At 45.1% G+C, this 119,478-nt stretch overlaps 3 protein-coding genes and 1 long non-coding RNA gene across 6 annotated transcripts; 1 reads left to right on the top strand and 3 right to left on the bottom strand.

Moving 5' to 3' along the window:
- Positions 1-18,818: 18,818 nt before the first annotated feature.
- On the bottom strand, positions 18,819-24,275 carry Rab29 (RAB29, member RAS oncogene family). The gene is made up of 6 exons (XM_021154148.2): positions 24,101-24,275; positions 23,736-23,992; positions 21,488-21,559; positions 20,634-20,815; positions 19,506-19,627; positions 18,819-19,240 (listed from the first exon to the last, which is right to left on the bottom strand). Exons 2-6 carry the CDS (start codon positions 23,857-23,859, stop codon positions 19,126-19,128), a joined length of 615 nt encoding a protein of 204 aa, XP_021009807.1. The 5' UTR covers positions 23,860-23,992; positions 24,101-24,275; the 3' UTR covers positions 18,819-19,125.
- Positions 24,276-49,511: 25,236 nt separating this feature from the next.
- On the bottom strand, positions 49,512-70,367 carry Slc41a1 (solute carrier family 41 member 1). 3 transcript variants are annotated; one of them, XM_029473717.2, is made up of 12 exons: positions 69,970-70,367; positions 69,449-69,572; positions 67,361-68,330; positions 59,213-59,320; positions 58,187-58,258; positions 57,435-57,579; positions 57,161-57,307; positions 56,298-56,445; positions 55,417-55,496; positions 54,379-54,513; positions 53,948-54,096; positions 49,512-51,823 (listed from the first exon to the last, which is right to left on the bottom strand). In XM_029473717.2, the coding sequence occupies exons 3-12, from the start codon at positions 67,727-67,729 to the stop codon at positions 51,638-51,640; spliced, it is 1,539 nt and encodes a 512-aa protein (XP_029329577.1). In that variant the 5' UTR covers positions 67,730-68,330; positions 69,449-69,572; positions 69,970-70,367; the 3' UTR covers positions 49,512-51,637. The 3 variants fall into 3 exon arrangements, with proteins under 3 accessions (XP_029329577.1, XP_021009809.1, XP_085697026.1); XM_021154150.3 differs by lacking the exon at positions 69,449-69,572; XM_085840900.1 differs by lacking the exons at positions 69,449-69,572; positions 69,970-70,367 and adding an exon at positions 69,111-69,162.
- A 9,585-nt stretch (positions 70,368-79,952) lies between these two features.
- Pm20d1 (peptidase M20 domain containing 1) lies at positions 79,953-101,265 on the bottom strand. The gene is made up of 14 exons (XM_021154146.3): positions 101,065-101,265; positions 99,959-100,045; positions 97,058-97,290; positions 96,580-96,666; positions 95,958-96,091; positions 95,553-95,672; positions 94,265-94,340; positions 93,744-93,805; positions 93,419-93,497; positions 91,397-91,468; positions 85,925-86,093; positions 84,151-84,250; positions 82,032-82,156; positions 79,953-81,887 (listed from the first exon to the last, which is right to left on the bottom strand). The coding sequence occupies exons 1-13, from the start codon at positions 101,231-101,233 to the stop codon at positions 82,033-82,035; spliced, it is 1,512 nt and encodes a 503-aa protein (XP_021009805.1). The 5' UTR covers positions 101,234-101,265; the 3' UTR covers positions 79,953-81,887; position 82,032.
- LOC115030257 (uncharacterized) lies at positions 98,817-102,277 on the top strand. Its single transcript, XR_003835849.2, has 3 exons — positions 98,817-99,265; positions 99,371-99,471; positions 101,850-102,277. It is a non-coding gene; the product is annotated as an uncharacterized LOC115030257 (long non-coding RNA).
- Positions 102,278-119,478: the final 17,201 nt, after the last annotated feature.

Here is a 119,478-nt window from a genome sequence, read left to right as displayed (position 1 = left end):
AATATTTTTTAATCTGAGCATCTTGGCCCTCCTGTAATAAGGACCGATTCTAGAGGAACAATTTAACTGTCCATGTCTCTAATTTTTGATACTCTTTCTTAAGATGACCTACAGTTAAAACGTTCTCACAACTTTAGTGTTGTGAAAAAACTGCCCATACTGCAGTTTCTTGCCAGGCAGCAACTAGAGCCAAACTGATTGTCTGAGGGTCTAATCTATGCACAAAGACAAACATATCTAGATAACTCTGTCCCAGTTTTGTATGAAGTGAGCTGTATTAGCACTCTCATAAGAGGATTACTCTTATAATTATCTTTTTTTTTTTTTTTTTTTTTGGTTTTTCGAGACAGGGTTTCTCTGTGTAGTCCTGGCTGTCCTGGAACTCACTCTGTAGACCAGGCTGGCCTCGAACTCAGAAATCCGCCTGCCTCTGCCTCCCAAGTGCTGGGATTAAAGGCGTGCGCCACCACGCCCGGCTCTTATAATTATCTTAATTACAATATACAGGTGAATTAAAGATCTTAAATTTGAAATCAAACTGCAAGCTGTAGTCAATGGAACACTGGCAATTTTAACCATAATTTTTAAGTTTCTGTTGCAATATTAGAATATATCTATAACTTTTGGAGAGCAAGACCCAATTTTAAACAAAAAACTTCTAAACTCCCTTTCCTCCCAACCTGAAATCCTAATCAGCTCTTTCTGAATTTTTATTCATCTCAAATCCTACCTTGAAAACTGTCTTGCTGGTGGGTGATGTTCACCTGCAATCTCAGCTCCCGGGGGTGAGTATGTGTGTGTGGAAGCAGGAGCATTGGAGCAATGGGGGGGTGGAAGCACGACGGGCAGTTCAGTGTAAACGGAGGTATCTGCTGTATCACTGGGACTATTAAATAGTATGGTTTTATACTTTTCTTTCCTTCTTTTTTAGCACTTTAGGTCAAAGCCTAAGTATTACATGAATGGTAAGGGCACTACCACTAAGGCACATCTCGAATCCTATCTCCATTTTCCATAGTGAGGAGCTTTTAATTTTCTTTCACTATAAAAATATAGAAGTAATTAAGGTTGTAGCTCGGGTTAGTAGAGTGCTTGCCTGGGATTGATCCCAGCACTGCATAAACTGGGCTTAGTCATGTGTGCCTGTGATTCTAGCACTCGGGAGGCAGACACAGGACAACCAGAAATTCAAGGTCATCCTTACTACATAGGGAGTCTGAGGTAAGCTTGGGCTACCTGACACCTCCCCTCAATTTTATACACACAGGAAAGAACCCCGTCATCCTCTCTGTCTCTGTCTCTCTCTTTCTCTCTGTCTCTCTCTCTCTCTGTGTCTCTCTCTCTGTGTCTCTCTGTCTCTGTCTCTCTATTTATCTCTCTCTGTCTCTCTGTCTCTGTCTCTCTGTCTCTCTGTCTCTCTCTGTCTCTCTGTCTCTCTCTCTCTCTCTCTCTCTCTCTCTATATATATATATATATATATATATGTATATATATATATATATATATATATATATATATATATATATATATGTCACTGTCTTCAGACACACCAGAAGAGGGTATCAGACCCCATTACAGATGGTTGTGAGCCACCATGTGGTTGCTAGGAATTGAACTCAGGACCTCTGGAAGAGCAGTCAGTCAGCAGCATCTCTCTAGCCCCTCTTTTTAAATTTTATTTAGATCTTTTATCCCATTCATTGTTCATATAAACAAGGTTTAATGTCTGACACATGCTTTGTAGGTATTAGATGCAAAGTCATTAAAACATGGGCCCTTCTTGCTGGGTGTGGTGGCATATGCCTGTGATCCTAGCACTCAAGATCACAAGACCAGCCTGGGCCACATAGTGAGTTCTAGATCAGGCTGAACATCATAGCAAGACTCTGTCTCAGAAAAGATAGCTCAGTGGATAAAGAAAGACATTTGTCACCAAATCTGATGACCTGACTAAATTCCCAGAACTCACGCTAGAAGGACTACCCTGCAAGCTGTCCTCTGACTTTTACATACTCATAGGTATACACACACACACACACACATACACATGAAATAAATAAGTAAATAGTTTTTTTAAAAAAGGAAAACTATGGTGGGCTGGAGAGGTGGCTCAGCAGTTAAGAGCACTGGCTGCTCTTTCAGAGGTCCTGAGTTCAATTTCCAGCAACTACATGATGGCTCACAATCATCTGTAATGAGATCCGATGCCCTCTTCTGATGCATCTGAAGACAGCTACACTATACTAATATTAAATAAATAAATAAATAAATAAATCTTAAACAAAAAAAGGAAAACAATATATACATATGATATATGTATGATTTCTTCCCCAATGTAAGTCAGCCAATTAGAGCAAGAGAACTAAACTAGCAATTACACACACACACACACACACACACACACACAAAGAGAATATGTGATCTATAGTCACACTCCAGTTACCATTAGCTCCTACCAGCAAATGTTGGAAATTAGAATGATCGTTACAATCCCTGAATTTGCACATGACCTTGCGCATGATTTTTCTGTGTGTGAGTGTAAGATGTACCATGGCACATATATGGAGGTCAGAAAACAACTTTTCGGGTTATTTCTCCATTCTCACCTTGAGGGACTGGGTCTCTGGTTTCTACTGCACTGCATATACTAGGCTAAGAGGCCTGGGAACTTCCAGCATCCTCTTCCTCCACTTTCTATCTCACTGTTAAGAGTTCTGGAATTACAGACACACCATCATATCAGGCTTGTTGTATTCCAGGGAACTTGGGTCATCAGGCATGAATCAATGGTATTAAGTTATGATTCTCTAAAATTAATCCCTATGTTTGATGTGAGCCTTACAAAACCCACATAGAATTTATTATGAATTCATCAATACTGTCAAGTTTAGTCAGAAGGATAAATGCCAAGATTGTTTTTTAAATGTGTGAAGAACAATTAGAAATAGCTTGCCTGAAGAGGCCAACTCATAGTTAAAGACATTGGTAGTCAGGCAACACATTATTGACCTTGTATGAGAATTAGCGTATGGAACACTCGTTCCAGAAAAATCCTTATTTAAACCTTGTTTTTTATTGAGCTTTCAAGTTAGAGAGGAAGCAAAAGAATATTTGATGAGCATTGTTGGGATAATCACCTGTTTGGGGGAAAGGATCTCATACTTAAATTGAGTAGCTCTAGAGCATAGCTCACAGTCTAGAGCATAGCTCACAGTCTAGAGCGTAGCTCAGTCTAGAGTGTAGCTCAGTCTAGAGCGTAGCTCAGTCTAGAGCACTTGACAAGAGACCCTCAGTTTGATCTTTAGCATCACAAAATTAAACGCTGAGCCTCTCTTTCCTTGTTTATCTCTTTCTTACAGTCACTGTGAAAATGAAAAACGGTCTGCATGAGGTGCTTTGGAGCATCTGTGACTTATACACCCAGTTACCGTTAGCTTCCACCAGCAACAGTTGCAAATTAGTTACAATCCCTGACCTTTGCAAACAAGCAAATGAAACTCTGTTATTCACTACGTTTGATGGTGTCTCTCAGTACAACTGGCCACTGAAATATTGTACAAAATGCCTGTAGCACTTGCTATTCAGGCTGCAGCTGGTTTGCCCCAAATTTCATAACTCATCTCTACCCCACACATGGACACGTCCTTAAAAGCAATATATCTATCACAAACCAAGAGCTTCAAACCCCAAAGGACTCAGTTCTGTTTCTCTAAATGTCTGAGCTTAATTTCCAAAAAGGGTTTTTTTTTTTTTTAGGCCAAATGTTTCCCAGAAACCTAAGTGACAGAGTAGAGCTGGGGAACGAGGAGACGTGCAGTTATGTCTTGGCTCAATTACAAATGCAACCAGCTGCCTTGCAGTTAGTCAAATTTTTGAGACATTTGTTCCCTCAAGCATAAAATAGAAAGAATTGCTGCTTTTCTTATTTCAAAGGCAGTTTAAGAGGCACACACACCTTGTGGATCTGAGTGAAAAAATTAGGTATCAGTACCCAGTTCTTCTGATTCATATCCCGATAAATCATAAACTCTCCTGACCCCTCCTCTTTCCATCCTCTTCTCCGTCTCTATCCAATGTAATGACTTGAACAGGAATTAAACTGGAATTGTGTGTGAAGGTATCAAAATACTACATGTTGTTCAGTAGGTATTATAAAGAACTTGTGGATAATTAATTTCAATCAACTTGGCTAAGTCAGGGTCCAGGTATTAGGCCAAAAGCTATGCTGGCATTTCTGTGAGTGTTTTGATGAGATCACCATTTAAATTGGTAGGCTGTGTAAAGCAGACAGTCCTCCCTAATGTGGGAAGACCTCAGCCAATCAGCTGAAGGCCTGAGTAGAACAAAAGGCTGCTTTCTCTCAAATATGAGAGAGTTCTGCCTGACAGCCTTCAATGAGACTGGAATAATGGCTCTCCTAGTTTTCTGGCCTTCAGGCCCACACTAGGACTTTTGGACTTGCCAGTACTCACAATCATGTGAGACAGGTCCTAATAATAGGTATGCACACCATTATTATGCTGAAACTCTCCAGATGGTTCTGGGAACTGCAGCAGAGTTTCTTTTAAACAGTCATAACTAGACATATTCTGCACTTTCCCTTTTTATGTCTGAAATGAAAATGCATGGAGAGTTCTACTGAATGGTTTTCTAGTGACTTCTTACCTATTCCCACCTGGAGCCTTGGGAGGTATTTTGGGATGATGGTGGTGGTGGTGGTGGTGGTGGTGGTGGTGGTGGTGGTGATGGTGGTGACGGTGAAGGTGACTATTACTATTGAGCTAGGGCTTTTTTTAATAATCCAGACTGGCCAGGCACTTGCAGTCCTACCTCAGATTCCCAAGTATTGTTATAGGTTTGTGACACTGTGCTAAGCTCTATTTAATGAGGAGTAAATTACATAGTTGAGGAATCTTCTGGTGACCAGTAACCCTAGAGGAGTGGGGGTAAAAAGGGTGGGGTGAAAGAATGACAGGTTAAAAGAAAGCTTCATGGGCTGGACATGGTGGCACATACTTTAATTTTAGTACTCAGGAGGCAGAGGCAGAGAGGCAGAGGCATAGAGGCAGAGGCAGAGGCAGAGAGGCAGAGGAGTCAGAGAGGCAGAGGAGGCAGAGAGGCAGAGGAGTCAGAGAGGCAGAGGCAGAGAGGCAGAGGCAGAGGCAGAGAGGCAGAGGCAGAGGCAGAGGCAGGGAGGCAGAGGAGGCAGAGAGGCAGAGGAGTCAGAGAGGCAGAGGCAGAGGCAGAGAGGCAGAGGCAGAGAGGCAGAAGCAGAGAGGCAGAGGCAGAGAGGCAGCGGCAGAGAGGCAGAAGCAGAGAGGCAGAGGCAGAGAGGCAGAGAGGCAGAGAGGCAGAGAGGCAGAGAGGCAGAGAGGCAGAGAGGCAGAGAGGCAGAGAGGCAGAGAGGCAGAGGCAGTCAGATCTCTCAGAGTTTGAATCCAGTCTGGTCTACATAGTGAGTTCCAGGCCAGCTAGAGCTACAAAGTAAAAAGAAAAGCCTCAGATAGGATGGGGTAGTGTCCCAAAGCTACAAGACTGTGTAAAGAATAAAGTTAATCTGGAGATCATGCATACACCCATGATTTTAGTACTCAGGATGTTGAGGCAGGAGGATTACTCAGAGTCTGCGGCCTTTTTGGGCTGTATATAGAGTTCCAGGCTACCCTGTGCTGCAGATTGAGACTTTGACTCAAAATGACAGGAATAAAAACAGGGAGAGGGAAAGTAAAAAAATGAAGAATTCAGTTATACCTTAAACGGTCACTTACGGAAGCCCCGAGGAACAATTCTGGCTGCTCAGTAAAGAGAAAGAACAAGTCTTCAGTCAAATGCTGCTGACTGTGCCTGTTCTGTGGCTAGTTTCCCCTTGCTTAGCATCAGTTATTCCATTCAAAGAACAAAGCCAAGGCATGCCATTGACTGGGCCTTTTAGAACACACTGTAGAGGATTCTTACCTTTTCTTATGGATCAAAGATTAGCTGAGAGGTTGGAGGGGCTTTATTCTAAAGAATGTATCTCTATAAATAGAAAAATCTTTATTTTAAACAAAGTATCCATTGTCTATCCCCATCTCATTCCATTCCTCCCATGCACCCCTAACATTTCCCTTTCTACTTCTTATGTTTTTTTTTCCCCTCTCCTTTTTTCCTTTGGAAACCCAATGAGTTCAGTTACTGCTGCCTGCTGGAAAGTTGACAGATCTAGTTAGCTTGATCTTGCAGGGTCTTGTGACTGTAACCATAGCCACAGCGAGTTTACAAGTGTCTTGTCCAGAGGCATCCCCTCACAGCGCTCTTCTCAAGTCTCCAGCTCTTACCTTCCTTCTGATCTCTCTTCTTTGATGTTCACTGAGCCTTGCAACAGGACAGGTGTTGGTGGTGGTTGATACAGATGTCCTATTTGGGGCTGAGCATTCAATAATCACTTAATCTCAGCAACGTAATGAGTTATAACTCTGCATTGACTGTTAACCACTACAGAGACAAGCTTCTCTGGCCAGTGTTGAGGGCAGCATTAATTTATGTGTATAAACATAAATATTTAGAAGGCAGTTTGGCAGCATGTCTGTCTATTTAGTGAGATAACTGTAGAGGTTCCCCACTCGGGACTATGGCCTTCCCACCCATGTACTTTTAACTAACTTTCCAGTATCAAACATGGATTTCCTCCTATGGAACAGGCCTTAAATCCAATCCCAAAGCAGCCAGTTACTTCCATGACCTTTGTGCCACTATTTCACCAGCGGGCATATCTTGATTGGCAGGCCAGAATTGTAGCATAGAGGGTTTCTTGGTGGGTAATATTTCTAATGGCTTTTCTCCTCCATCTGCCTGCACAGCATCTCCTGATGCTAGGAAAGCTATCCGGCAGGGAAGACTTCAGGTCAGTTTCAGTTGGGTTTCTTTATGTCCTGCATAAACATATGTTGTATCTTTAGCAACATAGCTTTACAGTGTAGTTCTAGTGGACAGCCGAGAATAATGGCAATAGCCTGTGTTGTTTTGAGGGCCTTTGGAGCTCTCCTGACAAATAATTTGTAGGGAGATATCCCACACCCAGCACTGATATTTTCTTTCTTTCTTTCTTTCTTTCTTTCTTTCTTTCTTTCTTTCTTTCTTTCTTCATCAGAATCACTCCTTCATGTTAGACACAGTGGTGCGAACCTTTAATCCTAGCACCTGGGAGGCAGTGGCAGATGGAACTCTACGAGTTTGAGGACAGCTGGGGCTACAGAGTGAGATCTTGTCTCAAGAAACAAACACAAAACAAATTTACTTCCTTAACTTCAAACAAAATATCCCAACTCCATGTTTCCTGAGAACCTCCTTATGGAGTTCTGATGTTTGTAAAGTACCACCCAAGCGAAAGGAAGCTACCCTCTCTGTCCTGCTCTGTTGCTTGCTGATGTATGATCTTGGATTGTGTTGAATATTTGCATTGCTGATTCATTTGGAGTCGCCAATAATGCATCAGTATTGAAATAAGGGAAGAAATAAAAACACTTCTCCTTGGCATCATTTAACCAAGAGCAAGAACACATTCGAATTCTCTACTTCATGATCCCTGTCTTCTGTGGCTCCATTTGTACCTGTGTCTGTCCCTGTGTGTTTGTCTATTCTATATGCAACACTGAGATTTTCATTCAATCACTTACATCTTGTGGGAGATGCATAGACCATCCATAAAGAATACCTGTATCCAAACTCTTTTTTTAACCTTTTTTTTTTTTTCATTTTTTATGTACAGAGTTTTGCCTGCAAGCTCAGCTGAGAATCATTCCTATGCAGTACCTGCAGAGACCAACAGAGGGCACCAGATTCCCCTTGGAATGAAAGCTATTTGTGAGCTACCATATAAGTTCTGGGAACCAAACCTGGGTCCTTTGTAAGAGATACAAATGCTCTTAACCACTGAGCCACCTCTCCAACCCCTATGCTCAGTAGTTAAGAGCACTCGTTGATCTTGCAAGGGACCTAGTTGAGGTCCCAGCATTCACATGGTGGCTTACAACCATCTCTAATTCTGTTCAGGTTCAGGGGACAAATGCCCTCTTCTCAGCTCCAGGGGACCAGACATGCACGTGGTAAACACATACAAGCAGGCAAAAATACTCACACATATAAGAAATGAAGCCTAAAATAATCATGTTTTAATTTGTTCACAAAGTGGTGGATTTCCATAGGCTATTAGCTTTGCTGCCCTGACATCTTCCTCTCCTGTCTCCACACTGTTGTACCAGTGTAAGCCTTGAATCCTCAGTATCTCCTCCTTCTACTCCTATCATACTTTCCTTACTATTCACTCGCTCACAGGCCCTTTCTAGCTTCCTGGGCTCTACAAATTAAGCACACAAATCTAAAACTTCAAAGCTAGTAGCCACATGAGATGAACATGCATCGTTTGTCTCTCTGGGCCTGGTTGACTCATTTGATAGAATATTTTCCATCCGTTCTCTTGCAAATTTCATCTTTCTTTATAGCTGCTATTTCGTCAGATATTAGAATAGCAATTTTGGCATGTTTCCTGGGACCGTTTGCTTGGAATACCTTTCCCACCCTTCTAAGATAATATCGCATTTATGGTAAAGTGTTGGAGGCTCCTGCTTTTGAGACCACTAATAGTTACAATTGTTATAGAATGCTATGTGTTGACTCTTGCCATATTGTTGACTTTGTTGTTGTATTTTATAAAAAGAAAGAGGAACCAGGATATGTTTGGTAGAAGTGAGTGTGGTGAGGTGGCGGTGTGTGTGTGTGTGTGTATGTGCCTCCACGGGCCCATGCTGAGGCATCCATTCCTCCTGGATAGAGTATGAAATAGAGTTTATTTAGGGTATGAAAAGGGGAGTTGAGGAGGGAGTAGAGACAGAGAAGAAAGAGAAAGAGAGGGAGAGCAAGGGGTGAGGGGGATGGGGAAAGAGGGAGAAGGGGCAGGGAGAAAAAGGGTAGAGAGACAGTTAGTAAGAGAGAGAGGAGGGGGCAAGCAGCCCTATAGTGAGTCAGGCAGGCTTGGCTGTTGCCAGGTAACTGTGGGGCGGAGCCTAGAAGGGATGCTAATGGAGTTTGTAGTTTGTAGTATCTGTTCCTTTCTCTTCCTCATTGCTTGTTGTTATCCCAGCAGGATTTATTTTTTCCTGTGGCCTCATTATGGATGGATTTATTTTTCCTCTTTTAGTATAAGTGTTCTCCTCTTCAACTATCTTCTTCAGAGCTGGCTTAGTAATCATAAATTCCTTTCGTCTATTTTTATAACGGAAAGTTTTCATTTTCCTTTCATTCTTCCAGCTAGCAGAGTATTCTGGGTTGGTAGTTGTCAGAACCTGAAATACATCACTCCAAGCCCTAATTGCTTTTAAAGTTTCAGATGAATAATGGGATGTTATTCTGGTCGGACTGCCTTTCTCTATGATTTGGCGTTTCTTGCTGTTTTCAACATATGTTCTTTGTTCTGTAGTGGTTTTTGTTTTGTTTTGGTTTTTGGTTTTTCGAGACAGGGTTTCTCTGTATAGCCCTGGCTATCCTGGAACTCACTCTGTAGACCAGGCTGGCCTTGAACTAAGAAATCTGCCTGCCTCTGCCTCCCAAATTCTGGGATTAAAGGCATGCGCCACCATGCCTGGAAGATTTTTTTTTATGTCTTTAGGATGAGATTCTTTTCTATGCCTATAACCCGTTAATTTGGTCTTTTCAAAGTGTCTCATAGCTTTGACTTCCGACTGGTATTTTATCTTTGCCCTTGTTGGACGGTTCCCACCCCAGCCTGTCTTCTATCTTGCAGCCTGTCTTCTCCATTGCTGAGACCTCCTCCCATTTATTTATTTGACTTACTGTGTTTTTTATTTATAGACTTTCAGGTTGGTTTCTCTTTAGATTTACACATCTGGTATTTTTTTTTCTTTGCTTGGTTTATTGTTAGTATCAGCTGTATTCTTTCAGTTAACATATTTACAGTGTTCAAGTGGGACTTGGGGTGCGGTAGTGTTGAGTAGGTAGTTCAGAAAATAACTCCTCGACGGACGGTGGTGGCACATGCCTTTAATCCCAGCACTTGGGAGGCAGATGCAAGCGGATTTCTGAGTTCAAGGCCAGCCTGGTCTACAAAGTGAGTTCCAGGACAGCCAGGGCTATACAGAGAAACCCTGTGTCTTAGTCAGGGTTTCTATTCCTGCACAAACATCATGACCAAGAAGCAAGTTGGGGAGGAAAGGGTTTATTCAGCTTACACTTCCATGATGCTGTTCATCACCAAAGAAGTCAGGACTGGAACTCAAGCAGGTCAGGAAGCAGGAGCTGATGCAGAGGCCATGGAGGGATGTTCTTTATTGGCTTGCCTCCCCTGGCTTGCTCAGCCTGTTTTCTTATAGAATCCAAGACTACCAGCCCAGAGATGGTCCCACCCACAAGGGGCCTTTCCCCCTTGATCACTAATTGAGAAAATGCCTTACAGTTGGATCTCATGGAGGCATTTCCTCAGCTGAAGCTCCTTTCTCTGTGATAACTCCAGCTGTATCAAGTTGACACACAAAACTAGCCAGTACACCCTGTCTTGAAAAAAAAAAAAAAAAAAAACTCCTCAGGCCAGTAGCTCTGGGTGGGTAGTGTCACTCCATATGATTCCCTGAGAGAGGTATTAACTTGAAGGACAACTGCATCTGTTTGATATTACAGCTGTGCAGCAGTCAATCAGTGACAGTGGCCCCTTTCGTGGCAATAACGATGGAAGATAAACAACCCAGGACACTGTGGAGTAGACTCAGATTATTGTTGGTTAAGATTACAAGTAGCAAGGAAAGAGGGTGTGTACGAGGAGAAAGTAGGAGATAAACTTGGATAAAAGAAAAAGGAAATCGAGGTCTGTAAAATGGAGCAGGAGGAGGTTCCCGTGGAGTCCACAGATTTTAGTGGTTGTTAAAGTTAATGAAAGGTTATAATTATATTGTAGACATTTTTAATCCCAATCGGGTGTTTCTACCTGCCCTGATCATTCAGTTCCTGGATAAAAGGCACACAACTTTTATTTTTTATAATAAGCCTTAATGCAAGAGCTGTGCAGATATCTATCCTCTATGCTACTAGAATCTATTTTCCTATCCATAACCCTGAGTCATTACTATGTTTCATCTGGGCCGCTCTTAACTCCAGTTGGCCAGCCCTTAGGGCCACATTTTCATGACTCACCTAACCCAGGGCAGCTTCTCTTCCATTCTCCTTCTTCTCCCTCCAGTCCTTGTTCTCCTCTGACCTGGGAATCCTAAAACCTGCCTATGTCTCTTCTGCCCAGCTATTGGCACATTTATTCACCAATCAGAAATAACTTGGGGGCAGGGTCACAGAGTGTCAACTGGGTCTATGTGAGGACTCTTCTCTCTGGGGCAACTAGGACTTGAGGAACCAGTATTAGAATACAAGCAGCATCAGGCCCACCCACTACATAATTAAGCAGTAAAACAAACAAACAAACAAACAAACAAACAAACAAAAAAACAAAAAAAAAGTCTATAGGATGAGAGAAAGAAGAATAGACGAAGGAAGAAGTTGGGGGTGTTTGAGGTGTGCCTGGGGTGTGATAGAGAATGTCGTTCTGTTGACTGGTGGAGAAACACACAATAAACTGTCCTAAGACCTGACTGAGCTGAGAACAAACAAAAGCAGAGCGTTCATGAGACATGTGTGCAAGAGTAGATTTTCTAAGTTCTAGAAAACAATCCTACGGAATGGCTTGCTGGTGCAACTGCCCTGAGTTGAAAGGCCAGGTGCTCCTTTCTCTCCGACTCTAGCAGGATCCACATGGTGCTGTGTGACAGGGTGGCAGCCTCAGGGTTTTGGGGGTTCTAACACATTTCTGTTCATACTTGGGTCTCCTATGTGAGTGAGGGGGAGGCTATGGGTGTTGTTTGGATGGGAAGCTTGTCCTTAGAGGGCAGTCTTCTGGGTTGCTTTCCACTCTACTTTTTTTTTTTTTTTTTTTTTTTTTTTTTGATTTTTCGAGACAGGGTTTCTCTGTGTAGCCCTGGCTGTCCTGGAACTCACTTTGTAGACCAGGCTGGCCTCGAATTCAGAAATCTGCCTGCCTCTGCCTCCCGAGTGCTGGGATTAGAGGCGTGCGCCACCACGCCCGGCTTCCACTCTACTTTTTGACACAGAGACTCTCAATGAACCGGAAGCTCATTCAGTAGCCAGCCTGGCTGGTCAGCAAACCTAAGGCACAGGCTGCCTGTCCAGCTTTTTATGTGAGTGCTCAGGTCTTCAGGCTCGCAAGAAAAGCACGTTAATGACTGAGTCGCCTCCCCAGCCCAATATTCTTCACATTCTAAGTATGTTACCATGCTGGTTAGTTTTTCTTTTCCTTTTTTAAAGATTTAGTTATTTATTATATGTAAGTACACTATAGCTGCTTTCAGACACCTTTTCTTCTCTCTCCAGCCCGGCTCACTCCAGCCCAAAGATTTCTTCATTCATTATATGTAAATACACTGTAGTCGTTTTCAGACACCCAGAAGAGGGCACCAGATCTCATTACGGATGGTTTTGAGTCACCATGTGGTTGCTGGGATTTGAATTCAGGACCCTCAGAAGATCAGTCAGTGCTCTTAACAGCTGAGCCACCTCTCCAGCCCAAGTTCCTTCTTTTAAGCTCTATTTCTTCATTGTATGTGTGTGTGCGCGCGCGCAGGAGTGTGTGTGCGCGCGCGTGCGCGCGTGTGGGTGTGCACGTGGTGTGCGCCGCAAGGTGGAAAGACAACCTTTTAGAAGTCAGTTGGCTCCTCCCACGCTGGTTTTGAGACAGGGTTTCTGTCTTTGCATTGTGTGCTCCAGGCTCTCTGGTCTGCTAGGCCACTGGTCCACTGTTTCCACCCAGCATCCTGGCATTCAGCATGCAGGAAATGACAGGTGGGCTCCAGGTTTGTTTTGTGGGCTCTGGGGAGCAAATTCAGGCTGTGCAGTGTCTTTAACCACTTAACTATCTATCTCCCAGGCCCTCAACTCTTTTCTTTTCTTCTCTTTTCTTTTTTCTTTTCTTTTTTTAAGACAGGGTTTCTCTGTATAGCCCTGGCGGTCCTGGAACTCACTCTGTAGACCAGGCTGGCCTCGAATTCAGAAATCCGCCTGCCTCTGCCTCCTAAGTGCTGGGATTAAAGACGTGCACCACCACTGTCCCACAGCTCTTTCTTTTCTTTCTTTCTTCTTTCTTCTTTTTTTTTTTTTTTTTTTTTTTTTTTTTGGTTTTTTCAAGACAGGGTTTCTCTGTGTAGCCCTGGCTGTCCTGGAACTCACTTTGTAGACCAGGCTGGCCTCTAACTCAGAAATCTGCCTGCCTCTGCCTCCCGAGTGCTGGGATTAAAGACATGTGCCACCATGCCCGGCTTTTTTTTTTTTTTTTTTTTTTTTTTTTTTTTGTGAGGATTAGGATGAAAATGTCTACCAACTGTGAGAGACAACCCAGACAAGCTGTCAAGCCAGCATCTAGCAATGCTCAAAAAGTCAACAAATGGGAAAGAGTTTCCATCTTTTACAATGGCTACAGCCATGCTTAGTACATGCTTGCAACCTCAGCAGGAAATCAGGAGGTTTAGGCAAGCCTGGGCTACATGAGACTCTGTCTCAAAAAAAAAAAAAAAAAAAAAGCACAAAACAACAACAAAATAAAAATGGTTATATCTTCAAGCAGTATTTTGTTTTTCTAAATCAAGAATTGAGTCAGTAGCTGGGTGTGGTGGTACATGTCTTTAATCTCAAAGTTAGAGAGGCAAGGCAGGAACTCTCTGAGTTCAAGGCCAGCCTGGTCTACACAGTGAGTTACTGGACAGCTAAGACTACACAGAGAAACCTTGTCTTGGAAAAAAAAAAACCTAAAACAAAGAACTGGATCATCACAGGCCTAAGCAACCAGTAGTAATAAATAAATACTATTTATACTCCTTTAAAGGGGGAGATGAGGATCTAGCTCAGTTGGGAGAGTCTTTGTCTAGCATGTATGATGTCATAGCTTGATCCCCTCTCTATAAAGACTGGATGTGATGTCAGCATTTGGGAGGCAGAGGCAGGAGAAGCCGAAGTTTAAGGTCATTGTTGGCTACATATCAAGTTGGAGACTGGTGTTGTTAGAAGGAGCCAAACTGAAGCCATTTTGAATAAAACTGCCATTTTGAATAGGAGTCAAATAAAGTTTAAATTCCCAAGACCTCCCCAGGTAACTGATGTCTTGCTTGGCATAGAGAGACATGAATGCCAGGCATGTTGCTCTGACCCAGTTGAATAACCCAACCAATGGGAACAAGATAAATGTACCACAAAGACATTTTCCTGAAGACTTCCCCTTTCCCTAAATCCTGATCGGTGGAAAAAATGTAACTGTAACTTGGCACAGATGTTTATGGATTTTGGGCTTAAAATCTCTGTAGCATTCTGGTTCCAGGTGCAGTTCAGCTCCTGAGTCTGTTCTGCCGCCCTGATTGATCATCAGCAGCCTAAGTACAAGAAATTTTTGTCATCTGCTTACATATTACTAAGATGAACATTCAAAGATGCAGTCAACTCCCAAGTCTGTGCTGTTGTCCCTGACCAGTCTGTTCTTGTTGTCTAATTCAGTTAAAGATTTTGTTCGATGGACTCTTGAGACTGCTTGGGTTGTTTGGATTTTCAGACCCCAGCAGTCTGATACACAGACCTTGTCTCAAAAGTCAAACGGCCAACCCCCGCCCCCCCAAAAATCCTTTCCATTTTCCCAATACTCTTGAACTAATAGCATAAACAGCCCATTAGCAAGCACACATTAAAGGCCAATAAGTACTAACCACCAAGAATACAAGACCTAGTTCCCATAGTGATTTTTCAAGACTCAAATAAGCACATAAAAATCAATGTTCTCTTTACATAAACAGAATTTGTTAACACTTCTATCTCTAAAACCACTGCAGTTAGGCATGGAGGTGATGGTGCTCACCTCTTGTCTAAGCACTTAGGAGACTGAAGCAAGGCGATTGTGGCTTAGGTCTTCCCAGGGTGAATGGTAAGATGCTCTGTATAAAAACCAAAGAGAGGGAGAGAGAGGGAAAAGGTAGGGGGAGAGACAATAACAATGGCAATACAAGAGAATCTCCAAGTAAGAGGAGCCCAAAGGCCGGGCAGCTGGCACCAGTGGTGTCTGCTTCTCATTGGAGCACTCAGTGGAGCACTGGGAGTGTGAAGCAGCCTGGGCTATGAAGAGAGACCTCACTCCAAAACCCAAACCGAGTCCTTTGTCCCCTTCTGCTTGGCTTCTGCAATCCCTCTTTTGCTTTTGTTTATTCTATCCTACTTTATATTTTTAGTATAGAATCGAGTTTATTTGAGGCATGGGAAGGGGGTTGAGAAGGGAGTAGAGGCAGAGAGAGAGGACAGAGAAAGAGGAGAGGAGAGGAGAGGAGAGGAGAGGAGAGGAGAGGAGAGGAGAGGAGAAGAGAGGAGAGAGGGAGAAAGGGGTCAGAGATAGAAGGGGCAGAGAGCTTGTTTTTATTTATTTTTTAAATAACTTTATTTATGTGTCCTGGCTGGCTGGAGAGATTTGAGCACAATGGGACAACAGGAGTTGGTTCTCTCATTTAATCATGTAGGTCCTGGGGCAGCAAGCTTTTCTTTTTCTTTTTTTTTAACCTGCTGAACCATCTTACCAGCCTTACATTTTTGTTGTTGTTGTTTTGCTGGCTTGTTTGTTGTTATTGTTTTTAAAAAGAATTATCGATTTATGAGTACAATGTAGCTGTCTTCAGACACACCACAAGAGGGCATCAGATCCCATTACAGATGGCTATGAGCCACTATGTGGTTGCTAGGAATTGAACTCAGGACCTCTGGAAGAGCAGCCAGTGCTCTTAACCCCAGAGCCATCTCTCCAGCCCTTGTTTGTTGTTTTTTAAACAGGGGCTCACACAGTCTGGCCTGCAGCTCTTGATGTTCCTGCCTCAGCCTCTGTGCGCAGGGCAGGCCTCTGCAACCATACTAGTAACCTCTTTCTTTGGAGAGGGGTTTTCTTTTCCTTTTTATAAAAAAATATTTATCTTTTGCTATTTTTATTTATGTATGTTTATCTGTATGTTTGCCATGTGCATGCCTTCAGGGACCAGATGTGGGCATCACCTTCTCTGTAGCTGAAATCACAGGTGGCTGTGAGCCACCTGACAGGGTACTAGGAACTCAGGTCTTCCAGAAGAGCGGCAGTGCTCTTAACCTCTGAACCATCTCTCCAGCCTCTGCAGAGTGGTTTTCAAAGTCTAGTGTGTACATCGGAATCGCTGGAGAGTTGAACAGAACATCCAGATGCCCAAAAAGAGTCACAGGGAAAAGGCAATGGTCTCCATCTTTACCATACTTGCCAGCACTGGTTCCCAAACCTGGCTGAACCTGGGAACCTTTGAAAATACATTCTCGTGCTTTACTGGAGATTTTCATTGAGTAGATTTAAGATTGCTCCTCTAAGCCAGGCAGTGGTGGTGCACACCTTTAATCCCAGCACTTGGGAGGCAGAGGCAGGCAGATTTCTGAGTTTGAGGCCAGCTTGGTCTACACAGTGTGTTCCAGGACAGCCAGGGCTACTAATTGAGCCAGATATGGGACACTTATTTAAGACTTAGCCAATAATTTTAGGCCTTCCTACAGTCTCAAATTCACTGAGATTACCCTTGGGTAGTTTGTAAATCACCATTCTGGGGAAACAATAACAACTTTCTGCCTGGTTTATAGTACTTGAATTATGTAATGATTTTCAGTGTGTCTTCTCTCCACCCTAAGGCCAAGGCTCGTGCGTATATGTTTTCTGTGGCTGTTAAGCACTAGCTACTTACCGGGTTCAGAACTGAATTCTGCTTGGCTAACCTCTCCTTTCCCTTCTTTCACTCAGATCCCTACAGCCATTGCAGAACACTGGGCCAACTGGTCTCATTTATAGCGCTATGCACTGAGACAGCAGCCAAGGTGGACCAGACCACAGAGTGAGATCCTGTTTTGAAACAAAACAATCCAAATGATAAAATATATCAGCTCAGGACATCCCCTAAATCCTTGCCTCTACTGGTTAAGAAATCCTAGATAAACCTGAGAAAAAATAAAAATCTAAAAAAATTATGAGGACTGGAGATGGCTCAGAGGTTAAGAGCACTGGCTGTTCTTTCATAGGTCCTGAGTTCAATTCCCAGCAACCACATGGTGGCTCACAACCGTCTGTAATGGTATCTGTTGCCCTCTTCTGGCATGCAGGTGTACATGCAGATAGACCACTCATATACATAAAATAAATCTTTTAAAATGTGTGGAATAACAAGGAATGTTATCATGATATAGTTTTAAAGCTTAAGGTTTGTGTTTGTTTACCTTTATTTTATAGATGTTTTGCCCACGTGTATAGCTGTGTACTACATGCAATGCGATACCCAAGGATGCCAGAAAAGAGCACTGGATCCCCTGGAAACTGAGTCAGAGTCTGTTGTCAGTCACCATGTGGGTGCTGGAAATTGAACCTTGGTCCTCTGGAAGAGCATCCAGGGCTGCTAACCACTGAGCTACCTCTCCAGGCTCTTTTTATTGTTTCTGAAGCACAGTCTAATTAGGTAACCCAGACTGGTCTCAAATTCTTCTGCCTTAGCCTTCCATCTGCCGGATTACACGTGAGTACCTCTCACCATTCCTAGCCAAAAGCTTGACTTTCTTTTTCTTGTTCTTTTTTAAAATGTGGCTGAAGATGACCTTGAACTTGCCTTGTTGTCTGGTTTTTAGTTTTTTTATTGTGTATATGTATGTGTATATCTGTATATGAATATAAAAGGCCAGAGGCGACAAATCCCTCTTGGCTGGGGTTACAGGTTGTCAGCCTCTACTGCTGGGAATCCAGCTTGGTTTCTTTCTAAGAGCAGCAGTGCTGATAACTGCTGAGCCATCTCTCCAGCCTAACGCCTGGCTGTCCTTGAAGCCAAGTCAAGGCAAAGTTAATGATGACTAAAGGCTTACAAAGCACAGTGATTCTGTTTTACCACCAGTAGCCCCAAATTAGATGTTCAATGTCTACTTCCCCCTGCTCCCCAGAATCTGATGTTGAAATATTAGATCCAATGCAGGAAGAATCTGGAAGAAGATGGAATTTGGTTAAAAGAACATCTGATCTTATTTTCTATCAATCTGAACTTACAATATTTTTCTACATCAAATAGAAAAGAAAAATCTCAAAAATTAGTGAGTATTGTTATTGTTACTGGGTTTTTTGTTTGTTTGTTTGTTTTCCAAGACAGGGTTTCTCTATGTAATAGGCTGTTGTGGATTCACTTATACACTAGGCTAGCCTTGAACTCACAAGAGATCCAACTGCCTCTGCCTCCTGAGTGCTGGGATTAAAGTCATGCACCACCATTCCCAGCTATGATTGTTAGTTTTAAAGATGAGATTTTACACTATATAGTCCAAGCCGTCCTTGTGCATTTAATCCTCCTGCCTCAGCTTCCCAGGTGCTGGGATTGTAGGCATAGACACCACAAGTATCTTTATAATTTTATTTTTACTTTTTATATTTACTTATTTAGTTTGTATGCTTGAGAGTAAGAGTGTACCATGGTGTGTATGTGTGTGTGTGTGTGTGTGTAAGTCATGGGACAAATTTGTGTGAGTCAGTTCTTCTAACATGTGGGGCCTGGGACTGAGTTTGGAGGCAAGTGCCTTTACTCACTGAGCCATCTTGCTGGTCCTGAGAACTATTTTAAAACCCAGAAACTAGGGCTAGGATATACATCAGTAGCAATGTGCCTGCCCTGCAGGTACAAGGCCCTGTGTCTAATACCCAGCATCACAACCCACAATGCACAAGTGCTAACTTTTAATCCTTTTCATAAACTCATCTCACAGTCGAGGAACGAGGTGATCACTGTCACACAGAAAATACTAGCTATAGTACACGGGACATCAGTAAGTCACAGACAACACCCAAGAACAACACAGATACACATGGATCCCAGGCAGCCATTCCCAAGTCACGGGGGGCTCCTTTTCAGGCCATTGGCAAGAGACAGGTCGAATATTCTCAACGGAACTTTTATGCCAGGCTGGCATCCAACAGGAAGAGTTGGAATGACTCAGAGACCTGGATAGAAAAGGAGCCAAACAGAACTAGCAGCATGTCCAGCCAGAGGAGGGCTTGGCTTGGAGATTGATGTAGTTCCCTTGGGTGGACAAAGACATCACATCTTCCCTGGAATTGTTCATCATCTTTTCAACGAGGACTCTTAAAAAAAAGAAAAAAACACGAAAAATGATCCTGAGAAGGTAGATGGAGAAAGGATATATAGCAGACATTGTATTATCACCAGGCAGCACGACACAGACACGAGGTGTGAGCACCTCCTTGTGCTCCATTCCCTGAGGGAAGCTGGCATCCCTGTGGCTTCATTTGTACTTCTTTGCTCAGAAGTCAGAGAAGAGAATCTGTGGGGCCACAGTGGATAATCGTTTGTGCGCCGCCTGTCTCTGGGACACTCGGGGTAACTCACCTCATGGCCTCATTAATATTTTTGTTCTCCTTGACTGATGTTTCTGTCCAACCCGTGAAACCATTCTCTTTACTGAACCGGTCGATCTGGTCCCGGCTCACTGCCCAAGGGGACAGATCACTCTGACAAAAATAAAATACATTAAGTTATAACACTGTAATCTTCCTAGGAGTCTGTGCATTTAGAACAGATTTCAACCAATGGCTGAGACCCCCCAACATCTAAAATCTACAGTCAACATTCTTCCTTTAAAAAGGTCACTCTCGGGCTAGAGAGATGGCTCAGCGGTTAAGAGCACTGACTGCTCTTCTGAAGGTCCTGAGCTCAAATCCCAGCAACCACACGGTGGTTCACAACCATCCGTAATGAGATCTGATGTCCTCTTCTGGTGCGTCTGAAGACAGCTACAGTGTAGTTAGATATAACAATAATAAATCTTTAAGCTGGAGTGAGCGGGGTCGACAGGGGCTGAGCCGGAGTGAGCAGAGGTCCTGAATTCAAATTCCCAGCAACCATATGATGGCTCACAACCATCAGTACAGCTACAGTGTATGCATACATAAAACCAACCAACCAATCAATCAATCAATCAATCAATCTTTAAAAAAAAAGATCACTCTCACTCTCAGGGATGTAGAGTTGGCTCAGCAGCTAAGAGCAGTGGCCGCTCTTCCAGAGGAAGAACATCACTTACATGTCAGCTCACAGTGTTCTGTAACTCCAGACCCATGAACGCAACACCCTCTTCTGACCTCTTGGGGTGCCACACATGGACACACACACATGGTACACAGATAAACATGTAGGCAAAGCACAAAACTGGGGGGAGGGGAGAAAACCATTTTCTCAAAATCTCTTTAAAAGAAAGAGGAGACAGCTCTTCCAACTTGAACGGAACAAACAGGCAGGCTGATGTGTTGGCGGCCAGGCATGGGGCACTAATTACAGCGCCTGGGCAAGAGGAGCGGGGTTGTTGGTTCTAGGCCAGCCCTGGTGGGTGACACGGGAGCTATCTTTAAAAACTAAATAAAACAGGGTAGACATGCTCGGAAACACAGGGTCTTTTAGATACCTTTACTCTGGCCACTGATAGATGCCAGGGACCATTTACTTAAACTGGCCACACACCTTGTTGGCCAAGAGCAGACAGGGCACTGGCTCCCCACTGGGTAGTGTGAGCTTGCTGTCCAGATCCTGTTTCCATCTTTGGCTGTTGCTGAAAGTAGTGGCATTGGTGACGTCGAACATAATAACACAGGCAGAAGCATCTCGATAGTAGAGCCGTGTCATGGATGTGAAACGCTCCTGCCCTGGAGAGAAGAGAGAGCTCTCATGGAGGTGATTCTGAAGGTGAATACCCTCTGATACCCTGAGTACCCTTCCTTCACCGGAGGTAGGACACCTGCATATATGGTATTGAAGGCCCCACCCCTTCCTTCCCCTCTGACTCTCTGATTATCCACTGCAGAGTTTGTATCCAAACTGTGATGTCCAAAACCCTGTCTGCCACTTGCTAACTGTGTGACTTTAAGAAGATCCGGTTGAGCACTTCAGATGTGTCATGTGTAGAGTAAGATAAAGGCTTTCACAACAGGGCTAGTGAACCAGTAAATCTGAAGTATGAAGAGCAGCCGATAACAAGGGTTCATCATTATCACTGCCTCTATTTTCTGGAGATCTTGTTTCTCAGTAAAGTCGGCTGAAGATCTGGCGCCTGCTCTGCCACTGGGGGAACACCCACCTCTGGGTCATCCACCACCTTAGAGGCTTTTCCACCCACGCACAGATGGCACTGTGTCTCTTTGTCTTTGGAGCAGTATGTCTCCAAAATCATCTCAAAAGCTCAGAGCAGCCCAAATTTGTAGCTTCAGGGGGAAAAAAAAAGTCAGCTTTGCCATCCCATATTCATTCCCCCTGCCCCCCAAACAGCTTGCTAGTTAAATAATTTCTCCCCTTGTTACTGCCTGCTTTTCCCATTTTACCTGCAATATCCCAGAGCTGCAGCCGCACCATCTCTGAGTCAGACCACTGGAGAACCTTGAGAGCAAAATCCACTGAAAATATATGAATATTGTACTTTAACAAAAACATGTCTTTACGATGGTTCTGTGAGTGAGATGAAGGCATTTGTGACTAACCCTGACAACCCAAGTTAAATCCCTATAGCCCAAGCCTATAAACTGGCTTCTGACTTCCACAAGTATGTCACAGAATACATGTCCACACACACATACACACAAAGTAAATGTTTGTTTTTTTTTAATCCTAGCATAAGCTCAGATCAAATAAATATACAGTGACAACCCCAGGATCACAACAACACTCCAATTAGGTTTAAACCTTCAGGCGATGGGGAGGAGCCCCCATGGTGCATAAGTGTTGGGACCCATAATCCGTACTCTTCAAACGGTCGTTAGTGTTTTCTCCTCTCTCAGATCAAATTATTTCACACTGACTATCTCCATGGCTAGGATCAAGAAAGTTATGGGCATGGTTATGACCATTAGTCCTCTTCTCAGGTTAAATGGTTTCTGGGACGTTTTTCAAGTGGGGGGGTTCTCAAGGAAAGGATGGGGGGGAGAGATGGAGAAAAGGAAGGTAAGGTGGTTAGCTTTGTATCTTCCATCTCAACTTCACTGTTAGTATCTAATCAAACAGTATTATGAGAAAACACAGTGAAAACCTCTGTATCCTCCTTAAGGCTATGGTATAAGCCCAGCAGGTACTGGTTAAATGAACAAGATGGCAGAGGCTGAGACATGGATGCTGCTTAAGAGCTGTGCTGAATCCCCCACGGGTCTGCAGATGTTGAAACTCCATGAGGTTGGACTGAATAGCTATTCCAGGGGAACCTCCCAAAGTCGGGTAGTAGAGCCTAGCTCCAACTTGAGATCCTCCTGCCTCAACCTCTTGAGTGCTAGAATTAAAGGTAGAGACAGCCACACTATGCTGGAAAAGCTATTTGTTAAGGAGAAACACAGAATAATTTCAGTTCAGAAACAGATCCTTTCTTCTACATCTGTGGCAGAAGTGAAAACGAGGGAGAATTTATAATAAACACTGGGAAAAACAAACAAAGCTTGCCAGAATCAAGTATGTTCATACTGTCGGAAAACTAAGTCCACTGGTAAAAATTAATTCACAGGACATTTTTAACCCAAAATCCATGAAATAAGGACTTGTATTTAGGAGTGGTGGACAAAGTAACCAGGAAACAGTCTTTGAAATATTCTATAAAGTTCTCATTTCAAAGTAAAGAGTTAATTTAAAAAAACTTTCACATGTTGTTGGTACAAATGTAAATTTTATGTGCCGGGCGTGGTGGTGCACGCCTTTAATCCCAACATTTGGGGGCAGAGGCAGGCGGATTTCTGAGTTCAAGGCCAGCCTGGTCTACAAAGTGAGTTCCAGGACAGCCAGGGCTACACAGAGAAACCCTGTCTCAAACAAAACAAAACAAAACAAAACAAAACAAAACAAAACAAAACAACAAATGTAATTTTATTCTTTCACATTACTGTAACCTTGTTAACTACCTTCTCCTTGTGGTGGTAGTGGTGGTGGTGGTGGTGGTGGTGTGTGTGTGTGTGTGTCTGTGTGTATCTGTGTCTGTGTCTGTGTGTGTGTGTTTGGGGGGGTAGACAGACCGACAGGTGGATAGTTAATCTGAGTCCAAAGGCCACACTGAGAAAGAAATGAATTTACTTTTAGTGCTTCTTTCTCTCTTCCTCCCTGCCTTCCCCAGTGCAAGAGAAGAAGACAGGCCACTCGAGGGTATTTCACATTCTTTCGTGAATTCCTCACATTTCCCACTCAGTTCACTAATGACACCATAGGGCTCATCAGACCTGACCAGAATCTGTCCTCCAGTCTTCCCCACACCTCTGACTGCTTAGCTCCTGGACTTTCCTCCTAAGGTAAAGGCGGTTCTTTCCTCAACACCCGTCGGATGCTGGTAGGAGGCAGGGTAACTGCCCCAGCCTGCACTTGAACCGGGTCTCAGCTGACTTTGCTGACTGGAGAAGTTGCTCTGGGCAGCGCATGGCTGCGGGAGGGCTCTGCTCTCTGTCGCGAATAGTCCCCGGCTCAGACCCCTTCACCATCTCTCACCTGTATACTTTGGCCCTATCTTTGTAGGCAGGTTGGGGACCCCTTAGAGGCAACCTCGGTAACCAGAGGCTACCGGCTGCGAGCCTCGACCCCTGCTCCCAGCCACCCGTGACCGCTCACCTCCCACGGTGGACTTGTAGTGCTTGCTGAAGCTGTCCTGGGAGTAGCGCTGGACCAGAGACGTCTTGCCCACGGCGGCGTCCCCCACCACCAGCACTTTAAACAGGTGATCTCGGCTGCCCATGGCTAGTGGTGGGGAGAGGTTTTTTGATAGTTTGTTTTTCCGGGAAGTCGCTTATTTCAACCCCTTTGGCTCCAGGGTTCTCTTCCAATTGAAGTCAGGCATCCCCACCCTCGGTTGGTTGAAGCTTCTCTGACTGGAAAGCAGAAAAGGAAACTTTTGCACTCGGCCTGTGCGCGCTTCCTCCCTACGCGGCCGCAGCCTGGGTGGGGCGGGTACCAGCTCGACCCTCCGCGATTGGCACCTTCCTGTCAGGGACCTCCGAGTAGCTCGCCAGCATTGAACCGTGGCCAGCACCTTGCTTGGAGAAGTACAGATGACTTAGACCCTTTCTCGGAAAGCACACACAAAATTGAGGTTGTGCAGAGTTCTTGTCCGGTCCCCGTCCTGCCACTGGCGGCGCACTTCCCTGTCTTCCGTCAAAAATGTTGTGAGCCCCGCTGCTCAGAGAACTACATTTCCCAGTGTGCCTCTTGGTAAAGCGACCAGAGCAGTGTGGCGACTTGCCACGTGCACTCTTGGGAAATGTAGTTTTCTAGCTATCTTGCGCAAACTTACATAAAAGTTTTAAAAGATTTTCAAACTTTAAAGACTTTAGAAATCTATTTAAAAACAATTCTAAAGTTCGGCGTGGAAGCACAGGTTTGTAATCCAGGCCTCGGGGAGATGGAAACAGGAGGATCATAAAATCCTAGTTCATCAATCATCTTCTGCAACAAGTGTGTTCAAGGACCCCCAACCCCACCACTTCCTCTCCCCAGACCAAGACAAGAGGTTGGAAGCAACTTTGGGTCACCCTGAACTACGTAGACCATGATCTCTCCTGTCTAAATCTTTCCCCCACATGTTTTCTTAAAATCACATTTTAAAGATTTCTAGACGGCTTTTCTTATTAGCCATATTTTAAAGGTTTTATAACACAAAGATAAAAGTCTAAGTTCCAAGTGAAGTCCATTTCCTGTTGTCTTAACTACAAAGTCAAATATCGAAGCCTTGTAAAGACAAGCTCAAATTTTCCATATGACCAATAACAGGCACATTTAGGGACAGTTGACCCAAAAGATCAACCTTTTAAAAAATCCATGTCAAAAGTTACAACACTTAATAACTAGCTATAGCAATAACAATGCAGAATAAACAAGAAATAGTTCCTCATTGACACTTCCACATTTCTTACATCAGCCATGCATAGCGTTTGAGCACCAGGGCATTTCCTTTTGTTGCTGCTATTATTTCTGAATACTCATAAAATGATTGGCAAATATTTTTAATTTTCCAACCTGTAATTTTTCTGTCCTGCCTGTCCTTTAGCTAGGAATTGTGGCTAGTAGAATAAGCTTCACTTTTTTCCCCTTTTGGCTGTTTTTGTTTTTGTTGTTGTTTGTTTGTTTGTTTGTTTTTTGTTTGAGAGAGGATTTTCTGTAGCCTAAGTTGGTGTCAACTTCCTACAGTAGACCATAGAACTTGTGGTTCTACTGTAACAACATCCAGTTTTGTAGTTTTGGAGAGTAAATCCAGGCGTACTAGGCAAGTCCTCTACCATCGGAGCTACATCTCCAGCCCTCCTCCTCCTCCTCTCCCTCTTCCTCCTCCTTCTCTTCTTTCTTTTTCCTTTTGACAGAGTCTATGTAGGGCTGGCTTTGAGCTCCAGATCCATTTGCTTCTGTTTCTGCTTCTACTCCCTCCACTGGAGTGCATGCACACAGTATGCAGCTTTGTGTGTGTGCTCATGTGTGCAAGCTGGTGCACATTGGAGCTGGTTTCTTCCACTACTCTCTCCCTTCCTCTCTCTTAAAAACTGAAAATTTAAAGTTAGTAAACAAAGTAATACCTTCCATTACAACATTTCCATATAACTCCCCCCCCTCCCTCTCTCCCTCTCTCTCCACCCCCCCCTCGATGTTCTCTGTTCTAATCACCATGCTTGCCAGTCCTCTCTTCTCCACTCACCTTTAAGGATTTCGTTAGTTGTTACTGCTTTGCCATTGTTCATCACTCTTTGGCATTTAGTGCCTTGTGCTTCTGTGTTGCTGTTTCCTCTTTCTTTACTCCCACTTCTCTGGTGATCACTTTTTAAATTTTCTTTTCTGGGATCTCCCCATCCTATCCCTTTAAACATTTCCTAAGGATTGGTCTCTGGGTTAATTATTCTATAGTCTTTAGACTTCAAGTCATGGCTTCAAGTATATCTGTTTTCACTTTATTTGTTCTTCTTATATTTTTGTTTGTTTGTTTGTTTTTTTGTTTTGTTTTTTCAAGACAGGGTTTCTCTGTGTAGCCCTGGCTGTCCTGGAACTAACTCTGTAGACCAGGCTGGCCTCGAACTCAGAAATCCGCCTGCCTCTGCTTTCCGAGTGCTGGGATTAAAGGCGAGCGCCACCACGCCCAGCTCTTCTTATATTTTTTTTAAGATTTATTTTATGTATGTGAGTACGTGGTTGCTGTCTTCAGAAACACAAGAGAGCATCGAACCCAATTACAGATGGTTGTGAGCCAGCATGTGGTTGCTGGGGATTGAACTCAGGACCTCTGGAAGAGCAATCAGTGCTCTTAACCGCTGAGCCATCTCTCCAGCCCTCTTTATTTGTTCTTTATTTCCAAATAATTATGTTCAGTATTGAGAAAGGAACCTCCACTTGTGCAGATCCACCACAGCCTTCCTTTTACACATCACTGCAAAAACTCCTCCCTCATCTCTTCCACCGTTAAGGGTGGCAGCCGTTAGCCTCATCTTTCAGGTAGAATTCATATTTTGAGCATTATTAATTCTTTTTTTTTTTTTTGTTTTTTTCGAGACAGGGTTTCTCTGTGTAGTCCTGGCTGTCCTGGAACTCACTCTGTAGACCAGGCTGGCCTCAAACTCAGAAATCTGCCTGCCTCTGCCTCCCGAGTGCTGGGATTAAAGACATGTGCCACCACGCCCGGCTATTAATTCTTTTTATATACATCCATTCACCTCAATCACTCCTTTAAAAAAGTTAGTCACCACATCCTTATTCTTTTTTTATTTTATTTTATTTTAAATTTATTTTTTACACTCCATATTCCATTCCCGGCCCCACCCCTATCTCCCCTCCACTGACTGCTCCACATCCCACACCTCCTCCCCACCCCACCCCGTCTCCATGTGGATGCCCCCAATCCCCACCCCACCAGACCTCTAAACTTCCTTGGGCCTCCAGTCTCTTGATGGTTAGGTGCATCATTTCTGAATGTTCACAGACCGGGAAGTCCTCTACTGTATGTGTGTTGGGGGCTTCATATCAGCTGGTGTATGCTGTCTGTTTGGTGGCCCAGTGTTTGAGAGATCTCGGGGGTCCAGATTAATTGAGTCTGCTGGTCCTCCTACAGGGTTGCCCTTCTTCTCAGCTTCTTTCAGCCTTCTCTAATTCAACAACAGGGTCAGCTGCTTCTGCCTATTGGTTGGGTGCAAATATCTGCATCTGACTTTTTCAGCTGCTTGCTGGGTCTTTTGGAGAGCAGTCATGATAGATCCCTTTTTTTGAGCACTCCATAACCTCAGTAATAGTGTCAGGCCTTGGGACCTCTCCTTGAGCTGGATCCCACTTTGGGCCTGTCGGTGGACCTTCTTTTTCTCAGGCTCCTTTCTATTTCCATCTGTATAATTCTTCCAGATAGAAACAATTATGGGTCAGAGATGTGACTGTGGGATGTACATCCTTATTCTTAAAAATGTTTCTCAGTGCTGCCTCTGAGTATCTAAACCAACACAAGGAATTGTTCTTGTTGTTAGTTGGTTAGCAGAACTAGAAGGTAGGACCCTATTTTTTATAGTACCACATGCTTTGATTGCAGTTCGTAGAGAATTGAACTGGAAGCTTCATCTTTGCCAGCAGGGGCTACACAGGCTGCTGGGGAAGGGGTGTCATTGATGGCAAACCCTGTATGTATGCTACACTCAACTCCAAGCAAGATGTGTCCAGTGGTGCAGTGAAGGTGTGACTATTCTGGGGACAACCAGTCACTTCTATTGCTACTTTTACTTTATGTGTATGAGTGTGTTGCCTGCATGTATGTCTGTGTACCACATGTGTGCTGGTCTCCATGGAAGTCAGAAGAAGGCATTGGATCCCCTAATAGTTACCATAACCAATGTAGTTACAGATGGTTATGAGCCTTCATGTTGTAAGGTGCTGGGAATTGAACCCTGGTCCTCTGGAAGGACAACAAACGTTCTTGAAATGTTGAGTTGTCTCTCCACCTGTCTACCCCCAAAGAATTTTATAATTGTACTTAAGGCCAGCTTCTCAACAGAGCATTCACATCTCTTACTGTAAACCTTGTTAGAAGCCTGTGGCTGGGGAGACCTAAGACCTAGTGGGAAAACTACTATTGTTGTTTTTGCTAAATGGATAAGTTGTACCTGCCAAACAGCCTTATAAGTACTTATATTTATTCCCATTGATTATTGCTTTCAACATTGGTATGAGATGCTTCTTGTAGTGGGTGATGGTTCACTGCAGAGATCCCTACCTGGTCAAAGTGCTGAGGAGTGATGGGATACCCGTATTACCCTATTCAAGGCTCAGGGAACACTGCAGAAGAGGTGGTAGAAAGAATGGAAAAACTAAAGGAAGAAGTAGGTGGGGCGTTGTGTAATTCTATCTTCTAGTTGTTGTACACATGAGCACATGAACAGCAGCTGTGATCCTCTGCACAAGACCTGTTAAGATTGGCCTCACTAACAGTCTATCATGGAACAGGGAACAGGGAGCAGGGAGCAGGGAGCAGGGAAAGGACTTATGAAGTCCTTCCATTCTCCAAGAAATTGGCAGTTAATGGTGTCAGGGGAGAGGCAATTTGTTTGTTTGAGACTGGGATTCTCTAGGTAGCCCTGTCTGCCCTGGAAGCCTCTATGTAGACCACTCAGGCCTGGATCTCACAGAGATCTGCCTCTGCCTGCTTCTGCCTCCTGAGTGCTGGGATTAAAGGCTGCCATACCTAGCAAAGGACAATTTTTTTCCCAATGGTGTAGCCACGGGTAAGTTGCCTATGCCCCTGTAACTAAGTTCACCCATGCTCCAGCAAGCAAGCCTGATTCAACCCATCGTGGGCACCACAGAAAGAGTGAAAGTGGGACATGAAAGAGGAACAGAGTCAATGGGAGTGAGAGGAGGGCAAGGACAGTAATAGTGGGTTATTATGACCAAAATAATTGTATGTATGTATGTATGTATATATGTATGCATATATGTGTGTGTGCATGTATGTATGTATGCATGTATGCATATATGTGTGTATATATGTAAATGTTATAATAAGGCCTGGGGAGGTAGCGCACTTGGTAGAATAGAGTGATTAGCATTCATTGGGCCATGGGTTTAATCCCCAGCTATGGTGATACATTCCTTTAATACCAGCATTTAGGAGGTAGAGGCAGGAAGATTTGAAGTTTAAGGCATCTTTAAGGAGTTTGAGGCCAGCACAAAAAGAAAATGTCAGGCAAAGGAGATAAAAATATACTATCATCCTAGTTAGCTTTGTCAACGTGGCCCAGTCAACGTGGCCCAGTCTGGAATCATCTGAGAGGAAGGCAGTGAGGATTTATCTAGGTCAGACTGGTCTGCGGGCCTGTCTGTGGAGGACTGTCTTGCTGAATTGTGTAGGAGGAGCCAGCACATGAAGCTCTGGATGTAAGGCCACCTAAGCATCAGCCTGGGTGTGTTATAAAGCGGTGTCTCTCCCTAGCTGCTGTTGTCCTTCTGTCACCAGTAATGGCAACAGGAACAGTATGCAGTCCTGTCCCCAGCTTCTTGTCTTTTTTTTCCCATTTTTTATTAGGTATTTAGCTCATTTACATTTCCAATACTATACCAAAAGTCCCCCATACCACCCCCCCACTCCCCTACCCACCCACTCCCGACCAGCTTCTTGTCTTGACTGTGAGATGAGAGGAACCCTTTCCTCCCCTAAGTTGCTTTCAATCAGAGGATTTTATCACAGCGACAGGATAAAACTCAAACAGCCAGCTCAAAATATGACAAAATTGAAATGGTGATTCTTTCAATTAGAAATGACTTTAGGCCCTCAACAGAGGAATGGATACAGAAAATGTGGTACATTTACACAATGGAGTACTACTCAGCTATTAAAAAGAATGAATTTATGAAATTCCTAGGCAAATGGATGGACCTGGAGGGTATCATCCTGAGTGAGGTAACCCAATCACAAAGGAACTCACACAATATGTACTCACTGATAACTGGATATTAGCCCAGAAACTTAGAATACCCAAGATATAAGATACAATTTGTTAAACGCATGAAACTCAAGAAGAACGAAGACCAAAGTGCAGACACTTTGCCCCTTCTTAGAATTGGGAACAAAACACCCATGGAAGGAGTTACAGAGACAAAGTTTGGAGCTGAGACAAAAAGATGGGCCATCTAGAGACTTCCACACCCAGGGATCCATCCCATAATCAGTCTCCAAACGCTGACACCATTGCATATGCCAGCAAGATTTTGCTGAAAGAACCCTGATATAGCTCTCTCTTGTGAGGCTATGCTAGTGCCTGGCAAACACAGAAGTGGATGCTCACAGTCAGCTATTGGATGGAACACAGGGCCCCAATGGAGGAGCTAGAGAAAGTACCCAAGGAGCTAAAGGGGTCTGCAACCCTATAGGTGGAACAACAATATGAACTAACCAGTACCCCCAGAGCTCTTGTCTCTAGCTGCATATGTAGCAGAAGATGGCCTAGTTGTTTATCATTGGGAAGAGAGGCCCCTTGGTCTTGCAAACTTTATATGCTTCAGTACAGGGGAACGCCAGGGCCAAGAAGTGGGAGTGGGTGGGTAGGGGAGTGGGGGGGAATATGGGGGACTTTGGGGATAGCATTTGAAATGTAAATGAAGAAACTACCTAATTAAAAAAAATCACTCTAGGAACCTGTATCTTCCGGAAGTGCCATTTGATGCAGCTTTTCCTGTATACATGTGAATCAAAATAGTCTTCATGGAGGACTGTCCTTCACAAGTCCAGGCTACAAAATAGTCTTGGTCACGAGACTGGTCACTAGGGTGGTTTGAGCCTCAATGAACACCCTCTGCAGTACCTTACTTTCCCCTAGCTTCTCTTCCTTCCATAAAACACCTCTAGATGATAACACTTTTGCCTAGATACCCACTCATTCTGTTGCCCCTCCCCAAATGTGTATTGCCTTTTGTCTAAAATGAATACTACCTCACTCTCTCATCAGTTCTTTGGCCCTTCCTCTCTTGTTCAAGTAAATTTCTATGCTTTGATTTTCATTAATCAGCCTTTATATAAACTGGCCTCTCAGACAGGGCCAGAGCTATTGTTGGGAACTCTAGTGGCACAACTGGCTAACAGAACTTACTTAGAGCTGAGGTAGGGAGAACACCCCAGTGACGGGTTCACTGCTCTCCATGACCTGAGGGCTTCTTGTGCAGTCTTTTGTTTATTTTCTCTTTAATTCATCCCAGGGAAACGTCTCTAAAACATGATCGTTTCTTCATTGTCAACGGACCGTCTTTCCCAACCTGACCAACCATCCCAGAAGTTGTTCAGAGTTTTCTATGCACACGTTCCAGCCTCTTATCCGACCTACCAACGTTATCTTGCCTGATCTTAAGTGGGAATTGCCCTCCCCTGCCAAATGAGGTCCTTTATGTTTTTTTTTAAATTTAAAAAATTTTTAAAAATTGTTTGATAGTGCCCTGAATAAATTTGAGTTCACAGCAATCCTATGCCTCAGCCTCCAAGTGCTGAGATTAATTACCCAGCATAAACTACTCCAGAAGGCTCCTTTGTCCATGCTGTCAACCCATCCCACCCCCAATCTCCACCCCACCCCACCTGTTCAGGGTGTCACTATCCAGGCCAGTGTGTTGGGCTGGACCTGGTGCCTGCTGTACAATAAGCAAGCACTCGGCCACTAAGCAGTACTCTCAGCTTCTAAAGCCCAGCTCCAATTTTCACTTTGTATATCTACCTAGGAGGTTTCACCCATTGAGACATTCTTCATGTTTTCTCTACACAATTAAATCTTCCTACACTTTGAAAGTCTCACTTTTACTCCGGCAGTGGTAGTATAGGTCTTTAATCCCAGCACTTGGGAGGCAGAGGCAGGCAGAATCTGAGTTCCAGGACAGCCTGGTCTACAGAGCAAGTTGCAGGATAGCCCAAAGCTATGCAGAAAAACCCTGTCTTGAACCCTTCCCCTCTCACCCCGCCATCTGCCAAAAGAAAGAGTTTCAAACTTTAGCATGTTTAAGAATCCTCTAGGGTTTTTGGCAAAAAGGTCTTTGATTCTGTAAGTATCTGTGATTCTCAGACCAAGTTCTAAGTTGAGGAAGCTGCTGAGGGCCTGACTGAAGAATCAGCTTATTGTAAATTGTCCCTTGTTAGTGCAGCCAAGCTTTCTACTTATGTCTTCTTCCATTTTGTTGCCATTCTGTGTGACTTTTGGTTACTTAACTAGGTAACCACTGGGGTTTAGAATGACTCAGCTATTAAAAGCACTGATAGCTCTGCCAGGAGGACCCAGGTTTTGGGGGTTTTTGCTTGTTTGTTTGTTTTTGTTTTTGTTTTTCGAGACAGGGTTTCTCTGTGTAGCCCTGGCTGTCCTGGAACTCACTTTGTAGACCAGGCTGGCCTTGAACTCAGAAATCTACCTGCCTCTGCCTCTCGAGTGCTGGGATTAAAGGCGTGCACCATCACGCCCAGCACAAGTTTTAAATTCCAACACCTGCATGGTGGCTCAAACCCATCTGGTAGTGCAACCACCTGTAACTCCACAATGGCTTCTCGGGCTGCTGTATATGCAAGGTGGTGCACTTTTGTGCAGGCAAAACAGCCATACACATAAAAATGATAAAGTATTCAATAATATATATTTTTGAAATTATGTGACAGTTTACAATTATTTGACTTACAGGTAACCAGCATGTTGCAAAGTTAAATAGTTCTTCAAGGAACAGAGTTTGGAATCAGGCACAATGGTCACCTTTGCACAGTCACCCGTCACTCCTTTGATAGATGTCTGCATTCCTCGTTTCTCACTTTTTGCTTTTCATCTTCTATTCTGAAATATTTTTGACTCTGCTAAAGAATACAATTCACACCAGCTTGCTCTTTCACTGGGTTTATCAATAATGATGGCCTAATCTTGATGGTCAGCGTCTGGACTTTAGAATCACCATGGGAACATGTAGCAAGCAAGAGGGAATGTTAATAATAAAGAGTGTCTCCTCAGTGGAAGAAATCTCAGTTTCCCACCCAGAAAGCGGGAGTGGATGCTGCTAATGACCTGGTGACCTTTGCTATGGATGGAGCCAGACCTCACCCAAGTCTACCAGAGTGTTTATCTCAGATGCTCCCTCTCTAGGCCTTTAGCTTTCAGCGCATAGAATCCATCCTTAGGGGAGATGCCGCATACTTTATAGCCTGCTATGCTGTCTCGGTCAGAGACCACACCAGATCCTAGGTCCTTAAACTATAGAACCTGTCTTCATGGCCAAATGTGTTTTGTAAAGGAGTTTCTGTCTAGTCACTCTGTAAGCTTCATTGTGTACCTGGAGCTGTAATCATTATTGCCTGGAAACTTTTTCAAATTGTACTGTGGGGTACTGGAGAGATGGCTCAGCGGTTAAGAGCACTGACTGCTCTTCTGAAGGTCCTGAGTTCAAATCCCAGCAACCACATGGTGGCTCACAACCATCCATAATGAGATCTGATGCCCTCTTTTGGTGTGTCTGAAGACAGCTACAGTGTACTTACATATAATAAATAAATCTTTAAAAAGAATTGTACTGTGTTTAAATATGCCAGCAATATGAGGTTGCCTGGTGTCAGATTCTCTAGAAGTTTTATTTGTATTAGTGTTTGCTTGCATGTCAGTGTGCTATATGCTTGCAGTGCCTATAGAGACCAGAAGAGAGGTGGTTCCCCTGGGATTGCATTCACGGCCAAGTGTGAGCCGACATGTGGCTACTGGAAATTGAACATAGGTCCACTGAAAAAGCAGCCAGTGCTTTTAAGCACTTGAGCTATCTCTCCAGACCCCAACCTACCATTAAAATACCTTGGGCTAGTAGTTACTACATGGGACAGCTCAGGTATTTTGATGGTTAATTTATGTTTTAATTAATAGATGAATTATTTTGTGTATGTGTCTCTGCATGCATGTGCAGGTGAGAGTGTGTCATGATGTATGGTGGTCAGAGGTCAAGCCTGGGGAGTCAGTTCACTCCTCCCACTGTGTAAGTTCAGGGGATCAAATTCAGGTCATGAAGCTTGAGTCACAAGCATCTTTACCCACTGGCCCATCTTACTGACTTAGTTAATTTCTCCCTTTGTTCTTGCCGTTCTGTTTTGGTCACTTAATTATTTGATGTGCAGCTAACTAGAGTGTTGTGCAACATAACATCTCATGTTGCAGCCCATGCTGGCCTGAACTGTTTATACAAAATCAATAATTATATGTATATTTTATATAAATATATATCGATATAAAATATATACATGTGTTATATAATATATAAATATATTATATATAAATGCATTATATATAATATATTATATATGTGTACATATGTGTGTATGTATACATATATAACAGGTAAGGTGCCCCAACAAATGGCCTAGCAACCTAGAGGCAAAGGACAGACCCAGACAACGGGGAGGCTGTGGGTCCTCTGTAGGCATATAGCTTTCCTGATAATGTTGGTTTTGTTTATTTGCAGTGCTAGGGATTAAGCCCAAAGTTTCCTGCATGGGAAATAAATAAAAATTTATAATAAACAAGCAAACAAAGAAATTAATTAATAGCATATGCCTGGTGTGTCTGTGAGGGGCTTTTCAGAAAGGAGTAAGGGGGAGAGTTGTGATGTGATGTGTGTGAGAGGCATCATCCCACAGGCAGAGGCCAGGAGAGAACAAAGAGGGAAGAGTGGGGAGCCTGCTGGCACACACTGTTTTTGAAAACAAAACCCCAAACGTTTGATTTAGCAAATAACTAGATGCTGTGGTGAAAGCCTGCCAGCTCAGAGACGCAGAGAAAACACCCAGCTGACCTTCCTACTCCACCGACTTCCCAGAAGGAAAGGGCTCCTTCTCCAGGCTGCAACTCAACTCAAGCCTCTTTCCTGGGTTTTCTTAGGTTCACTCCCCGTCAACTAGTTGCTTGCTCAGGCTCTGGACATACCGCTGACTTTATTTAACCCTGTTTATAGATAGCTCTTGGGTTAAATGTGTGTGCTAGGGCTGGGCCACACCACAAGAGGTTTTTTCCTAGTTCACAATCTTGGGGTTCACAATGTGATCAAATATCCTGCAGCAAACACATGCATCCTCTCTCTGCTTCCTGGTCTCCAGGGTTCCAGCCGATCTGCACCTCCATATCCCTGCCTCTACCATGTGGTGAAATTGAGCCGAACTAAGTCTCTCCTTTTTTAAATTGCTTCTGTCAGAAATTTTATCACAGCACAGGAGCCTGACTAATAGAGACATACACTGTTTCTGTCACTACAGAAATTTCAGCAACCCCCCACCCCAACCTTGGTTTTAGACAAACTTTCACTGTGTAGCTTTGGCTGGCCTCAGACCTAACAGAGATTCACTTGCCTCTGCTTTTTGCTGGATTTAAAGGTATATGCCACCATTTCTGGCTTCCCTTCTTTCTAAATAACACTGCTTCTCTTCCCCAAGAGTAAGCCAGCAACCTGGGCTACGAAGCCAAGTTCTGTCTCCAAAAACAAACCAGACTAGTCTCGTCGTCTCAATAGAAAGTCTCACATTCGGGATCGTGCGATTGTTTCCTCAAGATTAATAAAACTGGAAAAAAAACATTTTTGGCAAGTGCCTTCCTCAGAGGATGTGGTATGCATTCTAGTTGCTACTGCCAGGCAACTCTTGGTGATGCCTACAGTATGCACCCAACCAACACTTGCCAAAGAAATGACCTTGTACCAGACAATTGCCTAAGAGCATAGGAGTTGGACTTCAAATAGCCAGACCTTGGAGATCCACCAGTATCCTAGAAACAAGAGAGGAAAAATGCTTTGGAACTTATAAGGCGACCCAACAAACGGCCCAGCAGACCCTGAGACAGTGTTCTGCAAGCAAGTAGCCTAGGATCTCCCAACCATGGTCTTGTTGATATTTGTAGCGCCAAAGATCAAACCCAGGGTTTCCTGCAAGGGATTCGAGCCCTCTACCGACCGAAGCTACAGTCCCAGTTCCAATCATGGTGTTTTGGTGATGGCTTTTGGGGGAGAGAAGGCAGCTTTGTGAAATGCCTGTGGCCCAGTCAAGCCATAACTCTGAGGCTCCACGACAAAAGTACCTAGGCAGATCCCTGAGAGAGAGAGAGGCTGTGGAGCTGAAGGGCGAGCTGCTGACCACTCCTCTGCCAGTTTGTGCCCAAATCTAGGGCAAGTTTTAAAGGCTGGGTGTAGCTGGGAATCATTGAAAATGTTTTTACCACACTTGTTGACAGATTGCCTCATTCATTAAATATCCTCCCTCTTGTTCCAAATAAGGACGAGAGAGAGAGAGAGACAGAGACAGAGAGACAGAGAGAGACAGAGAGACAGAGAGAGACAGACAGAGAGAGAGAGACAGAGACAGAGAGAGAGAGAGAGAGAGAGAGAGAGAGAGAGAGAGAGAGGAGGAACAGAAAATAGAGAGTAATTGAGGTTTCAAAACGGAGCCTGTGGCTGCAGCTGCCAGCAAGGATTTGAGAAAGTGGCATGTGTGGGTTCTGTCCTAGCATCTGCCGTCCTCTTCACAAACTCATGAGCTCAGAAGTGAGGAAGAAGAGATTGTCGTTCCAGCAGGCCATCCACTGAAGTCACCCTGCTCAGGAGTTGAAAATACCAAAGGGCAATATCCATAGCTAATGATGTGTTGACTTAAAGGGAAGTTGTTTAGCATGGGTGACAAGGCCTCTGCAGGAATCCTGGCCACACAACTTAGGGCTTCCCATGGCAGAGGGACCATTTTTTCCTACAAGATCTGGGTTCTCTTAAGTGTTTCTAATTGCAGCTGATTTTGCCTGGATCATAGAGCAAAGACCTTAAGACCTCTCTCAAACAATTTGCCTTAAAATAAACAGAACATTTCCTTCCCTTAGCACCACAGACCGCTGCCCTTGAACTCTGAAGTACTAGAACTGAACTCTCTGTTAGCTTTCCTAGGAACCTCCTCACCAGCCGCTTGCCTGTGAAGCTTGTTTCTAGAGAATGATTGTGCCTATCAGGCAAACAGATCTGTCCTGCTCACAGGCCACAGACGTCTTAGTACACACCTCTATGACTTAACCAGTCTGAGTCAAACTCCCTCCCTATGTAAAATGATTTCTAGGTGGGGCTGGGTTCCTGAGTTTTGGAAAATGAGGTTGGGCTCAAGGCCTTGATGCATTTAACCAGTGAGAATCTCTGTGCAGCTTGTTGGGACACTGGGCTCCACTTCTGCTGCGCTCCTGTCTACTTCTTCATATTATCCCAGCTCTATATTTTGGGTATTTTTTTCTTTTTCACTTTGCTTTGTAAATATCCAAACAATTTAGCCCATGTTGTATCGTCACAATAGCAAAACTACTGTTTTGGGACTTTCCTGTCTGACCAACGTCCCACGAGGAGGCATTGCTGTCCATTTTTGAGAGCTCATAAACTAATAATGATCAGAAGCTGGGATCCAAGTCTTTATCTGTCTACCTCTAAGTATTAGTATTTGAAACATTAAATTGGGACTGTGTGTGGTGGCACAGGACTTTATTCCCAGCACTCAGAAGGCAGAGGCAGGTGGATCTTTGTGAGTTCGAGGCCTGGCTTATAGAGTGAGTTCCAGGACAGCCAAGGCTGTTAAACAGAGAAACTCTGTCTTAAAACAAACAACAAACCATTAAGTTGTGTATGTGGTGGGTTAGGGAGATTTCCCAGGGGAAAGTATCTTCCACCTGTTTTTTGTGAGAGTTTCCTTATTCTGAAAGTGGGCAAGAAACCCCTTACTTACCAAGTTAAAAGAACAAGGGAATGATCTGACAGGGAAAGCAGCCTGGCAGTCATTATAGGATATTCTATTATTGTTCATAGAAAACGTTATTGTTAGCAAAACACGAAAACCTAAAAAGATACTGTGTTTGTCAGATGTAGCTAGGTGTGTCCTGCAGTCAGGAAGTTTGGGTGTTCCTCTAAAAGCCTCCATAGATAAGAATGCTAAAGAATGGAAAGGTTAAGCCGGCATGGTGGCACATGCCTTTAATTCCAGCACTCGGGAGGCAGAGGCAAGCAGATTTCTGAGTTCGAGGCCAGCCTGGTCTACAGAGTGAGTTCCAGGACAGCCAGGGCTATACAGAGAAACCCTGTCTCGAAAAAAACAAAACAAACAAACAAGCAAAAAGAATGGAAAGGTTCTGCTTATTTTAAGGTAAATTGCTTGGGTGAGGACTGAGGCAAAATCAGCTGGATGGCCTTGTTTTGCCCCCGAGTGGCTCAGCCTGCCAATGGTGCAGTGGAAGATCCAGAGACTTTGATAACAATTGGACCTTTGAGAGCTCTGCACTGGCTTGAGTTTTTGGGTGCTCTCTCTCTCTCTCTCTTGGCTTGGAAGAGTTTCTTGGAAGAAGCTCCAGGTAAGAGATAGTGATTTTTCCGATTTGGGCTTGTAGGAGCCACAGAGAAGCAACTGGCAGGACACAGGTGAAACAGAATTCTAGGAAAGAGAGCTAAGGAACCCTCTGGGTCTGGAGGAGCTCATAAGAAAGGTAGACTAGCTTGGTAGAATGACCCATATGGAAAGAAATTTCTAGCAGTTCAATTGTAGAATCAGGCTTGTAAATAGATATTTTGTATACAGTTAGGAAAACAAAGTTAATGACTGAGCTAGCAGGTTTTTACATTAGCTCTTACCCCAGGTGTCATTTATTTTATTTTTTTTTAAAGATTTATTTATTTAATATATGTAAGTACACTGTAGCTGTCTTCAGATACCCCAGAAGAGGGTATCAGATTTCATCATGGATGGTTGTGAGCCACCATGTGGTTGCTGGGATTTGAACTCCGGACCTTTGGAAGAGCAGTCAGTGCTCTTAACCGCTGAGCAATCTCTTCAGCCCCCTCAGGTGTCATTTATTGGTATAAACATTAGATACATTTAAAAAGATTAAATATTATAGGTAGTCGTGTCTAGTTGGAAATAGAGCTTTGGGTAAGCCTGACTCATCCAGAGAATTCCAGCTGCTGTCTTTCACCTTGATAGAGGAAAAAAAAAAAGATAACCAAACGCTAAGCCAATGAGAAACATAGAAGGCTGTGGCATGAATGGGCACACTGGACAGGATCTTAAGATTTCTGGTGAGTGGAACACAGCTTCTGCTCCAATCCAATTGCGCTTGGGACCTGAGACTGCATTAGTTAGGGAAGCAGAAAACCGGCCTGAGTAGGGCCACAGGCCTCTTCCGGCCTGGCCAGCACCGGGATAGCTAGAGCGCAGGGTCGGCTGACACCCGCCAGCTACCCACGACCCCCGCCACAGGATTTTGAGACTTCTGGTGAGTGGAACACAACTTCTGATCCAGTCCAATCACGCGGGACCTGAGACTGCTTTGGTTGGGGAGGCAGAAATCCGGCCTGAGTAGGGCCACAAGCCTCTTCCGGTCAGAACAGTACCGGGGTAGCTAGGGCGCAGGGTCGGCTGACACTCGCCAACTACCCATAACACCCGCCACAGGATCTTAAGACTTCTGGTGAGTGGAACACAGCTTCTGCCCCAATCCAATTGCGCGCAGGACCTGAGACTGCATTAGTTAGGGAAGCAGAAAACCGGCCTGAGTAGGGCCACAGGCCTCTTCCGGCCTGACCAGCACCGGGGTAGCTAGAGCACAGGGTCGGCTGACACCCGCCAGCTACCCACGACACCCGCCACAGGATTTTGAGACTTCGGGTGAGTGGAAGACAGAGTCTGCTCCAATCTTTAAACAGTGACAACGATAACAACTAACCCCAGAGATTACCAGATGGCGAAAGGTAAACGTAATAATCTTACTAACAGAAACCAAGACCACTCACCATCATCAGAACCCAGCACTCCCACTTCGCCCAGTCCAGGGCACTCCAACACACCGGAAAAGCTAGACACGGATCTAAAAGCATATCTCATGATGATGGTAGAGGACATCAAGAAGGACTTTAATAACTCACTTAAAGAATTACAGGAGAACATGGCTAAAGAGTTACAAGTCCTTAAAGAAAAACAGGAAAACACATCCAAACAGATGATGGAAATGAACAAAACCATACTAGACCTAAAAAGGGAAGTAGACACAATAAAGAAAACCCAAAATAAGGCAACACTGGAGATAGAAACCCTAGGAAAGAAATCTGGAACCATAGATACGAGCATCAGCAACAGAATACAAGAGATGGAAGAGAGAATCTCAGGTGCAGAAGATTCCATAGAGAACATCAGCACAACAATCAAGGAAAATGTAAAACGCAAAAAGATCCTAACTCAAAACATCCAAGAAATACAGGACACAATGAGAAGACCAAACCTACGGATAATAGGAGTGGATGAGAATGAAGATTTTTAACTCAAAGGACCAGCAAACATCTTCAACAAAATTATAGAAGAAAACTTCCCAAATCTAAAGAAAGAGATGCCCATGAACATACAAGAAGCCTACAGAACTACAAATAGACTGGACCAGAAAAGAAATACCTCCCGACACATAATAATCAGAACAACAAATGCACTAAATAAAGATAGAATACTAAAAGCAGTAAGAGAAAAAGGCCAAGTAACATATAAAGGCAAGCCTATCAGAATTACACCAGATTTTTCACCAGAGACTATGAAAGCCAGAAGATCCTGGACAGATGTTATACAGACACTAAAAGAACACAAATTCCAGCCCAGGCTACTATACCCAGCCAAACTCTCAATTAACATAGATGGAGAAACCAAAGTATTCCACGACAAAACCAAATTCACACATTATCTCTCCACGAATCCAGCCCTTCAAAGGATAATAACAGGAAAAAACCAATACAAGGACAGGAACCACACCCTAGAAACAACAAGAAGGTAATCCCTCAACAAACCTAAAAGAAGACAGCCACAAAAACAGAATGCCAACTTTAACAACAAAAATAACAGGAAACAACAATTACTTTTCCTTAATATCTCTTAATATCAATGGACTCAACTCCCCGATAAAAAGATATAGACTAACAAACTGGCTACACAAACAAGACCCAACATTTTGCTGCTTACAGGAAACTCATCTCAGAGAAAAAGATAGACACTACCTCAGAATGAAAGTCTGGAAAACAATTTTCCAAGCAAACGGTATGAAGAAACAAGCTGGAGTAGCCATTCTAATAGCTGATAAGATTGACTTCCAACCCAAAGTCATCAAAAAAGACAAGGAGGGGCACTTCATACTCATCAAAGGTAAAATCCTCCAAGAGGAACTATCAATCCTGAATATCTATGCTCCAAATACAAAGGCAGCCACATTCATTAAAGAAACTTTAGTAAATCTCAAAGCACACATTGCACTTCATACAATAATAGTGGGAGACTTCAACACACCACTTTCACCAATGGACAGATCATGGAAACAGAAACTAAACAGGGACACAGTGAAACTAACAGAAGTTATGAATCAAATGGATCTGGCAGATATCTACAGAACATTCTATCCTAAAACAAAAGGATATACCTTCTTCTCAGCACCTCATGGTACCTTCTCCAAAATTGACCACATAATTGGTCACAAAACAGGCCTCAACAGATACAAAAATATTGAATTTGTCCCATGCATCCTATCAGATCACCATGGACTAAGGCTGATCTTCCATAACAAAATAAATAATAGAAAGCCAACCTTCACGTGGAAACTGAACAACACTCTTCTCAATGATACCTTGGTCAAGGAAGGAATAAAGAAAGAAATTAAGGACTTTTTAGAGTTCAATGAAAATGAAGCCACAACATACCCAAACTTATGGGACGCAATGAAAGCATTTCTAAGAGGAAAACTCATAGCTCTGAGTGCCTCCAAAAAGAAACTAGAGAGAGCACACATTAGCAGCTTGACAACACACCTAAAAGCACTAGAACAAAAGGAAGCAAATTCACCCAAGAGGAGTAGACGGCAGGAAATAATCAAACTCAGGGGCGAAATCAACCAAGTGGAAACAAGAAGAACTATTCAAAGAATCAACCAATCAAGGAGCTGGTTCTTTGAGAAAATCAACAAGATAGATAAACCCTTAGCCAGACTCACTAGAGGGCACAGGGAAAGCATCCTAATTAACAAAATCAGAAATGAAAAAGGAGACATAACAACAGATCCTGAAGACATCCAAAACACCATCAGATCCTTCTACCAAAGGCTATACTCAACAAAACTGGAGAACCTGGATGAAATGGAGAAGTTCCTAGACAGATACCAGGTACCAAAGTTGAATCAAGATCAGGTTAATGATCTAAACAGCCCTATATCCCCCAAAGAAATAGAAGCAGTCATTAATAGTCTCCCAACCAAAAAAAGCCCAGGACCAGATGGGTTTAGTGCAGATTTCTATCAGACCTTCAAAGAAGATCTAATCCCAGTTCTTCACAAACTATTCCACAAAATAGAAACAGAAGGTACTCTACCCAACTCATTCTATGAAGCCACAATTACTCTGATACCTAAACCACAAAAAGACCCAACAAAGATAGAAAACTTCAGACCAATATCCCTTATGAATATTGATGCAAAAATCCTCAATAAAGTTCTTGCTAACCGAATCCAAGAACACATCAAAACAATCATCCATCCTGACCAAGTAGGTTTCATCCCAGGGATGCAGGGATGGTTCAATATACGGAAATCCATCAACGTAATCCAGTATATAAACAAACTCAAAGACAAAAACCACATGGTCATCTCCTTAGATGCGGAAAAAGCATTTGACAAGATCCAACACCCATTCATGATAAAAGTCTTGGAAAGATCAGGAATTCAAGGCCCATACCTAAACATGATAAAAGCAATCTACAGCAAACCAGTAGCCAACATCAAAGTAAATGGTGAGAAGCTTGAAGCAATCCCTCTAAAATCAGGGACTAGACAAGGCTGTCCACTTTCTCCATACCTATTCAACATTGTACTTGAAGTCCTAGCCAGAGCAATTCGACAACAAAAGGAGATCAAAGGGATACAAATTGGAAAAGATGAAGTCAAAATATCACTTTTTGCAGATGATATGATAGTATATATAAGTGACCCTAAAAATTCCACCAGAGAACTCCTAAGCCTGATAAACAGCTTCGGTGAAGTAGCTGGATATAAAATTAACTCAAACAAATCAATGGCCTTTCTCTACACAAAGAATAAACAGGCTGAGAAAGAAATTAGGGAAACAACACCCTTCTCAATAGTCACAAATAATATAAAATATCTTGGCGTGACTCTAACTAAGGAAGTGAAAGATCTGTATAATAAAAACTTCAAGTCTCTGAAGAAAGAAATTCTAGAAGATCTCAGAAGATGGAAAGATCTCCCATGCTCATGGATTGGCAGGATCAACATTGTAAAAATGGCTATCTTGCCAAAAGCAATCTACAGATTCAATGCAATCCCCATCAAAATTCCAAAACAATTCTTCAACGAATTAGAAAGTGCAATCTGCAAATTCATCTGGAATAACAAAAAACCTAGGATAGCAAAAACTCTTCTCAAGGATAAAAGAACCTCTGGTGGAATCACCATGCCGGACCTAAAGCTTTACTACAGAGCAATTGTGATAAAAACTGCATGGTACTGGTATAGTGACAGACAAATAGACCAATGGAATAGAATTGAAGACCCAGAAATGAACCCACACACCTAAGGTCACTTGATCTTTGACAAGGGAGCTAAAAACATCCAGTGGAAGAAAGACAGCATTTTCAACAAATGGTGCTGGCACAACTGGTTGTTATCATGTAGAAGAATGCGAATCGATCCATTCCTATCTCCTTGTACTAAGGTCAAGTCTAAGTGGATCAAGGAAATTCACATAAAACCAGAGACACTGAAACTTATAGAGGAGAAAGTGGGGAAAAGCCTTGAAGATATGGGCACAGGGGAAAAATTCTTGAATAGAACAGCAATGGCTTGTGCTGTAAGATCGAGAATTGACAAGTGGGACCTCATGAAACTGCAAAGCTTCTGCAAGGCAAAAGACACCATCAATAAGACAAAAAAACCACCAACAGATTGGGAAAGGATCTTTACCTATCCTAAATCAGATAAGGGACTAATATCCAATATATATAAAGAACTCAAGAAGGTGGACTCCAGAAAGTCAAATAACCCCATTAAAAAATGGGGCTCAGAACTGAACAAAGAATTCTCACCTGAGGAATACCGAATGGCAGAGAAGCACCTGAAAAAATGTTCAACATCCTTAATCATCAGGGAAATGCAAATCAAAACAACCCTGAGATTCCACCTCACACCAGTCAGAATGGCTAAGATCAAAAATTCAGGTGACAGCAGATGCTGGCGAGGATGTGGAGAAAGAGGAACACTCCTCCATTGTTGGTGGGATTGCAAGCTTGTACAACCACTCTGGAAATCAGTCTGGCGGTTCCTCAGAAAATTGGACATAGTACTACCGGAGGATCCAGCAATACCTCTCCTGGGCATATATCCAGAAGATGTCCCAACCGGTAAGAAGGACACATGCTCCACTATGTTCATAGCAGCCCTATTTATAATAGCCAGAAGCTGGAAAGAACCCAGATGTCCCTCAACAGAGGAATGGATACAGAAATTATGGTACATTTACACAATGGAGTACTACTCAGCTATTAAAAAGAATGAATTTATGAAATTCCTAGCCAAATGGATGGACCTGGAGGGCATCATCTTGAGTGAGGTAACACAATCACAAAGGAACTCACACAATATGTATTCACTGATAAGTGGATATTAGCCCAAAACTTAGGATACCCAAGATATAAGATACAATTTGCTAAACGCATGAAACTCAAGAAGAATGAAGACCAAAGTGTGGACACTGTGCCCCTTCTTAGAATTGGGAACAAAACACCCATGGAAGGAGTTACAGAGACAAAGTTTGGAGCTGTGATGAAAGGATGGACCATCTAGAGACTGCCGTATCCAGGGATCCATCCCATAATCAGCTTCTAAACGCTGACACCATTGCATACACTAGCAAGATTTTGCTGAAAGGACCCAAATATAGCTGTCTCTTGTGAGACGAAGCCGGGGCCTAGCAAACACAGGAGTGGATCCTCACAGTCAGCTATTGGATGTATCACAGGGCTCCCAATGGAGAAGCTAGAGAAAGTACCCAAGGAGCTAAAGGGATCTGCAACCCTATAGTTGGAATAACATGATGAACTAACCAGTACCCCGGAGCTCTTGTCTCTAGCTGCATATGTATCGAAAGATGGCCTAGTCGGCCATCACTGGAAAGAGAGGCCCATTGGACTTGCAAACTTTATATGCCCCAATATAGGGGAATGCCAGGGCCAAAAGAATGGGAATGGGTGGGTAGGGAAGTGGGGGGCGCTATGGGGGACTTTTGGGATAGCATTGGAAATGTAATTGAGGAAAATATGTAATAAAAAAATATTAAAAATTAAAAAAAAAAAGAATGGGCACACTGTGGGCTCTGTCTTCTAGAGCATAGGAAGCACAGGGACAGAGTGGTAATATTCTTGTCTTGGGAATAGGCCTCCAAGAGTCCTTGGAGCAATGGTTGACACCCTCTATTTTTCTGAATCCGTTTTGCCTCTGCCTTCCAAATCCTGAGATTATAGGCATGTGCCACTGTATCGAGTTGGCTTTGTTTGTTGAGAGTCTGATGTAGCCCCAGCTGGCTTCAGACTTACTGAGGATGACTTCGAATCCCTGCCTATACTTTCCAAGTGCTGGGAGAGCAGGTATGCACAACCTTGTGTTCTTATGCAGCGTTAGGAATCAAACCCAGGCATGCTACATAAGCATGCTACATAAGCACTCTACCAATTGAGTAAATCCCCAGCCCTGGTCTTCTAACTTTTTAAGAATAACAGCAGTGGCTAGACTGTGTTAGTCATGCGTATGGAACTGCATGTGAATATAATCATAAAGTTTTTCTTTTTTCTTTTTTTAAAAAGATTTATTTATTTTATGTATATGATTACACTGTAGTTGTACAGATGATTGTGAGCCATCACGTGGTTGCTGGGAATTGAACTCAGGACCTCTGCTTGCTCTGGCCCCCGCTTGCTCCAGCCCAAAGAGTTATTTATTTCTATAAGGAAGTACACTGTAGCTGTCTTTAGACACACCAGAAGAGGGCATCAGATCTCATTACGGGTGGTTGTGAGCCACCATGTGGTTGCTGGGATTTGAACTCAGGACCTTTGGAGGAGCAGTTAGTGCTCTTAACTGTGGAGCCATTTCTCCAGCCCAAAGTTTTTCAAATTAGTTTAAAAGTCATTTTCTTGATCAAACTGTCCTTACTTTTCTGCAGGTTCAGGTTTATTTTTAGTCTCTTTTAATCTTCTAAGTCAGACATTTCCAGAGTGGTGAAATTAAAACATCTTATGTTTAGATAATATAAAATGCAGGACCGTGCACCCAACGTGCTGAGTTTTAGCTGAAAGGGGATGACCAGTTTCAGGCCTAAGTTTAGAACACTGTCACCTGACTGCTTGAGCCTGCAGGATTGTTGTCTGTAATTATGTTTCAAAAATATCATCAGAGGTAGGCTGTGCCTGGCAGGTGTGTTTTTTAAGTATCCATTGGGAAATACTGTGTATTCCAAGAATCTGCTGGGAGCTACCTCACACCTGACCCCACCGCACACAGCATAATGTGATAGGAATTGCTGCTGAGTGCTTTCCAGTCTCAGAATTATTCTTTAACAGCTCTGGTCTAGGACTAACCATTCGAGGTAGCTGTATATCCTGGGCTGTCTCCCTCCCTTCCTCCCTGGACCCCACCCATCTCTCTCTCTCTCTCTCTCTCTCTCTCTCTCTCTCTCTCTCTCTCTCTCTCTCTCTCTCTCTCCCTCTTCTTCTCTCTCTCTTTTTGCATTTTATATTTGGATGGTTTTGAGATGATGTCTCACTCTGGCCATGGCTGGTATGGAACTCACTATGTAGACCAGGCTGGTTTTGAACTTGGGGCAATCCTCTGGCCTCTGTTTCATAAGGGTTGGAATACAGGTATGTGGCATCACTTTGGGCCCAAAAGAAGCTGTGTTAAGAAGGCTACTTGGGGTTAATAACTAATATTTTGCAGTTAATTTGTTGTCTGAGCAAAACTGAGCCAGCTGGTAATGCACAAACATTTTAATGATTTCAGCAATACGTTATGTTTATTACGAAGGGGTGGCTTGGCCAGCAGCTTCATCTGTCTCCAGGCGCAGCAGGAAGCACTGGACTGGGAGAAACTTGGCTTGAAAAACTGTAGTTGGGCAGATATTTAATCTCTCTTATTCTGTTTCTGTCTTGAAAAATAGTGATGATATCTACTCATAGCTACTAGAAATATTAACATTGTAAATAAGTTTACTAATTTAACAGTATGCTGTATGGCACAGCAGGCTGTATAGTAAAACACTATGTAGATCATTGACAAGCAATTATCATCTTCTCGTTAACCCTTAACAGTCTTACTAACATGGGTACTTTGAAGAGTCAGTTCTAGAGCCCAGGGCAGTTAAAGGCTGATTCTGCACAAGATTTATGCTATAGACTGTGGTGTGGTACCTTGCAGGAACCCTGTCCTTTATGGGTGGCGGTTCTCTGCCAAGGGCTTGGCATCAGATAGACCCAGGTGAGGTTTATTCTCTGACTTTGCCTATCTACATCTGCCTCATCACGTATCTGTGCCCAGCTGTTAACAGGGCTTGTGTAGCATCTATGATATCCTGGGTTTTGATCTATAGCATTACATAAATTGGACATGGGGCCGCATGCCTGTAATCCCAGAGGCAAGAATATCAGAAGTTCAAGGTCATCGTTGGACCCATGGCAAATTCAAGGTCAGGCTGGGTTAAGTGAGACCCTGTCTCAAAACAAAATGAAAGAAAAACAAAACAGAAACCGTCCCTGTCTGCCCCCATCCCATAATATGCATTTCACAGTTGCTCACCTGTGAACTCAACTTCCAGGGCTTTTGGAACCATTTTCAGTTCTCTAAAATATCAGCCTGACCTTTTATTCCTTACTCCTCTGTAAAATGGCTTTCCCTTCCCTCTCCTCCCTGCTAGTCTCTGACCTAACCATCCCTGAGGAAGTCTGGCTTCCATGAACCCCATGGTTTCATGAGGCCTTTCTCAGCTTCCCCTGTGGTGTCTGGACACTGCTCATCATCGGCCCGCACTGTTCCCACTGATAGGGTTTAGATAGGGGATGTCTACCTTAAATGCCTATGTATTAGACTTGGCCCTCAGCTAGACACTATTGGAAAGTACTGGAAATTTAACAGGTGGAGCCTAAGAGGTTGTTTTAGATCATGGAGCTATATGCCTTGTGGGCTGTGGAACAGAATTCCCCCTTGTCTATTTACTGGCTGCCAGGAGGTACGGCCTGCCCTACCCTGGGTTCCTTGGCAACATCTACACCACAAGCGAGAAACAGTGGGGGCCTATTAACCAGGCACTGAAAACTATTTTTTTAAGTGTGTGTATGCGTGAGCATGTGTGTGCATGCATGTGCACCTCCCCTGTCTGCACAGGTGTCCATGGAGGCTAGAACAGAGCATCAGGTTGGAAGCTGCCTGATGTGGGTGCTGAGGACCACACTGTTATCCCCTACAAGAGCAGCAAAGCAAAGCGTCTTAACCCCTGAGCCATGTCTCCAGCCCCCTCCTCTTTTTATAAAGTATTTCTGGTGTTTTGTTACAGCAATGGAAGGTTGAATAACATAATCTACTTTTAATATTTCATAGTATTTTTGGGCCTAGTACGTACCAGGAACAGAATTGTATGTATGTATGTATGTATGTATGCATGTATTACTGGAGCCTCATCTTACACTTATCCTGTAAACAGGGTATAATTCAGGTTAGGAAAGGGCTAATGATTCATGGAAGGCCATATAAAATTGTACAAGTACAATTCCTTTGCAGCCAGTTACATGGTAAATACTCAAGGTAAAAGCATTTCTACACTGATTTAACTCAACTATAAACCTCTGCAAGGAAGGAATTCTAATCCATAGATGCTGGTATCACCTGCACCAAGTTAATGCACGGGAGCCAGGGAGGGGTGAGCACCGTCTAATATCCTTTAACACAAGGACTCTGTACCTTTAACATCTGCCCCATAGCATCATTGTTTGTGTCTGATGTGTGTTTTCTATTATAATCTAAGATGGTTCCTCACTTGTGGCACATCGACCCCTTCCCATTTCTGAGGTGGGGGTGGGACCACAGAACAGGGTCCAAGGAAATAGCTGAGTCTGCTTTTTTGTTTTTTTTGAGACAGCGTTTCTCTGTGTAGCCCTGGCTGTCCTGGAACTCACTCTGTAGACCAGGCTGGCCTCGAACTCAGAAATCCACCTGCCTCTGCCTCCCAAGTGCTGGGATCAAAGGTGTGCGCCACCACGCCCGGCTGAGTCTGCTTTTTGATGAGACACACAAGGATACAAGCCATTGAAATAAACTTCCATTTTATTTTACCAAATATAATTTATCAGTTAAGTCGACACTTGTCAATTCAGTTATAGTAACTATAAATAATTCTCTTTAGACACAGTTCTGTAACTTTTAAAGGATATGAAAGTAAACCAATTTTGTTTCTTCCAGTCAGGCCAAAAGTACATGCAATAGGTGCAACCCGGTGGGAAGAAATGCATCTTCCCCTGAAGTCACTCTCCTGTCACTCCAGGCCCCTCCACTCGCATGCTCTGAGCCTGGGTGCCCCTACCTTTCTGTTTTCTAGGCAAAGGAAGAGGATGCTTCAGTCTCCAGAAAGCCTGATCCCACTCCAGATGTCAGGATAGAGCAAGTGGCTGGGGACCCTGGGGTCACAGTCTTAGGGTATGATGCCTGTACAAGAGTCTTGAGTTTTGAGATGGAGTTAGGCCAGAGGGAAGAGCAGAAACAAACTCAGATCCACACTGATCTGCCTGATACAACCCCAACTAGACAATCTCTATGAATCTGTCCAATTCTACAGTTCTGATTTCAGGTGATGTCAGAGGAAATGAGGCCGAGAAGAGTCTCTAGGTCTAGGCACAGTGTTGGTAGACACGGGGCACTGCTTAATCCTTTTCTTGGAGGCTGACCCTTTAGGCTACACAGCGGGGAGAATTTATGGACTCCAGACAAACAGGCCAGAAGAACAGCCTGCACCCCATTTGTTGAACAGTTTGGGGCATGTGTAGGGAAGGAAGGGGCTTTGGTTTTCTTCGAATCATGGACGAGGCAGATACTGAAGCAGCCTATTGATATCCAGCTTGCTAATTCCAAGCCCTCTTCTGAGTGTGTAGCAAGATGTGGAGAGGAGAGAGGCTGCGGGTGGAGGGTATTTGAGGACGTGCTGCTGCTTGAGCAATGGGGCTGGCAGTCACTGCAGAGTTAGGGGCGAACGAGGGAACATTTACTGCCAGGTTGAAGAGGCACAATGGCCTCTGTAGCCTAGGGGATGAGGTGAGGTTAGAGCAGTGATTCCCTTAGCACTGGTAGGTTGATGCCGGGCACTGAACTTAGCACAGTGTGCACCCCGTAACGACTGCTCAGTGAAGAATTATTGCAGGCCGGTGCTGTGGTAAGGCTCGGGGAGGCTGAGATTTGCTGAATGAGTGAATGGTTGATGCATGTCTGTGGGCAGAAGCCGAGAGAAAGGCCAACGGAGCCCTCGTGTGATAGAATGAGTGTGTTTAGGAAGTGACAGAGGTCAAGACTGACCACGTGGTTATGTCATGAGAGACATTGGTGAGACCCCCCCCACCACCACCACCACCTCCGTTGCCTCAATCTCCAGGTCATTTGGCACATTCCCTTGTCCTATCCCCAATCTTAGAAGCCCATCTGGCAAGCTGCGCAGAGCTGGAGTGTGGAGAGAATTAAGAGAGGGGCTTGAACTTGGTTCTCTAGACTCAGGGGGCACATGAACCTTTGGAAACCTGTGGATGACATGGATCCGTGAAGAGCCCAGGTCACCACCACTCATTTCAGCTGGGAAGCAATCAGGCAGCTGGGCAAGGCACATGTGGGCGGATGGAATCCCCAGTGCACCCGACTCTGCGGGCAGGCTGGCCTGGAACAGGCCTGGGATTACGAGGAGCTGAAGCAACTTTCCCCTGCCCAGTGCTGTGAAGTTGGTCCACTTCTATAAAAGTGTGTGCATGTGTGGGAGTGTTAATTATCCCTCCTCCCTCTGTTCAGCCAAACCCTAAACAACCCAGAGCCCACTTGAGAGTTTCTCATTAGGGCCGAGGCTGAGGTTGCTAAAGCTAATGAATGCCAAGGTCCCCGATGCTGGACAGGATGCCAAGGTCCCAATCTAACCTCCTCTGGAGGCACCCACCGTGGAATTGCACTTGGTGATTGTCTCAAAAGTCTACTTTTACTGCTTATGTCAGCCCATCTGTCTGTCCCGAATTCTTCCTATCCAAACTTGGCTCAATGTATAAAAATTCCCATTGAAAATAATGAGAATTTGGTATCAAAGTGAAATCCCAGAAAGGCATGGGAGTGGAGTGTAGAGTGGGGTAGGGAAACAAAAGGAAAATAAAAATCCAAATAGAAAGTGCAGAGGGGTGGGGGAAAGGCTGAATGGCTAAGCTAGTCCCCAACATCTGTGTCTCTGTCCCCAATGAGCCAGAGCACATGGAAGCTGAGTGCCAGGAGTCCGGTGCCAAGCAGGTCCCCCAAAGCAGTCAAGTATGGGATGGAGAAGTTGTCGGGGTCCAGGCCCCGGCCCCACATCCAGTGCACCATCCAGTCTGCGATGTACAGGAGAATCAGCACCTGGGGAGACAGAGGGTTCTGCCTGTAGCCACCCGCTTTCTGCAGGGGGAGCCAGAGGCCACAAAATTGGATGTGTTCAGTGGATCACAAGGCTTGGCCGGTCACAACCTTTTTGCCAGGACAGCTCACTGCAAGCCAGGGGCTTTCTAAACTAAATCCTGCCCTTACAGGAAGGCCGCCCTTGTCTCAATTCTGGGTCAGATCATTCTTCAGTTACTGCAATTCCTGCCATGTTGGCCTCTCCAGGAGCCTGGTAGGGGCTGGCAGGTAGAGCCAGTTTCTCTTACAAGGACCTGGGTAACAGCTGATTACACAAGCTGCTTTCTCTTCACCCTTCCCACCCTGCTGTTTATTCTAGCATTCATCTGTAAAGTAGGCTTATGAGCCAGTCAGCGAGATACGTCAGTTATAATGCATAACAGTTCAAAAATACATTTTGGATTATCTACTACATTGATTTATTTGTTCCCTTGCTTATGTTCTATAACTATAGATGGTTGAGAATAACTGAGATTGGAATATAGGCACTGGGTCCAGGACCAGTGGTACCTATCGCCTGCAGTGGACAGTGGGTCACAAATGTACAACCTCAGGCCTAACGCTGGGCCTTGTGAATAGGAATCGGCATGTTAGTAAAAATTACATGTACTTTGCACTGGGAGCAGCACTTCATCTAGGATGTTAATGCCTGATTTAGGGGTCCCTACATGACCACGTCTATATGAGAATGAGGTGCATTCTAACCGTTAGGCTGACATACGGTTATTTGGTGGGGTTTATTCTTTTTTTTTTCTTTCTTCTTCTTCTTCTTTTTTTTTTTTTTTTTTTTTTTTTTTTTTGGTTTTTCGAGACAGGGTTTCTCTGTGTGTCCTTGGCTGTCCTGGAATTCACTTTGTAGACCAGGCTGGCCTCGAACTTAGAAATCCGCCTGCCTCTGCCTCCCGAGTGCTGGGATTAAAGGCGTGCGCCACTACGCCCGGCTGGTGGGGTTTACTCTTGCCTGTACTTTGTAAAGACTGAGGTATGAAAATTCTGCCTTGAGGGACTCAGGGGTAGGAGCCAGTAATGTTCCCTGTTTTTAGGCAAATTTGGTTGTTTTGGCCTCTCTGTAAGGAAGCCAGGGGTGACTATTCTAGAACCTTTCACACCCTCTGCTCCGCACACAGCTACCTTGTACTCCTGGAGCCCTGGCCCTGGGTGCCATCCAGTCTCCCTGGAACTTCACAGCCTTTCTGATAGCTGCAGAAGAGTACGGCCGGGGGCCTTTAGCATATGTGCTAGGGTGGAAATGTCAACAGCTGTCTTCACCTTTTAGCCTCCCAAGTAGCACAAGGACACATACAGGGACAGGTGGCAAAGGGACCTGGCAGAACTTTACAGGGAGCAATTGCTACCACTTTGCCTCTCCACAGACTCAGAGAAGGAAGTACAGCTAAAATTGACCACAGGATCATGACCCCTAGGATGGGGCAATGGAATGGGGGTGTGGCTTTCAACCCAGGGGAAGGGGTCAACTGAGGCGGCCACAAAAGACCTTTGGTTTGCTCACGCTCCTTTCCCATCAGGGGTGCACCTGACTACATCGGCAAGGGAGCGTGGTGAGCTGGGTAACGACTACTGGGAACAGCATATGGTTGGCTCTCAGCCTGGCTCTCGCCAAGATTCCTAACAGACAACTTTTCTAAGCACTCAGTTGGGGGTTTGGAAGGAAAATTGCTTATGGCTAAATTAATAATACCATGGGAATGCCAAGCATACAGAAAGAAAAGGCTTGGATGAGTCTTGAAGATGGATTTGTCTTGCACAATGGTTTTGATGCTTGTTCTAGCTGTGGAAAAGCCCTTATTTTAAAGGAAGCCCAGCAGAGGACAGGGTATGGGTGGTTCAAGCCCACCTCCTAGGCACCCTGCGGCTGGTCTACTACTCTCACTTTCAAAGTGTGCCACTGAAGCTGAGAAGGGACACGACCAAGCTGAAGTCACAGAATGGTAGTAATTCTTCCAGGGCCAGTGTCTATCCTCCCGAGTCCCGGCCAGAGAAAAAGTGGCAAGGGACCAGGTCCAAACCTGGGGTTCTTATTCCATGTGGCCCCCCGGGCTGTGCCCTGCTTCTGTTAGGCCATACCTGGAGCAGTGCAGCAGTCATGTAGAAGATGATGAAGATGAGGGTGAGGGTGGTGTGCCCGCCCTGCATACAGCTGATGGTGTAGAGGAACACCAGGTGTCCTGGGACCACAAGGAGGAAGAGGACCCGGGCCGAGCGTGAATTCACATCTAGAAGAGGAGAGAGGAAGACGGGAAGAGAAGCATTGGCCCCATGAGGTCCCAGGATGGTCAACGCCGTATTCTAGGTCAGCACACAGCTATCTCTCTAGGGTGTTTCAGGAAAAGACAATGATGTCTCACCTGGACTTCACTCTTCAGAAATGTAGGCACAGCCCAGCAGAGGAGACCCTTGAACTTGGGCCCCAGCTGGTTCTCTAGTGAGGTTCCTGGCTGCCTCCCCCCACCCTCTAAGGCAGGAATGGACCTGGGAGGGTGAGATGCTATGGTTACCAGGGCTGAAGAAGGTGGTGCATGGACTGGGGCAGCGGCGAGGAGTTGGCTCAGAGTTCTCCCCTGGCATGCCATTCATGTGGAGGAAGGTGGAGATGCGGCTGGCCTGCACAGCCACCAGATTGCCCCCGACACCTGCAGAGAGACACACAGGACTCAGACTTGGAGGAGGAAGGACCGGGAGGTAAACACCTTGTTCTTTGTCCCCTATCTGTAGAGGCCCTGTCTTCTACCTTTACTCGGGGCTGAGCCGACATCGCTCTTCCCTCTGGTGCCAACAGAATACGATGGAAGAAGACAAATTCTCCACAGCTTCTGAGGGACGTTCTATCTAGGCTTTCAGCTTCCCTCACATGCAGGCGCAGTAGTCCCACATACCCTTGAAGTGGCTCTCGGAGTGTTGGCAGGGATGTGGCCCGTGTGTGCAGTATGGACCCTCGCTCACTACACAGCAGGCTCCAAGGCTCTCCTTGCCTTCCCTTTCTCTGGAGCTGACCCCGGCAGGCACTCAGCACTCAAACACTCACCTGATAACCAGCTTCCATACCCAGTGTGAACTCTAACCTGGCACTGCCCTGGTAAACCGCTGGTTACCATTTCCCTTTACCATCACCCCCTAACCTAGCCTCTGTACCTCTCAGCTTTACCCTGAGCCCTGAGAGGTGAACTGCTTAGGCCTCACACCAGTCTCTCGTGCAGTGGAAGGCCCCCGCAGGTAAACAAGGAAAGGGGTTTAGTGTTTTCTATTTTCCTTCTGGTTCCTTTTATGCTTTTTTGGCAGGAGCTTACTCTTGTAGGGAGCGGGGTGAAATTCTAACTGGGCTCCCACAAGACAATTTCTGGGTTCCCTGGCCCTTCAGGGCTAGAGGCTTTCATGTTGCTGATTTCTGGGCTTTTCACGGTCCCCTGTTGGTCCTGTCATGCCATCTCTATCTTTATTAGGTCTTGTTCTCTCTGAGCTAGATTCTCTGGCCTGCTGGAGCCCTGAGTGACACAGAAGCCTTTTCGTTCCCCCAGCAGCTGATGCTAAGTTCTCACCATTAATCACAGGTGTGAAGACAGCCATTCCTGCAAAGTTGGGGTCCGAGACGGTCTTGTCCAGGATGAGACCTCCCACACTATACAGACATGAAGACAAATGACATAAAAACCACGGAAGGTTCTGCTCCAGTCTCTGGGACAAAGAGGCATAGGCCTAGCTAACCTTGGGGACAAGGACAGCAAAGTGGCTTCCAGGAGTCTCTCCTTTCAGTCTTTAGTTCTCGTGCATGCAACAGTTGTCGCTCATAATCTCCTGACTTGGCACAGTGACTCTGGTTAAGAAGGGAAGGCACAGCTACCTTCCCGTGAGGAGTGAGGCTCGCTGTGGCCTGCCTGCTCAGCACTGATTTCCTCAAGGGTAACTGCACTGGCTCCTCCCTGAGGGAGCCGGCTTTCTCGAACCCGGTCACTGTGCTTCAACTGTGGCTAAGCCCAGGCAGTCCAACCAGACAGCTGCATTTCCAAGAGCAAGTGACTGATTCAAGGACAGAACTGTGACCAATTGAAGAGGAAGCAGTGACACTCTATACTGGGTCTTTGTGCCCTGTTGGGGGAAAGCCTCTCTGTCCTCTTGCTGGAATGGGGAGGAGTCAGAAGAGTGAAAACCTGGACTGCTGACCCCCTACTGAGAAGGCAGAGTGACAGAGAGTCCTGGGGCCCTGTGTCCCAGAATGCGGCTGCTTTTTAGTTCCCAAGGTCAGTATGTTCTGCTTTGGAATGAAACCTCGTAGAGATCATTCCTGTCACTTGCAATAGGACACATGGCTGACACTACTAATGCATTTCCAGTATGTGCTCCGTTTCTCCCCCTCTAGGGGTTCAGATGGGGCCTATGGTGAGGTTAGTACAGGGGATGAGAACCCAGGGCCCCAGCATACCTGCTGATAGCCATAGCAATGATGACAGGCTCCCAGCCTGAATACAACACCTCCCTTGTGGCTGGGCTTCTTCGGGCCAGCACCACCCAGACAGGCAGCAGGGCCACAAAGAAGGCACACACCAGGGGATAGATGTATCGCCAGTGCTCTGTGGGGGCAGAGGTCAGAGGGAGATGAGCACCATGGTCCTAGTTCCCAGCTACCCCCAGCTTAGGCTGCAGATGTCCCAAGAGACCAGCTCATCCCCAGTCAGTCATTCTACCCTAAGTGCCTGGACGCACAGCACCTCACCTCATCAATGAGGCCAGCTCTGCCCATTTTGTAGAGGAAGAAACGAAGTAGAAGAGCTACCCAGGCACTGTATGGCTTCTGAGACAGTGCCATACTATGGAGCCCAAGTTGGCCTCATACGGTCTTCCTGCTTTTTCCTCTTGAGTAGCTGGGATCATAGGTGTGCGTGCGCACCACCATGCCCAGTTGGGGCAAGAAAGTTAATAGGCAGAGACCAGACTGTATGTCTCCTGGTCTGATCCCAGCAATCTCTGCCTCCCATCCATCCTCCTCTCCAGTTTGCTAGCAGATTCTAGTCTTCCATTCTTTCCTTTCCCTTCCCCACATCTCACCTCTCCAGAAGAAACAAAACCCCTAGGGTCAGGCAGGGTTGAGTGCCGATACAGTCCTTCCTCTGGTGCCTGCCTACACGATCTGACATCAGTGTCTAGCTAGCCTTGCTACCCTGCGCCCAGAAGTTGTGACAAACTGTTCATACAGTTAACAGTACAGGAAAAACCTTCACACGCTTGCAAAATGGTCCCTATCTCTCCCAATCCCACCCAAGCCATTCTCAGTGGCCTTAGCCTTACTCAGTTCCAGGTAGAGTCCCCAGCTGATGCCTGAGAGGAGTGCCAAGGTGATGAGGTCGCCCAGGCTAGCGGCGATGGGCGTGGCTACGTTGTCTGGGTTGATCCCAATCTTTCGAGACCCAATGATGACTCCGATCATGATCATACCTGGTGAGGAAGGAGAGGCAGGCCGGGTAGGGTGAGAAGGGGAAAAGATATTAATAAACAAAAGGGAACGTCGACGTGCAAGACAGAGTGAGCAGCACCCCCACACCCCGAGCCTTCCCTTCCTTACCCAGGACCAAGGAGGCAATGAAGGCTGTAGCCACACTGCTGGCGCATAGCAGGAAGGCGTGTGGGATGCTAAAGTGGCCATCAGGAATCCAGCCAAAGACGACGGCTGCAATGGATGCCAGGAAGCCTACCACCGTGGCTTGTACCTGGGAAGAGGCATGGTAATGAGGAGTCTGGAGCAGAGCTCCTTAGCTGAGGTCACTGAACACCCAATGGGTAATTCCTGGTCCTTAGCAAGCACGCAGGACTGGGCTCTACAGTTCTTGCAGGCTAGAAGGATGACTTTATTTAGTTTTTGCGCTACCCTAGAATAGGGTAATGTACCCTACAAAAATCCAGACATGTTACTGGCTGATTGGATGTTTCTCTGGAGATGGGATGAGAATCAACAGCCCAGAGATCAGTCAGAGTCAAGGCCCGGGATTCAAGGGGGGAAGAAATTTGATCTGTGTGGCCTCCTGGGAAGATGGGACAGCAGTGGCAGAGGACACTCTAATACTCACACATCTGATTCTACTGCAAAGATTAGTGGAGGCTCAAAATCCCCCAAAACACCTAGTGCCTGGACATGTGATATGGAAGCTACTGGGGCACTCCCTGTCTTGGCCATTCTCCTGAGTAACTAGTCACCTCCTAGCCTACTTTGCAGATGCTGGAGAACCACATAGGATCCAGCTGGGCTGACCTAAGCCTTTCAGGGATTCCTGACTAAGGAGATGCTTAGCCTATTGTCTCTGGTCTATGTTTTCTTACCTGGATAAGGGCCATATTCCCCGTGATCATCCGCCAGAGCTCCTTAGGTGTGTCCATTTGTCCAATGTTGGCCTGGAAGAGGGAGGGTGAAGGGCTGGAGTAGGCTGCACAGGGTTTGGGGCTCTATCTGTTCGAATGGATCAAAAAAGCAATGCATATAGATAGCCTAAGGCTCTAGGGCCAGAGCAAGAGAGCACCCAAGGCAGGCGTACTCTGGGCTGTGAGGGGGCCTGTGGTAGATCCCACTCTGTCCTGTTTATCCAGGTAGCACGTTCCTGCATGGGTCTGTATAACTGTCCTGGCCCTGAAGCAGCTTGTTCTCTTAGGGAAGGCAAGGTCAGTTGCTGGCCCAAGGGCTGAGGCTGCCAGTATTTGGAAAGGAAAGAGTGGGTTGCACCAGCCAGGAGAAAGGAAGAACAAGTTGGGGTGGGTTAGGCTGGCTGCCCTCAACACCATCTTCTCCAGACTTGGCCACGGAGGGACATGCCTGGTCCTGAGTTTTAACACCTCTTGCCTCTCAGCCATGGCTTTCTATTGGGCTCAGTCCATGAAATGTCTGTCTGTGGCTGATCTAAAGGATTTTGGGAGGTGGAAAGGCCAATTCTCTTGAAGAATAAGCTGCCACAGGGAAAGGGGGTGGTTTGAAGGGGTGTGGGGATGGCCTGGCTCTGCTCCTGCCCAGCTGCAGAGTAGGGCTGGAGATCAGAGGAGGCCCCCACCTGTGTGGCTGGAGGGACCAGCATGATGCCTGCCTGTCAAAGCTGCACAAACAGTCACGAGGCAGGTTGCAAAGCAGGAGGTGGGGCAGGCATCCAGGGATGGCTGGGACATCCAAAGCCTGAGCCTGGGAACCATTCTGGGCAGGGAGCCCCTGCCCAGGGACAGGACACCCAGTCTGGGATCTCCCTCCACGGCTTCCCTTTCCTCCCTTGGCCCAGGCAGTTGTGTGGAGACCTACCAGTCTCCATGTTGCCTTCTACCTTCTCCCTGCCCCTCTCCCCTACTTCCCACAGCTAGGACACTCACTGCAGTGGACAGCCTCGATGCCAGGGTCATTTCCAAGTTCCCTTTGAGCCCCAGCAGTGCAGGCACCAGGATGAAGACCTCTGTCACCTTCTGGAAGACCTCCCAGTGCTATAAGATGAACACAGAGTTCAAGAATTTCAGTACCTCAAAGGACTGGCATTGGAGCTGAACAGAGTGGGGTCAGGGGACAGCAGAGGGAAACAGGACCAGCTGGAGCAAGCACCTTACCTCTCCGCAAGAAGCCTAAAAGTAGAATAAGTCTATGAATTCCAAAAAGCACAACCTAACCCCCATCTCTGAACAGGAGGGATCCCTAGCCTGACTCTCCCTTCTAATATGCTTTCATGGGAACCTTGCAGAGGAGCCACCCCACGCTGGCTTATGTTCTAGAACCCTTAGTGATATACTCTCTCAGAAAGCACTCTGCAGCCCCCTCGCCTGCCTTCATCCAGTTGCTCTGTGGCCTCGGCCTTGGGAGGTGTTGTCTCAGCTGTGGAGAGCTCAGCTCCACAGGGCTGGGGCTGGGGTGACTAGAGCGTTTGTTTGGTTTCTATTTCCAAGGGCTTTGGGTCTCAGCCACAGTGACTTTCCCCTAGCAGGTTCTGAATTTAGACGTTGCTTCTCCTATGCTGGTCTGCAATAGATTTCTGATTCCTTTCTATACACCCAATTTCTTAGCTAACAGAAGCAAATACACCCCTGTTGGGAGAGGCTGGGCCTGGAGTCAGGAGACATGGGTTCTAGTCCTGGGTCAATCAGTCCTGGCTCTCCCACCAACCTCCTTGACCAACCTATGTTAACGCATTTTTTTTTTCACTTAGTCACTTCAACAAGCCAATAAGGAGGTTTTTTTTGTTCCCATTTTGCGCATGAGAAAACTGAGGCTCAGGAAGTACTGTCTTAGTTACTGTTGGAACCTAGGTTGGCCACTGAAAGCCCCCTTAGTTGTAACCAAAACTGAGGATTTCCCTAAAGAAGCTGGGATTATCCCCACCAACCTCCCGCCCCAAAGGGTGTGGAGTTCTAAGAATGGAAAGCCTGCATGTTTGTGAGGGGAAGAGGGGCAGGCAGCAGGTGGAGGTATACAGGTTCTTTTGGGTGTCTGGAGACAAGGAGCTGTAACGTAAGTGTGCTGAGCTGAAAGCCTTATGAGCCTCTAAGAGATACAGCGAGGGCTCTCACGATGCTTCCTCAGCAAGCTTTCTCACGATGGATGGCAGGCTGGGGCCCTCAGACATGCTACAAGGCACCAAGCTCCTGCTCAAGCGGTCAGGGGCTAGACTAGAGAGCTAGCTTATAAGGCAATTCCAGCCCCTCGACCCTACTGCTAAAGAACAAGGCTGCCAATCCAAACCACAATGAGAGGTCACCTCATACCTGTTAAGACAGTTAAGAGGACAAACAGAAAATACCAAGTATTAGCACAGACATGGAGATGGGACCATGTCTGCACTATTGGTGGGACTATAAAATGGAGCTACTTTGAAGAACAGTAAGACAGTTCCTCACACTAAAAATCAATTGCATTGTATCCCCAGCACTTGGGAGGTATGGGTATTTCTGAAAGCTCGGGGCCAGCTATCTACGTAGCAAGACTGTCTTAAAAATGAATAAGGATCAGGGCCAGTAGCAGCCCCCTGCAGAAGAGTCTTCCCAACTCACAGTAGTGGTGGTGGTGGTGGTGGCGCACACCTTAATTAAGCCCAGCACTTGGGAGGCAGAGGTAGGTGGATCTCTGAGTTTGAGGCCAGTCTGGTTTACAGAGAGTTCTAGGACAGCCAGGGCTACACAAAGAAACCCTGTCTTGAAAACAAAAACAAAACCAAAAAACCCCCCAAACTAATCAACCAAATAAATAAATACCCAAATATGCTGGGGAGATGACTCGGTCTGTAAAATGCTTGCTACACAAGTCTCTGTACTAGAGTCTGGACACCTAGCCTGCACGTGAAAAGCCAGGCTCAGCAGTGTCCCTAACCCCAGCCACTAAGGCTTGCTGGGCCTTGAAGATTAATGAGTCACCAGCTTAGCCAATCAGGGAGCTGCAGGTTCAGTGAGAGACTGGGGAGATGGCACAGTGGTTTAGAGCACTAACTCCTCTAGCAGAGGACTGGGGTTCTATTCCCAACACCCACATAGTGGCTTACAACTGTCTATAATCCCAAGAGATTTGAAACCCTTTTCTGGCCTCCTCAGAAGCATCAGGCATGCACATGATGCACAGATGTGCATGTGCAGGGAAAACATGCATACACAAAAAAGAATGCTTGTGTGTGTGTGTGTGTGTGTGTGTGTGTGTGTGTGTACACATATGGTGGAGAGCAACAGAAAAAAAATGTCCTATGTTGACCTCTGGTCTCCATGTATGTGCACATACCCATACAACATGTATACAATTCATATAACACACACACACACACAAATGAACAATTAAACAAGTAAAATGGCCATATGGTCTAGCAATCCTATTTCTTCTCCTGACTACTTAGTCCTGAGCCCTAAGTATTTATCCAAAATAACTGAATGGAAGCAGGATCTTGAAGAAATATCTGTCCACTCCTGTTCATAGCTTCATGTATTCATGACAGCCAAGAGGTAGAATCGATCCAACTGTCCACCAATAGCTGAGTGGACCAGTACAATATGGTATACAAATACTGAAGTATGACTCTGTCTTGAAAAGGAAATACTGTCCCATGCCACAACTTAAGGACATTCTACCACAACAGTCAGCCATGACAAGGCAAATATGGCATGATTCCACTTATGTAGGGTCTGCAGTAGTCATCACATTCATAGAAGCGCGCGTGCGCGCGCACACACACACACACACACACACACACACACACACACACACGGGGAGAGGGGTGGGGTTGTGGTTGCTAAGGGCAGAGGGCCTGGAGAGAACAGGATCAGCATTCCGTGGATGCAGAATGGAGCTGAGAATGTAGTTTACATACTTCAAGATGGTTACGGAGTAGTTTTGTGTTATGTGATTTTCTGCAACATTAAAAGTAAACATACAAACAACCCAGATGGTGTATCTGTAATTCTAGCATTCAGAGACTGAGGCAGGAGGACTGGGAGTCTGAAGATAGCTAGAGGTACAAAGAGAAACTTTATCACAAATAAACAAACAAACAACAAGATGCACAAGGTTGGGCCAGGGAGCAGAGATGAAGACACTGGTGGTGCCTTCTTGTTAGTGTTCTTATAGTGTGTGAAGTGAACAGGATCCAGAGAACAGTTCATTTGTTTCAGGGCTGCAGCATAGCCTTGTCTGAGCTCCTAGGCTTAGGATTTTGTAGTGATTCCTAAAGGACCTGGACTCTCTGAAGACTCCCAGGAAAGAAGAGGCACTCCCGACCCCATGGCAGTTCTGACCTTTCAGCCATTGCTTTTCAAACACTGGGGAAGGTGAAGATCTTCCCTGCTCCTAGGCAGCCCCTGTGAGGTGCCTCATGAGCCCTGGGACTGTTACTGTTGGACAAGGCTGGGAGATATACCCTTGGGGATCCAGCTCCCTTTAGCTGAGGCCGAAGCAGCCTTGTTCTGTCTGCTCACAATGGGCAAGCAGCTTCAGAGAGGGAAGGATTCTTCCCCTCCCTTAACGAGTGTGGGCTTTGGGAGCTCTCTCAGAACACGGTCCCTCATCCCACCCTCATCTCAAATGCCTGCCTTCCTGTATCTAAGCTGCTAGCTCTCTGAAGGCGATGGGTGTATGCCGATAAAGAGGAAAGAGTAGAGGGAAGCTCTCGAAGTGTATGAACTGTTTGTAAGGAGTATAGCATATAGTATCATCAAGGAAAAAAAAATACAGCGGGGTTGGTGGGACAAGCCTGTAAGTCTATCTTCAGGATGATGAGACATGTGAGTGAGTCTAGCCTGGGCTACATAGCAATAAGATCCTGGAGAAAAGAATGTATAAAGTTCAGCTAACTCCCCTAGCTGCCACCCTAAGCACCCCTAATTTTCTCCTTCCAATACATACACACCCTCTGCTTTGAACTACAGGGGAACCTAGAAGTTATGGGATTTTGGGCGGGATGAGATGGGGTGTATCGGCAAAGGAAAGGATCAGGGCCAGTAGCAGCCCCCTGCAGAAGAAGTCTTCCCAACTCACAGAAATCAGCCTGGAAATCATACTATCTGGACTTTTGGCCCAGCAAAGCCCTAAGCTGGTACCTGGGACTGAAGAGCCAATCTCCATATCTAATTTTTCTACTCACAAAACTCTCAGAGATGCAGCTCAGGTAATCTGTGACTGTATGCTTGCACAGGACTCTGGGAAGCAGAGCCATCCAGAAAGCAGGGTGGTCCTGAGGTTAGGGGTTGAGGATGGATCGGTAAAGATTAGAGTGGTTTCTCTTACTCCTTTGGCCTAATTCCGGCCCATCCAGTTCACCCTGGCTGGGAGTGTCTGCCCGTGAAGTCAAACCAGTCAGCTAAGCCATTAGGCAAGCTACCACCCACACCTTCCTGAACCAATGGGCATGGAGCAGGGTCCAGGAAGCTCTGCTTGGCTTGCGGGATGGGGGTGGGGGTGGGGGTGTAGAAGGAACCACCCATGGATCTTTACTGCTTCTCAGAATCTTAGCCTCTCTCCCTTTCTTCTTTCTCTCACCTCGGCTCTTGTAAGGTATATGATCAGATAGCTGCTCCCACATTTAAAACTAATCCTGACCCAGAGCAATCACTCCAAGCCCCAGAGCTCCGAGATCTGGCTGTGACTCCTTCCTTGGCCATCTAACCTGATCTTACGCCTGTAACCTCATCTGGCCCAGCCTCCTGTTCCGGAAGCAGATTAGTAAGAAGTCAAGCCAGGGTGAGGAGAAGATGGAATCAAGACATTAAAATGACACCCCACACCCACACCCATTCTAAGGCACCACGCTGCTCAAGAACTTTTCAGGTAATCTTGGGTCAGGCTAGATCACAGTTTCTATCTGATAGAGGCTTATCCCACAGGGCCTCCTGGAGATGTTCGAGCAGAGGGGCCTCAGGGCAATGCCTGCATGTCCAGAGCTGTATGAAGCAGGAGAAAAGGAAATGGCTCTGATAGCACACGAAAGGCAGAGGTGGGCAGAGCGGAAGGTGGTCAAGGAAGACAGGAACTGAGTGGCCTGCCCAGGGGCTCCAGCAGCCTCCAGGAAAACAGTTCCCATCTCTGTTTCCCTCCCATACCCTTCCCCAAGGCTCTGCTGGGGGAGGAGGGGGTGTCTTAATCTCTCTGGATACTCAGCAAGTAAGAGTGCATTAAAACAAGGAGTGGAGAGCTCCCCTACTCTAATCTAGTTGAGAGGTCCTATGAAGATCACATACCACCACCTTCTGACCCACCCCCATTTCTCACAAAGGCTGATAGAAAATGGTTGTAATGCCCTGCAGGAGCCCAGGAAAGAATGGGGGGCGCAATAAAGCACGGGCAGCTTGAGGCTCCTATGCAGTCTCTTTCTGAAGCCAACACTGGGCTTGCTCCTACTTCCCTTGAAACTATTGGCTGCAGTGGGCAAGTCAGAACAGACTGCAGTCTGCTTCTCTTCTAACCTGGAGGATCCCTCTGCTTCTCATTTCACTGTGGAGGCGACTACACACAGGAAGTGAAGCAAGGGGTCCGATGGGACAGAAGCAGGTCTCTAGGAAAAGCCCAGTATTAGCTGCAGTGGGAACCTTGGCTCAAGGAGGCATCTCTGTACTGAGTACAGACTCCTGATGCTCTGGAACCATGGGGACCTTGAACAACCAGCAACCAGCCCTATCTGGGCACTTTGGGATGGTCTCACTGCGGGTAATTTTATCCTGAAAGGAAAACACAGCTATGACTCCTGTATCTAAGAGCGTCAACCATCCCCATCACTCCCCAAGATGTAGAGTAAGAACCTTCTTGTGGCTCCCTGCCCCTGTCCCCCACACCCCCATACTCACCTACTCCAGTTCTATTGCTGTAGCCATCTGTGGGCCTTGCTTTAGCCCAGCTGTGGTGGGACCATGGGGGAAGGGGGCGCAAGGACAAGCCAGTCATTGTCATCTACACCAACTGAATCCTAGCTCTGGTATGAGCCAAGATGCCACACTGAGGGAGATGCCAACCCTCTGTGGGCACACTAGGCAGCTCCAGGTCCCCTACAACCTAGGGCATAAAGCAAGGCATCAGAGGTCTGTCCCTACTCTGGAACCTTGACATATCAGAGGTGGAGAGTGAGGGGTACGGGAGCTGGACCCTACTTTCCCTTTGGCTTTTGTTCACTTTAAAAGCCAATGCCAATCGTTCTGGTTCCCAGTCTGCCCTCAAGACAAGACAAAACCAGCAGGCTCCTCAGTCTTAAGCCAGTCTGCAAATCCCGGCCATAATGAAGGTTACAGGGGTTACAGACACAAGCTCTGGGGGAGATGACCACTGGTATTTCTATGCCACAGTTTCTCATCCACAAAATGGAGATCGATGCCCTTTTCCTACTTTTTGGGCTTACAGGAAAGACCCCCATTACCCTACGCTACGTCATCATTATCAGAAACTAAGTTAAATGTCTCCTGGCTCACCACAGGACACTTGTTCTGTAGGCTCCTTGTTTTCATCCTGTGGTGCCGGGGATGGAAACTGGGGCTTTGTGCATGCTAGGCAAGCACCGTACCACTGAGCTACACTTAACAGCCCTGAAGCTCTTTGCAGGCATTCACCGAGAACCCCCAAATGGTAAGAATGAGAACCAGGGCCTCAGAAAGGAGAGGTGAGGCAGACTACAAAGCCAGTCTCATGTCTTCTCCCCTTCTTTCTCCCCCCAGCTCTGAGCAATCAGCGGGGGTGGGGGTGGGAGCCCCAAGCTCTGGATTGGCTTCCTAAGTCCGGGTAGGAACAGTCCTCACAATAACAGGTTTGAAGAGAGGGAAGGCAGCACCAGACACTTTCACAAGCTATAAATATTCCCATTAAGCTTCCTAAGTTGCAGGGTTCAGCGCCATGGTCTACATGGACATTACATACAGTACCTACAGCCAACAACCTTCAGTCACCTGAGAAGGACCTGGAGACCCCCGTGGCAGTCTCTGTGAGCGCGGCTTGAGTGTTAGCTGGGCACAAAGGGAGGCGAGGTTGAACCTCCTATCCTTTCGGGAGATGTCACAGTGAGGGAGCCCTGGGGCAGGGTGGAGGGAGTGGTCCCCAAGGACCAATCTCCTTCTGCCCCTGTCCTTTGGAGTACCTAGGATAAAGCCAGCATTGAGCAAGCACTAGACATGTTCTGATTAGCACTGGTAGAAAGCTGTGTGTGTCTCACTGTGCTTCAAAAGCTTTAACTTCTAAACAAGACTTTTTCTCTTTCCAACCTGGAGGCTCTTGGTAAGTCCGGACTCACAATGCACTAAATACAGCTTGCCCCAGCTCTGGCTCTTAGTTCCCAGGTGTCCTATCAACTCGTACTGTTTTGTCTATCCAGTATCCTCACAAAGTTTCCTGTTTGCCCAGAGCATGTTTGTGACAGACAAGGAGCAGAGAGAGACGATTCTGCTAAGGTCTGGTTACATTCTGTTCCCATCCACGACACTTACAGCTTCTGCAGGTCTTATACCACCTTCCCAAACCATCCTTGCTCACCAAGGAGACCGTGCCAAGGATGCACAAAGATCAGCAATACAAAATGCCTTAAGAGCTTTCTCACTGGGTCTGAGACCCTCCTGACAGCTGAGTAAATTCCTGCCCAGCGGGGGGAATGGAGGAGAGGCTTGAAAAGGAGTGTGCTATCATTGGTATCCTTGAAACCTCCGGAGAAAGGAAAGTAGGCATAAAGAGGAGACCTATCTAGATGTCTCCTACTGAGCTGGAATCAACAGCGCTGAGGAGGCATAGCAAGCAACAGGCCTGCTCCTCTCTTCCCACCCCCAGGCTGAGCTCTGGAGTTACATCTGTTACTGTTAGGCAATACTGCTCTGACCACCTCCCTGGGGCTACTTGGCTTCTCTGAAGGTTCTGCAGTAAGTAACAGAGACAGCAATGAAACCAAGGATGTGATCCAAAGGGAAATAGTATTCTAGGAAGCAGCAGCTGCTTCTGACACAGACGTGGAGAGGAACTTCTAAGAGTCAGTTTCCCCGAAGGCCAAGGTATTGAGCGAGGAGGACTTGTGAGCGGAGGCCACCCTCCTCAGGTCTTACCTGCACAATGTCCAGCACCATGCCAGCTGCCACAGTCCCAAAGCCTGCCAGTAGGAAGGGGAACAGCACTTGCAGTCCAATGGAAAAGGAGGTCTCCTTGAGCGGGGAGGGTGGCGCGGGGCCCCGGTCTGTGCTGACATCGTCACTCTCGTTACTCTGGCTCCCGTTCTCCAGCAGGGCGTCCTCCTCCCGAATTCCCTTGGCGTTAGCTCGGGACTCAATCACTACCACCTCCACCCCATCAGGCCCCAGGAACTCTGAGGTCCCAGCCAAGGGCTCTCGCCCAGGGCCATCCGAAGAACAGGGAGAAGGAGTAGGGCCAGTACCATTCGGCTGGTGGATGTCCTTTGGCTCTGGCTTAGAGGACATGACAGGCAGGGAGGAGAGGAGGGGAGAATTTATTTATTTTTCTTTCTCTCTTCGACTCTGACTTGGGAAAGAACTTAGTCTTGGGGTGAACCCAGGCTTGATTGCCGCAAGACCTCTTCCCACGGCTCTCCACTCCTACCGGGCACTGTAAAAACTGATCTACCAAAAGACAGCCCCATCAAGCAATGCAGCCCGGAGCTGGAAGGAAACAAAGTCCTCACCAGATGCAGCAGCTGCCTCTACGGGTAGTGGGTGCCTGCGCCCAGCAGCTCTGTGTTGGGCCAGGGGCAATCTTTGGTTCTCAGTGGCCAGCTCCTCAGAGCAGGAGCAGAAGAGCTCAACCTGAGTCTGGAGTGTCTGATGCTGCAGCCCTCTCTTGGGAAAAGCTGAATGAGTTCAGATCGTTCAGAACGAAGCCAGGGTTTCTTCTCACTCCTGCTGGGTGGCTTCAGCTTCTCACAGCACCTTGGCTGGGCTCAGCTGGTCCCAGTGTCTGCTATCTTTCCCCTCTCTCCCAGAGATGTCTTCCCTTCTTGAGAAGATCTTGTACTTTCTCGGTTGCCTGGTCCTTAAAGTCACAAGAATCAGTGTGGAACACCTTCTGTTGGGAGGAAGGACAAAAAGGAGAGAGAGAGAGAGAGAGAGAGAGAGAGAGAGAGAGAGAGAGAGAGAGAGAGAGAGAGAATATGAATGTTGGTACATAGCAAAAACCAGTTCCTACTAGGATGATCTGCAGAGCATGTGGTGTTACAGGGGTGGCTATCAGCTGTTCTTTTCCTGCTAGGATTGCACTGTCCCGCCCCACTTCATGTCGAGATGCAGTGAGTTCTATTCCCAGCAGCCTCCCAGCCAGCAAACCACCACCCATAAGAAGGATGCTTCATAGAGACCTTGGCATTGCCTCCTGAGCAACCTGGGGTGGGCAGGGATGTGCTCAGGAGCTGTCTTCTCGGATCTTGATAAGAACTCAGTATTACTTAAGTATTACAGATTCAGATGCAAACTCCCTTCTTGAGTGACTTATTACAAGACAGCAACAGCAAGACAGGGCAAACAGAGAGGCTGATCATTGAGGGGAGCATCCTTAGACCTCTAATTGTCCTAGCCCCCTGCTGGGATGGGAGAGGATGCCAGGAGAACTCCCCAGGCAACCGGGGCAGGGCAAGCCGGCCAAGATCAAGGCCAAGAACCAGAGGCCTTCTTCCTACTCTTGCCCTTGAAAGTCAAGTGTTACAGAAACCACAGGTTAACCCTGGTCCAGGCTGCATTTACACTTCTCTCTATGCTAGGTCCGGTGAGCCTGTCAGATAGGACCTGGCAGTTAACTAGATTGAAGAGACAGAGTGTGAAACTACTGTTTATTACCTACATTTTTGGTTACCTGGCCTCCCCCCTTTCCTCTTGGGTTACTGACAGCCAGACATGGTGCAATTCTTAAAAACAAAAATATCGGGAAAAGGTGTAGAAAGAGGAAAGAAAAACAAAGTCAGGCAAATCCAAGTGTCACAAGCTAATATGCATTTACTCCCAAATCATGTCTCTGTCTTTGCCTGCCCTGCTTTTCTTTGCTTAAAGGATTCCCCACGAATTGACTCCAACTTGTTGCATTTCACCAGCATAGCTCTCACCAGCATGGTTCTCAATAGTAAAAAAAAAAAAAAAAAATCCAGAGGGTTTTGCAGGTATGATGAACAGGCTGTTAGTATTCCAAACACTCACAATTAGTCAACTCCAGTTTGGTTAAGGCAGAATCAAACTCTAGGGCCCAAGTTATGAGTCTTCCATTAACTCCGTCACCAGCCAAGCCACCTTAACACAGCACCGTTGTTTTCAAAGATCCTCACTAGTCAGCCAAGAGGAAACACTCAGTTTGAGTCCACCGCCCCCAAGCCAGCAAAGTTTCTGAGTTCCTTCGCTAAAACCTGACTGCCCCCCCGCCCCCCGTCTTTCTGGCAGGCCACTTTGACCTGGAAGGGGGCTAGCAAGGGGAGCAGGCCAGTCTCTCAACTACATCAGCAGTAAAGCCACTACCGATGGGCCTCAGGCTCTAGGAAGCCGCGGCTCCTTTCCAAGCGGGGATGGACAAAAAAGCCCGGTTTAGGTATCCCCAACTACAGGGGAGGGGAAGAGGAGTGCCTAGTTGATTTCCGCCGACTCCCGGCAACTCAAGACAGCAAAAGCACTGCGTCCTGGAGTCCCCCGCCCTCGTCTCCCTCCTTCCCAGACCCAACAACACTGACCTGCGCCTCGCTGGGGAGAAAGGGCGCCTGGAGAATGGTAGCAGGGGCCCGCGGAATTGGGGGATGCAGGGTACCCCCTCTTCTCATCACTCCTCCCCCTCTGCCGTCCTCCTCGAGCCCCCGAGTGTGCCCCGCTACACCCCCAGGCAAGGCGAGCGTCCAACCGCGACACCCGGCTCGCTACATTTCGCTTCTGCCTTCCTGTGAGGCCGCCGCTCCGATTCCACGAGGGGAGGTGGCCTGGTGGGGGTGATCAGGATATTCCGCCTCGGGCTGGTGGGGACCGGACTGGGCCTGAGATGCCGAGCTCTCTTGTCCCCAATCGCCTCCTGCCCGCGGACTTGGACAAGAGTGTTTGGCTGTGGGTGGCAAACGTGATCTGGGGCAGAGCGGGTGGTAACCCCCCTCCATCAAGAGTAGAGTCAGGATGGACAACTGCATCAGCCAATCAGAGCAGGAAAAGGGGCGGGCCTCGCCCAGGCCCCGCCCATTTCCCCGGCGTTTCTTGAGCTGGGGGCGGGGTGAGGGGGAAAACGCAGCAGAGTGACGGGAACTCAGAATTGGAGGGTGTTGTGGGCTCGCGGTGCTCAAGCGCGGGCGGGTGCTGCGCTCCTGAGTTCCCATGGCCTCTCCAGGCGAGCGTTCTGCTACGCATGTACTCCTGAATCTTGACTATCTCTAGTGAGCCTCTGGGCCTTCCAGAAGACCCGAAACCACCCCTTCGAGCCGGCCAGCTGGCGATCGCCCGGGCCGCAGCAGCCATCGCGTGTTCCTTCTCCACGCCCAGTCCCTACCTTCTTCCTGGGCACAGTTCCTATTCATCAGGCTCCTCATCTCCCCTTCCAGGTTCCTTGTTCCTCTGGGCGACTGACCGAACCTTAATCTGCTTTAATAAAGTTCCAGCCTTGAAAGGGGTGGGGATGGGCAGGCTGGAGGGAAAATTTGTTAGACTCATGGCTGGGGCTACACACACCAATGAGGTATGGGCGGAGGGGAGCGGGGGTTTCCTTTGACCCAATCGTGGCCCTGTGGGAGAGAAGTCTCCATCCCGGGCCGAAATGAAGGCCAACTTTCCCTGACGCACCTTGTGGGATCAAAGTGTTTTCATCCTCGCTTTTGCCACTTCCTCCCTGGGGTGTCTTCACTTCATCAATCCAAACTCAGTACCAGTTAGTTCTCTTTGGGTTGTTTTTGTGAAGGGGATGTGACCTCCCTATAAAGGAACTCCCATTTCCAGCCTTTCCCCCTTCATCTGTAGAGCCTATAACCAGAGGTTCCTTTCCTGTCACTTTCTTCCCTAGAAATGTTCCTTGGGGGCAATTGAGCATTTCTCTAGACCGTTGAATAAGGATAGGATGTATATAGGAGAGAAAGAGAATGCTGGCTACTGAGCACACATGCTCTACAGCAACCGGAGAGGGCCATTCCTTTGGACAATGATAACAAATGTAGCCACAAAAACCTGTCCCCACCTGCTAATCCAGCAACCCTGGGTTCAGCTCCGCTGCTGGGATATCAAAGGTCTATATTTTTTAAGGACCCAGCAAATGTCACTGTAGTTGAACTCCAATTTTGGTTTCACAGCCGAGTCTATGTTTGAATATGGAAGTTACTCCTAGATTGGGCAACACTAGGTCTTTGCCAGAGGACCAGTTTTGTGCAAAATGACTATAGATTGGGAGGAAAACTAAGACTGATTATATGGCTGCCTGAGTGTTGGCAGTCTTAGCCCTTGGGAGACAGAAGCAGGAGACTCTACAGAAATGAGGTCGTCTGGGTCTACCGAGAGACAGTGCCCGATAGTTAAGAGTTATACAGTTGAGACTCTGTCTCAAGGCCAAAAACTTTCATCCAATAGCAACTTAAAAACAAAATCTTTGTCCTTCTCTTATTTCCACCCTCATACTTTTTATCTACTTGAAAAGTTTTTCTTTTTAGTCGAAGTAAACTGAACATATGGGAAAGTGCGTAAAACCTAGAGTATGGACCAACAAATTATGGTACAGACAACCGGCTGATGAAACCACCACCAAAAGGAAGAATTCAGTCATTACTGCCACCCCAGAAGCTCCCTTGGTCTCTCACTCACCCTCTTCCCTAGGGTGGCCTCTGTCTGACACTGTTCATTTTGCCTGTGAGCGTTTGGACTTTCTATAACAGAACCTCTCAGGAGGTACTACTATTCTGTGCTTAGTTTCTCTCACTCATACATCACACATGGTACCATTTGTTTGTTTGTTTGTTTGTTTTGTTTTTGTTTTTTGTTTTCCAGAGCTGAGGACTGAACCCAGGGCCTTGCGCTTGCTAGGCAAGCGCTCTACCACTGAGCTAAATCCCCAACCCCAGTACCATTTGTTAATTCATCTTCATTGCAGGGTGATGTCACTAAGCGAGCACAGGGCAATTTGCATCCGTTGATGCAGATTTCAGTTGTTTCCAGGTATTGTTATTATATTAATCTGCCATGGCATCTTTTTGTTTTTGAAACATAGTGCTAGAAATGCCTCTCTGTGTAGCCCTGGCTGACCTAGAATTCACTCTGCAGACCAGGCTGCCTCAAACTCCCAGAGATCTGCCTACCTCTGCTTCCATCTCTGCCTCTGCCTTCCAAACATTGGGATTAAAAGCATGTGCCACCCAGCCTGAATTGGCACATTGGAACAGGGCTAGATCACAGGGCAGGCAAATGTTTAGCTTTAGGAAACACTACTAAACAATTTTCTGATGTGCTTTTTCTAATTTATATTCTTGCTAGAAATGCCTTATTGTTTCATAGCCTTATCAACACTGGTATCACCAATCTGAAAAGATTAAAGTTGTAGTCATTCAATTCTAGCACCTAAGAGGCAGGCAGAGACAGGTTCATCTCTATGGGTTCAAGGCCAGGCTGATCTACATAATGAGTTCCAGGCCCATCAAGGCTACCATGATGAAACCCTGACTCATTTAAAAAAAAAAAAAAAAAAAAAAGAGTAGCGATTCTAGTGGGTATTTAGTGGTATTTCCTGTGGCTTAAATTTGTATTGCCCTGATAGCTAATGAGATTAAGCACCTTTCCTCCACATTTCTTTGCCATTTGGGTCGTTTTTAAGTATTATCAACTTTCTACCTGGCTTTTTGACTTTTTTTTTTTAGGAGTTCATATATTTTGGATATGAGTCTTTCATTAGCTTTAGGTATTACAAATATTTCTTTAAGTCTGTAAGCACAGAAGACATTCTTCTGGGATATCCTGAAGGGCCAGGATCACTGGGTCAGGATTACTGCCTTCATGTTTTGATCACTTCTGTACCTCTGGCACCTGGCACACAGGAAGCGCTCAGAAAATACGGTGAACATCTGATGGGAGATAGTCAGATCAGTAACTGGCCTTGATCGTGTGATGGGTAACAGAGAGGTGACTGGCCTAGACACTGTGGCTGATGTTATGCTGATTCGTAGAGTTAGACAGCAAGAGAGCCTGGGGGAAGCACGCTTCCTTCCAGTCCAGCCACCTGTAACCTTGAGAAGAGGAAGACATCTCATCCTTTCTCTACCGAGAGAGCAGAAATAGCTGCAGTCTATGAAGTGAGAAACACAGATGTGGGGAGCAAAGGTCACAGATGAAAAGACAGGAATTAGCAGCAGGTAGCAAGTCAGCCAGATACTCCAGGCAAGACTCAGCCATGAGCATCAGGAAGTGTCAGGAAGCCATGAATGTGGGTCTCTGAGCATTTTCATGACCCCCTTGTAAGACTTGAACTTCCATGTGCCCAAGGGGCTCACATGTTCCTCATCTGGCCTTACAGATGTGTCTACTACTGAGCCAGTGAAACGCTTCAGTGAGAAAAGGCACTTGCTGCACATGCCTGGTGATATAGTTCAACCCCTTAGGACCCATGGAAAGGCGGAAGGAAAGAACTGATTTTACAGAGTTGACCTCTGACCTCTATGTGCGTCCCTGCTGCCCACATGCTACTAATAATAAAAAATTAAGTTATGAAGTCTTTTTAAAATTAAAGTGTTATTTTTATTTAACATTATGTGTGTATGTGTGCCGGTCTGTGGATGTGTGTGTGTGTATTCACATGCAGGCTGGAAGAAAACTGGGGCTGGAGTTACTACAGGTAGTTGTCAGCTGACATGGGTGGTAGGGAAGGCTTCTTGGGTAAGCCTTTTCCAGTCTTGCTTGACACTTGTCTTAATTCACAGTTCATTTGCTATTGTATCCCATGGTTCTCCAAACTCTACGGCCTTCCTTCAGGTACAGCTGCTGACCACTAAGAGCTCCTTTAAGATCAACTTTGGGAGCTGTCTTGATGCATCCTAAAATTCCACAGTCCCATAGATTTGGAGTCCCTCGCCAGCATGCCACAGTCACAAGACTAGCCCAGCATGGCTGGAAATTTTCCTGACTTTTGTTTTTCTGAGTGTGTGTACCCCCTCCCATTTTTCCCCTTGCTGTAACCCCTCCCTACTGCCATCCTCCCAGAGGTCACTTCTTTCCTGCCGCCTGGAGCTGAGGTGATATCATCCCCTTCCGGCTTCATTCAGCTTGAAGAGGATGTAGGGATGTGGGTGGTATGGAGAAGTACTGCCATCTGTTCTCAGAGCGAGGTGTCACCTTGCCTTGGCTTCTCTCTAACTGAACTCTCAGTTCACAAACCTTCTTTGACACCCACTCGGGGATTTCTTCAAGCAGAATTGTTCAAGGTATTTCACATCATTCAGTTGAGCGAAGCTGGGCAAATAACAGTGGGCACAATCATCCAGTGACTTATAACAGGCATTGCATGGACATAAATGTGGCGTTTGCAGAGGAAAGCATTGAGTGTGTGACTGGGTGTGTGTGGAGTACAGATGCCAGATGAGACGGCCACTTACACAGCTCCCTCTCCAGCCGCCCATGCTTATAACCATGCAGTGTCACCAAAAACAGTGTAGCAAGGTAGAATGTGCCACAGCTCTGAAATTACATGGGTTGAATCATGCTTAGCCACATGTTAAGTACATGGCCTTGAGTTAGTGCCTGCATATTTCTGAGCCGCAGCTCTAATGGGGGAGACAAGAGCGCCGTTCTCCAATATTCTGGATTAGTGGCAGTTGCATTTGCAAAATTCCCTCACAGAGTCGGTCTGTTCTGATTTCACCGAAAAAATGAAGAGCCCAGACCAAGTGTGAACCAGCAGGAAGGGTCAGCTCACACTTTCTGCTTCACATTGAATTCTAAACTTTGCAGACTGCAAAGAGTTAAGGATTGGTAGTCTCAGAATAAGGGTGCTGGTAGGGAGCTAATGGGGCTATATTCCTTCAGAGAGTGAGTCACAAGCCAGAGACAGGGAAACTTCTTGTAAGAGGTAGCTAGGGGGAACAGATCATGATCTGACTGGTTTGAATAGCAGTGTCTTAGCCTGGAGGCTTTCAGTTGTAACTTTGTATTAGACTCTCCAGGGAGCTTTCATAGAAACACCCTTCAGCAAAAGACCCTTGCCTTTGGCTGGAAAGGCTCAGCCAGCCTCGGAAAGTCTTCAGTGGCACAGGGGAACTTTAACCAGACCTGACAACGTGGAATCATATGAAAATTCATTTGCTCTTAGTAATTACACTATGAAGATGTTTGCTGCAGTATAAGGAGAGCCGAGTCAGTGGATTGATACAAAATAGGTAGATTAAAAAGTAACGGAGGTTAGTCATTAGGGAAATGCAAATCAAAACCACCTTGCATCTGCTACATTGTTTCATACAGGTGGAAGCGGAGGAACAAAACCCAGAAACTAACAGCACCTGTCAGTGTGCATTACTGGTGGGAAGATAAAATGGTCCTGGCTGCTGCAGTGACCACGTGGTATAGTCTCAACGTTAAACCCAGCATTTCTGCATCACCAAGTATTCTCACTCCTAAGTGCTTGCCCAGAAGCATTGAAAGCAGGGGAGAAAATGGTTCTGATTAAAAGGAAAAGATTGAAATGACAGACAAGCAAGGGAGACTGTGGTGTTTGCAGAAGACAGCATTAAGTGTGTGCCTGCGTGCATGTGGCAGGTATAGATGGTTACACAGCTCAAAAATTTTCTCATATATATTTCTTTTTCCTTCTTCTTACCTCCCTCTTTCTCCTCCTCCTGCTCCTCCTCCTCCTCCTGCTCCCCCTCCTCCTCCTCCTACTCCTCCTCCTCCTCCTCCTTCTCCTCCTCTTTTTTCAGTTGCTGGGAATTGAACTCAGGGCTCCATGCATGCCAGGCAAGTACTTTGTCACTATACCTCCAGCTCCAAGAATTATTATTATTATTATTTTGGTTTTTTGTTTTTTTTTTTTTCGAGACAGGGTTTCTCTGTGTAGCCCTGGCTGTCCTGGAATTCACTTTGTAGACCAGGCTGGCCTCGAACTCAGAAACTCTCCTGCCTCTGCCTCCCAAGTGCTGGATTAAAGGTGTGCGCCACTATGCCCAGCCCAAGAATTTTTTAAAAAGTTTATTTAGTGTGTGTGTAGGAGAGTGGGCACACAAGTGTCAGTCACACTGTGTATATAAAGGCCAGAGGATGACTGTGGGATTTAATTCTCTCATTCCATCCTGTAGGTCCTGGGGATTGAACTCTGGTGGTAAAGCTTGTCAGCAAGTGCCTTTTATCCACTAAGCCGTCTCTCTGGCCCATGAACATCTTGTTTTATTACATTTATTTTATCTCCCAATTTACATTACAAAGTCTTTGAGCATAGACATGTATATATTTTTAATTGTATACATAAAAGTTTTTGTATTTAAAAAAGTTCTGTGATGTCATTTTTGGGTCAACAAAAAGGTGTTTGAACACCTGTTGTTTTCATTTCTCTTGACCGCACGCTTTGAAGTGGAACTGCAGGGTAATACGGTAATTCTCTGTTTAACTTCAGAGGAAACACCAACCTTTTCCACAGCTGACTCCACAGCTGCTGTGCCATTTCACATTCCCACCAGCGAATGCACGAGGCTTCCAATGTCTCTATATCCTTGCCAACATTTGTTATTTTCCATTTTTTTTTTATTATGACCAACCTGGTGAATATAAAGTGATTTCTTGGGGTAGTTAAAATTTGCATTTCCCTAATGACTAACAACTTTCACATTTGCATAATGTTTTCCATTGCACCGCCTCTGGTTTCCACTTGTTCTACTGCATAGCTTATTTCACAGGCTAGTTAGATCAGCACCGATGGCCTTGATGTATCACAGTGCCTAGGAGATAGGAAATCCTGGACAAGGCTTAGGTAGAAGGAACAAAAGACAGGACCCAAGAAAGGGTCTTTGCTGAATTTCTCTTCTGTCCCTGATGTAGGAGGCCCAATCTAACACTGCTCAGTTTTCAGATGATCTTGTGTGCCAGTTGCTCCCTCATCTTAGCGTTCTTTCAGTTCTCTGTCGCATTCAACTCTGAAGTCTCAGCTGGAACAGATACACACAGGTAGTGTAAGACCCCCGAAACTGGGGAGACCTCTGCTCAAGTCCCTGGATGAGCTGGCCGGCACCTCAATAACTCGAGAGAAGACCACACCTGATGCAAACTGCAAGAGGTTTTATTGTCAGCTAGCTGAGGATGAACTCCTTTCACAGTGCAGGGCAGGGGAGTTCGACTTTGAGCGGTAACAGTAGGGGGCTTTTAACAGCTAGCTGAGGAATTAGGAGGAGTTGGGAGGAGAGCTGGGAGGAGTTGGGAGGAGTTTGGCTACAGCTCTTCTCTGTGGAATCTATCTCCCTGTCCTTGGCACAGGGAGCCAAGCAAGCGCCTGGCTAGGTCTCCCCACAATCATCGCATCTCTGGCTGTAAGGCACAGAAACAAAAAGGCTTTTTGCTGGCTATAGAGAACAAAGAGCTTCTTTCTGGCTGTATTTTTAGAGATCAGGGAAAACAAGCTTGAGGAACGTCCAGGGGCTTTACCTTTCAGGGAGAAACGCTTTAAGTTGGAGTCTCACAGTAGAATAAGGCATTTTTGCTTACACTTGGGCAACAGAATCACCCGCCCTGGCCTTCTTGCTTGAGAATGAGCCGTATGCTATAGCCATGATGTGTCTAACACCCTGTCCCTTGGCATTTGATACCCTTGTTGATGAAACAACGAGTAACCCTGAGTATACATTCCTGAGAGATTAAGCTCCAGGGAAACATTTCTCTCTTGCTCTATGTCTTTATTTAAATTAATAAATTAAAATACTTAGTATCTTGGCCTATCTTGTAATTGTTTTGAAGTAAGTATACATTAAAAATATGGGGGTGGGGGATGGCAAGAGGACTCCATGCTTAAGAGCACTGGCTGCTCTTCCAGAGAACTAGAGTTTGATTCCCAGCACCTATAGTGTGACTCACAACTATGTATAACTTCAGTCCCACAGAATCTAGTGCCCTCCTATGGCCTTTTCAGGGACTACACACATGTGGGCACACACGTACATACACACGAAACACCTATATGTATAAAATAAAAATAAAGGAAAATTAATTTTAAAAATATGCACCATCTTGCAAATTCCCATACCATCCTTGCAGGTTATAGGAATATAGTTTTGTTTTAATCCCAGGTGTGGGAAATGGGGCTGCTTTAGAACGTCCACAGCAGCAGACTATGATTTGCCTCATGCTCTGGCAGGGGAGTGATTTTTCCAGCTGCAGATAAAAGTGCTAGAGCCCCAAGAGGGGTGCAGCAGCGACTGCTCCTCCTGCTGTTGGCTGTTGGCTGCTGGTTGCTGGTTGGAGCTATCCTGACAGTATTAAACTTGCCCTAATCAGCAGGAAGTAATCTAACACGTCTTTCTCTCCTATCTAGTGTTGTGCGGTTGGAAGGGGTTGGGTTGGAGAAGGGGAGAAGGATGGGAAAGGAAGAGGAACCCATAAAGCAGCCAAATAGTCCAGCCATATTCTTCTGCTGGGTCTCTTTCAGGGTGAATTCAGGGTTTGGTAGATGGGTAGGGTTTGAGCTGGAGGAATGCCTCAGATTTTTTTTATCCATCCTGTGCAGAGTCTAATTCTAGCCATGGTACCTAAAGCTTGAGCCACCCCTTCCAGAGCTTTCAAGGACATTGGACTAGTATTTGTGTTCTCTCAGGGCATGAGTGAGAACCTTTTCCCTTTGACTTAGGGTTTTACTGCTGTGAACAGACACCATGACCAAGGCAACTCTCATAAGGACATTTAATTGGGGCTGGCTTACAGATTCAGAGGTTCAGTCTATTATCATCAAGGCAGGAACGTGACAGCATCCAGGCAGCATGGTGCAGGAAGAGATGAGAGTTCTATATATTCTTCTGAAGGCTGCTAGGAGAATACTAGCTTGCAGGCAGCTAGGCAGCTAGGATGAGAGCCTTAAAGCCCACACCCACAGTGACACACCTCCTCCAACAGGTCACACCTTCTAATAGTGCCACACCCTGGGTTGAGCATATACACACCATCACACCCCTCAAGGGTCTTTCTTCCCCTTGGGGGTTTCAGAAAGCTAATCTTTTCTAAGGCTAGAAAAGGAAGTGAGACGGAAGGGGACAAATTCCCTGCCTCCTCCCTCCAGGCACTCTGTGCTCATTAGAGGTGTGATTGTTTTCCGAGAGGGAATACAGCTGAACCTAGAGAGTGGGAGCAGGGACAGGCACTGGCTGGCAGACACAGGGAGAGGTGCGAATAGGGAGAGGTCAACCCAGGGAACAGAGCTGGAGCAAGGAACTAATTCCAGATGGAGAGGAATTTTTGTTGTCTCCCTTTCCCCAGGGGTCACAAGGAATAAACCAAACCCCACAGGTTTTTTGGGAGTCAGGACTTGGGAATTGTCACCTCTTTTTAGTTCTAGAGCTGTTTCTTAACATCCTGCCACCTTGGGCTTTTGGGGGTCTGTTTTCTCTTCAGAACTCGCAGCATAGACTTTGAATTCAGATAGATCCTGAATTCATTTTTAAACCTGGGACTTCATTTTTATAAAATGGAGCAATAGCACACTCAAATTTCGTTACTCTGTTTTCTGTTTCCAAGAACACAATACCACAAACCGGGTTGAGCATGGTTTATTTTGGCTCACAGCTCTGGAGCATTAAAATCATATGGGATACACTAGTTTGCCCCCTGATGAATAGGTTTCCTCGCATAAGAGATGGTATAGGACTTCACATGGCAAGACACAGGGAATACATGTAGGAACCCATCTGTCTTCTGTTCTCTTTTTCCCTTAATTTAGTGAAGTACTGTGATATTTTGACACATGTATTCATGGTACAATTTCCAAATCAGATTAAATGTGTCTATTTTCTCAAACTCTCTCCTTAAAAGCCATTAATTAATGGAGCTTAGCCCCATTCCTTGTCTAATCCTAATAACCCTACAAAAGCAAGCCCCAGCCGGCTATGTGCCCTCCCTGTGAATAATTCCCTCATGCGATTACATTTACAACATAACAAATGTGGGGTACACACTCATGCCTCAGAAGTCATGAGAATTAAAGAAAAAAATCAGTGGGGAGTAGGTGATGCAGGATCAGAGATACTGATGAGGCTGGGAGCAAGGTAATGAAGGGTTGAACAACTGTTTCCAGAATTGAGCCCATCTCTGTAGGAAGGAGTAATGATAGCGAGTTCACAGGGCTGAGATAAAGCGTCTATAAGACTATCTAGTAGGGCTCTGCACAAAAGTGAAGGACTATTTTTGTTCTTAAGCTTGCCCTTCAATGAAGGCTGAATAAGTACTGAATTGTCCAAAAAGGGAGAGTCGGGGAAGGAATGTGAATCTTAGCAGGAGTAGCTAAAAAACTGGAATAATCCCCACAGTTTCTAAACGTTACCCATTAAGCCAGAGCTTCAAGGAACAGTTCACATCCTGCGGGGAAGGTAAGGACTTGGGAGTGAGGGAGAATGGGGATCTCTGAGGAGGAGGCAAGCAAACCTAGAACTATCAAATCCTTGGGAGACACAGAAGGTCCTAGTCTGGAGAGGGGAAGAGACGGAGCCTTCCAAGCTCCATTTCTGCGTCTCCAAATTCTGCCTCTGCCTCTGTGACCTCCACTCCCTTGTGAGCCACAGAGCAGAGATGCTGGCCTTGAGCCAAGAAAGGCTGCTTCCCAGTGTCCCCCACCTGGCAGCTACTGGGCACATTTAAATAGCCTAGGGTTGACGTCCAGAGAGAAGACAGGAGCTCTGCTATACTTTAATGGACGCTACCTCCCCTTGCTTCTCTTGTCCTCCTTGTCCTCCACTTCCCCTTGGTCATTCTGAAATGGGACACACCAGGGCCAGGGCCAGGGCCAGGGCCAGGGCCAGGGCGCTGCTGGCTCTGGGCGCCCTGAGAAGCTGGATCTTGAGTGTTCCTCTCTTGGGAGCTCAGCCCGTACACTGTGCCAGGGAAATGCTTCTGTAGAGTAGAGCTTCCTGGGGTGGGGCTGAACAGCAGGTGGCAGGAACAGGGCAGGGAAGGGGAACAAAATCCCAAGAGCCCAAGTCTCTGGAACCAGGAGTTCTGGGGGTTCTCTCAAAGTCTCCACCTCAAGCTCACCTGTCAGAGACCAGCTGACGTTTTCACTACACAGGCCCTTCTATTTGACTGTGATCATGGGAGCTTCTAAATTTGAGTCTTAACTCCAGATGTGGAATGAGCTGGAGACTGGAGGAAGGAAGCAGAGGCAGGAAGAGAGAGGCCAAGGGGCAGCTCCCGAGTCGGAGAGAAGACAGGAGAAAGAACATTCTAGAAGACAGTCCAGCCTCAGGTACCTGAAGCCAATATTCTATCTAGTATTAAAACCTGCTTGAGGTTTTTCCAAAATCTGTATTTGTTAAGACAGGCTGGGAAAGTGGAATAGTTAATAATCAGCGTGAGACAGACCAACAGGCAGGACACACCAGAAGGCAATAGTTTCCACTCAGAGGAAGAACGCAGATGTCAGGAGGACAGCAGGGCAGATTCTGTTCATCTCCTTTTCCTCCTGGGACCTCAATCCCTGGTGAGTGGAGGAGGGAAGTCAGGCAGGTGAACTCTGGTACAGGATGGTTTCCACCAAACCCTTCATTAATACCAGCTCTCTCTCCCCTTAGGTTAGTCCTGAGCCCAGTGCTGGGCACCCCTCACCCAGCTGGATCCTTGCCTCATAGTTCATGCAGATGAGGAACTGGCTCTTTGTAAGTGTCGGCATTTTGGATGAACTCAAAGATGAACTTCACCTGGTTCTGGTAGTTCTGAATGGAAACCTTCTCATTGATTCCATGGATACTGAGGGAAGAAGTGTTTCGGGGGAGGAGATATGTCAAATGTGACAGCATAATAAGAGTTGTCACAGAGCACCCTCCCTGCCTCCCTACCCCCATCCCCATACAATTGATCTTTGGCCTTCCATGGGGGCAAGGTGAGAAAAGTCACTATCAGTGTGACCTAGTGGTGATTTCTCAAGGACCTGTGTTCATGTACAGGAAGAGTGGGGGAAATAACGACTAAAATCCTAGGGATTTACCCACTTCTCTGTTCTGACGTCCATTTTTCCACTGGGAGAATTCTCTTCCTATTCCTTTTTTCCTTAGGATAGAATCTCCTGCTAGAGTTTTCTCTAAAGTTCTGCTCACCATGGGTAAGGGAAGGCAGAGAGGCGACATCTCAGGACAGTTCTCAAAGTCTCTGCTTTACCCTGTTATTGGATCTCATGTTCACCCACAAAGTACAAAGATGATAGGAAACAGAGAGGTCACCCTCAATTTTAACAAACAACCCCCAAAACATGAATACGATGCTGTTTGGTTTTTGAGACAGGGCCTCTCTATGTAGTCCTGGCTCTTTGGGAGATTGCTATATAGACCAAGCTGGCTTGGAAGTCACGGAGATCCTCCTCTCTCTGCCTCCCTTGCACTGGAATTAAAGGCACGGGCCACTGTGACTTGCTTATAGAGTGCTCTTCTTAAGAACACATTCAAATACTTTCACTCTGTCTCAAGTGACCCATGGTGTGGTGAAGAAATTGGGCCTGCTGTGATAGATGGCAGAAGACTAAATCAAAATTATCTTCCCAAATTTCAAGGGTCAAAATTTGCTGAAGAAACCACAAAACAGTTACACATGTAAATTGGTGCTCGCATTTTGGGTTTCCATAGTATTCCTTCCGAGAAGGCAAGTAACATGCCCACATTTGAATACAATATGTGCTTGGTTATTAAAGAATGTCGGTGAGTCTCCTTATTTTATAGGTGGGGAAAGTGAGGTCCAGGTGTGAGTGTTCTCCCAAAGTGAGAAATACTGCGCAAGGGTCTCTTCCTCCTTCTCTTTCTAGACATGGTTGGTTTTGTGTGTCAACTTGACACAAGCTGGAGTTATCATAGAGAAAGAAGCCTCCCTTGAGGAAATGCCTCCATGAGATCCAGCTGTAAGGCATTCTCTCAATTAGTGATCAATGATGGGAGGGTCCATTGTGGGTGGTGCCATCCCTGGGCTGATAGTCTTGGTTCTATAAGAGAGCAAGCTGAGCAAGCCAGGGGAAGCAAGCCAGTAAGTAACATTCCTCCATGGCTTCTGCATCAGCTCCTGCTTCCTGCCCTGCTTGAGTTCCAGTCCTGATGTCCTTTGGTGATCAACAGCAGTGTGGAAATGTAAGCTGAATAAACCCTTTCCTCCCCAACTTGCTTCTTGATCATGATGTTTGTGCAGGAATAGAAACCCGAACTAAGACAGTTTTGCTACATAGCTCAGGCTGGATTTAAATTTGATAATCCACGGGGCTGGAGAGATGGCTCAGCAATTAAGAGCACTGTCTGCTCTTCCAAAGGATCTGGGTTTGAATCCTGGTTGGTTCACAACCATCTGTTCTCAGGTGCCCTCTTCTGGTCTCTAAAGGCAATGCATACAAATGGTGTACAGCTATACATGCAAGCAAAACACTCATATATAAAATAAGAATAAATAAATATCTTTTTAAATGGCCACCTCTGTGTCTCAGTATCTTAAGTGCTACGATTATAGGCCACTACACCCAGCTTTACCTAAAGATCTTATTTTCAACAAGTCCTTGCCAATCATCAGATCTCCATCTTTTAAAAGAGGAGTGTGCGTGTGTGTGTCGGGGTATCCCCACAATTCCTGGAGCAATGATGCCAATCCAGGTTCTATAATCTCTCTAATTTGTCAAAATCTGGCTTTCCTCTATTCTGTAAGTCATGGAAACTGGAAGGGACAGATCAAATACACCTCCTCTCTGGTTTTCTGTATAACCACATTCCACTTACCCACTGAAGTCCTGAGGGTTCAGGGGAAGGGGGTTGAACCGGTACATGCCATTGGTGATGTTGGCATAGTGTCGGGTGTCCGTATTGGCAATACAAATACCTAGAGAGGGAAAAGGAAGAGGAAATGGACTTTATGTGAGCATCACAGCCAATGAAGTAAGGGAAGCTGGGTGACTGACTGGGAGACAATTAGGACTTGGACCACTGGAGAACCATGCCTGAGACTTCTTAAGAGTATCTGCCTAGCTGCACTTTTTTTTTTTTTCCGACAGGGTTTCTCTGTGTCCTGGAACTCCCTCTGTAGACTAAGCTGGCCTTGAGTTTAAAGATCCTCCTGCTTCTGCCTCCTGAGTGCTGGGATTAAAGGTGTGCACCACAACTGGCCAGCACCTAGAATATTTATTTTCTAAGCTGCCCATTTTCAAATCCTTACAAAAGCTTGGACTTTTAGCCAGGAACGTGGAATTTCCTGGAAGCCCTGGGAGATAGTGCTGAGTGGTTCAAAGCTAAGTTGTTCTCATCTCATGATGCCCAGGGAGGCCAGTGCTTTCTTTTTTTATCCCCACAGTCAAGGCCGTTTGCTGTATGAGAAATCAAGACTCTAGAGAGACCACTTGGCCTTTATTACATATCACTTAGGACAGAAGAAGTGAACAGAGTGGGGCATTCTACTAAGCTAAAACACAATCCCACCTCGTGGAGCAGATGGTTTTGCTGGTCTGATCTTCTGAGAGATGACTCTGTCCCGAAGGCAAAGGTTGGTGGGGAAGTCATAGGAAACTCCTAGTCTCCTACTATCCAAAAGGTGGATAGGTCAGTTGGCTGGCCTGGGATTTGCCTTGGACAGACATGACCCTTGGGAAAGGCATTCCCAGAATCATTGCAAATGTGGTGAAATGGCTCAAGATGGTATTTTGTGCTTTGTGTGATTTCCCTTTTCTGATTATTTCAAATGGGTACCTGGGTCTAATTCTGTGCTTTTTGGGTTTCTTCCTGTTGATTTTCTCTACCCCGATTGCAGCCTGATCCTGCTAATGGGATTATAGCCAGTGGCGTGGAAGGGGTAAAGGGAACCTTTGAGCACAAGACAGGAGGTCCAACTAGAATCTGCCTTTTGGAAAGATTCTCCCAGAGGATTTTTGGCACGATGATGACTGACTGATTTCCAAATCTCTGATTCTGATTTGTGGACATAAGCAAATGTGAAACCCTCTGTCCAATTCCTTCTCTGTAGGTTTACTTGTGGTTTTCTGTGAACATCGCCGGACGCTGGATCTCACGGCAGGTGTTCTAAATTTTATGAAGTTCCCTAGGAGAAGCACTGCCAGATTTGGACAGTATTCTAGAAGACAGGGAAGTGCACAGGGACCTGCAGGCGTTAGACCGAAGTGGAGCAGGGTTGATACGAATATCATGGGCTCAGAGGTTTTCGAACATTCTGAGTCTTGCTGCTGAGCTGTTTGTTATTCTAGGATGGTGGTGAGGTAACTCCTCCAGGAGAGGTATATTCTAAGCCAGTCCCCTCTTGATGTCAGAGAGGCATAGATTATTTCGGGCCTAGGTTAAGCAAGTACCCACATTCGACGGACCTAATTTATTGTTTTTGCTCCTTTCCTGTTTGAATTTTCGCTTCTATCCCAAGGGGAAAATACATTTCCAGGGACAGAAGCAGCCAGCTGTTTCCAGGATGAATGGCTGTGTTGGGGGTAGGGGAAGGGGCATCAGATAGGAAGCAGTCCCAGCTACCACCAGCCACAGCTGATGAAGTCATTACCGGGGACGACGATGTTGACTTCCGGGAAGACAGATCGTATGGTCTCTTGAAGCAGCTGGTAGCCCATGGCCTGGTCATCAGAGGGGCTGATGGGCAGGGGTTTAAAGGATCTCAACACATGCAGCTGGACTCTGTCATCAGCCACGGTGTTCTTGACAAGTTCTAGGACCTTCAGTGTAGGAACAAAGAGGGTTAGAGTTCTCACTGATCTGCTATTTCAGCACCAAATTCACATCGTTTGTTTTAGCAAGGCAGCACTCTGGAGCTTAGAGAAAAAGCTGGCTGTTGTTTAGAGTAGGACCCCAACTTTCCCTGCCTGGCTGTGGGTGGCTGAGAGCCAGTGCTGCTTAGAAAGCATTGCAGAATTCAGCTACGAGTTTGAGGAATTGTCTTATAGCTATGAGTCAGATGGAAAACTGAGTAGCCTGGAAATTATTGTTTCCCTGGGGTTGTGAACCCATGGCTATGGTAAAGTATAAGAGATGGCAGGATGGGAATCTCAGTCATTTCAATGGGTGAGCCTGTTCCAACCTGAGAGTCTTGGAGGGGTCACCACAGAGCAACACCACATGCTTCCCCCCCCCCCTCCCTTGAGCTGCGGCCTATTTGTAATCAATTACAGTGAGTCAGAAAGCTGAGCTCAGCAGCACACACCCACAATCAGTGTGGAGCTGGAGTTGAAGCTTTCCCCTCTTTGTCTCTTTTTCTTGAGAGGGACCAGGAGGAAATTCCCAGAAAATTGAGCCTGAGGTGACTAGAGGGAAGCCAATGAAATCCCTGGTCCCAGGAGAGTACAGATCAGTCCCCGAGGCTCAGGCCCCAAGAGGAAATGGACCAGGAGGCGTCCAGTGCTCCCCAGTCCAGCCAGACACATCAAAAAGCTCAGTATCAACCATGGGACCGGGGTTGGCTTGAAGCTGCTCCTCTCTGTGCCTCACAGCTGCAGACTCTAGAAGTGTGGCAGAGACTGCATCTAGAGAGAGCAGTGAAGGTTCCCACACCCAGCTCAGAACCCCATCAAAAGCAAATGGCCTTTGGGGAGTGGGGGAGGGTTATAAGAACTCATTTCCATTCAGATCAATTTTATCCCACCACTAGTATCCCCAGTGCTCCCAATTCACTGTGGGTATGGCTCAATGGTAGAAATGCTTGTCTAGCATGCACAAAGCCCTAGGTTCAAGTCCCAGTACCTTAAAAAAAATACACCCACCCCCATACATTCTTTACACATGTTTTTAATCCAGGAGAAGGCTCCCAAGTCATCCCCTATGCAGTAGATAGGGGTTGGGCCTGCTTTTCTTGCTTTAGGTCACTCTAGAGGTGTGAAGAAGATAATGAAGATTGGTTCCCTTTAGTAAGATTCAAAGGCAGAGCAAGTAAAAAGTAATAAACATAGGATACTTAAGCCATAAAAGACGAGAACCAACAGAAATAATAACTAACAGGCATTGTGTCACTTAAGTGCCTTGCCCGTTGTATACAGTTAGAAGTGCAGGGCTTGGTGTCTATCAGATACACTACTGCATCCTGAGCACAACCAGAACAGGAGGCAGAGATCAGGACAGCATTCATCTTAGGTGCACCATCTGGTGTTGAATCTGAAGAGAGGAAACGGAGCTGGTAGAGAAGAGGCGAGAGATAGTCCTAGGGTAGAAAAGGATGGGGAGGAGGGGAGAGATATTCCTAGGGTGGAAATGGATGGGAAGAGGCATGACAAAAATGTTGTGCTTTGGATAATTATTCTCATCGGTGTGACTTCGGGCACAGTCCAGACTCTCCGGACCTTTGCTTGCTCAACTGTTACCAAGAGCTAAGATTCTTCTCCTTGTTCACGTTCTATTCCGAAAAGTATGAAGGAAGGGAATGGGGTTAGGTGTTACAAGAAGCCATTCCTCAAATTCATCATAAAGAAGGTAGTTACGGTCGGACTGCTAAACAATGGAATGGTATACATTGATGACTGCTTGTCATGGGTTTTCCAGTAGCCCACACAGCTAGATGGAAGCTGGACTTACAACCATGAAGACTTGACCAAATTTTAAATAGCCAACATTCTTGCTTTCAACAAAGCCAACACTCGTGAGATAGAAACATAACTCTACTCATAGGTGGACACCACAGACTGTGGGAATGTGACAGGACTGTAGACTGTAGAAAGGGTAACCTTCGAGATCTCTCTCCCCACTGATAGTCCCTCCTCTAGTCCCATTATTGTGCCTCTAATTACTGATAAAGGGGTTGTGTCTGTTACATACAATTATTATAGCTCAAAGCAGCCTCTAATTTACCATCTTGTATCAGCCTTCTGAGGGCAGGGATAAAGGCGGGTCCTGGCTGGGTGTGGGTGAGCATATCTTTGATTCCAGCAGAGGCTGAAGGACCTGTGAGTTCCAGGCCAGTGGGAGCTATATGGTGAAACCTTCTCTTGATCGGGGATGTAAAGTGAATAAATAAATTAATTAATTAATGGGAGTGAGGAGAAGCATATCAATATGCTCAAGCTAACACACCACTGCCATAGCATTTAACTCTGCTGATGTCCCCTCTGCCACTGCACAATCACTTGGTGACACAGCAGCTTATACCACTTACGTTACCTTATTCATTCATTTGATTCCTTGCTTGCTACTGTCTCTTCTCACTGGACCACAGGTGCCTTTAGAATGGCAATCTCGTCTTTCTTGTTTACTACTGTCCCAAGTAGTTAGAAGAATGTCTAGCAGGGTCCAGGGGCAGGCTTGTAATTCTATCTACTTTGGAGGCCAAGATAGGAGGATGAAAAGTTCAAGGCCAGCTTGGGCAACTTAGCAAGGCCCTGTTTCAAAATAACTAAGTGGGGAGAGGCTGGGGATATAATGGGGAGGAGGGCTCACCTAGCATGTGTGTGACCCTAGCCACCTACCTCTAGATTGTGGGCAAGAGTAGATGGAAGAAGAGAATTGTGGAGTCCACTGGATCCAGCATGACATTCTGAGCATGTGGCCCTGGACCACAGAGAGAAGTGACCAGGACAAATGGGTTCTCTAAGTTTTCTAATGGAGACTTTCCATCTCTCACTGGAGCACGTGGCCAGGGTGAGTCCAGGGGATTCCAGAGGTGTCATTAGACAGACCAGGAGGGAAGCCCTTTGTGGTTAGGAGGGGAAAGTGCCAGGACCAGAGAGATGAAAGTTCTATCTGGTGGAAAAACAGCTTTTGGAAAAGGATAGAGTTAAAATGGGGTGGAAAAAAAAACTGGTGGAAAACTCAGCTATGGACATGCAGTGATTTCCTGGTCCTCTGAGCCTCCCAGGAGAGGACAAACCTCCCAGGAGAGGACAAGGCGGACACTGGACACCTGACGGAAAGCAGCTGATTCCAGAATTCCCTCTGAGCTCAGTTCCCTTTCCCAGGGCCAGGCAGGCTGCTCCCCGACTCCTGAGTCTAAGGAGTGCACCTTCCTCCCCACACGGGGACGGATGAATCTTATATGGGAGGAAGAACTCTTAAAAGCCACCAGGTAGAAATCTGGGTGTGTCTGACCCTTGAGGACGTGGATCTGAGTTGCTACTGTGTTCTCGAATGTATTAGCCATCTGCCAGGTGTCGGCTTGCCCCCTTTTTCATTTTGTTGTTATTATCATTTGGAGTGTGTGTGAGTGCGTGTGTGCACATGAGTACGCATGTATAACGTACAGGTCAGAGGTTGATGATACTGGGTGTCTTTCTCTATTCTCTGCCTTTTCATCTTATTTTTGACTCAAGATCTCACTGTGCAGTCTTGTCTTGTGTGGTGGTTTGAGTAAGAACAGCCCCCCATAGGCTCATATATTTGAATGCTTGGTTATCAGGGAGTGGTACTACTTAGAAGGATTAGAAGTGTGTCACTGGGGATGAGTTTTGAGGTTTCAAAAGCCCAAGGCAGGCCCAGTATCTCTCTCTTCCTGGTGACTGGGTCCAGATGTAGAACTCTCAGCTCTGTCTCTCCAGCACTAAGTCCACCTGGATGCTGCCATGCTTCCTGCTATGATGATAATGGACTAAACCTCTGAACTATAAGCAAGTTCTTTCTTTTATAAGAGTTGCTGTGGCCTGGTGTCTCATCACAGCAATAGAACACTAAGATAGCTGGCTTGGAACTTGCTATATACACTAGGCTGGCCTTAAACTCAAGAGTTTTACCTGCCTTTGTCTCTCAAGCACTTGGGCTAAATGCATGCTCCATCTCAGACTGGTCTGAGCTCACCAACACAGCTAGATTGACCAATAGCCAGCAAGCCCCAAGGACCCTCTCATCTCTGTGCCCCAGGTGCTGGTTACAGAGGTGCACTGCTTGCCTGACCTTTCTGTGGGTGTGGAATCCAAACTGGAGTCCTCATGCTTATATGACAAGCACTTCCTACTGAGCCATTTCCCCAGCTCCTGCAGCTCTTCATTGTTCTACTTGGTTTTGTTGATGTGAATTTCATATGAGTACTATATTTATATCATTCTACCCTCTAACTCCTCCTATATACCCACATTCCTTCAAAAATTCATGGCCTCTTATTCTTTATTGTAGCCTCCCCTCCCCAGCCCGAAGCCTGCTCGCTCAGGTTTTACTGTTTACATCGGGGTGGAGCTTGCTGCTCAATCGTTCTGCCACGCCCACTGCTGGAGCCTGCCGCTTTGCTGTTCTGGAGTCATACAAGTGGTCACCCTGCTACTGGACCCCAAGATTATTTGGCAGGAATCGGGCCCCTTCCCCTCCTTCATAACTGCGTGTCGGAATAGTAAAATTGAGCTTTGATCAGAATTTTTTCTTAGCTACATCTTTTTCTCGTGCCGCTGGCCAGACACAACACTTTATTATTGTTTTACACACATGCATGCACACACACACACACACACACACCCTCTGCTGAGCTCATTTAGTGTTGTTCATATGTGCTGTTGTTTTTGAGGCAAAGCCTCTAGCCCAGGCTGGTCTCAAACTTCACTTACTTTCCCATTTACCTACTCTTTGACCTTAACACCTTATTCTTAACAACATCTTAATGGTCCTTTAACACCAGCTTGAATTTCTATTAATAAGAAAAGACTGTGTGACCTTCGTAGAGGTGGCTTTGCAGTGGTCCTGTGGGAGTCTGTTTGCCCCTGATCATTACAGCAGCAGTAAAGAGGTGCAGAGGGAAGCAGCCCTTGGAGCTGAGTTATTGGATATGTACTCAGCTTTAAGCCATTCAGTTGCACTGCACTCCAGTTTTCCCTAGCTGAGGGAGGACAGTATAGTTCCTATCTTACTGGGTGGTGTGAGTGCACACATCTGTGAGTACACAGCAATCCCACAAGCCACTAAACAGATTTGTATTTGTTTCCCAAACCCGATATCTCCCATCCTATGTAGTTGGTGCATAGGGATTTTTCAAACCCAAACCCAAAACAAAACCAAACCTTGGGTATTGAGGGTCCCACTTCTTGATGCTGGACTTGCCCTTTGGAGCATAAGCACATACCTCATGTACTGTCTGCGAAGGGTGAATTCGGAAGTTGATTGTAGCCTGAGCCAATGGAGGGATGACATTCACCTAGACAGAGAACCAGGTTATCTCATCTAAACATCTTCCATAGCTGGCCCCTGTCCAGGAAACACCAACTATCACCAGGAGGAGCAGAGGTAGCTGCTTTGGTTCAATCTGGAGTCTGCCCTTGTCTTCTCTTAACCCTCCACCTGCCACCACACTCACTTTTAGGGTCTCTGCCTTAGGTGAGATCTTTGTACTTAAAGGTCCTGCAGGGACTACAGAGCAATTCAGAACAGGACTGCTCTCCCTTCGACTACCCAGACAGCTCTGTTCCATTGGGAGGTTTCTATGTGTCTGCCCCCAGTACACCCTGGCCATTTCTGTTAACATTAGTGTTTATTTGTGGTAGATGACCCAGAGTCTCAAGGGTCTCTACCATAGTATGCTGTGTTTAATCCCTGGAGGAAAAATAGAGGTGATTGTTTTGTGTATCTGGTTACAAAATCTGTCCATTTTTTTTTTTTTGTCTGAACCTACAACTAGTTGGAGAAGACAGGCTACAGGGCCATTTCCTCTATGTCTTGAGAGAGATTCCCTTTATCTTTCTGTGAACTGCTAAAAAGCCAAAAACCACTGGGTACAGGCATACGCTGGGCCATTTACAAACTGGCAGTGTGGCTTTTGAGAGCCTGCTGCCTCACTGCACCTCACTTTCCTAGCTGGCATTGGGGTGATGCTACATACATAGCTCTAGTAGAGTCAAATGGAGTCGTCCCCCCCCCCCCCCAGCCCCATGGAGAGAAAAGTACAGATCAAACGCAAGAGCACAGGACTAATATATTGGTGCATAGCTGGAGATAGATACATGACTGTTCGAAAGAGCAGCTGGTGAAGACAATCTGGGTTGGGTCAGGTTTGTTAATGTCAGAACTTAACTTGGAGACATCATGCACTTGTTTCAAGCTTGGGACTGGGGGCATGGCACATGCCTTTATTCCCAGCACTCAGGAAGCAGAGGTGGGCAGGTATCTGTGGGTTTTAGGGCAACATGAGCTACATTCTAAATTGTAGGCAGGCAAGGGCTACACAGTGAAATACTGTATAAAAAAAACCAAACTTCAAACCCAAATCAAACTTGGGTTCCAGGTTAGTATAGTTTCTCCAGATCACATGGTACTTCTGGGAAATGATGGCCCCTGGAGCTGTGTTGGTGACACTGATGGCTATGGGTGGATCTAAGTCTCTTCAAAGTCCAATTTGTACACCGGATAGGCTTGGTACATTAACAAGAAATACTCATTACTAAACAGTGCAACTGCAAATGGGCCAACTTACTGAAAACGAAATGCTGTCTTTAAAGAATCAAAGCTTACCAGACTAGTGATTCTTAATTCTAGGAAATAAGACTCATATAGAAATTATATTTACTGAGGCAGATTTTGGGAAAAGATATCATAGATTTTATAAGTGGCAAGCGAGTATCTCTTTGAATGTATACCAGGGGAACATACATTAATCATCCATTGAATTAATTTGGAGGATAAATCTTTAAATACAAAGAATTTTTTTTAAAAAGGGTCTACTTGGCTGGTGATCTCACTCAGGGGTAGAGCTCTCACTGGGTAGAAGGTTGTAGGTCTCTAGCACTACCAAAAAAAAAAAAATCAGTGAATAAAAAAAAAAATAGAGACCTTTAATGGTAAAGAAGGTTTGAAAGTTTAGTGTATGTGACCGAAGTGCTAGGGAAAACAAGTTGAGTTATATTCAGGGCATGGGTTAGGAGACCCAACTCTCCCAACCCCCTCTACACACACATAGATGGATGTGACCAGTGCTCTCAATGGCCTGTGGCCCTTTGCTGCAGCCTTTGCTCTAGAGGCTTATCCAACTGATAGCAAGGAAGAGTGGCCGGGGACAACACTGGCCCTTCCTGCCACAGCAGGAAGGGAAAGGCCACAGATGAAGTCAAGGGATGGAGGTGCAGGTGTAGCTGGAGGAACCAGATCATGTTACCTTGACTCCTGCATTGAACATGGTGAGGGCTGTGGTAGTTCGGACCAGCGCATTTGTTATGGGATTCCTCTCCATTAGCCTGAACCAAAAAGGCCATGGTTAGATATCAGGAAGAACTGTGCAGTGGAGAGAAAGGAAAGCTTGGGATTTCATTGTCTTTCCTAAACCTTAGAGGTCTTCAACCCCGAGAGAGACACGAGTGATACATTAATAACACAAAGTATCTGTGGCCAAGGGATGAGTAGACAGGCCAGGTAAGCCAAGAAATGGTCTTGGAAGCAGGTATTTGAGGTGAGAGATTTAGAGAGGAAACATAGTCTATTACCTGCTCACAATGGGATGAAATAGCCACAGGTTTCTCAAGACTATATTGATAGGGAAGGAAAACTGAAAGGGAAGGAAGAAGGTTAGCAGGAGGAAGGGGGTCAGCAGAGTGGGGACATTATTTCTGAGTCCTGAGTCTCTCTACTTCAGGCCTACCTTGGGGCCCTCAGAGCTCAAGTCCCCACTGAGGTCTGCTGACCCAGTCTGCATGAAGCCAGAGTGAGGCATTATCCCACCTGGGTGGGCATATCTGACTATTTGGAACAATTGCTCAGCATCCTCAAGGATGAGTGGGAGCCAGCTCTCAAGGGACCTGGGTATGCTAGGCTGTAGGGCCTGAGCTATGTCCCATGAGCTTCAGACAACAAGCCCTTTCTTGGCTCAGCGGCTGGCTGGGAATAGGTGAGAATGGACAGAGACCTGACTGACAAAGTGGCCATTCATTACTCTACAGCTCCTTCTCCACCCTCTTTCTGCTCTTCCTCCATAGCTGGCCGGGAGCATGCAACGTCCCTCCCACACCTCATTTGCCAGTAGCTTCATTGTCTTCTTCAATGGCCCTCCTCCAAACATGTTCGGCATTGGTGTCTGCTCCAGTCTGGAAGAGAAACAGAGGTCTCATAATCAGGATTTTCCCAGACCAAGATCAGCATCTTGAAAATAAGGGAGATGGGTAAAAGTTTTGACAATCTTGCTTGGGCATGAGCCTGCCTGCCACACCCACCAATCTGAGCTGAGGAGCCAGACCTCCTTCCCTGGTCACAGGTGAAGTCAGGGCCATTTCCTGCCTTTGTACTGCTCTCTGCACCCAGAGTCTAGTCTCCCAGTGCTTACTAAATTGTGCCAGGACCAACTGGGCCTTCCTTAGGACAGGGGCCATCTCATTTTTTACTGTATTCCTCAACATAAAGCTTTGATCCACAGTGGCTATTTACTCACTATCTGATGGATACAGCTCTCCGTTCTGGTTAGGGTTAACTATTGCTGTGATGAAGCACCCTGACCAACAGCAACTTGGGAAGGAAGGAGTGAATTTGGCTTATACTTCCACATCACAGTCCATCATTGAAGGAAGTCAGGACAGGAACTCAAAACAGGGAAGGAACCTGGAGGCAGGAGCTGATGCAGAGACCATGGAGGGATGCTGTTTACTGGCTTGCTCCTTATGACTTGCTCAGCCTGCTTTCTTATAGCACCCAGGACCATCCGTCCAGGGGTAACACCACCCCAAATGGGGTGAGTCTTCTCACATCAACCACTAACTAAGAAAATGCTCTACTGGTTTTCATACAGCCGGCTCTCATGGAGGCGTTTTCTCAGTTGAGGCTTCCTCCTCTCCAGTGACTCTAGCTTGTGTCAAGTGGACAAAACTAGTCAACACACTTTCTTCTTACTTTGCTAAGAGAACCTAGATGCAGGTAGTGTTGTTCTTGCAAACCCTGATTCTTCAACCATAGCCAGTGCCCCTTAGTTATCTTTGTCCTCCTGCCAGAGCAGCAGGAGAATTTAGACAGCTTTCCTGGTCACTGCCAACTGCTTGGCTAGACTCTGGACTACCAGGCTAAGGCTTTGGCTTGTTTTTTTGTGTATTGGCTCCTGCATGGCCTCTAGCTGTACTGATAGATTTTTTTTTTTTTGATCCAAGGATTGTTCTGGGTATTGGTGGCTTTGTCCCTCCTATAGTCTGCACCTCTTCTCCCCAGGCCAACTTGAGGGCAGGAAGCACAGGCTGGCTCTTCAGGCTCAGTGTGGGTAAGTGCCCAGTCTTCCATCCAAGGCCGTCCTGGGAGAAGAGCCAGGAGCTGCTTACCGGCTGACAGCGGCAGAAAGAATGCCAATGCTTGTCTCCTTTGGGGGAGCTGAAGAGTGGCCTGGAGTCATGTTTACTTGCAGCATGAGGTCAAGGGCACCCTTCTCGGTGACTGAAATCCTGTGGGAGATGGGAGAGGATCAGAGGTGAGGCCTCAGACGGTCTCTCCACCGAGTTATTTCGCAGACCCACAGGTCCACCTGTATGATGGTCTGGTGGTCTGGGAGGTCAGCTTCTTGCTGTTTTGAAAAAAAAAAAATCAACACGAGAAGACACCCAGGGCATGTTGAAAGGAGAGTCAATGATATAACAGCTATTTGAGCATGCCTTACAGATGGAAGGTTGCATTTACCTCAAATGGAGTGATAACTCTTCAAAGGGTGAAAGGTGGGGCGCTCCACTTACATGGCAACCGGCTTCTCGAGGTTCGGAATGAAGCCTTCCAAGATAAAGCTCCCTTCATCCACAAGGAAGGCTAGCTGGACACCCCTTGCCTGTAAGAGTGCTGAGATCTTCTGAGCCCCCTTTGACCCGGACACCTGTAGATAGAAGACCCAAAGCCACACAGTCTTTCTCAGCCAGAAACAGACATAAAGGGACAGCAAATGCAGATTCATGCGTCACTCCAGAACCTTCCTTCCTAGTCTTCTGTGGAGCGAGGCCTGAGGTGATTGTCTCACGGAACTGTTCAGTGTCAGAGTCCCTCTAGGCTCTACTAATTTCAGAAATGAAACTGGGGTCTAGACAGTGAAGCGATCATCCAGGTTTAAAGCCAGTGGCATCACCACCAAGCAAATCCTCAGTTCTTTTTCTTTTGTACTTAGGTTTCCTGGGGTAGAATTGCCAGACTCTCTGTTTGCCTTAGATATTAGCGGGAGTTTGATTCTGGCACACAGATACACAGAGAAACTGGCACACAGCTATAGCATTTCATGGAACCCCTGCTGCTGCTGGGCACATTGAATTGGGGTAAAGCACCCCACCTCCAGCAGGGGCCCCGAGACAGGTACCAGGCAAGGCGGCTTACCTCCTCATCATGGCCCAAAGCAATGAAGAAAGATCTTTTGGGGCTGTAGTTTCTGATCAACAGGAGCTCCAAAGCATGCAGGATCGCCTGGGATTCAGAAGATGAGTAAGCTCATGAACTAAGTTGGTGTTAGAGGCATTCCTCGGGGATGGTGGAACTAAGATCTAATAGACTGGCTTTCAAGAGAACAAATTCAGGTGATCCAGAGCTCTGTAGAAACCCCTTACTACCCAAGGAAAGCATGTATTTGTCAAGGTCCGCTGATAGGACCCCTGTGCAGGGGGTCATCTGCCCCCCAATTCCTACATGGTTGAGAAATCAAGGTTCAGAAAACGGAGTAAAAAACTAATAACTACCATCCAGGCCCCCACCACCAATTCTTTCAACAAAACCTCCTTCCTCCCCCAAACCAGCCAAATTCTCCCATCCCGATTTAACCCTGGGCCCTAAGTCAGATAGTAAGCGTAGCACTGCAGACCATCACAGAGTTTTTGTTGTCCAGCGCACCCCGACCATAGATGAAGCCATTGCGTTCCAGGCCTGAGAACGGGGGAACCTCCCATCCTTCTTCTGGGGCAGGAACCACATCAATGTGAGCCATCAGCATGTAGGGCTGCAAACTGGGGTCCGAGCCTTGGACGGTGAACAGGTGGCTATACTTTGCCACGACTTCATGTTGGACAAGGCTGCTGTGGAACACTGTAGGGAAGGCTTGAGGAGGAGCGATGAGAAGCAGTAAGCAAGCCAGGGCCACAGGGTGGTTTCCTCTGTTTCCCCACCATTTCCTATTCCCAAGTCTTTTTTTCTTTCTTTCTGCATTTTTTTGACTATGAGTGCCCCCTAGATCTAAATTCTGATCTGTCTATTGAATTTCTAAAATTCCTCTTCCATATATGTATAAATATATATAAAATATATGCAATATACTGTACACACACACATAGACATACACACACATACACAGAGATATTCCCTCCAGGATCAAACCCTTCCTATTTTAATATGTTATTTAAAACATATTAAATATTAGGGGCTGGAGAGATGGCTCAGAGGTTAAGAGTGTTAGTTTTTCTTGTAGAGCTCCAGGTTCAATTCCCAGCATCTCCATGGTGACCCACAATCACCACCTGTAACTCCAGTTCAATTCCCAGCATCTCCATGGTGACCCACAATCAATCACCTGTAACTCCAGTTCAATTCCCAGCATCTCCATGGTGACCCACAATCAATCACCTGTAACTCCAGTTCAATTCCCAGCATCTCCATGGTGACCCACAATCAATCACCTGTAACTCCAGTTCAATTCCCAGCATCTCCATGGTGACCCACAATCAATCACCTGTAACTCCAGTTCAATTCCCAGCATCTCCATGGTGACCCACAATCAATCAATCACCTGTAACTCCAGTTCAATTCCCAGCATCTCCATGGTGACCCACAATCACCTGTAACTCCAGTTCCAGGGATATTTGACACCCTCCTTCAGCCTCTGAAGGGTCTATACACACATAGTGCATAGACATACACATAGTGCATAGACATACATGCAGGCAACACACACACACACACACACACACACACACACACACTATGGGTAATAGCTCAAGATCTGACTTATTCTATCAACATGCTATCACACACTAACAGTTTTACAATTGAGGGTTGTTGTAAATAGGAATGTAATAGTTTCTAATACACAAATTACTCCGAGGTAAACATGATCACTATGTACAAAATTCTGAGGTCTGTCTCTTTTAAGAAAGCTTCATGGCCATGTGCCTGCAGTCCCAAGACTCAGGAGGCTGAGGGGGGAGACCTTAGCTGAAGGCTCGTTGGGGCCACATAATAACACCCTGTCTCAAAACCAAAACAGATGGGGGTGGGGCAGACAGAGAGACAGCCATATGCAAGTGTCTTAGGGTTCCTATTGCTGTGATGAAACACTATGAGCAAAGCAACTGGAGGAGGAACGGTTTAACTGGCTTACATTTCTTTTGCCACTGTTCATTAGTGAAGGAAGTCAGGACAGGATCTCCAACAGGGCCAAAACCTGGAGGCAGGAGCTGATGCTGAGGCCAAGGAGGAGTGCTGCTGACTGGCTTTCTTAGTCTGCTTTCTGATAGAATCCAGGACTACCAGCGAGGGGTGGCCCCACCCACAATGGGCTGGGCCCTCTCCCATCAATCACTAAGAAAAATGCCCCACAGGCTTGTCTACAGCCCAATCTTACAGAGCATTTTCTTGAGGGAGGTTCTCTTCTCTTCCTGACTTTAGCTGTGTCAAGTTGACATTAAACTATCCAGCACAGCAAGTTCTTATGTTTTTGTTTTGTTTTGTGGCAGGCTTTCACCATGAAGTCTAGAAATCCATGATCCTCTTGCCTCAGCCTTCCAAGTTCTGGGATCACAGGTGTGAGTCACCATGCATAGCGTCTTTTTAAAAATATTTTCAATCAAAGGTCTATTGAATCCACACATATGAAATCCATGGATATGGACAGTTGTATTTAATATTTTAAAAATTGTTATTACTTACTTTAAAATATATATGTATGTTTTGTCTGATTGTATGTGAGTGTACTATGTGTGTGCCAAGAGGGTGTTGGATCCCCTGGAACTGAAGATACAGGTGGTTGTGAATCACCATGTGGATGCTGGGAATTGAACCCAGGTTTTCTGGAAGAGCAGTAAGTACAATTAACCACCGAGCCCTCATCTTTCCAGCACCTATAATATGTCTACTTTAATTGGCTATTTGTGTAATGATGAATATGTGGTTGTTTCCATTTTAGGTTATTATAAATGATGCTATCATGAAGAAAGAAAAGCGCATTTTCACCCTGTGTTTTGTGGAGATAAAACCAGTTCTGTCCAGCCATCCTTCTGTATGCAGGTATGGATGTTCTCAGGGCAGATTAGTCACATTACTGGCAGGCCTTAGGAGTGTGTTAATAATTACTGTAAATGGAGCCCACTAGACATAGTGCCTGCATGCCACATGTATGTGTATGGTGGCAGGGGTGGAAGTGCTGGGACAGAATTCTAGACATTTGCACAAGAGAGCGAATCCCTTGTGTTACCTGTTAATGGTAGAGTTCATTAATTGATACATATTTAGGGAAAATGTAGGTGAGTCAAACCCCAAACCCACAGTTAGTTCCCAGTTTTAGTTCTTCAAAAGCTAATCTATAGTTCTCACTTTATACTCCACTGTGGAATGTTTGGATTCACCCCTTTATATATCCTATGTACAAAGTAAAAGGCAACCCCAGAGCAGGTGACTGTCTTCTATTAATGACAAAATATATTTCCTTATTGCCCATCAAGGACAAAGTCTCTAGTGTATGTCTGCCACCCTTAGCCCTTAGTTTGTAGCTGACCTTTGCGGATATATTCTCCAAACTCAGCAAGGGCTGTGGTGTTGGATTCCTCGTGGCTGAAAGACACTGTGGGAATCTGGATGGCACCTGTTGGGATTTAGTGGTCAGAGACAGAGGATTAAGGTTGATAGAGGTTGAGTGTTTCTGATAAAAGTCTGAAACCATAGCTGAATGTGGTGGTGCACAGCTGTAATCCCAGAATTTTGGAGGAGGGAGGGAGGGGGACAGGGAGAAGAAGACGACGAAGAAGATGAAGAAAAGAGAAGGAGGAGGAGGAGGAAGGGGAGGAAGAGGAGGAGGAGGAGGAGGAAAAAGAAAGAAGAAAAAGAAGTAGTAGAAGAAAGAACAAGAAGGAAAGAGAGAAGAAAGATAAGAAGAAAAATAGACAGATGATGGCAACCGACCAGCTTGCAGAGGACTATTTGCCCAATGCTCTGGGAAAACTACTCCCAGCCATCTCACTTCACTATATGCACAATCCATCTTCCACTAAGGGTTAGCATTTGATCACTGTGTTGGCTTGCATATGTTTGTGAAGGCAGGTGTTTTTTTTTTTTTTTTTTAAAATAAATCTACTACTTAATGAACAGAAAAGAGAAGTTGACAAGGAGTCCCACCAGCCTGCACAAATGCTCTTTTCTCCTGAAAGTCCAATGAGTTAGTTGCCTTGTTAAGTCCGTTTTAGGGGAGAACTACTTACATATTACATACACCCCAGGAATAATTCATTCTCTTCAGAGCCAGCGAGTCCTACTGACTCTACAAGCTTTGTCCTTGACGGAGTCCTGGGGAAGATCATTTAACGAAGCCAAACGGTTTTGTTTTACGGCACCGCAGAGATTGAAAAGGTTAAAAGATTTAGAGTTGAAAGTGCTACAAATACTTTTTGGAGGCAGACAGGGGTAGGGTGGATGCTAACAGTGTTGAGAGGAGAGAAGCTGGAGCCTCTAGGCTAGGCAAGGGATTACCGACGCAAGTGGCATGCTAGATCAGTGCACATTGTCCCGAAAGCCGCTGGCTGGGCCCGCCCGCGTCCCTCTGCAGAGGGAGGTAGGCCCTCTGGGACTGAGGGATTCGTATCTGAGCACAAGGGGGCGGAGTTTCACCTTTCAGCGCTTCTTTTATAGCGACACGCTCCTCCTCGCTGAACTGGGAAGGGATCCGCGACGCCCCCCGATTTTCCCTGCTTCTAGGGCCAGTGGATCCGGAGACCGTAGCGAAAAAGAGAAGGAGCACAGCTGCCCAGGCGGGCAAGCTAACAAGTAGCTCAGCCATGTCTCTCCCCAGAAGCCGCCAGTAGGGCTGGAGTTTGGACCTAATGGAGCCTAAAGCCTGACTCGCTGCTGACCAATCATCGATTGGCCTGGACAGCAGCCAACCAATCAATCGAGCGACCGGCTCTTGAGCTGCTGCCCTCTAGATGAGGGTCAGGACTAGCCTGCTCTTGTTCTGGCATTTACTATATGAGAGCAAAGGTTGTGCGTGTGCGTGTGTGTGTGTGTGTGTGTGTTATAGCTTTAATTTCATCATAAACTGCAACAGTATGTCTGTTGATAGGTAGTGCTTTGACAAACCAGCTCCGAAGAGTTTGCTCCTGTTTTGAACCTTTTCTTAGCATGCCAAGATGTGCCCTGTGTCCTTGGGAAAATGAATAGAAATATGTAGCAGTGGTGGTGGTGGGGGAACTGGAGGTAGCCATTATAAAGTCTCAGACACCAGGGAAGCAAGAGGTTCCCAGGACCCAATGGATATGATATTAGCCGAAATATCCAACAAAAGGGAGATAGAACCTGTAGAGACCACCTCCAGTAGATAGGCACGGCCCCCAATTGAGGGTTGGGGCCACTCACCCATCTCAAAAATTTTAACCCAGAATTGTTTCTGTCTAAAGGAAACACAGGGACAAAAAAACGGAGCAGAGACTGAAGGAAAGGCCATCCAGAGACTGCCCTACCTAGGGATCCATCCCATCTGCAGACACTAAACCGGATACTATTGCTGATGCCAAGAAGTGCTTGCTGAGAGGAACCTGGTATAGCTGTCCCCTGAGAGGCTCTGCTAATGCCTGACTAATAATACAGATGCAGATATTCAAAGTCAACCATTGGACTGAGCCCAGGGGTCCCAGTAGAAGAGTTAGGGGAAGGACTGAAAGAGCTGAAGGGGATTGCAACCCTATAGGAAGAGTAACAGCATCAACTAACTGGACCCCACCCCCTTGAGCTCCCAGAGACTAAACCACCAACTAAAGAGCCATGGAGGGGTCCATGGCTCCAGCTACATATGTAGCAGAGGACCACCTTGTCTGGCATCAATGGGAGGGGAGACCAGGAAAGGGGAGGGGCAACATTTGAAATTTGAAAATGTAAATAAATAAAATAACCAATTAAAAAAAAGAACTAATCCAGTGCTACAGGTCCCTTCCCCAAAGCTTTGAGGGTTAAGCCTGCCTGCACTGGGGGTTTTCCTTTTAAAGTTCAACAAACTGTCCCCAGTTTCTGTTTGAGTGTATTTTTTGTCCTCAAGCTTCCGTTTGTGATGGCTCTCAAATTCTTTTATTAACGACACCAAGATCCCCAAGAGGGGCTCTGAGTTTTCAGGTGTAATATGATGGTCCTACTGGGACTCTGAAAATAGGTCTTCCTTTTAATTCTTTAATTGACAGAGAAAACGAAACACAGTACTGTCCCTCTAGACAGGTTTCATTAGTCCACTTTATTCATGTATATAATATATTTTGATTAAATTTATTCCTAAGCTGTTCCCCTGCCCCCCCCTCTCTCTCTCACACACACCTCCACACACCTCCACTGATAACCTCTTATTCCAACTAACCAACTAGTCTTGGTCTGGTATGTGTGTGTGTGTGTGCACATGCATGTGCACGCTCTCATGTGTGCATGTGTGTGTTCTAGTGAGTTTAATAAGGGCTACATCCAAGTGTGGCAGGCGTGCATTCTGCCATAATCATGCCCACGCACCTCCCACCTACGTGTGATCAAGCACCTTGGGTGCAGTTGGGGCAAACAAACCAGTTTAGGGGAGTGAGAACATGGACACTAGCCTCCAGCATTTTCAGAAGCATCTCTCCCAGGGCAAGGGTCATACAGGTTAGAGGCATTTTTTGCTTTATGGAGCTTTATGGACCGCTTAGACACAATCATTAAAACAACTGGTTCTCACACCCCCCTCCCCTATGGAGTTGTATCCTGAGTCAAATCCTTGACTTCCAAGTGGGCACCTGTTTATATTGGGATCTAATAACCATCAGCTTAATGGTAGGATTTAATCTAGTTAAGACATTAATGATGCAAGAGCCAACAGCACTTAAACAGAGCCAGAAGGATCAAAGGCCCTGCGATGGCTGACATCCATTCCTACCTAGGAAGAGCCTGGAGGTGAGACTAAGTGGCAAGTCATTTATTTCATCTCAGCCACCCCCCTCCTTCTTGCAATGCTTTCTTAATACAGCCAGATCATTTCTAATGTTTCCTGAGTGATTTATATAGAAACAACATTCTTTTCTTATAGACACATAATACCTCCTTGTTCTGCATAAAGCAGGTCAACTGCCTTGTCATACTGTAGAATTATTTCAGCTAATGAGTCTACCTGTTGATAGATCTGGGCCTATTGGATTTTTCCACAGGCACCTTTCATGGTATGCCAACGGGTACTATAGGTAGTCATTTTGTCCTTTATGCTAGGAAGCTTTCTTTTGACCTAGTTATTTTAGCTAGTTAAAGATATGGGGCGATATATGGCTCTTAGATACTGCTGATCTTAGGGCACAGTTGTCAGGGCCCAGGAGGACTGGAAGGCTGGGTCAAAAGTGGGGAGGGGATTCAGGCAATGGGGCATTCATCAGAAGCAGCTGGTTAGCTGACCCAGCTGAGGAGACAGGGAGCAATCACACCAGCCAGACTGGTTCACAATCAGCTTTCAGCAAATCCAGAGCTCACAGCTGTTTATAGTCAGCAGCTGATTCCTCTCCATTAGCCTGAACCAAAAAGGCTTGGATGGTTAGACATCAGGAAGAATTGTGCAATGGAGAGAAAGGAAAGTTTGGGATTTCACTGTCTTTCCTAAACCTTGGAGATCTTGAAGCAAGAGAGAGACACGACTATATACATTAAAATGTCCCGTAAGTATTTAAAATCTGCTTTTTAAAAGAAATCCAGTTTTAAAAAATTTAAATGCTTTGTAAAATTTGAAAAGAAAAGAAACAGCATTTTCAACAAATGGTGCTGGCAACAGCATTTTCAACAAATGGTGCTGGCACAACTGGTTGTTAACATGTAGAAGAATGCGAATCGATCCATTCCTATCTCCTTGTACTAAGGTCAAGTCTAAGTGGATCAAGGAACTACACATAAAACCAGAGACACTGAAACTTATAGAGGAGAAAGTGGGGAAAAGCCTTGAAGATATGGGCACAGGGGAAAAATTCCTGAATAGAACAGTAATGGCTTGTGCTGTAAGATCGAGAATTGACAAGTGGGACCTCATGAAACTGCAAAGCTTCTGCAAGGCTAAAGACACCATCAATAAGACAAAAAAACCACCAACAGATTGGGAAAGGATCTTCACCTATCCTAAATCAGATAAGGGACTAATATCCAATATATATAAAGAACTCAAGAAGGTGGACTCCAGAAAGTCAAATAACCCCATTAAAAAATGGGGCTCAGAACTGAACAAAGAATTCTCACCTGAGGAATACCGAATGGCAGAGAAGCACCTGAAAAAATGTTCAACATCCTTAATCATCAGGGAAATGCAAATCAAAACAACCCTGAGATTCCACCTCACACCAGTCAGAATGGCTAAGATCAAAAATTCAGGTGACAGCAGATGCTGGCGAGGATGTGGAGAAAGAGGAACACTCCTCCATTGTTGGTGGGATTGCAAGCTTGTACAACCACTCTGGAAATCAGTCTGGTGGTTCCTCAGAAAATTGGACATAGTACTACCGGAGGATCCAGCAATACCTCTCCTGGGCATATATCCAGAAGATGTCCCAACCGGTAAAAAGGACACATGCTCCACTATGTTCATAGCAGCCCTATTTATAATAGCCAGAAGCTGGAAAGAACCCAGATGTCCCTCAACAGAGGAATGGATATAGAAATTATGGTACATTTACACAATGGAGTACTACTCAGCTATTAAAAAGAATGAATTTATGAAATTCCTAGCCAAATGGATGGACCTGGAGGGCATCATCTTGAGTGAAGTAACACAATCACAAAAGAACTCACACAATATGTATTCACTGATAAGTGGATATTAGCCCAAAACTTAGGATACCCAAGATATAAGATACAATTTGCTAAACGCATGAAACTCAAGAAGAATGAAGACCAAAGTGTGGACACTGTGCACCTTCTTAGAATTGGGAACAAAACACCCAGGGAAGGAGTTACAGAGACAAAGTTCGTAGCTGTGATGAAAGTATGGACCATTCAGAGACTGCCGTATCCAAAGATCCATCCCATAATCAGCTTCTAAACGCTGACACCATTGCATACACTAGCAAGATTTTGCTGAAAGGACCCAAATATAGCTGTCTCTTGTGAGACGATGCCGGGGCCTAGCAAACACAGGAGTGGATGTTCACAGTCAGCTATTGGATGTATCACAGGGCTCCCAATGGAGAAGCTAGAGAAAGTACCCAAGGAGCTAAAGGGATCTGCAACCCTATTGTTGGAACAACATGATGTACTAACCAGAACCCCGGAGCTCTTGTCTCTAGCTGCATATGTATCGAAAGATGGCCTAGTCGGCCATCAATGGAAAGAGAGGCCCATTGGACTTGCAAACCTTATATGCCCCAATATAGGGGAATGCCAGGGCAAAAGAATGGGAATGGGTGGGTAGGGAAGTGGGGGGCGCTATGGGGGACTTTTGGGATAGGATTGAAAATGTAATTGAGGAAAATATGTAATAAAAATATTAAAAATCAAAAAAAAAAGAAAAGAAACATTAAGTTCCTTTTTTTCTTTTTCTTTTTCTTTTTCTTTTTTTTTTTTTTTTGCTAACTACTTCTGGGCCTTCACTCCATAGAAGAAAATTGGTTTTTCCTTTGCCAGCAGGGATCAGTTACAAGGTTTTTGTTTCAGAGTGGGACCCTCTGTCCACAACCCCCTCTCAGTACTGAGATCCTGTCTGGCTTGATAATAAAGAAAGAAAGAAACAAACAACTAAACAAAGATCACCACATAGCCTAGCTAAGCCACTCCTGAGTATTTATGTGGAGGACTCAAGTCAACAGATTACAGAGACACTGCGAGGCCAAAGTTATGTTTTAAGGTTTTAAAGATTTATTTATTTAATTTATGTGACTACACTAGAGCTGTTTTCAGACACACCAGAAGAGGAAATCGGATCCCATTACAGATGGTTGTGAGCCACCATATGGTTGCTTTGAATTGAACTCAGGACCTCTGGAAGAACAGTCAGTGCTCTTAACCACTGAGCCATCTCTCCCACCCCCCAGTGTTTTAAGTTTTAATTACTGTACCTAAGATCCATGAAACAAAAATGCCTCTAACTTGTAAGACCCTTGTTCAAGGACAGACACTTCCTGTTGGAGTAATGTATCTCTGTCCTTCCTTACCTGCTTAAGGCACCTTCTGATTGATTAAGATAAAACACCTATGGCCTACATCAAAAGGCAGACTAGTAAGGTGGGACATCCAGTAGAGAAAAGAACTCTGGGAAAGAGTCAGAGGAGGGCAATTCACCAGCCAGACATGAAGAAAGTTGGATGTATGAACCTGAGGAGAGGTAAGTCAACATGGCAGAACTTAGATTAGTTTAAACAAAATAATTGAGTTAAGAGATGGTTGGAGAGTGTACTGGCTAGTTTTGTGTGTCAACTTGACACAAGCTGGAGTTAACACAGAGAAAGGAGTCTCCATTGAGGAAATGCCTCCATGAGATCCAATTGTAAGGCATTTTCTCAATTAGTGATCAAGCGGGGAGGGCCCCTTGTGAGCTGTGCCATTCCTGGGCTGGTACTCTTGGGTTCTATGAGAGAGCAGGCTGAGCAAGCCAGGGGAAGCAAGCCAGTAAGTAACATCCCTCCATGTCCTCTGCATCAGCTCCTGCTTCCTGCACTGCTTGAGTTCCAGTCCTAACTTCCTTTGGTGATGAACAGCAATGTGGAAAGTGTAAGCTAAATAAACCCTTTCCTCCCCAACTTGCTTCTTGGTTATGATATTTTGTGCAGGAATAGAAACCCTGACTAAGACAAATTGGTACTGGGAGTGGGGTATTCCTGTGACAACCTGACCATGTTTTGGGGAGGACTGTGGAAGGACTTTGGAACTTTGATCTAGAAGAGTCATTGGGATATTAAGAGCTTTGTGGGATATTCTGTAGGAACTTGGAAGATAGTGTTGAGAGCGGTGCAGAAGATGGAGGCCTAACTTGTGAAATTTCAGAGGGAAGATTAAAGACTATTATCAGGGCTGTTGCTATTTTGATTGTGAAGATTCTGTGGTTTTGGTTAGCTGGGACTGAGAAATCAGCTGTGATTAACAAGATACCAGAACTACTAAAGTGAAAACTTTGCATTTCTGGGACTATTGATGTTGGTTAGCTGGAGCTAAGAAATTAGTGGTGATTAAGAAGAGACCAGCATCATTGAGGTGAAATCTGGGAAGTGTTTTCTGAGAGCACAAAGAAGCTGTGTTCCAGTGATAGCCTAGGTTGCACTGTGTGCTGCAGCAGAACTTGGTAATGTGTGAGAGTCCAATTTGTTCTTTTTATAAACAGAAGTCACTTGTTTTGATGATATTCGTTAATTTCTCCCCCTCCCCTACTCCCCACCCCACACCAAAATACTGGAAGCCCTTTGCCAATGTTTGTTTTCTGCCCATAATGAGGAAATTTTTGTATTAGTAACAAGGTATCACAATTTCTAATGGATCTATTCCTGCTAATTGACAAAATCTCATTTTTTCCTTTCAGAATTAATTCAGATATCTTTCCTATATAGGTCTTTAATTTTTACTCTGTTTGTATGTTAAAAATATCCATTCTTCTAAAATATGATCTTCTCTCTGTGTAAGGATTCCTGTGAGAGAAGGAGTAAAAGGCAAACAATCAAAACGCAATCCATCTTTGGATCCCAGTGATCTTTATGTGCACCCTTGTAATTCCTTTTTTAACAGAGCCAATTCTTTTTGAGTCCCATCTGATAACTTTCATGGACTATTTCAATCTTTGTCACCTTGTAAGGATTGAAATAGATTTCTTAACTCTCGAGAAGTTAATCCAATTGTGGGCCTTAGACAAAAAATGTCTCCCAACAATTTTTGAAAATCATTAAGAGTTCTCAATTGGTCTCCCATGATTTGTACTTTCTGTGGTTGAATCTTTTTTTTTTTTTAAGATTTATTTATTTATTTTATGTATATATGAGTATATTGTCACTGTCTTCAAACACACCAGAAAAGGGCACTAGATCCAATTACAGATGGTTGTGAGCCACCATGTGATTGCTGGGAATTGAACTCATGACCTTTGGAAGAACAGTCAGTGCTCTCTAGCCCCAGTTGAATCTTTTGTAGACCTATCTTATATCCTAGATAATTAATAGAATCCCCTCTTTGTATTTTTTTCAGGAGCAATTTTTAATCCCTAGCCAGTCAAAATTCTCTTTACTTCATTAAACATGTTTTCTAATATATTTGTATCTGAATCAGTCAGTCAGATAGCATCCATATAATGGTAAATTATTAATTGAGGAAACTTCACACAAATTATTTCTAATGTCTGTTGTACAAAATATTGGCATAAAGTAAGACTATTCAACATATCTCTTATTTGAATGAATTCTATTAAAAGTAGGTACTGAGTAAGCACACCTTTCTTTCTCATACTCTTGTAAAGGGATTGTGAGAAATCAATCTTTTAAATCCATCACTATAATAGGCCATGCATTAGGTAACAAGCAAGGCACTGGGATTCCAGATTGTAAAGAGCCCCATTCACTGAATGATTTTATTAATTGCTCTCAGATCTGTTAACATATTCCATTTACCAGATTTCTCTTTGATGACAAATACAGGAGAATTTCAAGGTCTGGTAGATTTTTCTAAGCAGCTGGTTGAGCCTCCAGCAGCTCTTGAACTAGGTGTTCTAGTGCCTGTAACTTTCTTTTGTCATAGGCCATTGTTCTATACAAACAGATTTGTCAGGTTGCCACTTTAGTGGTAGGGCAGCAGTGATGTACTGGCAGTGGCTACCCCATATAAAATTGAAGAGTCAGTCTCTATTTCATCCTGCTTATGGACAGCTTGGACAGTCTGTAATTGTCTTTGATAGCATTTTAAAATTTATTTATTAGGAACATCTCCTCTTTTAGAGCCTGTTTCTAAAGTTGAAGGAATGGTAATCTGTGCTTCTTACTGTTTCAATAGATCTCTTCCGCATAGATTTATGACTATATTAGCTACATGTGATCTTAATTTTCCTATTTGATCTTCTGGTACTACGCATTTAATCTATTTTAGATTTTGTTTTACCTGAGACAATGTCACAATTTCTAGGAGTTCTGTAATATATCCTTTGAAGTGGCTAAGCTGAATTCCAGGAATCTTGTGATATTGTAGTTCCATCAACTCCTGTATCCACTAATCCTTCACTCTCAATAGCATCTAATTGTAATTTTAACTTTTGTCTCTTATCATTTATAGTAGTTTACCATAATACCTTTTTTTGTGTGTCTTTAGAATCTCTTGTTTATGCATAGAAGTGGCTCTATTGATGTTAAATGGTTTATGTTTTGAGCATCTCTGTTTATCCTATCAGGCTTTTTTTTTTTTTTTTTTCTTTTTTTTTTGAGACAGGGTTTTTCTGTGTAGCCCTGGCTGTCCTGGAACTCACTTTGTAGACCAGGCTGACCTCGAACTCAGAAGTCCGCCTGCCTCTGCCTCCGGAGTGCTGGGATTAAAGGTGTTCTCCAACATGCCCGGCACTAGGCTTTGATTTTTCAAGTTCTTTTCAGAGCAGTGTTTCCTTGGTGGACAGGAAACAAATTGCTGTTTTTTTTTTTTGTTTTTTTTTTCTGTGACCTTGAATGAAGCCCCTTAGTCAGTTTTCTGACATTAAGGAATTGCTTCAAATATCTTTGGATGACCTACATTCATGAGCCTCATGTCTGTTCCTTCCACATCTTCTCCATTCCATAGGAAACTTTCTCCCTGAAGTATTATTACAGAAGAATTTATCCTTAAGATCTGTTTCCCTACAGTCTTTTAGGGAATGACCTGATCGTTCACTGCCACAGCAATGGACATTTTGTGGTTTTATATCTCCTGTAATTGTTTGTCTAACCATAACTGAACTGTGAGCATTAGATTCTACATCTACAGTAGTTTTAATCTATTTATAAAGAGGTAGATATGGCTCTTAAGGATCTAATAGCCTTTTTTGCATTCAGCATTAGCATTTTCCAAAGCTAAAGATTTAACTAAATTTCTCTAGCAGTTGGATCTGATATTGTTCTAACTAGATCTGTAGCTAATCTTTGTAAAAAGTCAGTGAAAGATTCATTTGGACCTTGGGTCATCTTTGTAAATGATTCAGCTCGTCCCTGTTGTTCAACCATGTCCCAAGCATGAAGGTTATTGTTTGACATTGTTCTAGAACAGGATCATCAAGTGGAATCTGTATTCTCAATCCAGAATATGGATCTTCACCTAGTAATAAATCTTGACAATATCAATGCCTCCAGTCCTATTTCGTTGCTTCCTGGTTGAAACCTAATCTTTCTACCATGTTAGCCACTGTAATTGAGGACAAGGTTCTAAGATGGATGTTATCAAATATTTTAGAATTATATGATTTTGTGTGACACAGTTATTAAGTATCTGTTTGACATATGGAGAATGTAAGCCATAGGTCATTATGACTTAAATCTTGTGTCTCTATAAATTGCCATCTGAAATCTTGATAACCCTGTGGACTTCTTTCATATCTTCTTCTAATTCCATTAACGAGGCTGGGAAAACCATTTTAGGATTTTTAACAGGTATAGACTGACTTTTTACAGTCTTGTTACAATGTGGTACTGTAAGTTCTGGTCTTCTTTCCTCTGCCTCTGTCTTAGTATTTTCCTCAATTTTATTTTTAATTATTTTTCTAATTTTCTTCTGAGGTTTGTCTCCAATTTTCATCTTTTTCCTTGGTTTATATCTCTATCATCTTAATATCTTTTTTTTTTTGTCTTTTATATATATATTTTTTTATATTTTTATTACATATTTTCCTCAATTACATTTCCAATACTATCCCAAAAGTCCCCCATAGCGCCCCCCACTTCCCTACCCACCCATTCCCATTCTTTTGGCCCTGGCATTCCCCTATATTGGGGCATATAAAGTTTGCAAGTCCAATGGGCCTCTCTTTCCATTGATGGCCGACTAGGCCATCTTTCGATACATATGCAGCTAGAGACAAGAGCTCCGGGGTTCTGGTTAGTACATCATGTTGTTCCAACAATAGGGTTGCAGATCCCTTTAGCTCCTTGGGTACTTTCTCTAGCTTCTCCATTGGGAGCCCTGTGATACATCCAATAGCTGACTGTGAACATCCACTCCTGTGTTTGCTAGGCCCCGGCATCATCTCACAAGAGACAGCTATATTTGGGTCCTTTCAGCAAAATCTTGCTAGTGTATGCAATGGTGTCAGCGTTTAGAAGCTGATTATGGGACGGATCCCTGGATACAGCAGTCTCTAAATGGTCCATACTTTCATCACAGCTACGAACTTTGTCTCTGTAACTCCTTCCCTGGGTGTTTTGTTCCCAATTCTAAGAAGGTGCACAGTGTCCACACTTTGGTCTTCATTCTTCTTGAGTTTCATGCGTTTAGCAAATTGTATCTTATATCTTGGGTATCCTAAGTTTTGGGCTAATATCCACTTATCAATGAATACATATTGTGTGAGTTCTTTTGTGATTGTGTTACTTCACTCAAGATGATGCCCTCCAGGTCCATCCATTTGGCTAGGAATTTCATAAATTCATTCTTTTTAATAGCTGAGTAGTACTCCATTGTGTAAATGTACCATAATTTCTGTATCCATTCCTCTGTTGAGGGACATCTGGGTTCTTTCCAGCTTCTGGCTATTATAAATAGGGCTGCTATGAACATAGTGGAGCATGTGTCCTTTTTACCGGTTGGGACATCTTCTGGATATATGCCCAGGAGAGGTATTGCTGGATCCTCCGGTAGTACTATGTCCAATTTTCTGAGGAACCGCCAGACTGATTTCCAGAGTGGTTGTACAAGCTTGCAATCCCACCAACAATGGAGGAGTGTTCCTCTTTCTCCACATCCTCGCCAGCATCTGCTGTCACCTGAATTTTTGATCTTAGCCATTCTGACTGGTGTGAGGTGGAATCTCAGGGTTGTTTTGATTTGCATTTCCCTGATGATTAAGGATGTTGAACATTTTTTCAGGTGCTTCTCTGCCATTCGGTATTCCTCAGGTGAGAATTCTTTGTTCAGTTCTGAGCCCCATTTTTTAATGGGGTTATTTGACTTTCTGGAGTCCACCTTCTTGAGTTCTTTATATATATTGGATATTAGTCCCTTATCTGATTTAGGATAGGTGAAGATCCTTTCCCAATCTGTTGGTGGATTTTTTGTCTTATTGATGGTGTCTTTAGCCTTGCAGAAGCTTTGTAGTTTCATGAGGTCCCACTTGTCAATTCTCGATCTTACAGCACAAGCCATTACTGTTCTATTCAGGAATTTTTCCCCTGTGCCCATATCTTCAAGGCTTTTCCCCACTTTCTCCTCTATAAGTTTCAGTGTCTCTGGTTTTATGTGAAGTTCCTTGATCCACTTAGACTTGACCTTAGTACAAGGAGATAGGAATGGATCGATTCGCATTCTTCTACATGTTAACAACCAGTTGTGCCAGCACCATTTGTTGAAAATGCTGTCTTTCTTCCACTGGATGTTTTTAGCTCCCTTGTCGAAGATCAAGTGACCATAGGTGTGTGGGTTCATTTCTGGGTCTTCAATTCTATTCCATTGGTCTATTTGTCTGTCACTATACCAGTACCATGCAGTTTTTATCACAATTGCTCTGTAGTAGAGCTTTAGGTCCGGCATGGTGATTCCACCAGAGGTTCTTTTATCCTTGAGAAGAGTTTTTGCTATCCTAGGTTTTTTGTTATTCCAGATGAATTTGCAGATTGCACTTTCTAATTCGTTGAAGAATTGATTTGGAATTTTGATGGGGATTGCATTGAATCTGTAGATTGCTTTTGGCAAGATAGCCATTTTTACAATGTTGATCCTGCCAATCCATGAGCATGGGAGATCTTTCCATCTTCTGAGATCTTCTATAATTTCTTTCTTCAGAGACTTGAAGTTTTTATTATACAGATCTTTCACTTCCTTAGTTAGAGTCACGCCAAGATATTTTATATTATTTGTGACTATTGAGAAGGGTGTTGTTTCCCTAATTTCTTTCTCAGCCTGTTTATTCTTTGTGTAGAGAAAGGCCATTGATTTGTTTGAGTTAATTTTATATCCAGCTACTTCACCGAAGCTGTTTCTCAGATTTAGGAGTTCTCTGGTGGAATTTTTAGGGTCACTTATATATACTATCATATCATCTGCAAAAAGTGATATTTTGACTTCATCTTTTCCAATTTGTATCCCTTTGATCTCCTTTTGTTGTCGAATTGCTCTGGCTAGGACTTCAAGTACAATGTTGAATAGGTATGGAGAAAGTGGACAGCCTTGTCTAGTCCCTGATTTTAGAGGGATTGCTTCAAGCTTCTGACCATTTACTTTGATGTTGGCTACTGGTTTGCTGTAGATTGCTTTTATCATGTTTAGGTATGGGCCTTGAATTCCTGATCTTTCCAAGACTTTTATCATGAATGGGTGTTGGATCTTGTCAAATGCTTTTTCCGCATCTAACGAGATGACCATGTGGTTTTTGTCTTTGAGTTTGTTTATATACTGGATTACGTTGATGGATTTCCGTATATTGAACCATCCCTGCATCCCTGGGATGAAACCTACTTGGTCAGGATGGATGATTGTTTTGATGTGTTCTTGGATTCGGTTAGCAAGAACTTTATTGAGGATTTTTGCATCAATATTCATAAGGGATATTGGTCTGAAGTTTTCTATCTTTGTTGGGTCTTTTTGTGGTTTAGGTATCAGAGTAATTGTGGCTTCATAGAATGAGTTGGGTAGAGTACCTTCTGTTTCTATTTTGTGGAATAGTTTGTGAAGAACTGGGATTAGATCTTCTTTGAAGGTCTGATAGAACTCTGCACTAAACCCATCTGGTCCTGGGCTTTTTTTAGTTGGGAGACTATTAATGACTGCTTCTATTTCTTTGGGGGATATAGGGCTGTTTAGATCATTAACCTGATCTTGATTCAACTTTGGTACCTGGTATCTGTCTAGGAACTTCTCCATTTCATCCAGGTTCTCCAGTTTTGTTGAGTATAGCCTTTGGTAGAAGGATCTGATGGTGTTTTGGATGTCTTCAGGATCTGTTGTTATGTCTCCTTTTTCATTTCTGATTTTGTTAATTAGGATGCTTTCCCTGTGCCCTCTAGTGAGTCTGGCTAAGGGTTTATCTATCTTGTTGATTTTCTCAAAGAACCAGCTCCTTGATTGGTTGATTCTTTGAATAGTTTTTCTTGTTTCCACTTGGTTGATTTCACCCCTGAGTTTGATTATTTCCTGCCGTCTACTCCTCTTGGGTGAATTTGCTTCCTTTTGTTCTAGTGCTTTTAGGCGTGTTGTCAAGCTGCTAATGTGTGCTCTCTCTAGTTTCCTTTTGGAGGCACTCATAGCTATGAGTTTTCCTCTTAGAAATGCTTTCATTGCGTCCCATAAGTTTGGGTATGTTGTGGCTTCATTTTCATTGAACTCTAAAAAGTCCTTAATTTCTTTCTTTATTCCTTCCTTGACCAAGGTATCATTGAGAAGAGTGTTGTTCAGTTTCCACGTGAAGGTTGGCTTTCTATTATTTATTTTGTTATTGAAGATCAGCCTTAGTCCATGGTGATCTGATAGGATGCATGTGACAATTTCAATATTTTTATATCTGTTGAGGCCTGCTTTGTGACCAATTATGTGGTCAATTTTGGAGAAGGTACCATGAGGTGCTGAGAAGAAGGTATATCCTTTTGTTTTAGGATAGAATGTTCTGTAGATATCTGCCAGATCCATTTGATTCATAATTTCTCTTAGTTTCACTGTGTCCCTGTTTAGTTTCTGTTTCCATGATCTGTCCATTGGTGAAAGTGGTGTGTTGAAGTCTCCCACTATTATTGTATGAGGTGCAATGTGTGCTTTGAGCTTTACTAAAGTTTCTTTAATGAATGTGGCTGCCTTTGTATTTGGAGCATAGATATTCAGGATTGATAGTTCCTCTTGGAGGATTTTACCTTTGATGAGTATGAAGTGTCCCTCCCTGTCTTTTTTAATGACTTTGGGTTGGAAGTCAATCTTATCAGATAGTATAATGGCTACTCCAGCTTGTTTCTTCATTCCATTTGCTTGGAAAATTGTTTTCCAGCCTTTCATTCTGAGGTAGTGTCTATCCTTTTCTCTGAGATGAGTTTCCTGTAAGCAGCAAAATGTTGGGTCTTGTTTGTGTAGCCAGTTTGTTAGTCTATGTCTTTTTATCGGGGAGTTGAGTCCATTGATATTAAGAGATATTAAGGAAAAGTAATTGTTGTTTCCTGTTATTATTGTTGTTAAAGTTGGCATTCTGTTCTTGTGGCTGTCTTCTTTTAGGTTTGTTGAGGGATTACCTTCTTGTTGTTTCTAGGGCGTGGTTCCTGTCCTTGTATTGGTTTTTTTCTGTTATTATCCTTTGAAGGGCTGGATTCGTGGAGAGATAATGTGTGAATTTGGTTTTGTTGTGGAATACTTTGGTTTCTCCATCTATGTTAATTGAGAGTTTGGCTGGGTATAGTAGCCTGGGCTGGAATTTGTGTTCTTTTAGTGTCTGTATAACATCCGTCCAGGATCTTCTGGCTTTCATAGTCTCTGGTGAAAAATCTGGTGTAATTCTGATAGGCTTGCCTTTATATGTTACTTGGCCTTTTTCTCTTACTGCTTTTAGTATTCTATCTTTATTTAGAGCATTTGTTGCTCTGATTATTATGTGTCGGGAGGTATTTCTTTTCTGGTCCAGTCTATTTGGAGTTCTGTAGGCTTCTTGTATGTTCATGGGCATCTCTTTCTTTAGATTTGGGAAGTTTTCTTCTATAATTTTGTTGAAGATGTTTGCTGGTCCTTTGAGTTGAAAATCTTCATTCTCATCCACTCCTATTATCCGTAGGTTTGGTCTTCTCATTGCGTCCTGTATTTCTTGGATGTTTTGAGTTAGGATCTTTTTGCATTTTACATTTTCCTTGATTGTTGTGCCGATGTTCTCTATGGAATCTTCTGCACCTGAGATTCTCTCTTCCATCTCTTGTATTCTGTTGCTGATGCTGGTATCTATGGTTCCAGATTTCTTTCCTAGGGTTTCTATCTCCAGTGTTGCCTCATTTTGGGTTTTCTTTATTGTGTCTACTTCCCTTTTTAGGTCTAGTATGGTTTTGTTCATTTCCATCATCTGTTTGGATGTGTTTTCCTGTTTTTCATTAAGGACTTCTACCTGTTTGATTATGTTATCCTGTTTTTCTTTAAGGATTTGTAACTCTTTAGCAATGTTCTCCTGAAATTCTTTAAGGGATTTTTGTGCTTTCTCTTTATTGTCTTCTGCCTGTTTAGCAGTGTTCTCCTGCATTTCTTTAAGTGTGTTATTAAAGTCCTTCTTGAAGTTCTCTATCATCATCAGGAGATATGCTTTTAAATCCGTGTCTAGCTTTTCCGGTGTGTTGGGGTGCCCTGGACTGGGCGAAGTGGGGGTGCTGGGTTCTGATGATGGTGAGTGGTCTTGGTTTCTGTTAGTAAGATTATTACGTTTACCTTTCGCCATCTGGTAATCTCTGGGGTTAGTTGTTATCGTTGTCACTGTTTAAAGATTGGAGCAGAAGCTGTGTTCCACTCACCAGCAGTCTCTAAATCCTGCGGCAGGGGTCGTGGGTAGCTGGCGGTACCCCGGTGCTGGTCCAGCTGGAAGAGGCCTGTGGTCCTACACAGGTCGTTTTTCTGCTTCCCTAACTAATGCAGTCTCTGGTCCCGCGCGCAATTGGATTGGAGCAGAAGCTGTGTTCCACTCTCCAGAAGTCTTAAGATCCTGTGGTGGGTGTTGTGGGTAGCTGGTGAGTGTCCATATCTTTTTTTTTTAAAGATTTATTTATTATATGTAAGTACACTGTAGCTGTCTTCAGACACTCCAGAAGAGGGCGCCAGATCTCGTTACAGATGGTTGTTAGCCACCATGTGGTTGCTGGGATTTGAACTCTGGACCTTTGGAAGAGCAGTCGGGTGCTCTTACCCACTGAGCCATCTCACCAGCCCCCTTAATATCTTTTTAAAAATTGTCTTTAGTCTTTTTTTTTTTACAGTCTAATCATTATCCCCATCCTGTTCTGCCCTCTGACAGTTCTTCATCTCATTCCTCCTCCCCCCATCTCCAAGAGGATGTCCCCCCCCCTCCCCACATCCCACCAGACCTTCCTACTCCCGGGACCCTCAAGTCTCTCAAGGGTTAGGGCACTGATGAAGCCAGACCAGGCAGTCCTCTGTTATATATGTGTCTGGGACCTCGGACCAGCTAGTGTTGCTGCCTGGTTGGTGGCTCAGTGTCTGAGAGATCTCGGGGGTCCAAGTTAGTTGAGACTGTTGGTCATCCTATGGGGTTGCCATCTTCCTCAGCTTCTTCTAGCCTTTCCCTAACTCAACCACAGGGGTCCCCGACTTCAGTCCATTGGTTGGGTGTAAGTATCTGAGTCTGCCTCTTAGAGGGCAGCCAGGTTAGGTGCTTGTCTGTAAGTAAACCATAGCATCAGTAATAGTGATAGGCCTTGGAGCCTCCCCTTGAGATGGGTCACAATTTGGGCCAGTCACTGGACCACCTTTTCCTCAGTCTCTTCTTCATTTTTGTCCCTGTAGTTCTTTTAGGCAGGAAAAATTCTGGGTCAGAGTTTTTGACTATAGGACGGTAACCCCATCCCTCCACTTGATACTCCAGTCTTTCTACTGGAGGTGGATTCTATAAGTCCTCTCTCCCCACTGTTGGGCATTTCATCTAAGGGCCCTTCCTTTGAGTCCTGAGATTCTGTCATCTCCCAGGTCTCTGGTACATTCTAGAGGGTTCATTCTTATTTATATATTTTTGTTGAGGTTTGGTATTATAATGCTAAATACTGATCCCCAAGGCCTGGTTGCCCCCAGTGATGAGATAATCTGCTCATAGACCCAAATGACAGGATGCCATATTGGCAGTTTTTGGATTCTGGGCTTGGGGTCATAAGAGAACCAGAAAGAGGAATAAGGAGAGAAAGAGATAGGAAGATGTCATGGGGTAAGGAATTGTAAAAACTGGCCATGTGAACTGGCCAGTTGAAGTAAGAACATCCCACATGGAACATGGCAAGTCATAATTCAGGGTTATCGATAGAGAAGTGGATTCTAATAGCTTAGAGGGTACGCATCTGCCCAGCTCTAGTGCTGATTTAGACTTATTATAAATATGAAACTTGTGAGTATGTGTTTTTTTTTTTTAAATCTGGAAACTGAATGATCAAAGGCAGGGTAGAAACCCAGATTTGAGATTAAATACTAACTAGAACACACCTTTCTAATTTTTCTTCTAAAGTTTGCCTCTATATTTCATTTTTCTCCCTTTCTTATATCTCTGTCATCTTTGTATCTTCCTTATTTTTATTTATACAATTTTCTATTTTTCTTCTAAGGCTTGCCTTAACTTTTCATTTTTCTCTTTTTCTAAGTCTGCTTTATTTTGATCTCTCTTAGAAAGGATATATAACATTGTAGTTTCTATTGAAAGTACAATAAGCCATTCATATGCTGATAAGTGAAACAAAACTACCTGGTAACCAGATGTCTCTGTCATTGCATTTTACTTTACATTTTAAATAAATTAATTAATTCATGTTACATCCCAAGATTATTCTCCCAGTACCCCCTCACACGATCCTCCCTCCATCCCCATTCCCTCTTTGAGAAGAGTGATCCCCTTCTGGAGTTTCTCCATACTCCCCAGCACATCAATCCACTCTCCCACTGAGGCCAGACAAGGCAGATCAGTTAGGGAATGGGATCCATAGGCAGGCAACAGATTCAGGGACAGTCCCAGCTCCAGTTGTTGGTGGACCCCTCCCCCCCATGGAAACCAAGCTACTCTTCTGCTACATATGTGTGTGGAGCCTAGGTTTGGCCCATGCTCCACCCTCTTTGGTTGGTGGTTCAGTCTCTGGGAGCTCTCAAGTATCCAGGTTAGTTGACTCGGTTGGTCTTCCTGTGGAGTTCCTTTTCTTTTTGGGTCCCTCAATCCTTTCTCCAACTCTTCCACAAGACTCTCTGAGCTTCATCTACTGT

This window comes from Mus caroli, unplaced genomic scaffold, assembly GCF_978045245.1.
Source record: "Mus caroli unplaced genomic scaffold, Mus_caroli_1 scaffold_1, whole genome shotgun sequence".
NCBI lineage: Eukaryota > Metazoa > Chordata > Mammalia > Rodentia > Muridae > Mus > Mus caroli.
This window is presented reverse-complemented; position numbering and strand designations above follow the sequence as displayed.

What these genes read in the sequence shown, in the direction of transcription:
- Rab29 (XM_021154148.2), bottom strand. Translation starts at nt 23,859, where the DNA reads ATGGGCAGCCGAGATCACCTGTTTAAAGTGCTGGTGGTGGGGGACGCC. An exon ending in GTCTGCTCTTGGCCAACAAG is followed by an intron (nt 19,628 to 20,633) that starts GTGTGTGGCCAG and finishes TATTTTTGTCAG; the next exon opens with AGTGATCTGTCCCCTTGGGC. An exon ending in AATATTAATGAGGCCATGAG is followed by an intron (nt 19,241 to 19,505) that starts GTGAGTTACCCC and finishes CTTTTTTTTAAG; the next exon opens with AGTCCTCGTTGAAAAGATGA.
- Slc41a1 (XM_029473717.2), bottom strand. Translation starts at nt 67,729, where the DNA reads ATGTCCTCTAAGCCAGAGCCAAAGGACATCCACCAGCCGAATGGTACT. An exon ending in CATCGAGGCTGTCCACTGCA is followed by an intron (nt 58,259 to 59,212) that starts GTGAGTGTCCTA and finishes TCCCTCTTCCAG; the next exon opens with GCCAACATTGGACAAATGGA. An exon ending in CACCACCTTCTTCAGCCCTG is followed by an intron (nt 54,097 to 54,378) that starts GTAACCATAGCA and finishes CTCCTCTTCTAG; the next exon opens with ATGTGAATTCACGCTCGGCC.
- Pm20d1 (XM_021154146.3), bottom strand. Translation starts at nt 101,233, where the DNA reads ATGGCTGAGCTACTTGTTAGCTTGCCCGCCTGGGCAGCTGTGCTCCTT. An exon ending in TATAAAAGAAGCGCTGAAAG is followed by an intron (nt 100,046 to 101,064) that starts GTGAAACTCCGC and finishes AAATCCCAACAG; the next exon opens with GTGCCATCCAGATTCCCACA. An exon ending in CTTTGGGCCATGATGAGGAG is followed by an intron (nt 96,092 to 96,579) that starts GTAAGCCGCCTT and finishes TTCTATCTACAG; the next exon opens with GTGTCCGGGTCAAAGGGGGC.